Raw genomic sequence first — 144,179 nt, 5'->3', positions numbered from 1 at the left:
GTAACTCAGGAGTCCCTGCTGGTCCAAAGTCACTCAGATGATCAGATGGTGATTTGAAGCCATGATTTTGTAGCCGTAGTCTAACATTCTGTAATATTACCTTTGCTCTGAATTCAGGAGTTTGGAATAGTTTGAAAATGAACTTTTGGAAGTGGGTACAGTAGCTCCCACTTGTGGAGAACATCATTCTAAAAAGAAGAGACTTCACAGCACATGGAAGCTCTCCATGAGATCTCAAATGCTGGTTTTTCAGAATCCCAGAACACTTCAAGCACATCCATAGCCCTATACAGTTCATAGGAATCTGAGGGGGCAAACAGATAAGCAGGCCAGCCAGCCAGCCAGCCAATCAGAATTGTCTTTGATCAGTTGGAAAGAATCATTTTGCCAGGAGTGATCTCCTCAAAGTGACCCTTCCATTGGAGAATTGCTTCATCCCATTCCTTAAAAAAAGTAGTGCTGCCACTGAATCAAAAAGGTCCAGCTTGGGCATGGATGTGTGATCACTGAGAAACAGCTCATACCAGATGTTGCCACAAGCAGTCCAGAATTTGAGTTGCTTCCTAACCTGATCACACATTCAGTGAGTGAACATGTGAGCAGAGAGAGCAATTCAGCCTTAACTCCCCCCCAATGCATTTTCTGGTTGTCCTCCACACATGAACTCTGGAGAACTGTGAAAGCAGAGGTTGGGGCCAACTGGCCCATGTGATTACCCACCCAGGTTCCTAATGACCAAGTGTACCTGATTTGTAGTGAAATCACAAATATGTGTGGTATAATTCTTGCCAGCACTCTCTACATGAGCAGGACAATGGCAGAGGAGGGGAGTAAGGCTAGCACATTTCTTTTCCTCACATGTGGAGTCTCATATTATTAACCAAAGATTCCTAAGACTTGGGTTCAAGGTTGTAAACAGCGCCCCCAACTCAAAATTGATTTAGGGTTCCCCTGTGTGATGTAGTGGATAGCGTGATGGACTAGGACTCTGGAGAACAGGATTCGAATCCTCACTTGACCATGGAAACTCATTGGGGAGTGGAATTGGTAAAACGTTAAATATCTCACTTATTTTGAAAGCCCTGTTAGGGTTGCTAAGTCACTTCTGACTTGACAGCACACGAGAAGAACAACAATTGGTGTAGCGAATAGAGTGACAGACTAGGACTCAGGACGCTTGGGTTTGAATCCCCTCTCAACCATGGAAGCTCACTGGGGTGGTGCAATTGGCAAAAACACTGCTTAAATATATTGAATGCCTAATTAAGGTCATTATAAATTGGTTCCAACTTGATGGCACATAACATAGCAGCAATTATAAAACTCACAACTTATTGTTTCTTACTTTGTTTAGCTTATAACCCCCTCTTAAAAATGTAAAAAAAGTAAAATATAAAACATGTTATGTTTGTATGTTTGTTTGTTGACTTATAGGCTGGCTGGCTGGTGTGCTAGCTTGGCTATTTATTTTATTCGTCTCCCAATTTTCACCAGGAACTGGAAACCAAAACTGAGATGAGAGCATATACTAAAACCAACATTACTAGGAGCAGCATGAAAGCAACAAAATCAGCTAAGATTTTTTCTTTTCTTTTAAAGATCAGATTGAATGGAAAGGTTTGGGACCTGTTTATTTATTTGGCCTTTTAAGCAAATTTCCATAGTACCAAATATGACATCTGAATAAGCAACAGCCGAGTCTCCATATGGAGAACACTCCAGATCAGGGCACCACTTCTAGGGAGGTGGTCTTCCCAATAGCCGCTTGATATACCTTGGAGGGGATGGGAGCCTGGAGAAGGGCCACTGATCCAGAGCTATCCCAAGACTTTTTGCTAGCTATGGTAGAGGGCAAGATGGTGCCCATTGTCTGGTTTAAGGCTGGCTCTAGTATCAAACAGATGAAATGACCTACTTCAGGTAGCAGAGGACCATAGCTTAGTTTTAAAGCCATGGGTTTATATGGCTGAAGTTTACTGCCTAAGGATGCAGTCTAACTAGGCAGGTTGTCTAAGGGCTGGTTGAGCCAAGAGTAAGCCAGTTGAGGCTCAGCTGAATCCAAACCCCTTCCTGGCTAGGAATGTTGGAAATTACTAAGGATAACCTGACCCTGGCCTAATGTTATACCAGCATTGTTCTTCTGAACCTGGGATTAGGATTTGGTGTCACTTAGTTCCTCCCAGATCCTCTCCTCCTCTGCTCCTTCTTGTGTCTTCTGCTGGCTGATCTCTGCAAGCACAGCAGCTGTGCCAAGAGATCTAAGATCAGCCAGTACATAGGGGTTGTGCCAGCACCAGGGCAGCTGTGCTGGCAAAGGAGGCTTGTGCAAATTCCAAACCTACTACAGCTGGTGTCTCTGAGTTTGGAATGCACTGCCTGTTCTCCATAGAAATAATGGCACTTTTTTATATCTCGCATGTAATGTTAGCACTCCAGTGTACATATACTGCCAGATGCTGTAAAGTATATGGAATCACTTTGAAATTGTCTAGTACAGTTTGGTCGCTTTCAGTGCAGCGCAGGGTTGCCTAAACTAGATAGTCTGTCTTGATGTATGGCAGCTAAATGCAAGTATACCAGTAGATGCCACTTTCAGAAGGGCAATGGAAGGCTGTTGCCTTGATGGTAGCCCATTACTTCTTTGAAATGGGATTTTGGATAGATCTCGCAAAGTCCATCCTATATAAGAACTCTAAATATCTAGAACATTCTAAATGGTACATGGGTTCTGATGTACTTACTAGTAGAGATGAGCACAAACCAGTTCATCCCAGTTTGTAAAGGCGGCAGCACAGGTACTACTGCTCCCCTCCTCACCTCTTTTGGCTCAATCAGCCACTCACCAGGCCCAGCATGCTAGCTTCCTGCACCTCCTCAAATGATCTTCCAGCCCCGGTAACAGCTCAAGCTTCTCTACCCCACCTTCTTGGTTGATCTCCCACTCAGACAAAAGGGCAAGGCAGAGAAGTCTGTGCTCTTCCTCATGACTGGGAAACTGGCCGAAGAGGTGGAAAAAGCAAGCCAGCTGAGCCTGGTGAGCGGCTGATCATCTGACAAGGGAGAGGATTAGGGCACCACAGCAGCACCTGTGTTGCCATCTTTACAAACTGGGATGAACCACTTTGGGCCCATCTCTACTTAATACTAGAGATGGGGACAGACAGCCAAAATAGTGGTTCATCCTGGTTCATGGTCCATCAAAGTTGATGAACCACGAAACTGCTCCCTATGAAACTGCTCCCACGAAACTGCTCCCTCCACAGCCGCCAGCCACTGCCGCTCATAACTATGTTCTTCGTGCCTCTGGCCTGCCTTAAGGGAATCTGGGCTGCCCTTTGCAAAGATGGCAGCTGCAGCTTCCATGCCTAAGGCAGGCTAAGGGAATCTGGGCTGCCCCTTGCAAAGATGGCAGGGGCCCTAAAAGAAGCTGCAGCCGCCATCTTTACAAAGGGCAGCCAGTGTTCCTTACAGCAGGCGGTGGTTGCAGAGGCCACCACAGTGGGCAGTGATGGAGGGTGGCAGTGCTGGATTGTCATGTGATTGTCATGCAGTGACTAAGGGAGGGAGGGAAGGGGGCAGAGGGCAGGTTGTGGTGGTGGCTGGCTGTGGGACTAGGTGGCTGCCTATGGGCCCACCAGTCAGCTCATTGGCGGGCCCATAGGCAGAGTGGGAAAGCCATAACCCTAGCCTTCCCTCTCTTCCTATGGGGGATGAATAAAAACGGGGCAATATTTGTCCCTTCGTATTCGTTGGGGGTCTCTGGAACTCACAAATATGAAGGGATGAATATTTAATGAATCAGTGATTTTTAACAAATATCGTGATTTGTTTTTTTATTTGTCCCCACATCTACATAATCTTTTGGGCTGTATTTGTTTATTGTCTCCCTGTTTTAAAACATTTCTATACCATTCTGCACTGGATAGAATGATGGACTAGGACTCTGGAGAACATGGTTCGATTCCCCATGTGGACATGGAAATTCACTGGGGAAGTGGAACTGGTAAAACTACTTCTTAAATATCTCACTTATTTTGAAAGCCCTATTAGGGTCTCTATAATTTGGTTCCAACTTGATGGCACAGAACACACACACACACACACACACACACACACACACACACACACACACACACACACACACACACACACACACACACACACACACACACACACACACACACACACACACACACACACACACACACACACACACACACACACACACACACACCATATCAGAACATAATACAACTAAAATAGAATTAAAACTAAACAAATGACGTTCAAGTGAAGTTTGAAACATTTTGAATTCCTTTTGACCACAGACAGAGTGAGAATCCATTGCAACTTGAAAAGGAGTAGCATGCCAAGGTTTGGAAAGAACCCAGGAGCCCTCATCCTGCTTGTCTGAAAACAGGACCTCTGCAACCAGTGGTATCTCCGAAAGAACAAGTCCCTTTCTTTTGCAGAGTATTTATTTTATTTATTTATTTATTTATTCGATTTATATCCTGCCCATCTGGTCTGGTCGACCACTCTGGGTGGCTGTATTTGTTAATTTCCTTTTCTGCTTACTTTCTGCTTAGAAAAATGGAATATTCCTTTCTTTTTTAAACAGAGACCTGGTTTTTTCAGCCAGCTAAGATTGGTGAACAATAATAGTGTACACTAGGAAATGGAAAATCTTACTTACAGCAGCATCCTCTGTGTCTTCTCAGAAATAACTTCCACTGAGTTAAATATGAGTGTATTCCTGGGGAAGTCAATGTAACTCTTTAGACAAAGAAAAAAGCTGCTATTTTTCAGCACTTCTGTTTCTCAGCAGACATACCGCCAGCACCTTTTCTCAACAGGGAGCTGTGCATCTGCGATGCAAGTCTGATTCATCTTCAGTGTACTTGGCTTCATTTCACTTAACACAATCAGCATCCCAGGAAATCTAGCTATTCTGTATGCCATCATCAAAGCCACCTTTACTTCCTAAGTTTCTTTACTTACAGTTGCTTGAAATTGCATACTTGTGTGTACTGCTTTCTTTACTGCACATATAGCTAACAACCAACTGAATAGATCAATAGCAAACAAAAAACGGCCACCAACAGAGTGAAGAGAGGGGACAAGCACTTATCAGATAGAGGCTCTCTTTGGAATCAAAGGCTTGAAGGAAAGATGGTTAGTACTGGATAGATAAGCACCCCAGCCCAGAAACATCCCTCCCAGTCACATAAACTACAGACAGCATGCAAGATTGCAAATAAAACTGCAACAGATGGTTGTATTCTATTTTTAACAGGGGGCACAGAAAGAGAATTCTGATGGTTTTGACAAAGGGTCAGACCTCATGTAAAGGCAAAAGGGATTTTTTTTCTTTGAGATGTTATCACTCATGCAACACAAGTCTTTCAGCACCACTGTCTGAGACATCAGACAGGCAAACCAAGTTGTGCTATGCCCTGACAAAAGAAAAATAGTTCCCTTTACTAGATGCTGACTGAGTCAATGTCATGTTGCAACAAACAGCCTTATCTTTTTATGGGTAAACTGCTTCTAAAGACAGAGCCCATGTCACATCTAGCAAAGCCCCTACGCTATCCCAGTTGAACTTCTTCAGACTCCCACTCTGTGCCAATTCTGCAATTCGGTGTTTGACTTTTCCAAACAGCCTTTAACGATAACATGAATTGCTGCAAGGAATGCTCTGAGGAAACAATCCATCTTAAGCAATTGCTGTGAAGCTACAGCCAAGAAGAATCATGATCAGTAGCACCAGTCAGAAGAAAATACAAGCTTCACGTATTACATGGCAGGGAGAGTCTGTATCTTTCAGCAGGGATGTCATAGGCTCCTGAATCCTTGCCATAATTGCTAAAGGTGAAATACTAATTATGGTCCTATCTGCAGGCACTACAAGTGAAAGGTACATATAAATCCTGCTGTTCCTATTAAAGTTATTTTAAGTGCTCAAGGTTGCATTTCGAAACAGCATCAAAGGAGGCCTTTTGAGGAAGGTTTGTCGGTCTGTCGTTACCCTTTGAAGATAATCTATGCAAACTAAAAGTGGGCAGAGTATGGTTTGGATTAACTAAGAAAATAAACTGTGCTATGTGATACTTATTTGAGAATGTGACCCATCACAGTATGGCTGGGTGAGCTTTACCCCCTGGTCATGCTACCATCAAGTCTACAATTTTACATTCCCAGGTGCTGCGGTTGGTCAATGGAAATAACACTCTTGGAAAGTGCTGTAAGCAAAAGAAAGCAATGGGAGCACCCAGGAGGAAAGCAGAAAGGACCACACCAAAAGAACCGTTTTCTTCTTTTCCTCAAAAGAAGGTGCTGTGCTTGGACCACATCGGATAGAGATGCAGTGATGCAGTGCTCTGCTTGTCCCCCACAGCTGGTGGGGTGCTCTCACTTTCTCTTTCCTGCCTGAACTTTTAAAATCATAGAATATCTTCTGAGTGGGAAGCCAACAGGACTTTCCACTAAAAATGCTCATGACTGCATCTGTAGTGATTGCAAGCCAGGATTATCATTCTTGGTAATAATATTATCTTTCTTTTCTAAGCAGACTTCGTTAGGGGGAAACACTTCTAAAACAAATCAATACCATTATGGGAGGACTGGGGGGGGGGATACAAGGATGTTCTGATTAAATGGAGTGAAGTCCAGCCAAAGCATCAAGTCATACTGCCAGCTGCTTAAAATGCTCCTAAGCAGTGCTTCTAAATGTCTTTCATTTAATTCTGTAAATTTGTGACTGGACCCAGTTATTGGATTGCTTGTAGTCTTCTGCCCTCTACTGGCCATTCTTATTAGTATCACTGCTAAACAATAGTAGTAGTATGTAAGTTAGGCAAGGCAGAAACTCGGAGTGTTTCAGGAGTTTTATTTCAATGTCCTCTTATTTGGGGCAAGACTGAACATGTTATACAGCTTACCAAGAGGAATCCAGGGATGTTTGCACATAAGTGGAGATATGGGGCAAATTGATGAGCAGCTCTCACACTTGCATCAATTGCTGGACCTGGGAGTCACATGTAGCCCAAATGTACCTGCAAAGTTACGGTTTCACATTAGCTGATGCCTCAGGCTTGAGTGGATTGTCAGCAGAGCAAGTGATAACCACATTACCTTGTAGATTCAACCAAAAAAAACCCCATAGACTCATGGAATAGTGAAGCTGGAAGGGGCCTATAAGGCCATCAAGCCCAACCTCCTGCTCGATGCAGGAAAACAAATCAAAGTACATCTTCAAGATAGTTGTCTAAGTTTCTCTGGAATGCCTCCAGTGTTGGAGCACTCACCACCTCTCAAGGTAATTGGTTCCACTGTCTCACTGCTCTACCAGTTAGGATGTTTTTCTTGATATTCAATCAAAATGTGGCTTCCTATAATTTGAGCCCATTGTGTGTCCTACATTCTGGGATGATCAAGAACTGCTCCTGCCCCTCCTCTGCATGACAGCCTTTCAAGTATTTGAAAAATATTATCACATCACCTCTCTGTCTTCTATTCCATAATGGTTAACACAGGGCTCTCAATTCCTTCAGAAAGAAATCATCTCCACACTTCTTAATGTGGGAAAAGGAGAAAGCTAGTATTTATTGGAAAGAATGCATTGAGATTGAGAAGAGAACAAGAAGCCTTCTTCCAGAGAATTCTAGAGGCCAAGGTTCCAGTTCTCTCTAATTTCAGTATGGGGCAGTGGATAGGATGTCAAACTAGGACCCAGGAGACTTGGGTTCAAATTCCCACTCAGGTAATCATCAAAGGGACAAAGAGTGCCCTTCCTTCCTTCCTTCCTTCCCTCCCTCCCTCCCTCCCTCCCTCCCTCCGTCCCGTCTACCTTAATATATCAAAGGGTAAAGCCAGTTCCAGAACCCCTCATGGAAAGCAGTGCTGACAATCAAACTTGGTTCTATTCAGAAAAATAAAAACTTCCTTGCTTGCTTGCTTCCTTGCTTGCTTCCTTGCTTGCTTCCTTGCTTGCTTCAGGCAAGATAAATAAATAAACCTGCCAGCAGTTAATATCACAGCCTCCTACCACATTAAGAAAAAGAAAAGAAAAGAAATGGGGGGGGGCAGGGAAGCAGCATTAGGATCAACAACAATCCATGCCTCATGCATTAAGCCCAGCACAGAAAGCAGAAAGAGGAGAAAGACATTTACCAGAGAGTATTTGCATGGTTTGTTGTTGTTTAGTCGTTAAGCCATGTCCATGTGTAGAGTTGCCTCTTGTGTTGTTGGAAAAGAGTATTTGTGATGACCAGCTTGTTCTCTTGACAAAACTCTATTAGCGTTTGCCCTGCTTTGTTTTGAACTCCAAGGCCAAACTTTCCTGCTGTTCCTTTTGTCTCTTGACTTCCTACTTTAGCATTCCAGTCCCCTAGAATGAAAAGAACATCTTTCTTTAGTGTCAGTTGACTATGAGGGCTACTCAGTTTCTTCAATGGGATTCTTACCCACAATAGTAAATATTTGCATGGTTTAAGCAACAATAATAGGAGGAAAGGGATCATCATCGTTTAGTCGTTTAGTTGTATCTGACTCTTCATGACCCCCATGAACCAGAGCAGGCCAGGACCTCCTATCCTCCACTGCCTCCCATAGTTGTGTCAATTTCATGTTGGTTGCTTCACAGACACTGTGCAGCCATCTCATCCTCGCTCGTCCCCTTCTTCTCTTGCCCTCACTCTTTCCTAACATCAGGGTCTTTTCCAGAGAGTCTTCTCATGAGATGTCCAAAGTATTGGAGCCTCAGCTTCAGGATCTGTCCTTCCAGTGAGCACTCAGCATTGATTTCTTTCAGAAATGATAGGTTTGTTCTCCTTGCAGTCAAGGGGACTCTCAAGAGCCTCCTCCAGCACCACAATTCAAAAGCATCAATTTGTTGGTTGTCAGCCTTCTTTATGGTCCAGCTCTCACCTTCATACATCACTACTGGAAAAACCATAGCTTTCACTATGTGGACCTTTGTCGGCAAGGTGATGTTTCTTCTATTTAAGATGCTGTCCAGATTGGTCATTGCTTTCCTCGCAAGAAGCAGTCATCTTTTAATTTCGTGGCTGCTGTCACCATCTGCAGTGATCATGGAGCCCAGGAAGGTAAAATCTGTCACTGCCTCCCTTCTATTTGCCAGGAGGTGATGGGATCAGTGGCCATGATCTTAGTTTTTTAAAATGTTGAGCTTCAGACCATTTTTTGCATTCTCGTCTTTCGCCCTCATTACCAGATTCTTAATTCCTCCTCACTTTCTGCCATCAGAGTGGTATCATCTGCATATCGGAGGTTGTTGATATTTCTTCCGGCAATCTTGATTCCGGCTTGGGATTCCTCCAGTCCAGCCTTTCGCATGATGTATTCTGCATATAATTTGAATAAGCAGGGGGACAATATACAGCCTTGTCGTACTCCTTTCCCAATTTTGAATCAATCAGTTGTTCCATATCCAGTTCTAACTGTTGCTTCCTGTCCCACATATAGGTTTCTCAGGAGATAGATAAGGTGGTCAGGCACTCCCATTTCTTTAAGGACTTGCCATAGTTTGCTGTGGTCCACACAGTCAAAGGCTTTCGCATAATCAATGAAGCAGAAGTAGATATTTTTCTGGAACTCTCTGGCTGTTATCGCTAGAGAGTTGCTGCATTGGGAATAAAGAACATCTGATTGTGCCCCATCATTGTTTTATAGATTCACAAGTTGCAAATTAGCTTGGTTTTTTTTTTTTGGATGTTTGGTCATCAGGAGGTAAACAATGAGCTGGTGTTTGCATATTCACTTGTGCAAACACGGCAGCTGTGAATAATGTGTCTCAGAAAAAAAAACATGCTTTTTATTGCTTTCTAACTAAGGAGCTAGGGAGGTAGTGGTGCTGCGGGTTAAACCGCAGAAGCCTCTGTGCTGCAAAGTCAGAAGACCAGCATTCATAAGATCGATTCCACACGACAGAGTGAGCTCCCGTCGCTTGTCCCAGCTCCTGCCAACCTAGCAGTTCGAAAGCATGTAAAAATGTGAGTAGATAAATAGGTACTACCTTGGCGGGAAGGTAACGGCATTCCGTGTCTAGTCGTGCTGGCCACGTGACCGCAGAAAGTGTCTTCGGAGAAATGCTGGCTCTATGGCTTGGAAACGGGGATGAGCACCGTGCCCTAGAGTTGGACACGACTGGACTAAATGTCAAGGGGAACCTTTACCTTTACCTAACTAAGGAGCTACCATTCCTTCACTTCTGCCCTCTGATGGGGGGAGCAGGGTGTAAATAAACAGAATCATATATTTAGAATAATTTGGATAAAAACAGATTTGTGATTTATGAAATTTAAATTCTAATCATTCTACTAACTAATTCTAGTTAGTAACCTCTATACATACACACAGGGCTAAAATCCTTGCTTTTCTCCTAGATGGCGAGTGGGATCAGGAATTTCCTGGTGCTCTTGATAAAGACTTCATATTTGGCAAGTACAGCACTTTGTGCAAAACCTTCCAATCCTGTGCAGCATTGTCCATATTGCACAACAGTATGCAATTGGGCAAATTGTCCAGAAATAGGATGACAGATGTCTAAGAATTTGGAACACAAGATGGGTTGTTTGCATTTTTATTAACAATCAGCCTGTCTCTGTGCAAGTTAAATAATCCTTGAGCAGAATAGTAGAACTCAGTCTAATTCTGAGCTGCAGGCAAAGCAGCACTAAACATCATTATCAAAATTTCTCATTGTATCATGACCCCTTTCATCTATGAGAACAAGGGATTTAGAAATAATTTCCATTCCTATGTTTGTATTAGCAAATACAGGTTTTATACAAAAGTCAGCTCTTTTTTGTCTTTCTTTTTTGTGTGTGTGGTAAATCTTATCTTTTTTGTTATTGTGATGTGCTATCAAGTCACCTCTGACTTGTGGCGTCCCTATAATTTAACAAACTCTCAAGGACCCAGCCATTGACATCTCTGATCAGATCTTGCAAACCAAAGGCCATGGTTTTCTTTACTGAGTCAGCCTACCTCATGTTTGATCTTTTCCTTTTCCTACTCCTGTCAATTTTTCCTAAGATTATTGTCTTTTCTAGTGATTTGTCTTCTCATTGTGTACCCAAAGCATGATAGCCTCAGTTTAGTCATTCTAGCTTCTAATGAGAGTTCAGACTTAATTCAACTTGAATCTTTTACTTGTCTCTCTGTCACTCCATGATATCTGCAAAGCTTTCCTCCTACAACACATTTCAGAAATGTTAATTATTTTCCTGTCAGCTTTTTTCCTTGTCCAACTTTTGTACAATGTACTCCATATTCAGTACATAATAATTGGGAATACCATAGTCTAGATTATTTTGGCTTTGGTCTCCAATGATTCTTTACACTTATTTATTTCATAGATTTATATACCACTGACTTAGTGTGGGACATTACTCTAAGCAATTTACAAAAGTGAAATAAACAGTAACCCCGACCACCCAACAAACCAATAAAATAGATACCTACTTCCAATAAAATCCCAAATACTGTAATGGCAGACTCGGGGGACCACATATAGCCAAAGACTTATGGGAAGATGCCCTTAAATGCTTCCTGAAACAAAAAAAAATGTCTTTATCATCCTCTTGAAGAAGGAGAAGGAAGAGGCCTGATAGACTTCCACAGGGAGCCCATTCCAACAAGTAGGGACCACGGCCAAGAAGGCACAGTTTCTGGTGACCATTTTCTTAGCCTCCTTCAGTGTAGCAACCCAGAGGAATAAGGCCTGTGATGAAGGGATGGAATGGCCTAATATTCTGAGGAAGAGATGTTTAGACAGATAGCAGGGCTCCAAACCATTAAGGGCTTATTGATTTGTTCCAGTTCTTCCATATCTTTTCTAGTCTCATCTTTCTTAGTGATGTATAATGGTCACTCTACTTCTACTGTGCAAGTGCACATTTCCATGGCTTTCTGAATAGGGTCACCACACAGAATGTTTCCAGTGATCCTTATGCCCATTGATGGTCATTTGATCCCATCCAAAATCATTGTTGAGATTCCAAAGAGCCCACTTTCTTCTTTTGTGGTTGATTCATCTTGTGTGCAAAGCCCCATATCTGCAATCTGAAGAGAAAAGTGAAAATATATATATATTTCACTTTTCTCTTCAGATTGCAGGTAAGGGGCTTTGCACACAAGATGAATATATTTTTATATCTTTATATTCATCTTGTATGAAGTTGGCGGCAAGTCAGTGGTTGGGGTTGCCACTGACTTGCCGCTCAGCTTCATATACACAAACGACAATATGCAGCTAGTGTGGGAGGGAAAGGAGGGTAGGAAGTAGACAGAGTGGTTGTCCGTGGAAACCTAGTGAAGTGATTAATCCGGCTGTGCTCCTGGTTTCAGAATGGTAATGGAAATTATCTGCCTCTCTTTACAACATATAACCACCCAAGTTCTCTTGTTATGGGTTATGAAGGCCATAATTCTCTCATTTCAATCATCATGCAGCTGGGTTGCTTTTCACTCTGCTACCCAGCCCACCTCTCACACTGTGTTAGATTCCTTTGTGAGAGGAATAAAAGTGCCTTGCAGCCTGATACTTGGGATAATATCTCTTTCTCTGAGCGTAGCCTCACGTGTGCTTATTGTCTTTTCCAGAAAGAAGTGGAATCAAGGGAGCTGAGAACGTGCAACTGCATACACGAGTCCTAAACTCGTTTGGAATGCCCCTGTGTTTCCCATGTGCTGAATGCTAACGGTTGTGGGGGAAGTAGGGAGCAGGAAAGGGGGAAAAACAAATGAGTGTTGATGCAGCATGTTTGAAACACTGGAGGAAATGTTTAGAGAGCACGTGCGTGTCCCTAGTTATTACTGAGTACCAACAAAAGCAAGTTAGCATTCTTGCCATGATGAATACTGAGTCCTAAAGCAAAGTGCTCTCCCACCCCAGATGTTGCTGGGCTGCAGCTCCCATTTCTGGCATTTTCATAGCCTCCTTCAGTGTAGCAACCCTGTAAGTAAATAATGCTGGGTGTTGTAGTTCACCAATGCCTGCAGGTTGAACTTTGCCTACCCATACTGTGAATTCTGTCATAGAAAGGAGATTGCAGGTGGGGCAGAGAGAAGAGGCTTGCTTGGCAGGGAAAAAGGGATGGTCGTGTACCACCTGAAACTATAGTGAAAAATAAATACGCTAGAGAGAACAGAAAGGATTGAATGGTGCTTTGAACTCACTGTGCAGTTCAACACCCACTGTTATTGTACCCAACATCAGGGGTCACTGCAGATTCAGTCCATTTTTTCTGGAGAGTGTAATTGCAGGCTAGGGTTAAGGACAGAGTGTGCACAATTTAATGTAGCTGATCCTTAGAATTTATCATTCAGAATTATGTTGTTGCCATCCTGCATTTTTTATTTGTGATAGAAGGAATGGTGTTTTGAATGAGCCTGCTCAGCTGTGTCACTCTCCAACCTCTATATGTGTTTATATCCATTTTTATCTGCATAAGCAGATATGTTAATTTACATTATTGACATGCATATATACATATACCAGGAGGAGAGAGAGAGAGAGAGAATCAGAACATATCCAGTTCAAGAATCTTGTGTGTACAGTAAAAAACCCATATCTGTGGGGCATTGATTACAGGTCCCTTCCAGAGGATGCTGAAAAACACAAACTATAGTGAACACCTCTGTATTTTAATAGTGAACACTATATATAGCATGGTCTCTGGTTCCTTCTTGTGCCCAAGTCTGGTACTGACATTGCGGAAATAATTTTTTCTAGGATTTTTCTTTTAATATTTTTAATATTTTTCAAACTGTGAATAAGTGACTCAGCAGATACTAATCCCCTGGATAAGGGAGTCCTACTGTACTTTCATAGGTGGAAGCTCAGCTGAAGTCAGTAGTTCAACTGAGAAATGCAACCTTTAGGTTTACATTACAAATGAAAATAGATAACAAAGAAGTATTAACCCACCATTGGGAAAGAAGAACCTCATGAAAGTTAGAAAAAAGGAGAGCCCTGCTTCTTTAATATCCTCTTTGACTTCTTCTATGCTAACTTGTTGAAAGGATACTTTCTGCTGCTTCAAAAACAGTCTGGACACCTTTAGTGCACTTGGGGCCCAGTTTTCTGACCTGGAACCCTCTGGGACCCACAGAAACTGTGAAATATATGAAATGAAGAAGTGACCAGAATCCACACTGGGTTTTGAAAAAAAAACATTATTGTAGGGATGTTAAACACTATTAAAACTTGTTTAATTGGTGAGTCACTGCTCCAGAAGGCATCCAGGATTGTCAATTCTTTTGGACAGGAGCTAAGGAAAACTATTTGGGGCGGACAGCAGGAAACTCTGATGAGACCAGGGGTCTCATAAAAATAGCCATGACAGATCTGTGCTTCCCAGAGTTCTCCTCAACCAACTCCCTTAAAGACTTAGAAGTGTTATTTGTCAACCATAGCCAATTCTTCATATGCATGAAGAAGACAAAGACAGCTAACCCTTGAAAATTATTGCCTCATTCTTTTGCCAGAGCAAGGAGCATCTATAGCTATCCTGAGGCTCTAGCAAATACTTCATTGTTCCTACATGCTAGCAGAGGGATAAATGTGGAGGTGAAGGTGTTCATTGTGACAATCTGTTTATCTAGCATAGGCAGTCCAAAAATGCAGTCAGCTGGATTGATCCATATCAGCAAATGAGTTTTGACAATTTTTGTTTCTAAGCAGGTCTTTTCTACGGTATCTCCTAGTGGCTCCCATTCATGACCAAACAATCCTCCAGTATTTTAGTAGAGTAAAATAGCTTGCTACGGTATATTCATCCTGGAAAATTAGCTTCACACATACACAAACTCTGCTATCAGGATTTCAGGGAAGCTCAGCAATGTTCCCAGTGTGGTGCAGTGGACAGAATGATGCACTAGGATTCTGGAGAATAGGGTTTGAATCCTTGCTTGGCCATGGAAACTGCCGGGGGGGATAGGGGACCGGTAAAACCACTCCTTAAACATCTCACTTACCTTGAAAATCCTGTAAAGGTTGCTATAAGTTAGTTCCAACTTGATAGCACACCACAACAACAACAACAACAACAACAACAACAACAACAACAACAACAACAACAACAACAACAACAACAACAACAACAACAGAAAGAATAAAAAAGCCTGAAGGGCATAACAGATGACCACATAGTCCCTGCTAATCAGAAAGCCTTGGTGCTTCAACTCTGTGAACGCTGACTCCACTACACCACTGCTTCTGTATCACGGGAAGTTAACTGGAAGTTGAGTCATGGCAACTGGACTTCACTATTCATCCAAATAGCTTCTTCAGTCTGAGGAGAGTTCACTGGAGATCCCTGATATATCAACCACCTTGGTTAACAGTGGTCTCTCTGGTGGGTGTGGTCCTGATCTTTCTGGTGATCAATGAAAAGCCAGCATGTTAAATAGGATACAGACTGTATCTAAGGCCTCCACCCCGCTGTATGGCTTCCCTGACCCCTCTCTCAAACCACCTATCTTCTTGGTCCAAAATGAGTACATCTTGGTCATCAAATGAGTGTCCTTTGTCCTTCAAATGAAGGAACACTGCTGATTGTGGTTCTGAGCTGTTGCCCTGTGCTCGGCCATTCTCCTGTTTAGTGGCTGTTACATGTCTCCAATGTAGAACTCCGAACACTCCTCCGAATACTATATTGCTCCTGTTGTGTTCTGGTGTCCAGTCTTTTGGATGAATTTCTGCTTTAGAGTGTTTGTGGGTTTGAAGTGTATGTGGTGTTTCCCAAAAATCCTTTTGAGCTTTTCAGACAAGCCATGTAAGGAATGACCACGTTCTTCCATCAGCTCTAGGTCTCAGACTGTTCCATTGTCCTACTGGGTCAGGAGATTGCCTTGTTAGAGGCCCATTTTGGATATCCACAGGCCTCAAAAGCTGTGTCTTCAGATGTCCGTATTCCTTCTTCTTGGCTTCTGTGGAAGTGGGGATGTTTTATGGCTGACTCCTGGCATAAAGCTTTGGGGCTCTTCTGCAGCAATGCTGGCAGCATTCATACATCTATTTCCCAAAGCCAACCTTTGGATATGATGCTGAGCATGGGCACTCAACTTCTTTGGTCGACCATGGTAAGGCCTGTTCTGAGTGGAGCCTGTCCTGTTAAACCACTGTATGGTCTTGGCCACCATGCTGCAGCTCAGTTTCAGGGTTTTGGCAGTCTTCTAGCCTAGGCTATCTTCATGTAGAGCAACAATTTGTTTTTTCAGATCCTCATATAGTTCATTATCTTTATTTATTTATTTATTTATTTATTTATTTAGGAACAGGGATAGAGGGTACAAAAAGAAAGAGGGGATAGGAAAGGAAAAATCCTCATATAGTTCATTATCATGAGGTGCTATGTGGAACTTCCAGTGACCAGTCTGAGAGAGTGAGAATGATAACATCTGCTCCCCCTTCACACCTGAGACTTATGACACTAACTAGTCTCATGACACCAGGGAGGGAAAACAGCTACTTGGGCCCAATTTGGACATTGTCACTCAGGAGTGTACTCATTTTTGTTACCAGCGGTTTAGACATTAAAATATTTATGAAATGTGAGGGGGTGTACTCCCTTCTGTGACAAACTGTAAATCTTCTTCTCTTTTTCCATGTGGAGCTCACATCCATGCCTCATGGCCAGAGTGGGTGGGAAACAATGCCACTTGCCCCAGGTACCGAAATGACTAATTACAGTTCTGACCAATAGTGCCCTGAAAAGACAGATCTTCAGACAAGTCACAATGGCATCACATTGAAGACCCCAGAATTATTCTGTTTATATTAAAATGTCCCAAGAAGTAATTTCTATGCTTTTACCAACCCCTCCTCCTCAGACAACCTCATGGTAGCCAAGATGAGAAAAATGAGACTCTGCCCCTCAACTGCTTCTTCTTCTGGGTGAGTAGATAATGAGTTGCTAAGCAGTCTGTTGATGTTGACAAGAAGCAAAACACGAATTGTAATGGAAAGAAGGAACAGATAAATAGAGCACTATTACACTCTTGCCAATAATGTTTCTTTCACTAACAACGTGCAGTGCTTTTCTTAATATTACATTTAAATTGGTTTTCAGGAGAGAAAGCCAGCATGAACAGTCAGCTTCACATTCCTCTGAGCTCTCTTTAGGAGCAAATTATTGTACTCATCATAAATAGCAAAGTTGTGCGGAGGCTCAGGGCTAATTATCAGCCTAATTAAAAACAATTCTGTATTTTAATGACTAGGGGAATAATAGTCGACTATGAGGCTTCTCAAAAAAGTGTACCATTAGTTTGCTATAGCTTTTTCCCCCTATCTGGATGAAAGATGATATATCTTTTTTAAAAAAGTAATTTAAAAAACCCTAGAAAATCTTGCTTTCCAAACCAAGAAGAAGCCAGCTTTTTTTAAAGGGAGGGGGGAGGATTCTAGATGTATTAATAAGCCTTTCAACTAGGTTAACATTACCATAGCATGAAACACCAGTTACATTAGGGTGTTGTGCCGGGGGGGGGGAATTTAATTCTCTTTCATTATAAATTGGAACAGGATACACAGTGTGGTGTAGTGGACAGAGTGATGGACTTGGAGCCTAGGTTTGAATCCCTGCTCAGCCATGGAAATTCACCAGGGGTGCAGAACTGTTAAAATCACTCCTTAAATGTCTTTGTTATCTTAAAAGTCCTACTAGAGTTGCTATAAGTCAGTTCCAGCTTGATAGCACATGACAATGCATGGCATGGCATGGCATGACATAAAGTGAAACAGAATCCAAAAATCAGAAATAGAAGGTAGGCCTATAGCTTAGAGCTCAGAAACTTTAATTAGGACTACAGTTCCCCAAATCCACCAACTATCATGTTGACTGGGTTTTTTGTACTCTGAAAATGTAACTTGTTTGCCTTCGCAAATACATGTGTGTTTGTTTGTTTGTTTGTTGTTTTAATTTGTATACTGCTCCGATTAATACCAAAGCACTACTCTGGGTGATTTACAATAAATACTTAATCAAAATATAATAAAAACCATGTAACAAACTAAGCACATAGGGACAGAAGGTGCCTGAGTAATGATGAAACTAAGTACAGTATAGGATGAAAATAACAATAACAGTAACTGGACAGAGATGTACAATCACCTCAACTCAGCTAGGGTCAGAATGGAAAGCCTCCCTGTAGAGCAGTGTCTTCAATTGCCTCTTAAATGCCAAAAAGTGAAGTTCCTCCAGGAGCTGGTTCCACAAAAATGGAGCCACTGCAAAGACGGCTCTTCCTCTTGTAGAAGATGTGTAGAAGACTTTTCCAAACTTCAGCTACAGTTCAGTATCAAAGCACATGCTTTGCGTATAGGAAGCTCTAAATTCAATCCTCAGCATATCCAGCCGCCTAGAGTGGTCTTGACCGACCAGATAGGTGGGATATAAATAAAATAAAATAAAATAAAATAAAATAAAATAAAATAAAATAAAATAAAATAAAATTAAATAAATAAATAAATAAATAAATAAATAAATAAATAAATAAATAAATAAATAAATAAATAAATAAATAAATAAATAAATAAATAAATAAATAAATAATAATTTGAAGCAGCCAACTTGATAGGAAAGACTTACCTTAAAGAGTCATTGTTAATCAGAGAAGTAAACAATCCTGGGCTAGCTACACAAACACTCTGTCCTGATACTGGACATCTTCATTTGTTTACAAAGTCATATCTACAATATGCATTACATTTAGAAGACTCCAGAGAAATCTCAATTCCCATCTGATTAGTTTAGGGACAGCAGTTGGAAGATGACAATATTTACCAAAAAAAGGTATCTCCGTTGTTTTAGGATAGGAGTGGGCAACTGAGACTGCTAGCATGCATTTTTGTCTGTCTGTTGGTTTGATTTGGTTAGCAACTCCCATCAGCCCTGGACTGTACAGTCAGTGGTGAATTCTAGGCAGGAAAAAAAGAATCCATCCAGAAGTTTGCTATTGACTACTCCTTTGCTGGGCACATATATACTGTACCAGCAAGTTGAATTCAGGTTTGCCTGTCAGGTGTACCCACTGCCTAACATGTGGTTCACTAGTGAAGGAGTAAAGGATGTATGATGCTACCAGGCTTGTTGGACTGTAATTCCCATGGTTCCTTACCCTTGGCTATGCTGCCAAGAACCGGTGGGAGTTGCAATTCAATAACATGAGGGTGGAAACATGTTCCCCAGGAAGTACTATGGACCAAAACTTCATGCTACATCCTCTATCATCATCATCATAAGCATCATTCAGTCTCGAGAGAATATGGTAACATGCTCTGAATCGAGGAGTGTCTTCTTCAAAGCATGAAGCCTGGGTAAAGTAATATGGAAGATAGGCTGTTACCCAAGCAGCAGATCCCCCCTCTCCACGTTGCTGAAATGGTCCAATGGAAAGGCATGAGCTAATACAGCTAGTTCCAGCAACATCGCAGGAGTTGGCAGAATGATACGAGCTGCCTTCGGGACTCAAGCTCAGGATTTTGCCTCTAGGTTAACTCCTGAAGCCTTTTCCATGAGTGGATATAGCCACAAGGCAGTGGAGGTTTGAAATCGGAGTTTTCCTTCTCCTAGATGGGCTGCCTTCCATGGCTGACGAGCCCCACCTATGCAGCAAGCTCTGCAGAAGTGACTAGGACTTGTTTGTGAGTAGATGTGTAGATTTGCACTCCCAGTTGCTTATTCCCAGGTTCAGCTGACTTCCTGTTTCCTCACAGCATTTATTCCAGTGAGTTTACTATTAGTGCAAAATGACTTCTTGCATCACCTATTGAGGAGTATATACCCTATGTAAAGTACAAAATGTTTGGAGATAAGGAGCCAGCAAATTGCCACATATAAAGCTCTCACCAGTGATTCAATTGCCCAACAAATATTTCCATTTTCTATACCTGTCTTGGTGCTCATCAGCTTACAGCAATCATGTGGCATTAAATGGTCCCCCTCCCCAATTTCAAAGGTGTGGGGTTCACAACATCTTTCTGATTGTTTCATTTTATGGAATAACTTTCATTCCCTCTTTCCCACTGCTTTACGAATACTTTGCTGACAGTCAGTCTCTGAACAAACACACAGAGGAAGTCTACAATTGTTCCATACCAAGTTTAAATAAACAAATGTGTTTATTCTATAAGCTGCTACATTTATCAGCTTTGCTCCTACTTTAGCCTTGATAGTGGTGCATTAATTTCCCATTAGTATATCTTCTACAACAGGAGGACAAGGAGGTTTTTCAAAATCATGAAAGATATTCAAGTCCTTGGAAAGCACTTAACAAATAAAGATGAGACACATTATTTTAAAAAGAATTGATGCTAGGAATTTTTTTTTCTATATCAGATGTCAAATATCTCGAATGTAACGCTGAGAAGCTAAAGCTGCACTACGGCACACACATCCTTCTGAATAGATTCCCATTAAACCTACTGGAGCAATATACTCAGAAGACCTCCATAGGATGGGGCTAAATTTTTAGGTCACTTACTGAGCTATAAAAGGTAAAGGTAAAGGTATACGTGTGAGGTAGAAGTCTTGCCTATGTTTTTGTGGGAAAGAGGGAATGAATTTTTTTCCATAAAATGAAACAATCAGAAAGATGTTGTGAACCTGCCTCCTTTGAAATGGAGGGGGGGGGAAACAGCCCCACACAAATAAATATTTCTGCCATGCATCAAAGGAGTCACAGACCGCATGGGGAAACTGTTGAAAAAACACAACCTACAAACAGTATTCAGGCCCACCACAAAAATACAACAAATCTTACGGTCAACAAAGGACAAAAGGGGATCCCATCACCACTGCAGGAGTACACTGGGTATCTTGCAGTTGTGACTAGGTATATATTGGGACCACAAAATGTAGCATCCAGACCAGAATAAAAGAACATGAAAGATACTGCAAACTAAAACAACTGGCAAAATCAGCAGTAGCTGAACATGCCCCGAAACAAGCTGGACATGAAATCCTATTTCGAAACAGAGAAGTACTGGACAACACCAGCAATCACTATGTTAGACTACACAGGGAAGCCACTGAAATCCACAAACACCAGCTGAGCTTCAACTAAAAAGAAGAAAGTCTAAAAATCAACAAAGCCTGGCTCCCAGCACTGAAAAATACAGCCTGCAAAAAGGTCAATGAATTCTACCCAGCCACAAGGACCAGTGATCACTGCACACCAAAGATAGCCAATGACACCCATCAATCATAGTGATAAATAATCTCCCTCCCTTATCACAACAAAACACCCATAACAAAAAAACACAACACCCTGATCACAGGAAATACCCAATCTCCTGAAAAGAACAAAAACCTGATCCCACAGCTACAAATACTCAACAATTCTGCACACGACACCAGAACAGTTTAAGAGCTCTCACTCCTGTCCGCTGAAGATGCCAGCCACAGAGACTGGCAAAATGTTAGGAAGAAAAACCTCCAGAACATGGCCAAACAGCCCGAAAAAACCCAGAACGACCATTCAGGATAATGTTGACCTGAACAAATTATGAAAGGGAACCTGCTGGCCTCACTTCCTCCACCATAACTTTCTTCATGTAAAAGTTGACAGTCTGAAAAAGAGAGAGTTTCCAGTATCAGTTTAATCACATGGAGGAGGGCCATGTATAGAAAACATTGTCCTCTTTAGACTATTGCTATTAATGGGAAGTGAGTCACTGTAGAGGACAGGGCTAGCATGCTCCCTTTTCTCAGGTGTTCAGGTTAATTATTTCTGATTCAAAGAATGATGTGGCATCAGTTAAAATCTAGGAAGGGTTATGATCATATATAACAGGTTGGAGGTGGATTCAAGTCTTACTACAGTGAGTACATGACAGTATCTTCGGCTATCTACATCCCACAGTTTATGCTTCACCGCAATTGTTTTGTACCATTAATCACATGATTTCTCCTTGAATACAAGTTTTTCTTTTTTCATTACTTGCTGATGTCAGGGGTAGGGGAGGCATCCACATCAAGACCCAACACGGCAATGGGTTTTAACATTTTGCCACTCATTGCTATCTTGGTTCAGATCAACTATTGCACAAGTGGAATTTTGTGTTAGATAAAAGTGCTCATTTGTTTCAATGAGAGCTTTTTGTCCAAGGCAAATTGGAAGAGTTGGTTGGATAGATTGGTGATTCAGGTTTCTGGCTGTGGAGCCAGAGGTTGGGAGTTTGATTCCCCACTGAGAGAAGAGCCAGCCTTTGTAGTCGGGCAAACTGCACAGTCCCAAGATGCCCCCAGAAGAAGGGAATAGTAAAAGTCTTCTGGGTATAGTATTCTATATCTAGAAAACTCTGGAAAGAGTTGACATAATTCAAAACTGGCTTGACAGTATACAATGATTATGTAGCTGGCTGGGCAGCTCAGTGGTTTAGATATCTGCAGAGCCAAAGGCAGGGAGTTAGATTTCCCACTGTGCCTCCTGCAAGAAGGGCCAATTTGTGTGAACTTATTCCCAGGGTGCCTCCAGAAGAAGGGAATGATAAACCACTTCTGAGTACTCTCTACCTAGAAAACCCTGAAAAGTGGAATTGACTTGACAGCACACAATTATATTAAATTTTAAGTATGAGAAAGACCTTAATTAGAGAAGGAAAAAGAAGAAATAGTACAATTATTTATTTATTTATTTATTTATTTATTTATTTATTTATTTATTTATTTATTTATTGGACTTATATACCGCCACATAGCGCTGCAAGCATTCTCTGGGCGGTTTACAATTTTAATTATACAGGCTACACATTGCCCCCCCAGCAAGCTGGGTACTCATTTTACCGACCTCGGAAGGATGGAAGGCTGAGTTAACCTTGAGCCGGCTACCTGGGATTTGAACCAGGATTTGAACTTCAGTCCTTAGTTTTTCCAATAACTATCTGATGTGTAGAACCCTTTGGACACATTCAAGTGTTTTTGCTGAGTTTCCTTTGAAATTCTTTGATACTTTGTGTAAATATGAGAAGGTGGGGAAAAAATCAATCAGAATTTTACTATAGGTGACATGTCAGTAGTAATTCTTATACTGGCATGTCTCTCTCTCTCTCTCTCTCTCTCTCTCTCTCACACACACACACACACACACACACACACACACACACACACACACACACACACACACACACACACACACACACACACACACACACACACCTGCTGGATAGCTCAGTGGTTTAGCCATCTGGTTGGCAGTTTGATTATCCACTAAGCCTCCCTGACAGGGGCTGGATGCTCTTCTAGTTCTGCAGTTCTAAAATTATTAACCTTGCTATTATTGGACAGACATGGGGGGGGGGCTTCGCACTGTGAATTAGGGAGGCAAACTCAACAAAAGCAAAAAATAAATCTTAACAGAACTATCACTTCAGAACTGCATTAACCCTGCAGAAAGAAAAGGAAACTATTGTATGGGTAATATAGGCTTGAAGTTTGCCCAGGATTTTCCTCTAGAGGGCAATATTTGTTCATTCACCCCAAAAAAGAAAAAAAAAAAAAAAACAGGAAAAGCAAGGCAGGGGTGGAATGCATATTATTTATTTTAAATTAAATAATTCATCTTTCTTCTTTAGACACAAGATGATGCACTAAGGAGTGAAGTACAATTTATACTGGTTTTTACACTTGCATTCAAATGGAATCTAGTCATCAGGCTCTTTTTTTGCTTTTTTAAAATTTGCATCTGCTGCAAGATCCTTTGGCATCAACTAGAAGAGAGACCGCAAATGCGGACACGAAGATTTGCAGAGTATACTGGTTTATGCTGAGAAAAGAATTTACTGACCTGCAATAATGCAAGCTTTGCTTTGAGCCGAGGCTCATCAGATTTTTCAATAACATGACTAGGCATCCTCTGAAATATACCAAGCAATAAACAGATAATGCCTCTGAGCATTTTCAGAGTGTAGATCATTCACCACTGAAAACAGCTTTCAGTACTACCTTATAAGTGAAATAAGAATATTGGTCTCGAAAGCCAAGAAGGTATGTCAGATGTTAGAGATAGCCCATAACAGAGTTGAAAGAGCATTAATGTTATATAGGGGCAATTGATTCTTTTTATTTATTTATTTCGGATTTGTGAGATCGAACATCAATGGAGTCTCATGGTTTAGTTCTGAAGACCCAACAACTCAGTAAACCAACTTGCATACTTCCACAGGGTAAGAGAAACTCCAGCTATGACAGACACTTTAATTAATTAAGGATTTTCCTCTTCTAGTCCTCAGCTATCTTCAGTGGACAACCTTCCAAAAAACAGATCCATCCAACAGAGCACTACTCTCTGTAAACAGGAAACATGGCCACTCCATCTCAAGCAAAAATGTGCTATTTGAGATAAAGAATCATAGAATAATAGAGTTGGAAGAGGCCTATAAAGCCATCGAGTCCATACCTCTGCTCAATGCAGAATGCTGTAAATAATTAGAAGAGGTGAGTGAAGGACAGACAGAGCAGCCAGATGTAGTGGCACATATCTGAAATAGCAATTACTGAATTTCTAGGTCAAGAAACAGACATTAGAGAACTATAACAAAGGCAGCCAGTGACCTTGGCTTAATCTATCTACCGTGAACATCTGGGCAATAGACACAGCAGGTGGGCTATGTCACACACATTCCCACTGTGTTGAACTATGTTGTTGTTGTTGTTATCTCCAACGTATGCCAACCCTATGAATAAGTGACCTCCAAAATGTCCTATCATTAATAGCCTGATTCAGCTCTTAGAAATGCAAGGCTGTTGCTTCCCTTGTGGAATCAAGACATCACATTTTTGGTCTTCTTCCTGCTGCCCTCAGCTTTCTCAAGCATTAATATCTTTTCCAATGAGTCCTGTCTTCTCATGTTATGTATGTTTAGTCGTTTAGCCGTGTCCGACTCCTCATAACCCCATGGACCAGAGCACACCAGGCTCTCCTGTCTTCCACTGCCTCCCAGAGTTGGGCCAAATTCATGCTGGTAGCTTTGATGACACTGTCCAACCTTCTCATCCCCTGTCATTCCCTTCTCCTCTTGCCCTCACACTTTCCTAACATCAAGGTCTTTTCCAAACAGCTTCAGGATCTGTCCTTCCACTGAGCACTCAGGGTTGATTTCCTTTAGAATTGATAGGTTTGTTCTCCTTGCAGTCCAGGGGGCTCTCAAGAGCCTCCTCCAGCACCACAATTCAAAAGCATCAATTCTTTGGCATTCAGCTTTCTTTATGGTCCAGCTCTCACTTCCATACATCACTACAGTGAAAACCTCATGCTATACATACATATAAATCAGCAACTACATTTTTTCTCCTTCCTTACTGAAGCATTCCCTCTGTGAGGACCCATGTCTTTGGCAGTCCCTTATTATCTGCCTGGGCCTTAATGCCCTCTGGGGTGTGTTTACATATCCCCTATAATTTAAGTAATATAGATATCTTTCTACTGCTTTATTCTAGGACTTGGTTATGTTTCTGCTGTGGTTTCACTTCAGGCTCTAAAATACGGGCTTTCCCAACCTGGCTCTTGTGGTACACTATCAATAGCCATTCATGCCTTCTGTACTTTGACCATTGCTAACAAAGCGAATCTCATACATCTATTGTATAAAGCTAGTTTTTCTAGCTTTAGAAAAACTAGGCAGCACAATAAGTCTCAACCATTGCTTTAGTAGACCTTGCATGGCTTGTGTACCAAGTTGCATCCACTCAACATTTTGAGGAAAAATGCCCCTCCGCCTGAACTGGCACTGCTTTTGCCACAGCAGCTAAAGCAGACCCACGTGTAAGTGTCAGAGGAGCCCAGCAAGATAATGAGCTTGTCATGAAAGCTGGGCATTGTGCCATTCTTGGGACCAGCTAAATCTGTTTCCAAGCCTGAAGAAATATAAATGAGTGACTGTTGCTATGTGGCTTGGAGTGCCCTAACGACAGGTCTGGAAGTATAAAATCCTACTTGCATTCCTGCTTCAGAGACACCCACAGGAAAAAAAAAAAGCATTCTAGTGTTCATTCACTCCCCTTTAAGAGCTGCCTTGCTACCATCTCATGGAAGGAGCCTCCTGCATCCCTCCCCTTTAATCTCAGTTTATTGTTAGCACTGTGCCTGCCTTTAATCCCTGCAGACTTGTAGGAGCTGAGCAGGAGAGCCAGAAAACAGAAGTTGCTTCATTTTTTGTCTTGCGGGGTAAGCTGATCCTATTTCCTTGACAACAATTTGTGTTCTGTGCCTGTTTTGTCCCAGGTACGAATGGTATCCTGTTCTGATTGTTTCAAGACTCTTTTTGTCTAGATTTGATGCGATGTTTTCACTAGGAACACATAGGTTTGCAGAGAATCTATAGCTGGTGTAGTACTTTAGCTGAGACTTTTCCTTGAAAAAATAAAAACAGGAGGCTTGGCAGTTTTGTAAAGGGAGAATGATACTTGGCAATCATTTGTACTAATTTGGAAATAAACATTAAACCTGATTCTGCATAATGTTTTCATTGACCTCAAGCTTACATATTCCTTTGGCATCAATAGTACCACCTGAGTAGTCATTACATTCTGGGTCATAATTTTCTAATATATAATTAGTGAAGATATATAATGTTTCTCCTGTTCACCTGTTCTCTTACATATGATTACACCTGATAGGTAGTTTTGATTTGTGTTATACTGAAAGGTAAATGAATTATATTCTTTTATAACCCAATGGTTTGGGTAGTGTTTGGCACCTTCTTTCATCTGGCTACACAGTTGGAGGTTATAAGAAAAGGAGAGCAACAGATGCATGCATTTACTTTCCTATTCATTTTAACTTTGCTTCTCAACTCTTATGTTCACTGTTCTCCTGTTTTACTAATTCATGCATTCAATGGAAGACTGAATAACACATCTGCTGACGCTGTAAGATAGGAACGCTGAACAAATTTTCCGGAGGAAATATTTATGCAAGGTCATAACACTTATTAGATTATAATTGATGACACATCATTCTCTGAAACAGGAAAAAAAAATCCAAATCTCACTTATCTGGTATATAATGTTTTTTTGGGGGGGCGATACCCCCAAGGTTGAGCTTTAAATATTGCTACTTCTTTCTCTTTGCAAAACAAACACGTCCAGGCTGAGATACAGGCAGAGATGACAGCAATTCAACAACTGTGCACACTGTTTACATTGGGTGGCAAAGATACATTGCAATGTTCTCTTATGCTTTTACTTGCAAAGTGGGGGGGTTTGTCTTTAGAGAGTGCTTCCCTTTTCATAAAATTAACTTTATACACTCTAAGTATAGGGTAGACTAGACTACTGAAGCACTTGATGTGAGAAGAACTATGAGATACATAACAAATCGTCTGTTCTTCCTCCTACACATAGGACTTTGAAGCAATATATCCCAAGATATTAGGTGGTTACTGTTTTGATTTGTCTCATGGGTCTTTCAGTTTGTGGTTCTTTTTTTGCTAAAAGCCTGTAAAGTAGACCAGGACTCTTAGACCCACATGAATATCTAGGATTTGGGAATGCTCAGATCCAGCTCCATGACCTGCTGAACTTTCTCACTAAAGCCAATGACCTTTGGAGCTTCTGCTGAATGAAATGTCTCAACAGGGTAACATTGCAGATTCATGGTGCTTGTGCAAGTGTTGCTGTTTTCCAAGTTATAAACTTCATTTTAAAAAAAACACATAACCCTCTGTTTGTACAACAGCAAGGCTTGTGAAAGTCACACTTTACTACACTGATGCCCAGTAAGATACTAGCCTAAGAATCTAGTGCCTGAGTTTACTTTTGGGATTTCTGCCCCCCCTTCTCCCTGCCAATCCTTTCTCTTTTGATGCATATCTTTCCAATTGTGAGCCTAGGAACTTACAATTACTTCAGAGATTTGTAAGACACTTTGGGAAACTTTCTGGCTGAATCCTGGTTTATGGATACTTTAAATAAATGAAAGACACTTGAAGTGTTATACAAGAAGTATAGGGGGAGTTAAAACAATTTTATTGTGAGACCTTGAAGCGGATGAAAGGAATATTTCCATCTCCATCTAATCACGATGGCCGATTATAGTTGCCTTGACATCACAAACAAAAAAGCCACAAGCCTATTATTTACCATCTCTATGAAAAAACTAACTTGCTCTTACACAAGTTAGTTTTAGAGAACTGTCTTGACTTCGAAGAACAATCCAATCCTAAGGTTGGGGATAAAGACCCCAAGTAGAAATGGAGTTTAGGACTGAGGGCAGAGCAAGCTTTTACTCTTTGGTACATGTTATAAGGAAACACAAAATTTTTGATGACAACCTTCCATATCATGAATATAAGGGATGGGTATATTACAGAGTTACAGGATTCAACCCAACAATCCATCAGCTGGATCTTTGTGCAAAAGGAACACATTAAGAATGCAAGAATTCTGAGCTCTAGTTGTGTGTATCAGGACTAGGGTAACCTATTTTTCTGTGTGTACCTGGCAGAGCCCCAAACATCATGTCCTCCCCCACAAAGGGAGGGACAAAGGAGAAGAACTTTACACAAGCCCAGGTTTTGTTCTTAGTACAGACAAAGCAGCATAGCCCACGCTTAGCAACAAGGGGTCCAAGGCAGGGTATGGAGAGAAGCTAGACTGCCTGGATGCTATGTATAGCTTTTCTGTTTCTTACACATACTACAAAAATCTCAAACAATAGCTTACAAAGTTCCAAGACAATTGGAAACACAGAGGCTTACAGTTAAAAGATGTGCACCAAAGGAATATATACTTTGACCAAGAAGATAGAAACAGTCTGTCAGAGCACATCTTGGGGAGGGGGATGACAGTTAGAAGATAATTCTTTTTCTTGAAAAGCTTTGGGGCCCCAACAAATTAGTAGAATGACAGCCATCCTCAGTCCTCACAGAGAGCACATTTTTGTGAAGAGCAAAATAGCATCAACAGTATCATGCAAGTTTCATTAAAATTCAGTGTTATTAGTTTGACCACCAGGTGGTCCATTAGTGAAAGATTAAGGGCCAAACTAAAGCCCAAATTTAGAAGATGTGCTTCTTCGCTTGATGAAAAATGTCTGTCATAGCACAGGATTTTCCCCATGCGTGTGTTTTGCACTTAGCATGCATTGTTCTGTGATTGGCCATTAGATAGTAAACACAGGCTTCATTTGCAAGTCTGATTGCCAAGGCATATGTTCTCCTTAATATACAGTTTGATTCGCTGAGAAACTGACTGTGCTAAAATAAGAACACCATGTGCAGTATGCCTCCATGTCCTAGTAGCCAGACAGAAGCACCCTCAGATCACTGACTTCAGGAGGATTACTTCCAGGCCGAACAAATGGAGGAGGCAAAGCTTCCATTCCCACTTCTTCTACAATGTCCTCTCTCTCTCTCTCTCTCTCTCTCTGTCTCTCTCTCTCTCTCTCTGTCTCTCTCTGTTTCTGAAACTTTGTTGCGATTCTGCAAGCAAATTTTATCATTGTTTTCTTTCTTGAGTTGGCAAGTTCTATTGGAGAATTTTGCTTTTTCCTTTTAGTTCGCAGAGTATGAGGTTAAAAAAAAAAAAAGAATAATGCAGAAACATGGAGAAATTGAGCCAATCTCAGCACCCTCCCTCTCCCCTTTGTTTCTTTTGCACACAAACTAGCACTTTATATGATAAAATCGCTCTAGAATCATTTAAAGTATAAAAAGGTATCTTTACTTACAGTTACCATTTGTGATTACAGTTCAAAGAATAAAAGGGAGTGAATAGAGTCTCCACCATATAGAGAGACTCTCCATGCTTGTTCGATGTTAGAGGAAGAGGGCTATCAACAGCAAAAGCAATAGAAGTAAGCAAACACTCAGGGCGGGGGGTTTGCCTCAAATGCCAAAGGCAGAAAAGAACTTTTCCAATCATATTAGTCACAAAATACCATCACATTAGGCTGTAAAAACCCCTCCCACTGATACCCAGTGCCAGCACACGCAAGATTGCTATTTTCCCAACAATCTCCAATGGCTTACCATTTGCCTCTCCTGGTGTGTTGTGAACTTGAAGACTGGAAGGAAAGGGAGGAGATTTCAGGCATGATCACAATCTCTCTCTCTCTTCTCTGATCCTGCCCCCATTAAGTTGTTAAGTGTGTGGGGACCACGCCTGTTGAGGAGAGCATGCTGCCCTCCCAGATGCTTTCAGCACATGAAAGTTTAAGACAGTCTAATAATAAGCAAAATAATAAGTGAAATACTGCTGTATTCTGATAGCCTCTTTACCAGGGCCAGAACCCCAATTGGTGCACAGTGGTGCAGGGACCAATGTTCACAGGGTCAAAGTCCTTGGACCGTGGTATGTACAGTGACTGTGACATCATCTGCCACTCACCATCCCTTCAGCTTCGCTCTTTCCCCCTAACCTGGCTGTAATCCTCCCAGCATCTGGGAGAGAAATGGATTTTCCCAGGAAAGTACACCTGTTATAATACAATGTACTTGGAGGTGGTTTGCTTAGAGAAACTGTTTATCACTTGTTGATACAGATTGATCCTGGTGGTTAGATTTTGCACCTTGTGGAGGTGGGTGTTATGCTGAGCATATGTTTTTCCAGGTTTACTAAGACACCGCTGAATATGGCTCATATACTGTAAAGATACTACCCAGACAAAGCAACTTCTCCCTCTTTAGACTGCCACAAGTAATGGTGGTGGAGGCTGACCTAGCACGTTCATCACAACACATGTGCATTCTGTGTGCTTAGGTAATGACTGGATAGAGCCTCCTCCTACTCTCTCTCTCTCACACACATACATACACACACACACACACACACACACACACACACACACAGAGAGAGAGAGAGAGAGAGAGAGAGAGAGAAAGAGTGAGAGAGTTCTCCTCAGCTACTCAGTAAGAAAACAGCAAAAGCAAGCATCTGACTTGAAATGTTTTAAGGACACCCCACTGCCCTCAAGCACTGGTGTAAGAGAGCTAACACTTGCCTCTTAAAGGTACACCCCTCTCTAGGCCACAAGCCATAACAGCACCCAAATCCAGCCCTGTTCTCCCAAGATTTCTCCGTTCAGCAGTATAGTTTCCAGTGCAATGGGGAGTCATTTTGTTGCCACTCTTAGTCAGAAATCTTTGTTGATCTGCCATATAGTGACAAAAGATGTACAACTATATCTTCTTGCATCTGCTGCCTACGCCTGCTGATTAAATCAGGAGTAAAATGATAACGGGTTTTGCAGAAAGAAGAAATGGAAAGGTCCTGCAGCCCACCTTTATGCCCATGTTCTCCCAGTAGGTTTATTAGGACGTATTCCTCATAAGTATGCAATGGGTTGATATACCTTCATAATTAATAGGCAGCAAGTGGTCTGTCTCTTAAAGGTCAAGGTGCACTTTCTTTAGGCCAGCCAAAAAATTTCAGCAACAGAGCAAAAAACCTCCCAAGATCATCTTCCCTTTCTTGGCTGTCACAGAGCAATCACAATGCACTAAATAAGTAGCGGTTTGCTTACCTTTCACGAGACCCCAAATCTGCTGCCCAAGGAGGCCGCCTCTCTGCCCTATGGCAGTGCTGCCCCTTCCAGGAAGGATACTCAGTTTGAGCAGCTTATTTCCTTCCCACAGAGTACCCTGTAACAACCCAATTCTCACCTGCTTTCAAAAGCTATGAAGGGTCAGGCCCGGCTAGTGCCTGGATGGGAAACCAAGCCAGGCTATGTTCTCCTGAAACCCTTGAGAGCCACAGCCAGCTTCCTCTGTTTCCAGGTTCCCTTAAACAGACTATAATTTTATAAACTAAGGCTATCATACTTTGGGTACATCATGAGAATGTAAGACTTGCTAGAAAAGTCAAAAGATGGGAAAAACTAAAGGCAGCAGAAAAAGAGGAAGACCAAATACAAGACAGATTAACACCCTTAGAAAAACCCCACAGCCTTGAGTTTACAAGAGCTGAACACAGGACATTTTAGAGATCACTAATTCATAGGGTCACCATAAGTGGAAGGTGACTTGATGGCCCATAACAACAATTTTATAAGCACAATTTAATTAGTGGTTATTTCTGGAAAAGGATGAATAGGATCAAGCTGCATGATAGTACCTAGCCCCTATGTTTGCTGCATAATATAGCAGTTAAATTCTTCTAGCTGTGTAGTAGAAGCTCAGGGATTTACAAAGCAGAATAGTTTCAGATTCCCCAGATTAGTCCACCCATTTTCTCATCAACTGGCACTTACAGTGTCAACAACTCTTTGAAACATTAGTAGGAGAAAAAAAAAGTTTACTTCAAATTCAACAGATCAAACAACAAACTGACAAATAAGATTGCTTTTAGCAAAAAAAAAAAAAAACCTCTAAAGAGGAAAAAGGAAACAGCAGAGAAATGAATCTCTCTGAATTCAGAAGCAGGGAAGGAATGAGTGGTTTGTGCTAGAGAGATTGACAGTCACCCCAGCCCAGAAAAGTCCCTCCCAACCACATCTACTAGAGGCTGCATGCGAGGTTGCAAAACCTCCAATACTTTCAGTATAGCTAAACATTTCATAAGTATGGTAGCAAAATCTGGAGAATGATCCCTCCCATTCTGCATTTTTCAGAGGGAAAATGTGGTGGTACGTCAGAGAACTGGAATAGAATTTTAAAGTCTTGTCATCCAAATTTTATTTTTATTAGTTAGTATTGTTTGTTTGCTTGTTTTTAACTATGTTCTTTGAAGTGACTTCATATAAAGTTTCAATAGTTTGGGTACATAGAATTAAAACATTTGAAAATTGGTTTCTTTTTTCCTGCTACAGAATTGAAAGACAACTTAAGGAAACTGAAAAATAGTAGAGTACTGGGGGTAAACATCAGGGGAAAAAAGAAATACAGTGGTGCCTCGTATTACGATGTTAATTCGTTCCAGTGAAATCGCTGTAGAAAGAAAATGTCATAAAGCGAAATTTAAAAGCCCATAGAAATGCATTAAAACCCGTTTAATGCATTCCGATGGGCTGGAAACTCACCATCCAGCAAAGTAACTCCATAGGGCGGCCATTTTCACTGCCTGTGCAGAGAGGAATCCGTCCCAGAAAACAGCGGCGGGCCTTTTTGTTTACCCGGTGGCCATTTTGAAACCGCCGATCAGCTGTCCGAAAATCATTGTTTTGTGAAGAGTTGGTTCCCGAAGCAGGGAACTGATCATTGCAAAGTGAAATTCTCCCACAGGGAACATCGTAAAGCGATCACAAAAACGATTGCAAAAAGTTCATTGTAATGCGGCTTCATCGTTAATTGGAGCGATCGTAAAGCGAGGCACCACTGTAGGTCATCTTTGATTGTGCAGATAATCTTTTGGACAAATTTTGGCTGGAATCATATTGAAGAAATAGGCCATTGTGAAGAAATAGGCCACTGGTGTAAATTTCAGTATGAATTACTACTGCTATTAATGGTTAAGAAGTTGTCATATGCGTTTGTAGTCACAGTTTAAGTCATACAACTGCCTACACCAACTTTTTAACTGGAGACAACTCACCACTGAGATTTATGCCGATGGATCTATGCCAGTGGGCATAAGTAATAGTATTTTGGCTAATAGCTTGGTGTTACAGTGCTTTTTTGCTTCTCCCCCGCCTCCTCCAACCTATGTAGATGTTCAAGAAACTTAATGTGTTCAAGCGGAACAGCACTGTAGAGATGGGCCTACCAATTTATGTATGTTCCATTGAACGCTTCTTGAGAGCCTAGCTTGTGTGTGTAAAGCTTGTATATATACCAAGCTGTGCTAATACAAGGACTCTGAAAACATAGGGCTGCTGGCCTAACTGGAAATCAGTGGCCTGTAAAAAAGGAAGAGTGAAAGCAAGCATACAAACCCAATGCTGGGGTGAAAAATGGCTGCATGTTTCTTGGTTACAGCTGAAGGGTCTTGGCACCACATGAAGCAATAGAACCCTGCACTAGACAACCTGCTTGCTGACAGATGAACTGACACCCACTGAAAAACACATGAGACTGCCTCATTCCCCTGCCAAGGGTGAGAGATAGACAAAACACTCTAAACTGTGCATATTCCAGAATCATTCACCATTAAAATCCCTTAACAGATATACGAGGGTAGATGGGCATGCTCTGTTGGTCTGCCCTAACTGCCTACATTAAATTTGTGACAGGATAAATGAACATTCAAGAGACCTTCCCCCATCCCATCCAGTGTTCAGTGTATCCAGTTCAAATGTGCACATATCATGTCTCTCTAGCTTTTTTTGCAGGATATATTAGTTCCCCCATGTCCTTTCTATGCTTGTCTCTGTTCACAGGTTTTGGTTTTGCTTGAATCTGTGAAAGCCATTTGACTCGGAAGAACAGTAGACCAGAAGAATGGTTTCTGGGTGTACTTCAGCTCCCTTAAAATAATTTCCAGTCTTAACCCAAAGAGACATAAGACCATGCAACATAAATGACCACCGCACACTGTACTGTAATTTCTGATTTTTAATTTCATTGTACGGAAGTACAATGACAATAAATATATTCTGTTCTATACATAAGGGGGACATGAAAGCCTATATAAATCCTCCTAACTAATTTCCTAATAAAGCTTCAATATGATCTGCTTTATTCACAGTCTCTGTTTCACATTTGGCAATGAGTGGCTTTTCAGTTGCTCATGTCTTTGCTGTTTGTTTCAGCAGCTTAATCCAGCTGGCTTTGGAGAGCTCAGCTTTCACATGTCATCCATGTGAGTTCCCTGAACACAAGCTGAAGCACACACAGTGACTACACATAAGCCCATTTTGCACACACTTGCTCTAAGCAGTCTATGTATTAGTAGACTGTTCCTGAGCTAGCTAGCTAAAATAGCTGTAAGATGTACATACACATTTTACAAGGAAGCGAATCCCATGCAATAGCTATAGTGCTATTCCTCTGGCACGTTGGCTATGGTCACATATCTGCAGAGAAAAAGAATTAGAGAGGTAAGCCCTTTGAAGTAGCCCCATGTTTCAAGGTGTGTAGGATTTATTATAGCTTTATGACCTTAACATCCTGTTCAAAACCTGTAAATTCTCTAAGAATTCAAGAGGAGCTGAAGATTTGCTAATGTTTGACCTAACTTCCTCCCAAAGCAAAAACAGTTTGAGACTGGGGCAGTGGGGCACAACCTTCAAAAGTTTGGGGTGATGAGCAAAAACAATATCCCAACCCACAGGCCACTTCTGCCTTGGAATATAGTTCTGCACTTTATAATGCCTCTTGTACAAATGTTGGGTAGATCAAGAATAAGATCCAACTAAATTGGATAAGTACAAGTAGCTCCAGAGCTAATGAAGTGGTTGGGCCAAAGCCAAAAGGACACCTAGCTGCAGATGCACCTGGAAGTGAAAGGAAAGTCTGACACTACAAAGAAATATATTGTATAGCAACCTGGAATGTAAGATCTATGAACCTTGGGAAGCTGGATGTGGTCAAACAGGAGGTGGCAAGAATAAACATTGACATCCTGGGCATCAGTGAACTAAAATGGATGGGAATGGGTGAATGCAATTCAGATGATTATCATATCTACTATTGTGGGCAAGAATCCCATAGAAGTAATTGAGTAGCTCTGATCATCAGCTTCTGATAGCAAAACTCAAACTGAAGAAAGTAGGAAAACCACTGGGCTAGTCAGGTATAATCTAAACCAAATCCCTTATGAATACACAATGGAAGTGAAGAACAGATTTAAGGAACTACATTTGGTGAACAATATGCCAGCAAGTTTGGAAAACTAAGCAGTGGCCAGAGGATTGGAAAAGATCAGTCTGCATCCCAATCCCAAAGAAGGGCAGTGCCAAAGAATGCTCCAATTACTGTACAATTGAACACATTTCACACACTAGCAAGGTTATGCTAGTGTGTGAAATGAAGGTAGGCTTCAGCAGTATGTGGACCGAGAACTCCCAGAAGTACAAGCTGGATTTCAAAGGAGCAGAGGAATTAGAGACCAACTTGCTAACATGCGCTGGATTATGGGGAAAGCCAGAGAGTTCCAGAAAAGCATCTATTTCTGCTATGCAAAAGCTTTGACTATGCAAAAGCCTTTGACTGTGTGGACCACAGCAAACTATGACAAGCCCTTAAAGAAATGGGAATGCCTGACCACCTTATCCATCTCCTGAGAAATCTATATGTGGGACAGGAAGCAACAGTTAGAACTGGATAAGGAACTAACTGATTTGGTTCAAAATTGGCAAAGGAGTACAACAAGGCTGTATATTGTCTCCCTGCTTTTTTAACTTATATGCAGAATACATCATGCGAAAGGCTGGACTGGATGAATCCAAAAAAGGAATTAAGATTGCTGGAAGAAATATCAACAACCTCAGATATGCAGATGATACCACTCTGATGGCAGAAAGTGAGGAGAAATTAAAGAACCTCTTAATGAGGTTGAAAGAGGAGAGCGCAAAAAAATGGTCTGAAGCTCAACATTAAAAAAAATAAGATCTTGGCCACTGATCCCATCACCTCCTGGCAAATAGAAGGGGAGGATATGGAGGCAGTGACAGATTTTACTTTCCTGGGCTCCATGATCATTGCAGATGGTCACAGCAGCCACAAAATTAAAAGATACCTGCTTCTTGAGAGGAAAGCAATGACCAATCTGGACAGCATCTTAAAAAGAAGAGATATCACCTTGCTGACAAAGGTCCACATAGTGAAAGCTATGGTTTTCCAGTAGTGATGTATGGAGGTGAGAGCTGGACCAAGAAGAAAGCTGACAACCGACAAATTGATGCTTTTGAATTGTGGTGCTGGAGGACGCTCTTGAGAGTCCCCTTGACTGCAAGGAGAACAAACCTATCATTTCTGAAAGAAATCAAGCCTGAGTGCTCACTGGAAGGACAGATCCTGAAGCTGAGGCTCCAGTACTTTGGCCATCTCATGAGAAGAGAAGACTCCCTGGAAAAGCCCCTGATGTTGGGAAAGTGTGAAGGCAAAAGGATAAGGGGACGACAGAGGACAAGATGGTTGGACAGTGTCATTGGGGCTACCAACATGAATTTGACCAAACTCCGGGAGGCAGTGGAAGACAGGAGGGCCTGGCATGCTCTGGTCCATGGGGTTATAAAGAGTTGGACATGACTTTATGACTAAACAAAAACAACAAATTAGACACTGGGAAGCACTGGGAAAGTTTCTCCTTTCTGAATTCTTCGGTTTTGCTAAAACACGTGCATCGATAAATAATGCAGCTGAGGAAGGCCACTTTAGAACAGGACTTGCAGCTGAACAAGGGGAGGTTATACAGTTGCATGTAGAGAAAGGCTGACTGTTATGTAAAGAACTTACAAACTAAAGCTGTCATTCTTTAGCAGCTGAGTCAATTTCTCTTTCACTGCACTTGAATTAACCTTTGAAACTTGATGTCGGGGCACTCAGAAACCTTGTCACCCTGTTCATTAAAGGTGGCAAATACAGTTGCAGTGGGACTTGAAATCCTTAACTACCTGTCACAAGAAATGAACCACTGCCTTCTCTTTTTTTGCTGTAGTGATTTCCAACTGTTCACAATGATCCATTTCAACAAAAGATTCAATTTGGTCTCTAGAAAAATCAGCCATGAGCCTGGAAGCTCTTATTCCTCCTGGAAAATGAAAAATGGAAAGTATTCGAGCCTTTGAAGCAAATTGCTCTTAGTTGCCCTTTCTGTCTTCCTTTCTTTATGTTTCTTTTGCCTTCTTGAACACTACAGAAACTTTCTCAAGTACTTGTGTTTAATATTACATTCAAGAATTTCTTTTTAACTGCAATAATTACTGTTATGATACAATAGTAGAATTCCCTAGTATGTTTCCAATTTAACATACAAATAGCTAGTGCATTTGGCTGGTTTGAGCTAGTGTGGTGTAGTGGTTAGGTGGTCGAAATCAGATTCAACATGATTTAACTTCCTATCCAGCTGTGAAGTTCACCAATTAACCACAGACTGTTGATTATCGTTCAGCCTAACCACACCTCACAGGTTCATTTTGAAGAGAAGATTATGGTTGAATGGATCCTGAGGAAATATATGTTTCCCTGAGGTCCTTTGAGGAAGAAAAGGAGTAAATTTAATTGGCATTTTGAGAAACATAGGTTTTGGGAGTAACATCTGTTGTTTATATTTCAGTCTATATAGAATTTCCTCTGATCTGCATTTAGGCATTTTGTAAACACGAATGATAGAGGAATTCCTATTTATTTATTTATTTATTTATTTATTTATTTATTTATTTATTTATTTATTTATTTATTTATTTATGTATGTATGTATGTATGTATGTATGTATGTATGTATGTATGTATGTATGTATGTATGTATGTATGTATGTATGTATGTATGTATTTATTTATTTATTTATTTATTTATTTATTTATTTATTTATTTATTTATTTATTTATTTATTTATTTATTTATTTATTTATTTATTTGGCTTTTACCCCGCCCATCTAGATTCATACGAATCTACTCTGGGTGGCTTACAGTCCAAGCAATATAAAACAAGAATTAAAACAGACAATGTTCAAACAGAAAAGAGAAGTAAGCAAAGTCCAAGATGGGAAAACACAGGGAACTACATGATGGAATGGGGGAAGGCCTGCCTGAAGAACCAAGTCTTCAGCTTGTTCTTAAAAACTCCCAGTGGGGGTGCCAGGAGAATCTCAGGGGCAACATGTTCCAGAGGTGAGGGGACACCACCAAGAAGGCCCGGACTCTAGTTCTCTCCTTCCGGGCCTCTCTTGGGGTCAAGCCCCTCAGCTGCCCAGCCTGGCTAGATCGAGTGACATGAGTAGAGCTAGGTGGAAGCAGGCGCTCTGCCAGGTATCGAGGTCCTAAACAGTTTAGGGCCCTATATGTAAGCATTAATAACTTGACGTCAATGCGGAAATGAATGGACAACCAGTGTAAGGCTGCCAGAGTGGGGGAAATGTGATTATGTTTTTTCACCCCAGTTAATAGTCTGGTGGCTGTATTCTGGACCATTTGTAGTTTCCACAGAAATCTCAAGAGCAGTCTCACATAGAGCGCATTACAGTAGTCTAATATTGAGAGTACGAGCACATGGACTAGAGTGGTGAATGCCGCAACATCAAGATAGGAGTGCAGCTGGGCAAACTGCCAAAGATGTAGATGGGTGGCTTGGACCACAGATGCTACCTTGAACTCCATGGTAAGTGGTGGGTCAAGATGAACCCCCAAGCTGTGGACCACACTCTTTGGGGTGAGAGTCACCCCCCCCCCAAAAAAGAGAGGGAGCTTCCCAAACCACTGATAGGAGGAGCACCCACCCTCAAGACCTCCATCTTGTCGGGTTCAGCCTCAGTCCATTCTCTTGCATCCATTGCAGTACAGCTCCCAGGCAGCGCTCAATTTCCATTTATAGGAAGCCAAGAAGTGTCTTTCTGGTCTTCACACCTGGTAGAAACTGTGAAATATAATTTCAGAATACACCACAACACTGTCCTAAACATGAGGCCATATAAGTTCTTTAACAACATCTTCAAGAAGTCTGTGTCAGCTAGGTCTGCTGGGAGTTGTAGCCCAAGAGCATCTGGATCCCTAGATTTTGGAACCTCCACCCTTCATCAAGCTGCCTAAATCTTTCACCCTTTGGACAGCCCAACTCCCATCCTCTGCAGTCAGTCCAGCCCATGGCTTGGTAGGAGTGGTAGCCTAACACATCTGGAAGAGGCTACATTAAACTCATAAACTTTTTCAATAGAAGATGCAGGCAGTAACTAATTGAAATATTGACTCCTCCTTTGCCACTCATATGAACATGCATAAGAAGGGCCTGTTGGTTTATTTGAGAACTACATGGGCCTGTTCCCATTTTTTTTTCTTTGATTTGTCACAGCAAGAGCAATAATTTTTGCCAGTTTGAGGCAGCCTTTAATTGCCTTTTTGTTCAAATTCATTTGTTGGAGAATACCAGGTTCAGGGAGTCCCACTCTAGCCACTTAGCCACATTACCCTGTTTATCTTGGGTTGGTGAATCCAGGAGAATCAAATGTAGGGATGATTAGGGAACCTGCCTGGTCCCAGTGCCTCCCATCACTCTAGTCTACCCAGATTTGGCACTGCTTCCAGGGAGTTCAAGAACCCACAAGGCTAGGCACTCAGAACCATCATGCCCACCTTGCTTCATCTCAAAGTAATATGTACAAGTAATGGTTTAACCTTCCTTTCTGATTGTCCTAATACTTTGATGCATTCCAGGTTATTTGGATCAGTTATGTTGTATGCTATGTTTTTGTACATGTGAATTGTAATTAGAGATGGGCATGAATCACACTTCAGTGGTTCAGCCTGGTGCAGCACACACTTCCCTCCCCCACCTCATCAGGTTATCACCCAATCATGGACAGCAACATGGGCTTCTCTGCCCTGCCTCCAGCCTGTGCTGCTGGTGTTGACTGGGTGATGGCCCAGTGAAGGTGGGGCAGGGAAGCACATGTCTGGGCCAAACCAGTGAAGTGCAGTTTGTGCCCATCTCTAATTGCAGTCCTCTCCTTTGGAATCATTCCTGGACAATATTTTTAATTAATTTCTACTTTGATGAAAAGTGCAACTATTAAGTTGAGTTTTGGGTCTGCTAATCCTTTTTTTTTTTTTTTTTTTTTTGGAGTGTTAATTCTGTATAATGTTGAATTTGTCCCGTTTTATGTGTGTTTACTTTTAACTCAGCTGGTAGACTTTTAAATTAGATTAGCATAGTCACCACGAGTTCCTACAACTCTTAAAAGCAACTAAAATCTGCAGTCATCACCATCTAAATGACTATGTTAGCAGCTAATAGTTCCAAGCTTTGTATTTAACTTGGGAGCGACACTAATGGAACTAGCGTAGTGTATCACTGTGGGGCATTGCAATAAGAATGAAAGGGAATCTAATCAGGATTCTCTGTGTGACAATTTCTAAACAGACAGAAAGACAGGTTTCCTATAGCAATGTTGAGGCCTCCTGGGCCATATGAATTTTTTAAAAAAAACAAGCTTATTATCTTCCATGAAGTCAATTTCTATTCCGATTCACTAAATGTGAGTCAGCCATCAGTAGAAATGATTATAGGATCACTGCCACATAAAGTTGTTCTGAAAACCATAAGCAGTTCACGTGTTGTTCCTGAATCAGCAGATTTAATTTAATGTTATTAGGATATGCTGAATATTAAAAAAAAACTGCTGAAGATTTTTCAGAAGCTTTCAATGCTAAGACATAAAATATTTCTGCTGGGACATTTCTAATATAACAGAGGTTCTAAGTAAGCTCTGCAGGTACTCAATTCACCTAAGTCTCTCCCCAACAACTATGATACTCACAATTCTGTGAATGCCCTAAAGTCCATTGTGCAACTTTTCTATGAAGATCCCTAACTGGAATTGAGTCTTTTGGGGTTCACATAACATATATGAGGATGACATTTGGCCAAACTTTTTTTTAATCTCTCCTCAAATATGTTAGCTCAGAACATTTCCAAGAGATGTTGCAAATATCACCTAAGGACTATATCAGGTGTATTCAACAGTGGAAAAGATATGCCACACAAAAATCTAAGAATTAGTGTAGAGCTGTGTTGATTTGCTCCTTTGTGTTTAATCATTATATCATCATTATTGTATCCTATCAGAATTCCCAGCTTCAAATCTGGAGAAGATGGGCCACCAACAAGAGGAGGAGGGTAGTTCCTGGAAGAAACAGACTAACAACATCAGAAAAACATTTATTTTCATGGAAGCACTTGGATCGTAAGTCTTGTTTTTGTTTTACATTGATTTATGTATGTAGACTTGGGTAAGTTTCCTATTGATCATAGGAAACTACTAATGTTCCAAAAGCTCTACTTCCACCCACAGGTAGAGGGTACTGAGTGCAACTCTTTACAACAGCCTTGATTCCCCAGGACTATGAACCAGTACATCTAGAAGAAAGAAAGAAAGAAAGAAAGAAAGAAAGAGAGAGAGAGAGAGAGAGAGAGAGAGAAAGAAAGGTGGTAAAAGTCACATACTCAACAGTGTAAGGCAAGAGACAAATCAAAAGCTGTGAAATTAATTGAATTTTATGATGAGTGGTAGAGCAGGGTTTTCTTTGTTATTTAATCTTGAAAAGAAGCCCTGTTCCTTTGCTTTTTTTATTTTGGTGAATGGTGGGGAGATCCAGCCTAAACAAAGTGTTGCAAACATATCACTACAGTGCACATGCAAATAGCACACCCCTCACAAGCTCAGCTTTCACTCTCCTCCATTTCATGAACATTTGAGAGCTCTCACACTGGTATCAGTGTATATGTAAGTGGGCACCTCAGTCAGTCCCAGGGGAAGTGTTCAGTGAGTGAGTTCTTCCAGGTATGCCATGTTGTATTTATTTGAATTCATTGTATCTTTTGAGTTTTGAATGTAAATGTATGTATATACACTACTTGTTCAATTTATAATTCCATTGGTTTTTAAGCCCATTATTGGGATATTCATTTACAATTACAACATAAAAAAAATAACAGTAACTATTTTGCTAATATGAAGGGTACAATTTATGGAAACAGGCTGCCAAAGGGTATGCAAATAAAGGTTGGGAATCACTACTTTACAACAATGGACCTTTTGCTTTCACAAGGCAAAATACATTCCTCTTTATGTAAGCTTCATTAAGTGTGGTTCTGTTAGTTCAACAGCTCACTGCATGTGCAGAAGGCTGAATCAAGATACTGCCATTTATATGTAACCTCTCCAAGTCTCAAGGCAGCGCACAAACCACTGAAGTAGCAATCAAAACTAATTAAAAAGTAATTGTGCTAGAAGGAATGTCAAACATCCGAAAAATATTCGTTCTGATGGAGACACATGGACCACAAGTATTTATTAATATTTATTTATTTATTTCAAACACGTTACAGCCACTCCCTTCAAGGCTCTAGACAGCATATTAGAATGAAAATATCTATCAAAGCTAATTAAAACAATCCGTAAGCTAATTTAAAATAATCAGCAACACAAGTCACACTACTTTACATCCTGCAGCTATAAGCAATTTGAAAGAGGTAGGTTTAATCTCTCCCCTTTAAAAATCTGTAAGGCTAAAGTCACTTTGAACCATTGTTCTTCAGAGCAATACTAAGGGCTATCTTCCCTGCCTTAGATGTGCTCTCCTTTCATTAGTGCATGTACGCAAGGAACAACCTGCAGAATGTAATCAGCATTTATGACCAGTGATATGTGTCCCCAGGATTATGAACTATATTAAGAAAACAGTGGGAACCTGTGATCATCCTGATGCTGTTGGACTTCAACTCACATCAGACCTGGCCAATTCGCTCAGTAGTCAGACACTGGAGTCAAACATCGTGAAGGCCATAGGAAAGTCTAGATAGCTAGGGATGTAAAAACTTTGCTTATTTTGTTCTTTCAGGTGAAGGTGAATTTTGATAGCTTCCCATGACCCTTGCAGGACTTTGACACATTTGGACATTCTTCAGAACAGTTGTCAGCTGCTGAGAGATTTTTCACTCTTACTTGAGAGTGAAAATATTCCCTTCTTTCATCTGTAGCAGCAGTGCAGAAATACTTGTCTTTTGTGCAAAAAAATTGCATTTAATGTAAGCAGGTTACATTCTATAGAAAGAACTATATGTTGTGCAACTTCCTTTTATTTTGTACAACACATTATTATTGGGGCAAAATACAACTTTTCTGCACTTTTTTTGAAAAATTTTAATTCAAGATTTTGGATTTAAAAAACCTTTTAACATAAATACAAGGTTTGGTACAAAAAAACCCCTACTCCACAATGTTTACAATGGAGATACCTTGTTTCATCAAGGACAAGAAATTTTGCAAATATTTGTGACAACTTTACAAATAGCCCATAATTAGAAAAGGGGGATATCAAAACTGCTGGAAGTATATTATAATTAGAGCAGGCAAATGACAGACAGGACCCCTCTTCCCCTCCACTTAAAAACATTGGCAATAGCAGGCCTCACACCAGCTCCAGCTTTTTATATACTCCTCCCCAGTCAGCTGTTTAAGGTCAGAGGGGAGGAAGAGAGATGCAGGTAAAAGCAGCCGCCTCACAGTCCAGACACTAGCAGGGTTTAGTCCTGAACAGAAGCAGAGGTCCAACAGGCCAAGAACCAGAGGTCCAAGTTCATCAGGGGAAGTGGAGGGACACGGCAGCAGAAATTCCTCAGCCTACCCACTCCCCTGCCCTGGCAGATGACAGATGCAATCCCTCTTCTCCATTCACTAATGCCAGCAGTGCCTTGAGACTAGAGATAGGCACAAACTGCCAGTTCGGCCTTCCATGCCAGTTCAGCTGTCAGCCCAACAACTGTTCATGGTTTCAAGCTCCACCTCCTGTGGTGGACCCTCACTCAGGGGCAGTGCCCCAGCACCTCATCTTTCCTGCCTCACCTCCTCTAGGCACTGCCTCTCAGTGGGCGACTGCCAGAGGGCATGGGGCTCAGAGCTGCAGAACACCTTTTCAGTTGACAGCCAAACCAGCATGAACCGCTGAAGCGATAGTTCGTGCCTATCCCTACTTGATCCCTGTCAACCCTAGTGAGCACACTGATTAAAGAATCACATGGTTGTTATACAAATAACACAATTTCCTAAGGATCAAGAAAATAATTGAGACACTATTCGATATGCTTGTTGACAGGGAAATGAAAATTATTGATAGTTTTAATTTTGCTTTTTATCTGACTAGCACAGCCCAACTGTGAAATCATAGCTTTTCATTTGTTAGGATGATTACATATGTGTATTTGGGAAGACGTTTATTTTTTATTAACACACATTCCATTTAAAAACCAATAAAACACAAACTTTCAGTTCCTAGAGCTATTCCGCCTGAGGACATTAATCTTATATCAGTTATAGTACAATTGACCAGAGTTCTGGATTAAGCAGGAATGACTTGAAGCAAAATAAAGAATGCTGGTTCAGGCAATTTTGCAACTGGCAGGTTCTCCTGATATTTTATAGGGATCTTTTCAGAAATTGTAAGTTTTCTGCAGAAAAAAAATGAAGTGGCAAAAGTGTTGGTTAATGAGTTCTCCATAGGGTTTTGGGGCTGGAAAAAAAATCTCCCTCCCTCATATCCCTGATTTTGCCCAACACTACCCTTCAGTGGCTCTTTTTTCTTCCCTTCTATTTGATAAACAAAATCTCTGTGGTACCTAAGAATAGGTTCCCCAGATCAGCAGCCACTTCGCTCTCTTGATTAGGAGTGCATAGCTGAGTAGCCAAACTATTCTCCTTCACACTTTGCATCCTCTTGATTTCTGTCTTGGCATTTAAGTGCCTCCAATATTGTACCACAAGTGTCATTCTTCCCCTCCCTCAAGCCAGTGAGGGGTCTGTCATTTCCTCAGTTACACCTGCCTGCAAAGATTCATTTTCCTCATAATGGATTTTTAAAAACACTCAACTCGCTGCATCAATTTACATTTTTTCCAACACAGTTTCTCATTTTAAAGAATTCTGAAGAAAAACACAAAATGCTTAACAATCATACCTTTTAAAAATAAAACCACCTTGTTATTTCAACAGCAACTCGCATCTTTTACCTGCATGAGTTTACTAAAGTCTTGACATTATGCTCATGGATATATGTCCCATTTCAATATATTATGAAATGGGACAGGGGTTGCATTCTAATCTGAAAAACTACCAGCCAATTGAAAAGTATCTATGTATTCGCGAAGGCTTTCACGGCCGGGATCTAATGGTTGTTGTGGGTTTTTCGGACTCTTTGGCCATGTTCTGAAGGTTGTTCTGCCTGCAGAACACGTCCAAAGAGCCCGAAAACCCCACAACAACCATGAAAAGTATCTATTATTTGCTTATTGAAAAGATTTAGATTTCTCTAATTATGCACAGAAGACTCCTTGGAAAAGACATTGATGTTAGGAAAGTGTGAAGGCAAGAGGAGAAGGGGACAACAGAGGTGAAATGGTTGGACAGTGTCATCGAAGCAACCAACATGAATTTGACACAAATCCGGGAGGCAGTGGAGGATAGGAGGGCCTGGCATGCTCTGGTCCATGGGGTCACGATGAGTCAGACACGATTAAATGACTAAACAAATTAACTAATTATGTAAAAAAATATTCAGGAATAGGGATGCTTGAGGGTTTTGATTGACCAATAATTTCACTAACCCCACTAAATTTTTATTTATATTGTTTATTTAAAATATTTTTACCCAGCCTTTCTCCTAAAAAAATGACCCAAGGCAGCTTATGTCATTAAAAATGGAACACTGAAAGTTAAACACAGTAATATTTTTTCAAATATGAAGAAGAATTAATAGCATTGTGTAAAAAATGTTATTTATATTTAAAAAGCATGTCTCAATTGGCATTTTCCAGATACATGCACAAGTTAGTCTCTTTTTCCACTTGTTGAAATCTAATTATATGGCTCTTGCCCTAAAAATATGCCAAAATATATATATTACAGGAAAATACATAGAAATAGTCATATTATTCACACTCCCCCATTTTAAGAAGCAGATTGCATGTGTGAGTTGGGAGAGCTGAGGCAGAAATGATGCTGGATGGATTTGTGAATGGATATGTGGAAAAACAGTAATGACTGAAAATAGTCTCCAATCCTGGCCCAAAATCAGCTTGTAACTAGTTCATTATGAAATAAATTCTGGAGTTCATTGTGCATAGTATCTTGAGTGGCAACTGAAAGCATCCCCATAACATTTCCGGGAAAAATAGGGCCCAATAGAGTCAAAGACCCTCTTTTCCCTTGGTTTTTTGCTTTTTCTGATATTTCATGCCTTATTTAGTACATTGCACAGCAAACCAGGTACAGAGCAAATGATGAAGAACAATATGTGGCCCTCTGGATATTGCAGGTGTTTGACTCCTATCATCCCCTACCTGGCTATGTTGGCCAGGAATGATTTGACATGTATGCCAGTGTCCTATTAGTCCCTGTGTAAAGTTTGCATAACTTGCCACAGCTAATTGTGGCTAGTTGACAAAGTGCCAGGGCATAGCCAATATGTTCTCTGGCACTTAAGCCATTAGCCTTCATTAGCCATGGCACACTAAACAGATCTTGTGTGCATACTAATCGGGTTTCAACATCTAGAAAGCCACAAATTGCCCACATCTGCTCCATGGTTTTGCTCCCCCCCCCCTTAGTGGTACACCTTCAATATCTTGTTCACAATGCAGAGATAGTGAGCAAGACTGGCATAAATGTTTTCTAAAATTTCCTGAAAGCTTGGAATCTTTAATTAATCAGAGAATAACAGTAAACACTTAAAGTAAATACATTTGTCAGATTGAATTGTAACAGACCTAGAGCTCTACATATAAAGGATACTAAAAGGTCTGTCCATTTAAATCCTTTTTTTAAAATATCAAAAGTACTATCTATCTTCTTCACTCATGCTTTCATGAGCACACCCAATTAGCTGATGATGCATCCTCGGTTAGTCAGCCCTAGGGATGAAGTCAGTTATCAAGAGCCAGTACTCTACGGCAAAATACAGAAGCAGGAGTAGAGAAAGCTTGTATTTCTTCTGTGTCAGCTTGTTGATTCAAGTCTTCTAAATGTGGGGCTGTAATTATCTTAAACTGTTTAGGAATGAAACATGGAACAGATGCCAGAGCATCTGATCTGTGGGATGATGGCTTCCTACTGTCTTCATTTGTGAAGAAGGATGCGGTGAAAGATTCTGAGTCCCACTGCAATGCAGTGGGTGTTTCACTGCGGGAGGTGTTACTGGAAAGTGCAGATCAAGAGAATAAAAACAAAGTAAAAAAAAAAAAAGAAGCATCAAACAGAGCTGAATAAAAAGGATTGAGATATATTCTACATATCCACAGGTACGCTGCAAGAATCTGCTACCCTGATATACAGTTAAGTGTCCCCAGGTTGTACAATGTTATTCTCCTTTTTTTAAAAGTGACTCAGCAGTTTTGCAGTCTTTATGATTATATATATAATGGCTACAATCTTGTTGCTTAGTGTAGTAAGTAACAACTAAAGTAGGTCCATTGAATCAGAGAAATTTTGGTGAGTCAGTTCCTCCAAAAGTTCAGTTAATTCAATGGGCATACCCCACTTACACATTACTGTGCTAAGCAGCAAGATTTCAATGAATTGAATATCAATGAATATCATTCTGGGCAAATGAGGTGACATGGCATTAACATAAGTGAATGACAAAAGTAGGGGGACCCAATCTGGATTTGAACCTATACTTGAGAATTCAATCCTTTGTGCTCCATTGTGGTTGCAATCTTCATCTACTATTTATCTTGGGAAGGAAAGCTTCCATTTTATTATGAAGTGATTAACCCATGCAGGGCAGACTGCATAATCATGACCAGAGATGGGCATGAACCTTGGTTTGGAGATCCAACTCAACTCCTTCACACAGGTGCAGGAATTTCTGTCCAGCCTCCTCATCTGGGTGGGTGGCTGATGGAGAAAGCAGGAGAGGGAACAGAAGCTGCAAAATATGAGAGGGCAGTCACACTGGGGAGGTGGGGAGGGAAGCACATGTTGCCCAAGGAATGGCCGAACATGCAAAGGAGATGGGAGGGCTAGGGACAAATTGGGTCAAACCTCCAAACCAAGGTTCATAATCCCAAGGATCTCTAATCATGAGCATAGTGAAAGCAAGGCCCCCATGCCCCCTCATAGATTTGGAAGGTGCCTCAAGGATTATCTAGCCCAGCACCTTTCTGGAGAAAAATATCTGCTCCTAAAAATGTCCCTGACAGGTGTCCATCTTGTCACTGACTGAAAACTTCTAACAAAGCAGAATCAAATAATAAGGTGAGCAGGCATTTATGAAATGCTTTTATAAATACCTATTTTTAAAAACAGAGTTGGGCCCATTTACATCCTACGAGTATTTCACTTCCCTCCGGTCTTTCTAGGCCTCGTATAACATTTTTTTTCATAACTCATTTTCTGTTTCTAAAACTGACTATTTCAGGCCTTTACACCACAAAGTGGAGCCTCCCCACTGCCAAAGGCATGCCAGATCAATCAATCAATCAATCAATCAATCAATCAATCAATCAATCAATCAATCAATCAATCAATCAATCAATCAATCAATCAATCACCATGGTCCATGGAGGTTAAAAATGTCCCCCATCCAGCAAAGTTGCCTGCCTCTAGACTACAGACTTGACATCTTCTTTTCTATCCCAAGCTCATGCTGTTGACACATACAGCCTAAACTACTCTCAGTAAATCTGCCATCTTGACCACTTCAAGAATTATTATCAATTCCTTTTAAAATTGTATGGATAGTATTATACACTAATAATAACCTCAAGCCATTAATGTGGCTGCTTCAGGAACAACGAAGGCTAACAATAGGAACACCTGCAAGTTATGTCCTTATCCATGCCTGTTTTGTTCTATAAATCTACCTGGCGAGGGAAGTGCACAATCCAACTGGTACTGCTAGTAATCTTAATAAGTAATAAATAATAATCACATGCCATCAAGTCAATTCTGATTTATGGTGACCTTTTTCAGGGTTGTCCTGGTAGAGAATATTCAGACATTGTTTACCATTCCCTTCTTCTGGGGTTGCCCTGGGACTGTGCAGCTTGTCCATGGCCACTCAGGCTAGCTCTACTTGCAGAAGGCACAGTGCGGAATCAAACTCCCAAGCACTGGCTCAGCAGTTAGATACCTAAACTACTGAGTTACCCACCCAGTGGTGAGCTATCCAAACAGCCAGTAACCTTAGCAGTCTCAAAATTACCTCCATGAAGGTAAACTTCAGTAGGTCCAGTTGAATCGTACATTGAGAAAGGCAAAAAGAAGACTATGCAGACTGAATAAGAATCTCTTTCTTCCATTTGTTTTGTCTCTCCACATAACCATGATATACTATGGGTTGCCATTTAAGCACACTTTCTATTCTCTAATTCCAATAAAGTGAACAGTATGACATCACTTCTCTGCCCTAAGATTTTCTAAGCTTGAATCCTACTGCATATATAAATGAGATGCCTGTTTGTGGGAGAGAGGGAGAGAGATTAGAAAGATGATATTACAAAAAAGAAAACATGTCCACCTTTAAAAAGGTTTCCAGTATTGTCAGTTATATTTTGTCAGTTATATTTTGATTTATTTCTGCATCTTTGCTGTTCAAGCAGAGGTAAACAAGCAGCAGGTTGACCTGAATGGGAAATGAGGCTGAAGAATAAACATGGCACTCTGTATTCAGATGTGTATTATAAATCTTGTTATTTGACAATAACATACAGGGATCGAAACTGTGTGGTCGATCCATGACAGTTATCACAGATTTTGATTAATGTAATATACACAGATCCTGAAAAAAAAGTTTATTATTCCCCAGAAAACATCAGGGATATCTTTCTAATCAATGTGGTATATTACTCGTACATGCATTGTTCTTTGGTACATATTTGTTTACTATCTCTTCATTGAGCCTGTTGAGTAAGCTTTTCACCAAAGGAAGAGACCAAAAAGGAAGTTTTGCTAGGGCTGAAATTACCGTAGCTGGTCTTTTTTTATTCACTCTGTTACTATGTGATTTTGATTAACCTGCAGATACATGATCTTTATAGGTCGGCAGTTTGGCATATAGCTGTTGATACCTGAACTACTACAAAACAGGATCAGCATCTACCTCCTTGAAGTACAGGCTATAGAATTATATAGATACTTCAGCCATGAGACAGTGTCTAAAGTATAATTCTGGATTCTAGGTTTTCTTTCCCCAGTCTTAGAAAATGAGAGGAGGAGGATAATAAGCATTTTTCATTTATTGGCACTCTGAATCTATCCAAATATGTCATGTCATTGTTGCATGCTGATTGTAAATAGACTTCTGTTGTTTAAACTATGTTTCCAGTTTGTTGACTTCTTTTCCATCAGTGGACAACAGCAAGCAGAGAACTTCTAAAAGCATTCATGCATTTGAACTAAATTGGCTAAAGTCAAGTGGAAGGTCTTAGATACTCAATTCTCCTTATTTTCCTGCCTAAACAACTTTTCCCCCCCAAACTGCAGCAATATTTTCTGGGGTTGTTGGCAGTTTTGGCTGAGAAATGAACCTTATTTTAACCCTCAAACTTAACACTTAGGAGAACTTAAGTGGTCCAAAAGTGGGACTATGGAAGAAACAAAATGGTGTAGACCAGTGGGTCCCAACCTTGGGTAACCCAGGTGTTCTTGGGCTGCAACTCCCAGAACTCTGGTGGTGAAGACTTCTGATAATTACAGTCCATCACCACCTAAATTATCCAAGTTTGGTGACTATGTATTGGTGTTGACAGTCTCTGTGGTACCTTTTCATTCTTCTCAAAAACTGTCATTTTGGATTAAAGTTATTGGGTTCAGTAATACCCCTTTGGTATCATTAAAAAGTTATAAAACAGATGAGTTTCTAAGTTCTCAAGAAATCCTTATCAAGCAAAATAGGTTTAAAGCAATAGCTGAAATCTGGTATCAAGGTGCAACTGGAGTAGGCTTACTGAATCACCAGGGATTTGGTGAGTGAACTCCTCTGTAAGTTCCATTGATTCCATAGGCCTACTCTAGTTATGACTTACTACCAGCTTTTAGCCACAGTGTTAGGACAAATAGACTACCTGTTGGACCAGATATAAAAAAATCTGGCTCATGAAACCAGACTGTCAGCAAGGCAAATTGGAGCTTTCAGATTTCACATGAAACAGTTAAATCAGACATGAAATTTAAGTCCCATTGATTCCAGTGGGTCTGACAAAGCTGGTCTTTAAACCCTTTTGTACAAAAGTATCTAGAAAAAGAAATCTCTTTTTCCTTAAGACTTTCTCTGTATCAGCGGTCACATGCTATGGTGAAATGCTTGTGAGCTGAGTGAAACAAACATGATCAACATGTGGCTGCAAATGCAAGAACAAGTAGGAGCTTTTTAAACTGTGCCAACTGAATGCCACAACCATGCTAACCCTTTACTGCCTTTTGGCACCTGTGATATGGAAAATGATGGGCAGGGACCCAAGTATCTCTGTATTGACACCATGGCTGGATGTGGATTACATAGACATCAAGTGTTACTACCTCCCTTCCCTTCTCAATACTGCCGTGTTGATGTAAGTTTTCAATCAATCAGCTTTATTCCAGGTTTACATATTGCAGTAATATGTTACCAAGGAGTAAGACGTTTCTAAGCAGTTGCCATATTTTTCAGCCCACATAACTACCACTGTTCTGCGCCACTGTTTTCTTTCTGTATTTCTTATACAGCCACACAATAAAGAGAAAATCATATCCCACTGAGTCTTTGTGTAATTAATACACTTCAATTTGCTGCCAAATCCCCAAGTCTAATTACTAATGCCATCTGCTTCTGAAAGGAGTGGTAATTTATTACCATATTCCTTGCTGGCTATTTCTGAGATCACGTCTTCTGTTTATATTCTGCTGTAGTTGGCAGTTAAGTCATGCCACTGAAAACTTACTGCCTACCACTTCATTTTTATGCTTTTTTCACAGAGGTGCCTTTTCAGAGGTTTTCCTGGTGAAGCACAGAGCCACCGGCAAGCTTTTTGCTTTGAAGTGCATTAAAAAGTCACCAGTCACTCAGGACATCAACCTAGAAAATGAAATAGCTGTGCTGAAGAAGTGAGTATGGTCAGGATAGTGGAACCATTTCCTGGGGCCACAAAACTGCCACAAAACAATCTACAAAATGTTCATCAATGGAATTTAAAATGAGATTGAAAATGTTAGTTTCTAAGTGAAAGAAAACGGGAGTTATAATCTAAAAAAGAACGTTTCCAAAATCTGAACTTGGAGCTGCATCCAATGACCTGTTTCTCTCTTAGCTACAAAAGAAGCCACCTCTGGAAACAGATTTTTTTTTCCCTTTCAGTAGACCTTTTCTGGTTGGGACCTAAAAATTGTAACAGTTAAACTGGCATAAAATCTATACATTTTTAAATGTCCATCTCCCAAAAGATTACAGCAGTGAATACTCTTCTCTGATCCCTTATTTCTAAGCACTACATTTAATTTTCTTTACCAAACTACTCTTTTTGGAGACAATTGCTGAGTATCTGAATACTTCTCCTGTTTCAGGATAGTCCTCAGCTCAATAAAAGGACACAGAAATGTGGATGACACAAAGTTGGGTGGAACAGCTGACGCCTTGGAAGACAGGAAAAAAATTCAAAACAATCTTGATAGACTTGAACTCTGGGCTGAAAACAACAGAATGAAATTTAACCAGGATAAGTTAAATGCCTTTTTCTTGGGAGAAAAAGACAAATGTACAGTTACAAGATGGGGGATACTTGGCTCAGCAATACTATGAGTGAGAAGGATCTTGGAATCACAAGCTGAATATGAGCCAGCAATGTGATGTGTCTTCTCAGAAAGGCCAATGTAATTTCAGGATGCATTAACAGAAATATAGTTTTCAACTCCCATTGGGTACTAGTCCTTCTCTATTCGGCACTGGTTAGGCCTTATCTACAGTAATGCATCCAGGTCTGGCTACTGAATTTGAAGAAGGATACTAACAAACTGGTTCAGAGGAAAGCAATAAAGATTATCAGGGGACTGGGAACCAATGCTTATGAGGAAAGACTGAAATAACTGTTTAGCCTGGAGAAAAGAAGATTGAGGGGAGATATTATAGCATTTTTCAAATACTGTACTTGAAAGGTAGTCATACAAAGGGAGGGCAGGATCTGTTTTCAATCATCCCAGAGTGCAGGACACATAATAATGGGCTCAAGCTATAGGAAGCCACATTTAGGCTAAATATCAGGGAAAATGTCTCAACTATTACAGCAGTATAACAATGGAACCTATCTTGTGTGGTGGTGAGCGTTCCAATGCTGAAGGAGTTCTAGAGAAAATTGGACAACCATCTGTCAGTTCTGCTTTTATTTCGATTCCTCCATTGAGCAGGGGATTGGTCTCAATGGCCTTATAGGCCCTTCCAACTCATTTATTCTATGATTCTGTGATTATATGAACTCCCACATTATGACGGGTAGAATAAGAAAAATGCCATGTTCTTTGAATTTGATTGACATATGTCAGTGATCCTCTGCAAGTCAAGGCTATCAACTACAAATGTTAAATAACAAGTATTTGTTCAAAGCCAGTATTTCTTGGCTTTGAACAAACAATTGTAAGTTTTTATTTCTAAAGAAAAATGTTCTCTTTTCTTTAATAAGTACAGAACAGTCGTAGTGGAAGATATGCTCTCTAAGAGCTGGGTCACTTGCTGTATTGTACGTAGCATAAGAGATAATGCAGCTCTTCCAGACCCAGAAATAGGCTTGTTTCTAAGCAAGAAAACTGTATTTGTAATTTCTCTTTTCCCTGTGAATGTAGTGCTTGTGACCTTAGCTATGGATGGAAAGAAAAGTCCAGTTCATAGAATTTGAAGCAAGTTTTTGTTCCATGAATGGACGGTACTCACAGTGTTGTTGTTTTTAGGTGCGGGGGTTGGCAATCTTCCTTCATCCAAATCAGACAGCAGGCATATTAAAGTAATGGAATCCAAACCAGAATGAAAATGAAAATAGCATATCACCCTAGATGAACTGATTTCAGTTTGACATTTTCTGCTTTCATAATTGTGAACAATTTATGTCTTTGGTTATAGGATAAAGCATGACAACATTGTGACACTTGAAGACATTTATGAGAGCACGACTCACTATTATCTGGTCATGCAACTGTAAGTATCAGTTCAGTGGCTGGGTAGCAAATATGTCAGTGAGATATGAGAACATAAGAACACCGTACAGGGATAGATGAATCTGTCGATATCAATTTCTTTCTGTTTCTCATTTTTCTAGTGTTTGGTTCATCTTGACGATTGAGAACTGGTCAATGGTCAAAATTACAAAATTGTAATATTGTTTTCAAAAAATAGGTTTGCATGAAAATCTATATGCATTTGTTTAACCATTTCCCTTGATACATTCATTTTTTCATACATTTTACTTTAATGTACATGTCATTGCAAGCAATTTTCCAAATAGAATTCAAGTTTAATATTATGTCACAAAAACATTCATTGTTGTGTACACTTTCTGAATACTTGCATTATTCTAGTTTTCTTTCAAATGGAAGAACTTAATTGCAAAACTCAGACAAGCACAAAGTTCAGTAACAGAATTTCAGTTCATATATTAGTTTGAAAGTGCAAAATTAAACAAGTTTGCATTAAAATACAAATGGAACAGATCTTTTCCCTGTCTTTCAGTATCAGCCACCATCACAAATATGAGAAATCCCATCATGGGGTATGTGTGTTAAATGTTATACTACTGGCACAAGTACATCTTTTTCACAATAGATCTCACACTGTCACTAAATTATCAGTGTTATTTTGGTGTAGCCTTTCATGGATTGTGTCCCTCTTCATCTGATATATTATACAGTTGTGCCTCGCTTTACGATTGCCCCGCATTACAACGAAACCACATTACGACGATCGCAAAATGATGGTCTAAATGGGTTTTTTTCACTTTGTGATGATTGGTTCCCTGCTTTGGGAACCGATTCTTCGCAAAATGATGATTTTAAAACAGCTGATCGACGGTTTCAAAATGGCTGCCAGGTAAACAAAATGGCTCCCCGCTGTTTTCTGGGACGGATTCCTCAAAAGACAGGCAGCGAAAACGGCTGCCCTATGGAGGATCTTCGCTGGACGGTGAGTTTTGACCCCATTGGAATGCATTGAAGGGTTTTCAATGTGTTTCAATGGGGTTTTCTTTGGCTTTACGATGTTTTCGCTTAACGGCGATTTTCCTGGAATGGATTATCGCCGTTAAGCGAGGCACCACTGTAATAGCCCAAATCCTCACTTAGTTCTGCTGGCATAACTTTGGAAGGCAAATTGTCTTAAATTGAGAAATCACCTTAGAGATTAAGTTGGAGCAATTTGTCTCCAGAAGTTACACCATTTGTGGAGGTATGCAAAAAGACTTTTGCTAATACATAGTAATTTGATGATAAAGGATCACACAACTGTCAAGGCCATAACTCAGATGCATTGAGAGACAATGTGGAGAAAACAGATCCTATACCATAACTGTGATATTTCGAGGTTTCGAATCTATTATGATGGTAAAAAGTTTGGCACGTTTAACATGGCTTGATTGAATAAGTCTTTCTGATACCTAAGGCCCAGTTTAGGTGAAATTGCCCCATGGGATGTATGGGCTTCCTAATACAGTTTTTGCAATCCACAAGCCCTGTGGGACACCCTCATGGCGCTCTGCAGTGGCAAAAATATAGAATTACAAATGAGTTCTTATTCCTGAAGGCCTCAAAAAACAGTACTTTTTGCACAAATCAAGCCTGGGGACCAGCTCAATCCCCGCCCCACCCCCGCAACTGCAATTTTTTTTAAAAAAAAAATCAAAATCAAAATTTAATATACAAACTGCCCAGAGTGGCAGCCCGATGGGCAGTATAAAAGTCAAATCAATCAATGAATCAATGAATCAATGAATCAATCTGTCTGTCTGTCTGTCTGTCTGTCTGTCTGTCTGTCTGTCTATCCATCCATCCATCCATCCATCCATCCATCCATCCATCCATCCATCCATCCATCCATCCATCCATCCATCCATCCATCCTCAAAGGCTTTCATGGCTGGGATCCAATGGTTGTTGTGGGTTTTCCGGGCTGTTCGGCCATGTTCTTAAGGTTTTTCTTCCTAATGTTTCCCCAGTCTCTGTGGCTGGCATCTTCAGAGGACAGGAGTCAGAACTCAACAGAGTACAGACAGAGTTCTGACTCCTGTCCTCTGAAAATGCCAGCCACAGAGACTGGCAAAACGTTAGGAAGAAAAAGCTTAAGAACTCGGCCAAACAGCTTGGAAAACCCACAACAACAACAATCAATCAGAAATGAACTTCCAGCTGAGATAAATGTAGTTTTACACACACACACACACACACACACACACACACACACACACACACACACACACACACACACACACACACACACACAAGTTGTCCTCCCCTTCTTTTCATTCCAGTACTGAGTAGACTAACAGTATTATTTTACACAAACTACTCAGAGTTAAGCTCAATTCCATTTAGTGAATCTAGTCTCACATAATGTAATGAAGGTGTTACATGATAGTTACAGATTGTATTATAGAAGGCTAGAAAGAGCTTTATACACAAAGCTGATGAAAACGGATTCTTTGGAAATAGCACAGTAGAAGTACTACACAGTGTAAGCCACATTAGATTCAGTGTTTCACCCTGTGCCCCAACTGATTCATTTTTCTTTACAGAACTTACTGTGACACAGGAAACAAAGGGCAGAACCTCTCTGTTCTGCAGACGTATTTTCAGATTTAGCAAAACTGAGGATTGGAATTCATGGCCTCATGCATTTCCATCCTGGCTTTTTGGGGGCTACTGGCATTATTGTCTCTTGTCTGCAGTTTTAAGAAGATGTATTTTGTGATTGTGAGAGTGAGAGATGTCATAGCAGAACTGTACTTCTTATCTCAGCAATTAGAGTCCATGCCCATAATTGTTTTTAGATTACAGATGAAGTAATTATGAGGTACAAGAATCTCCACCATTACAAGTAAACATATCCAACAAGCTATTCAGTGTGATGCTATATGCAGAAATTACCATGGAAGAGAGGAAATAGAGAACTTAGACAATGCAATTTTCTCTTCCTAAACATGTAATTAAACAAGATTTCAAGCAGTTCAATCAGAACAGCTTTGTGATCCTTCTCATTATCTTCCTTCACAGAGTGTCTGGAGGTGAATTATTTGACCGCATTTTAGAACGTGGTGTTTACACTGAAAAAGATGCAAGTATAGTAATCCGGCAAGTCCTGGGAGCAGTGTATTATCTTCATGAGAATGGGATAGTCCATCGAGATCTGAAGGTATAGTCCTTTGTGGTCTATTACCTTGGTCACCACACCACCAAGTGATCTATAATGCATTCTTATTCATGGCCTCAAAGTTTTACAGTCATCCTCCAGTTTGCACTGAGTTATGCATCATCTCCATATCTTAAGAAATTGTAGACAGAGTTGGGTATGATGTCCACACACTCAGAAAGAGCTGGAAATAGTATTCCTGCAAAAATAGTGTGAAATGTAACTGTTTCACTTATAAATAATAATTTGTTGGGCTTTTCATTCACCAAAGTTCATATCAGTCTCCTGCTCAACAGACGAAAAGTGCACACTGTGGTTGTTGTGGGTTTTTCGGGTTCTTTGGCCGTGTTCTGAAGGTTGTTCTTCCTGATGTTTCGCCAGTCTCTGTGGCCAGCATCTTCAGAGGACTGGAGTAGGAACTCTGTCCATGCTCTGTTGCTGTTTGTTGGATAATTGAGTATTTATAGCTGTGGGCACACTATGGGTTTGGACTTTGTTTTTGTTTTGTTTTGTTTTTAGTTTCTTCTAAATTAGACAACCAAGAAGACCCTTTATTTAGAACAGTAATTCTCATTTTCTCATCAATAGCCTGAAAACCTGCTGTATTTAACTCCAGAAGAAGATTCCAAAATCATGATCACAGACTTTGGTTTGTCTAAAATGGAGCAAAATGGTGTCATGTCTACAGCATGTGGTACTCCAGGATATGTAGGTAAGCAACGAAAGAGGGATGATCTAGGGGTACTACTACTACTGCTACTGCTACTGCTACTACTACTACTACTACTACTACTACTACTACTACTACTACTACTAACAACAACAACAACAACAACAACAACAACAACAACAACAACAACAACAACAACAACAACAACAACAACAACATGTATAATCTGTCAGCGCCTCAGTTTCCTGCCAGAAAAGTTGCCTACCTGAGTGTGGTAGAGAAAAATATAATTCTGAATCCTTAGCTTCTTCCATGTTTTCGCCTTCCCTTTTCCATACAGCATTATGGAAATTAAAGATAACACTTACTGAACCTGCAGATTAAAGGAAGAATCTTGAAACAAGATATGTATTGCTGTTTTCACAATCTTTACTGTTCTACTCACTTTTTACATGTTATCTGAATGATATGTGAGGGCAGCAGCATGCAGGATAGGCCTTCTAACATTTGATATAATATTTGCCAGAATCATAACAATTATATGTGCGGTGCTTATGCTATTGCTAATCTGTATTTGATTTGTATTTGCTGCAGCTCCAGAGGTGCTGGAACAAAAGCCATATAGTAAAGCTGTCGACTGCTGGTCCATAGGAGTCATTACCTATATCCTGTGAGTGCCATCCATGAATTGTTGTGACTACAGCAGCCTTGTAAATGTCAACAGAAGTTTTCAGCCTTTGGAAATGTATAGTGCCCTGCATGTTCTACTCAGGACAAAGAAAATAAAATGTATGAGTCATTGTACCCTTCTGATGGCCTAAAAGAATGGCAGAGGCAAGCATGCCCCACTTGGTTGCCTGGAATATTTTTGGTAAACAAAGTTTTACATGGAGGCTTTCATGGCCGGGATCTAATGGTTGTTCTGGGTTTTTCGGGCTCTTTGGCCGTGTTCTGAAGAAAAAAATTTTTTTCCTTCTGGAAGACGATATAATGCTGATTCCACGTTGGCAATTATGTCTTCCACAGGAATTTTACCGGGTGTGATTGCAAAATTTCCTCCTTTGCTTAAGACTGAGGTTTCTTCTGGGGAGAGTTGGCATCCCGATAAGTTGATGATGATGCGCATGGTGTCTAGTGTAGGTTTTTGTTGGCTTGTTTGGCATTTGTTGAATTTCTGTTTTTGTCTGACTGTGTGGTTCATCATTTCTTTTTCCATCTTTTTGTAAGAGAGGGTATCAATCTTGTCCCAATCTTGGCTTCTCATTTTTTTTGGCTGATAGTGATGTGTAGGCCTAGTAGTTCTTTGTCTGTGGAGTCCAGTTTTTTGTGGGCTGTGTGGATTCTTTCCCGTAGGAGGGCATGTTCCAGGTGGTCGTAGATGCAGCTGGCCTGTGGGGAAATGATGGTCCTTTTTGTCCTGAGGAAGGCTGGTATGGTTTTTGTGTCTCTGCAGCGTAGTAGAAATGTTAAGGAACATAGTAGGTGTGCTCTTTTGCTTCGGGTCTCCAGGTCTGTCTGACTGTTTCCTCCCTGTAGAGGTGTTCAATATATTTGCATTTCATGGCTGGGATCTAATGGTTCTTCTGAGTTTTTCGGGCTCTTTGGCCGTGTTCTGAAGACGGCCAAAGAGCCCGAAAAACCCAGAACAACCAAAGTTTTAGTTGCCTATCTTGTTTATTGTACTATATAACCCTACATTGCCCTGAATTTAAGAAAAGAAAAAAGACTGCATCTAATTGCTAGTGCCATCAAGTCCCACTGATTCAGTAGATCCTTTCTGGTTGAGACCTAACAATTGGATTCAGCAATGGAACATACGCAACAATGACTTAACATGTTCCATTCATTCAATGGACCTACTCTACTTGGAACTACTAACTAGATTTAACTCTCAGTTTTTCCATCCCTGTGGCCGCTGTCATTTTTCTTTCTTATTTACCTGCTGCATTACATATTACCTGCCTGCCAAGGTACTGAAGGACGTTTAGAATTAAAAATGGTAAATAAAACAGCAGGCTGTTGACAGCCGCCTCAGGAACTGATGGCTTGAGTTTCTCCTCTTCTACCTTTTGATTTTTTTTCCACACTGTGTCACTGCGATGGTGCCTTTTCTCCAGATAACTTTAGCTAAGAAACATGAAGGCTGAAACCCTGTGAACAGGCAGTGCATCAGATGTAGACATAGATTTCTGCATGCATTTTGGTACCTGGATGAAGTAATGTGCCATGACACTAGATGCAAAGATAAGATCTTTCTGTTCCAGTAAATGTAGTCTTAATGTTTCTTCATTTCAGAAATTAGCAGGTATATTATTCATCATTATTATGGATAGTGCTAGCCTCTCATTGTTCTTTCTATGCTCAAGTGACCTTCATTAATACCTTTTTAGGGATGTCAGCCATGTGCTGATTTATTCTCATGTACTTAACAAAAAAGTGTGAAGACTCCTCTCCTTTACACAAGACAATGCTAATTGTTGTTGTTGCCATCATAGTTGTTCTAGTTGCTGGTCTGAGAGAGAATTTTCTCAATTGGCAGACCTTTTTTTTCACATTTCTGGAAGTATGCATAAATTAAACCTATGATAACTTGTGCCTTGTTGCATGGATTTTTAAAGATGAATTAGATGTCTCGTTTATATATTTGTGAGCAATCACCCTACCCTTATGAACTTGCTTCATCTATCTTGTTACCCAATACAGTATAGTGGACAGAGTGACAGACTAGGAGTCAGCAGACTTGGGTCCCATTCCTCATTTGGCCATGGAAACTCACTGGAGGGAGGGGTGGAACTGGTAAATCAATTCCTGAAATACCTCACTTACCTTTAAAGCCTTAGTAGGGTCACTATGAATCATTTCTGATTTGACAGCACTTCAATATAGCCATATGACTGCTTACCTTTGCAAAGGAAAAAGTAGTTAAATCTTTTTTGTACAATTGCACAAAAACACACATACACACACCAAGTAGCGGCCAAAAACCTGTTGCATAAAGTTACTCATGTGGAAGGGTAACAAAGTTACCAGTGGCTTTTCCAACTCACAGATAATTTGTTTCATTTAATGGAGATTGTGGGACTCATGACATGGTAGAAGGCAGTCGTTTATTACTTAAAATCTCCACCACTGGATAGTATTGCCAGCAGTGATATATCTTCTGCAGATAAAGAGTTCCTCCTTCTCACCCACAGCTCCCATGTAATGGCTTGTTTTTAACCTTTTGTTTCTGTTCATGGGGTTTTCTTGGCAAATATACTGAAGTGGCTTGCCAGTTCCTGCTCCAGGTGGATCGCGTTGAGTCAGAACTCTCCACTATGACCCGTCCAGATGCTGCACAGCATAGCCCATAGCTTCTCTTAATTGCTCAAGCCCCTTTGCCACGACAAGGCAGCAATCCATGAAGGGATTATGCCAACAAAGGTCCGCATAGTCAAAGCTATGGTCTTTTCCAGTAGCGATGTATGGAAGTGAGAGTTGGACCATAAAGAAGGCGACCCCCAAAGAATTGATGCTTTTGAATTGTGGTGCTGGAGGAGACTCTTGAGAGTCCTCTGGACTGCAAGGAGAACAAACCTATCCATTTTGAAGGAAATCAACCCTGAGTGCTCACTGGAAGGACAGATCCTGAAGCTGAGGCTCCAATACTTTGGCCATTTCATGAGAAGAGAAGAATCCCAGGAAAAGACACTGATGTTGGGAATGAGTAAAGGCAAGAAGAAAAGGGGATGACAGATGGACAGTGTCATTGAAGCTACCAACATGAATTTGACCCAATTCTGGCCTGGCATGCTCTGGTCCATGGGGCCACGAAGAGTTGGACACAACTTAACAACAAAACAACAACAATGGCTTGTTTTCATGGTGGACAAGGCACAGGACCAAAGGAGGAAATTTTTAATTACTGAATATCTCCCTCTGCCAGTGACATTCTCAGCCTTCCACAAGTATAGCATGGAATAGAATTTTGACCACTGTTTTGTTGCCCTGCTGTCTCACAAGACATGAGAACTTTTGCTGGGCTTGGAAATTCATTGCTAAGTTGTCCTGTCATGTTGTGTTAGTCTGCTGTGATGAAAAGTGTTACTTTTGCACTTTCTGAGCACTGTTTTATTACCTTCTGTTGTAGATTAATTGTTCATGTAGATCATGTAGAGTGCCTGGAATTGTAGAAACAGAGGTCCACAGACAAGAAGTGCAGCAAAAATCCAGCAGGACTTTGAATGAGCTGGTTCCTCCATCTTCGGATTGTTTCTGCCTTGCTGAAATGGCTTTGCTCGGGGTTTTATTCTGATTTCCAGATAACACTGAGTGTGCATTATTTAATAAAAGAACAATATTTCCTCCCTCATTTTTTAAAACATTAGTCATAATTTTTAAAAAACAAAACTGACCACTTCTGTGGAGACATTGCAAATTCCATAATGAGGCCATACATTTATAGGCTAATGAATAAGTATGTATAAGCACACACAAAATATGCAGGCTTTGAGGAAAACTGTCCCTTCAGCAAGTGGGATGTTAAGACTAAGCAAGAGGTTGGAAAATTAAGTGTGATGGAGGAAGGATACTACAGATACTTTGTGTGTCTCTAAACAGTTTTTTGTGCTTTTTTGGCTGCCCTGTAAGGGTATCTCTTGACTGTGAAGTTTGGAGTCTGTCTGGTGCCAAAACAGCTATCACTCAGTCTTGGGTTTTGGATTTTGTTTGCTATTTGTTTGGCCACCAAATCTAAGGGAGAAAAGATTCCACCCTCGGCACTAGCCAGATGGAGCCTACTATAAAGGAACAGCTGGTAACACGGGACAGAAATGTGTGATTCTTACATAAAATCTTTTCTGTTACCACCACGAGAATGAACTGCCTGTTGTTTGCTCACAGCACTGGCCTCTATTCTTCATCCAGCCCTTGATTTGTCTTTCTAAACATACAAAGGAAAGGGAAGCTGGAAGCTTCTGACAACAATTACTCATCCAATTGTCTTTTCTCCTCCCTCCCCCCATCTGCCCCAGTCTGTGTGGATATCCTCCCTTCTATGAAGAGACAGAGTCCAAACTATTTGAGAAGATCAAAGAAGGCTACTATGAATTTGAGTCCCCATTTTGGGATGACATCTCTGAATCAGGTACTTTTGTCATCTGGCAAAATCTCTGCTTGTTTTCTGTAGGGGTGCTTTGAACTGGCTGAATTGCTGTAAATGGGCAATTACCTGGCAGGCAGTAGGCAGTCAAGAACTTCAGGAAACATCGGGTTCTCTTTAAGTTGTGGGAACCACTCTGCCCTTCATTTGGAAGGTAACATCTTTCAGGGAATGCAATGGAAAGATTGGAGGAGGGACGTAGTCAGTATGCGGTAGCTTTTCACTAAAACTGTATGGTGCCAAAGCATCCTTCGGGTGTAGTTGCTCTTTGGGAATTTGAAACAAGGTAGATGTTTGCTGCCTGTCATTGGAAATCTCCTTGCTTCCAAGAGAATCTGCTTGAAAATCTGCAGGCTGAATCCAACATCAAACTGGTAGATGTCTGTCTGTGCAATGAGATTTTCTTCTTCTCCCAGCAGCCAAGGAATCTTCTAAAAAAAAAACAAAAACAAAGACCTGTTTCAAGGGCATACAGGATAGAAACGTATGCTGCCATGCTGATTAATGTAGTTCTGTCCATGGAACATGAGTCCATGAAAATCTGTAAATCTCTTGTCTAAAGGAAGTTTTTATCCAAAGAAACTTCTAAACCATGTAATCCTGATCTTAGCACCTAGTGTTTAAAAATAGCAGTATCCCACTGTATTCAAATGTTCTAATACATTTTAATACAATGGAATAATGCTTATGCATAGGGAAGAGCATTTTAGCCCTATATCGCACCCGCTTTGCAACCACTATCATCAAAGAGAGAGCCCTTTCTGTCTCTAGGAGATTCCCCATGTGGGTTGGGCTCCTGGAAAATCAGGGCTCCTCCTTCCACAGAGAACCCCCATGAACAGCAGAGAGCATCATCATATGTGGTTCTCCATATATAGAAGGGTGATGCAACCAAGGATGGAGCAGCAGCACTAGAGTACCCCTCTCTATGCATGACACCAATTTAATTTTAGCCTAATACTAACTGGAATGCATTAATTGTCATGAGTGTTATCGTGCATTTCTTAGATGAAACTAACATATCAATATTTTGACAGATATTTTTTTTTTAAAAAAAGTAGTAATTCCAATCTTTAACATATAGTTAGGAGTAGGCATAGGATTTGTGGATGGTTTTGAATGTGGCTCTCCCGCCAACCTAGCGGTTCGAAAGCATGCAAATGCAAGTAGATAAATAGGGACCACCTCGGTGGGAAGGTAACAGCATTCCGTGTCTAAGTCGCACTGGCCATGTGACCACGGAAGATTGTCTTTGGACAAATGCTGGCTCTATGGCTTGGAAATGGGGATGAGCACTGTCCCCTAGAGTCGAACAAGACTGGACAAAAATTGTCAAGGAGAACCTTTACCTTTACCTTTACCTTTGAATGTGGCTCACCTCAGAGAAAGGCATAAGATGGAAGGCTTTACAGGCAGCTAGGCCTAGCTCCTCCTAGCTTCCTATTCAGAAAAGAAGGTCTCATCTAGCAGTGGGGCAACTGTCTTTGTACACAGGAAGCTAGGCAGAGCTATGTCTAGCTAGGCCATAAAGTCTTGCTGCTTAGACCTGGGTGAGCCACATTCAGATGTTAGCAGGTATCTCTTTGTCAGGTGGAACTCTCATAATGGAGAATCATGGAATTTGTAGTCAAAATGATCTAGAAATCCCATGTCTAGTTGGTCATGGTTTCAGAAGACATGTGTTGCATGCAGAATGTCATAAATATAATACCAACCACCTGCAATTGGAAGAAATGTAACTAAAGGAGCTGAGAAGGAATCTGGAGAGCTCTTGTCACTCAGAGCAGTAAATACTCAACTGTGATATAATCACTATAAAGCAGTTTTTGTAGTTCAGAGAGCTTTTTTTAAAAAAAAAGTCATAAAGGCATTTGATTAGCATATAAGCATTGTGGATAATGCAGACGTTTTGAGCAATTCTAAGATTAGGAGAAACCCCTAAATCTCTCCTGAGTCTGTCCACCCATAGTCTCAGAAAAGATTTCAAGAAGGCCTACATAAATCTGCTATCTAGTGGAATATTACATATGGCAAAAGAAAAACTCACACAAACACAACAATCCACTTGTTGGGAATAATGAGTACTAGAACAGATTGTTTTCTGCATTTGTTCTGAACTTTATCTGTCTTCATTCCTTCTGAACAGCCAAGGATTTCATTTGTCACCTGTTGGAGAAGGATCCAAATGAGAGGTTAACCTGTGAAAAAGCACTCAGGCATCCCTGGTAAGTGAAGTGGTGCTAGTACAATCAAACCATGCAACTTTTTGTGACGTAGTAAGAAGCTGTAGTTGTTCTGTCATGGCAATGGCCGTGAATCATAAAACATAATTTTCTTCTCCAAGATCTCAATTAACATGAATCATGAGAAAAGAATATATAAATATGGAATTGCTATTTTTCCTAACTATGTTTACTTGTGCTGGGATTGAAGGAGTGTTAAATTAAGAAGTGAAATAGTGTAAACAGAGCAGGAGAGAAAATTCTTGACACCTCACTGAACTTTAGCTGCTAGGATTCATTTGAGGAAACCATGGCAGAGCTAATACACATTTTCAATTAAGACAGTGCTTCCAGTTCTCTCAAAGGGCTTTTTCAAGTAAAGACACTATTTGTCTGAATCTCACAAAATGAAGCTAAGGCTAAACAGAGGAAAAATGACTTTTCTCAGGGCTATATCAGTGCAAGAGGAAGGGCCAGAATAAGTGGGTTTGTGTTGAGGGAAATAAATTGGCAATAAGCTGAGAATCAGTCCTGTGCTTCAAACAATACATCCATCTTATGACAACTTTCTCTGTTCAGACTACCTTATTTGTGCTGGTAATGCTTGTGAAAGTCACCATAGCGTAGTCCTCCCTTTGACCTGTATGTTCACTATTAAGATAGCCAGTGAGGGAGGCATCTCTCTTCTGACTGTGCTAAAGCTTTGCAGGCTTAGTTTATATTATGCTCTGTTGCTTTCTCCCCCTTATGTATTTAATTATTATTGATTGAACATACAAAGACATTAGCTAACTGCTGCAAAAATGCAAAATGCCTCACAAACACCATCTGCCTACGTGCTTGTTTTTCCTCTCACTCCGTCTGCAGGATTAATGGAAACACAGCCCTGTACCGTGACATATATCCATCTGTCAGTGCACAGATCCAGAAGAATTTTGCAAAAAGCAAGTGGAAGGTATGTTGACTGATGCTGATATTCAAGAATAGTCTCAGAACAACGACCCAAGATTCTAAAGCTGACTAGTGTAAAATTTGCAGCGAAACCACTCTCTACAAAAGCAAAAACAAAACTCCAAATTGTTAGTATTTGGATACTACAACATTTAATGTGATTTGGGTCTGTGGTCTGGCATACTGTATGCAGAAATGAATCTCAAATGGTGTGACAACAGACTCCTTCTGGCAATTTCTACTTGCCTGATGGAAATTATGTAAACGGCAGCAGCAAATTACTGCTCATTAATGAGGTGCTGGTTGCATTCCTGGGCATGCAGCCAATTATTAGAAGAGTGTGGAAATCAATGGCTTGAAACCTCCAGGTATGCAGTGGAGGAAAAAAAAAATCTAGACTAGAGATGGGGATGAAGCACCAAAATGGCGCTTCATCTTGATTCATGGGTTGTCAAACTTGATAACCCATGACCCACAAATTGTCCCCCAGTGCCCCGACAAACAATGAATCTATTCGTTGGGTCATATTTTTTTTAGACAGCCCATGGGGCTATCTAAAAAAAAAAGTCACAGCCCTCTCAGCCTCCCTATGCCCACACAGCACAGGAAGAGGAGGAAAAGGGGGATCAAAGGGATCACCCAGCCCTACTTCCTTTGCAAAGACAGTGAGGATAGGGGATTGCTTCTGACAGGCTACATTCATCTTCCTATCCCCATCAGGGCATAGGAAGAGGAGCAAAGGGGGACCAAAGCCATCTCCCAGCCCCAGGGGTGAGATTCCCTTTGAGCAGGCTTTAGCAAGCCACCTGAAGGAAAAATTCCTCTCTGCTTATGTCCCTGAGGAACAGCTGATCCACGGCATAAGCAGATAGGCAACAAAGGGACAATATTAAAGGGTTATATTTATTACTTTGTATTCATCAGAGTCTCTGGACCCCAAGAATACAAAGCAATGAATATCTGACGAATCAGGGATATTCAACAAATATCCCAATTCATTTTTATATTGGTCCCCATATCTAATCCAGACATTACAAGTCTCCTTTGAATATACCACCCTTTATTGTTAGTTAATTTTACCTCACTATAGTCTCAATCAATTCAGTCAGAGACTCTGGTGCTGAAAAAGAATTTTTAAAAAGTATCTATTTTATTCACAAATGTTCATATATGTATATGTATATAAATGTATCAGCATATTTAAAAAAACCAATTTACTTGTTACATAATATGAGATCTCAAATGATTAACTTCATTAATTGACTATCTGTTTACATAAGCACTTCACTTAGACTCTAACTGCTGACTCCATAACTGTCAGACTCTAACATACACAGAACACTGACATTGCTGACTCTAATTGACACTGAACCCTGACTGAGTAAAAAAAAAAAAAGGCAGGAAAAGTAATCTGAGGTAAAGAGAAAACAATTGGCTTCTGCTAACTGATTGACATTCAGCCACAAAGTCCCTGCCATCTTAAAGGCATAATATGCAGGTTGCTATAATTCCAGTGCCAGTTATGTGACTACATGCACACCTTGTTAAGGAGTGACTATTTGCTAGAAGAACCTCTGTGATTTCCCTTACATAAGGGTAAATTGCCAGTAGATTTCTGGGCCAAATCCCTTAATTATGGCAGAATTGTTATGCTAATTTTGCCTATAATAAAGAAATAGAAAATAAATTGCATTCATTTTGGAAGTGTGCTAGGCTCTTATGAGTTCTGGATAATTTATATAGCTAGAGTAAAAATCTCACTGCAGACAGTTTGCCTTACTTGCAGATAAGTATGTCTAAGATTGCACATGTGTTCTGAAATCTTTCCTATTGTTTCCATTTTTTTCCATTGGATTATCTCTGACATCAACCTATCAGGTTCAATCACAGAAACAGCTTCTAGTTTATGTGTTGATTTTTGCCTGTAATGAAGGGGGAGAAGATCCATAAACCTGGTTTTCTCCCAAGTTGAATTGTCCCCATGTAGAATGGCATCTGAACAGATTCAATGCTCATCCATCTCTTAGACCAGTCTCACAGAATCTGTTCTTCTCTTGTTTATTAGCAAGCCTTCAATGCTGCAGCCGTTGTTCATCACATGAAGAAACTCCACATGAATTGCCACAACACAGATCTGACCACCAAAAGCAGTCTTCCGTTCATTCAGGTGCAGAATGCCTCAAGGCCAGCTACTCCGTCAGTTACCAGCCAGGAACAGCAAAATCAAAATGCAAAGAGGTTGATTCCTGTGTTGCCCTACCAGAATACTCCAGAACTTTCCAATCAACAGGACAAGATGCTTGACAGCCAGCATGTGGATCATCTCACTATTACATCCCTCTCTGTTGCCACCACCATAGCCATGGAGGACAGCCAGACCTCTCCCAACAGACCTTCAGTGGACAACAGTGCAGCATGTGGGACACATGAGAAAGTGAAGACAGGCTTTTGCTCAGAGTCAGTACTCCTCAAAAGAGGTGCCAAGTCGCAGTAGGTATCCATTCCACCAGGTGAAATTGTTGAATTAGAAATCCTAATTGCTACATACAATATATTAGAGCCTTCCCTAAGTAGGGTTGCTTGAGTCAAACTGCTATGTGGGGTGGCTGCTGTGGGTTTTTCGGGCTCTTTGGCCGTGTTCTGAAGGTTGTTCTTCCTAATGTTTCGCCAGTGTCTGTGGCTGGCATCTTCAGAGGACAGCACTCTGTGCTCTGGTCATTCGTGAATACATTGCTGTGTGGGTCTTCACTACCAATGATCTTCTGGTAGCATAGACACTGGCTGTGTTTTCTGGGGACAGCAGGAGTTTGGACAAATACCTCTGGAGAAGGGTGGTCAATAATGTTATTGTGTCTTAATCACAGAAAAAGATGAGAGTTCTGCTAATCAGGGCAAGGTAGTGATTTTCATGTCCTTATATATCTTGAAATCCATGAGCTTGTTGTTGAAGGGTACCAAAGTCACTCACTAGACAAATACAGAAATAAACACAAAAAAATAAATGAACTCTATTATTATTATTATTATTATTATTATTATTATTATTATTATTATTATTATTATTATTATTATTATTATTATTATTATTATTATTATTATTATTATTATTATTATTATTATTATTAATAATAATAATAATAATAATAATAATAATAATAATAATAATAATAATAATAATAATAATAATAATAATAATAATAATAATAATAATAATAATAATAATAATAATAATAAAAGTACAAAACCAGCAGCAAAATAGGCACAAAGAAGTATTGTGGGGCTAATGTTTGGGTTAAAATGTGTGGAGAAGCCTTGGCTCTACAGATGTTAAACTACAACAATACCCATCATCCCTAACCATTGGCCATGCTGGATCAAGTTGGTAGAAACTAGAACTGTAGTGCTGTAAGTGCCACTGCCTGTCTAAGTTTTGGGGTGGTGGACAACCCCTTCCCTGCATAGGTATCCATTGTCTACAGCGTAGCAGGTTGAGGAAACTCCAACTTTACTGAAAGGGAGATAACATTTACAGACCTAGTTTCGTCACCAGCAACCTCCTCCCTACAAGTCCTGTCTTCATGGGACTGACTTCCCTGCACTGCTCCCTGAGCAACATCAGTCTCCTCACAGTCCCCAGTTAACTTCACTGAATATAAACCATGGAGTGACCGAAAGTCCCTGCCCCAGTCTGTGCCCCTTGGCTCCCTTCAGGGAAGGTTTGTAACCTATCCCAGATGCTCACCTGGATGCTGAGTCACCTCTGCCTGCAGACATTATGGGTACTCCCCTTGGCACTGGTGCTGTCATCTCTAGCGCCTCTTCAGCATAGGAGTCAGCATCTGAATGGACCGTGGTGGAGATAGGGAACCTTGCTGACTGCGGTTTGAACACTTCAGCCAAGATCTTCGGGGTTTTGGAGTGGTGTTGGATTCTTGCTGTCCCTTTAGGTAGCCAAGGCTCCATTAGGATCTCAGTCCAGGGGTCCTTCTTGAGGACATACACAAAGAGGCCAAGAAGGAGGGCATCAGCACAGTGTTGAGCTAATTCCTTTCCTTGCTGAGTCTCCCACCTCTGTTTCTGCAGACCCTGGTTCAATCCATGAGCCTCCTCCACCACCTCTAGCTTTACAGTTTCCATCTACACACACAACCTGCCCCCTCCTCCTGTCCCAGGTGTGTGCATCATTAACCCCCACAACTGGAGTAACCCCCTCAAAATTACATACAGTACTTAGTTTCCTATTTTGATCAGAAATGACCTATTATAGATCCCTCACAGCTCCAGTCTAATCACTCTGATTATGAAATATCTTTTTTCATATATCAGAAATAAGACAGATTCCTCTTCTCTGCCCTCCCCTAGGGAACAGCACATTCTTCCACTGAATTCATATGAAAAAAGTAACAGAAGCAGCTGGAACCAGTTATAACTGGGAGAGACTTAGGTTCAAACTATATATTAAAAAGGAATCAGTTGATTAACCTGTTTTTTCTCCTGTAATGGGATTTTGTCAGAAATATGTGCCTCAGCCAACAGCTTCACAAATTAAAATTGTGTTAACTTTCTCATGAATAATTACAAAATAAAGCCAGCTAAATGCAAGACGTAAAGGTAAGGAAAATCCTTTGCCATGACAAATAGGCATCTTTTATCACTTGAAGGGAAACCTCTTCTAAGGAGATGCTAAATTTTCTTGTCTTATTTTGCCATCTGATAGGATTAGGCTGAAGGATCAGAAGGCCAAATGGAGCTCTTGGAATATCTTTAGGAGAGAAAGTGCCTCTGATACCATTTCTTGAGTGGTCGTAACTGACTAGATAGGCGGGATATAAATTCAATAAATAAAAAAATAAAAATTGATGGAATGACTGTATAAAATTTCAGAAACACCCTATACTTAATTCCAATGGTTTAAATATCCAGTGTGCTCTCAGTGGACATTGATTCCACTGTGCCTCCTAGACCAGGGTTGGACTCAATGATCCATAGGGTCCCTTCTGCCTCTGCAGCTCTACAACAGTGATGATGACAGTGGACTGTTAAATCTGACCATTATATTGCAGATGGGACACAAAAATGTCACAGATTTGAAAATACATTGCATGAGACATTCAAATGTGTTTGTACTAATAGATGACCTGCCTCACATACGTGTGTGTGTGTGTGTGTGTGTGTGTGTGTGTGTGTGTGTGTGTGTGTGTGTGTGTGTGTGTGTGTGTGTGTGTGTGTGTGTGAGAGAGAGAGAGAGAGAGAGAGAGAGAGAGAGAGAGGGAGAGGGAGAGAGAGAGAGAGAGAGAGAGAGAATAGTATAGATGTATAGATGTCATGGCTATATATATGTACACTTAAAGATAGTACAGTTGTCAGCAATCTGTGGCCCTTCAGGTTTTCATAGAATCAGAATGATCAGGACTGTGAAACTGAAAAGGATCCAAAGGGTCACTAAGTGGATGAAAACGCAAGAAAACTGAGTTCAGATTCCCACTTGCCCAATCAATGTTGGCAGTGAGCAAGGATGATGTGAGTTATCATCCATTTAGAAAATCATAGATTCATAGAAAATCATAGATTCCTGACCTCTGTTTTAATAAATAAATGTTGATTCTTTTTCCTGCTCACTTAAGAAATTAACTCTTCTGTTTTGTTCTCTGTATCCTCTTCTAAATATTAGTCACTGCAAATCAGAAGTCCTTGTTCCAGTGAAGAGTAGTCACTCATATTTTGGTGGTGGGCAAACAGGAGTTTGTTTGGTAATGTGATCAGAAAAACAGCCATGAGCCACACTCACTCTTTTACAGGTAAGTGTGTCAACATCCAGATGTTATAGAAAACCTTCCATTAGGCCGGAGGGTTCTAGGGGTGCGTGTGTGTGTTTGTGTAATGCCTATACTGTATACGGTGGCATTATATATCTCTCCCTTATATATATATAATGGAGATATATCTAATGCCACCGCATATACAGTATAGGCATTACACACACACACACACACACACACACACACACACACACACACGACACACACACACAGACACACACACGCACGCACACCTAGAAACCTCCAGCAGGGTTGCCATAAGTCAGAATGGACTTGATGGCACATTGTTGTTGTTACTGTTGTTGCTTTTAAGTACTAAGTGTTAAATAAACCAAACTTCACCATATAAATTCATAGATCTCAAAACACTTAAGCCTACTTAATTCTGTACTGGATTGTAGCCTATTTGCCTGCTTCCTTAATGCTCATGGCCAGAATGTGACTGAATATCTTTGGTGGCAAACTGCCACTTGTTAAGAAGTCTGCACTTCTATTTCTTGTTATCCACCAAGTCGTATGACTAGAGTGTGATGAGAAATGCAAGTGGCAACTTTGTCACTAGCACCTATTCACCAATGAGATTTATGCCATTGGAGTTATGCCAGGTCTTATGGTGGCAGCTCCAAGGGAAGTCAGTAATGTTCAACAGTGAACAAGTTGTAGGGAACTGGCACATCCTGCAGTGGTGCCTTGGAGTGGGCAGCTGTTGGAGGAGGTGGAGGTGGGAAGAGCATGCTGAAAAAGGTGAGTAGGTAGTCACACTGGGAAGCCAGGGAGGGAAGCGCATCTCATCTGAGGAATGGGCAAGTGTGCAGGGAGGTGGGAGGGGGAGTGCACCATGTGCACTAAACACTGAGCATGGCAACAGTTTGGGCTGGACCTCTGAATTGAGGTTCGTGCCCATCTCTAAAGGTCAATGGTACTGGATTATAGTCATAAATAATCCAAAACATTCAGAGCGCTTAGGGTTTCCTGCAGTTACTCCACAGTGCTTTTAAAAACACAAAGAAAGAATTAATTTGAAAATTATTTTCCCATTAGACTTGCTCCCACTTAATAAGATGGCCCTTCTGTTTCAGAAGGGCTGTTGAATTATTCTCTTCAAAGCTTCGAAGTCAAACATCAATTGTGCAAGAAGAGAGGACGGCCACTCAGGAGATCCGCTCGCCCGAAATACATTCTCCGATGGCAGTGGCCGCTGACTGAAGCACTGCACGTTCACTGGCCTGACAAATCTTACGATGCAAATATCTTCAAATGTGAGAAGGGCCATTCGTACAAACAGGGAAACATTTTTACTGAAGAGTGACACCTGCTTACATTTTCAGTATATGCCCTTAAATAATGCTGTATCTTCTTTGATGTTGGTTGGGGGGGAGGGCAAGTGCATGCTGCGTAGCCATAACAATTCAGTATAGTAACAGAACCATGCTTTGGTGTGTAAGTGGAGGGGAGTATGTTGTTTTTGTTTCATTGTGAGCCCTTTTGGTTGAAGAGGAGAAAGCATCCCATGTTTCTTCATTTGTGTCACTTGCATTTATGATACGAGAGCAACCTGCCAGACATGCACCAGTGCCATTTATCTCACTGCAGCTTGCATGCGGCTTCTGCATTGCTTCCTACATGTAGAGGGGGCCCTTCTCTTGATGAAATTAATTTCTGCTTCCAAGCCAGTAATTGTATAATACACTATGTGCTTAATAAAGTGGATTGGTTTCTAAGTGCCTGCCAGTTATTGACAATTATGGAAGCACCTGGTAATTCACATTGCAGGACCTGGAAACCAACACCAATGGTGACTATATTTCCTTTGAATTGATTGTAGAGTGTCACAGTAAAGCAGATGGTATCTAATGATACAACATGTCCTGCAGTAGGCAACGAAATCTAAAGTATGTACTACTCTTATTTTTAAAAAACATTATTTGTTTAGGCTTGTTTGCTTTTCTTGCTCTCTTTAAACCCAGCTTTAATCTTGTTCCTCATTGGACAGAACCTTGCAAAATAAACGCATACTCTTTAAAAAGCAGCTGCAAGAACCGTTTACTACCATAAGGAGATTCTAGGTACTTTAAGGATTGTGGAAGGTTAACACACAAATGGCTGATAAAATTGTTTTATTTAGAAAGAGGCAATTCTGCACATTAGGGGGAAAGCATCAACCAGATGACAAGAATAAATCATTCTAATCTGTACAGGTGGCATAATATGAAACTCGGCGGGTAATATAATCACGAATTGTTTCCACTTTCTTCTCTAGGCCTGCCAGCTTGGCTGATTCCAGGATGAGTGCATCATTACTTGTTTGGAGCTCTGTTTCTATAGCTGAAAAATGACAGAGTAATGGGTTAGATGCAAGAAAATCTTTGTTTCTCTAGCTTTTCTGCTCACTTTAGAAGCACATATGCTAAAAATGAAACCCTCCAGCATTACACAGGCTATCAACCAGTCCCTCTGTCTTGCCTTTCTCATTCCTGTTTGTCCAGAGGGCAAGAGATTATTTAATTCCCTGTTAATTTTATAATGTGTATTCTGTTATGGAGTGTGTCTGTCAACTTAGTCAATCATGGATGTGTTTAACATCTGGAGACCACTGGTTAGCTATTGTGCACAGATGTTTGTGCACATACTCAGCATATTTTAAAACCCAAGAATACCCTGTGATCCCTGAAGAAGAAAATGAATATTCATGCAAAAAGCAGGAGCAAAACAAGCTAATGAAAATTCCTGGTGCAGAACAATAATTAGTCCCTGTTTGCTGAAGCTAATTTAGTGATGGATGTCTGCATGGGTCTACTACACCACATACCCTACAGGAAGTATTTTCTGCCTGTCCACTATACCAGCTAGAAGCAGCCTTGTTCAGCTTCCCTAAATCCCTGGCAGGGTCTGAACTCAATTGCTGCTCCTTTATGCAGCATCCTTAATCAATCTAGCGTTTCTGTCCGATAAAGCATCCGGTCCTTCTGATGGGGCCAAATGAGTTTTGACATTGACGTCAGCCGAGACTGGCAATAGATGCCCCTCGTGCTTTGCATGAGAAATTGCCTCCTGGCTTGTTTAATAATATCAACATTCCTTACAGCTTTCAGCAAACTGCGAGCAGGAGTACCCACCCGGGGGCGGCCCACTGCCAACTCTCTGGCACAGAGAGAGGCACCTTCAATGAAAGGCATTCGTTAGAAGTGCAGCTTTATCAATGGAAGCAGCACCAACTCCCCTTGACAATAAAAAAAAAAATCTCTGGCTTTGGGCCAGTCAGTTATTCACACTGCACCTGCCACAGGGGCCAAGCCACTTAGTTTACATGCTGGCTGCTTCCCAAGACATATTGTGCAAAGGCATTAGGTTTGAAAGCTTCACACTGAAGTATCCAAATGAAGCAGAAAAAAAACTTGGCACTTAGCTTAGCAACTGGTTGTTAGGAAGGGAGCCCGTGAGTGGCTGGATAGCACACAGTGTTTATACTCTCTCAGCATGGATGCACCATTAAAAGAACAAACTAAGATGCAGAGGCTCTATGAATCCTTCAACTTCTCAGTCAAACCTTGGAAAGGAATCAGCAGGGGTTATATCTCTGCTGTACAGATGTGCATAGGCTCCACTTGGTAACGTAAACTCTTTTGCATTTCAGACCACACTTCTTACAGCCCCAAGAATGCTTTCCATATCTGGCACCAACGCAGGGAACATAACCAGGAACATTCTCCCTTTACACTAAGCACCAAGAACATTGCCCCTGAACCAATCAAGATTTCATTTCTAGAATCTTGATTTTTATTTGGAAGGAGCCTTTTTAATAGACTTTACAAATCCACAATCCTGTTTGGCATGGCAGTACAGGGAGGATAAAGGTTTTGAGATCAGCTGTAAATATGGGAACTCATGTCCATGTTCTCTTTACCTCCCATTTTGGATGCTGTACTCAAGGCTTCCTTAAACAATGTGTTGGCTTCCTCTTGGGCATTTTGGATCCGAGCCCTTTGCTCTCCCAGAAATGGCTGTTGCTTCATCCGCTTCTTCAGTTCTGCATATTTTTGTTTCACCTGTTCAAATCCCTGGATGGGTGGTGGGGAATGATGAAGTGGGTGGTTAATAATCTACCCATCACACTCATAACATAGAACTCATATTACCAAAATCTCAAGCGTTCAGATTTTCTGCCATCTACATGGAACAGAGATTATATAGTTCCTTGTGTCAGATGTTATCTTGCATTAATGGAGGTACCATGTATATCCATTTAAGATTACCTATAAAACTGGTTTTCCACCCTGAACATAAAACTGTCAGTGTCAGATCACCTCAGTCCTTTTTCTGCATATTCCTTCTCATTGTTATTCATCACAGTTTATTCTCAGGAAACCAGCCTTTGTGTCACACTCTGCTTTTCTTCTCCCATGCAGTTTAAGGATGCAACTAAATGGAGTTTGACAAGCCAGACAAGCAGTATAAAGATGGTCTATGCAGCCTGTACAGACCCAGGTCACTGTCAAGAGTAATGGCTGAGACAGGAACATCTGCCAAGAAGTATTGACCAGGCCTGTTGTCATTCAAGGGCACAAGCGCAGCCATGTTAGATGAGAGCAGAAGTCTATCTAGCTAAATATTGTGTTTACAAAGCTATTGTGGGCTTTGCTGGTTTTGTTTGTTTCTCAAAGCACTGATTTTCATACCTGTTGAGCATTCATAGCTTGATTACTAGCTTCTGATGCTCTCTGCTCAGCATCAACAGCCATCAGCCGGTTCTGGTTGGCTTTGTTCTGCAACAGGCGAAGTCTCTCAGAGAAACCATCCAGATGATCAGTGATCTCCCTCACACTCTTCTTAGCTGGACCAAGGACAGTTTGAATCTGAATGTCCCAAAGGATAAATAATTTGGCAATTTAATAAAAGAAAATCATATTCAAAAATATTACAAGGAACCCAATCTGCAGTTCGATGATGAGTGCATAAAATTTGGATTCTCCAAAATAATGACCAAATCAGTTTGCCTGGAGAAGTGTGGTGATTATGTGCAGATGTACTCTGACAAAATTCCACAATATGGCTGTATTATGTGTTATAAAACAACAGAAGGCAGTTAGTGGAAGGGAGATTGTGTAAGTGATTTCAATGATCACTCAAAAGAAACAGAATTTTGGAAATGCACCTTTTCAAATTTCATTGTGGACATGAATTCTGCTTTCCACTGAGATGAACGTCAACCAGTCATAGTCAAATGAACTGGAACTTTTGCCTTATCTGGAATAGCACTTAGTTGCCTTCAGAATAACAATAGGAACAAAAGGTTGTCCTGGAAGAAATACAACCCAAGAAGGCAGGCTCATAAGGCATCTACACTGTAGCAGAAAGTGTACAGATCATGAAAAGAACTAAGCCTCACCCTTTATTGTAATGAATTAATACTATCATGATAAAATTATGTGGCATAGATTCAAAGAGAATGCAAGGACATCAGTGAAAGTACAAACAGAAAAAACAAAAACAAAACATCTTTGCATCAGTTTTTCCTTAACAAGTTTCAACTTTTGTAACAATGGAGATATAGCTTAGCAAACCATCTTAGAATACAAGTTAAGAAATAGAAGCCCTTCTCTCTAAACTTTTTTATACACCTTGAGTAAAAACTTGAAAGAATCATCATGCACCTTAGTCTGTAAGGAGAAAGCTGTGTTTGGCACAACCTTTTGTGGACTGCAGTTCACTTCCTCAGATGGCAGTCTACAAATGCTTAGGCCAAACCAGACTTGTTCATCTTAAGGTGCTACCAGATTTTTTTGTTTTTTGCTGCAGAATACCACAACATAGCACAACTACTCCTCTAGAAACATCTTGAAGTCTGCAAGTCTTCACAAAATTGTCTTGTCCATCTTGTACCCACTGACTAATCATACTGACAAATCAAATAATCATGCATTAAGCCCACAAAGAGCTTGCTAAACTTCTCACTTATGATTGCCTACTTTGAAATGGCAGTGTCGAGCATACAGCAGAACAATCACAACACATGATTGTGGACAGCAGTTTACCTGGAGGATTGGATGTTTTGCAGGTCTGCTTTTAAGTAGGAGCTCATATAAGGGGTTCAATGCCAGAAATTTACTTTACCTCATCAAGGCGGCTTTGAACAAATTGGAGAGAATAACCAGAGCCACGGATAGTGTCTTCAGCCTCTTGCAGTGCTGTGTTTGCTTGTCTCAAATTGTCCACCACATCTTCTACATTACTCTCAATAGCATTGGCTCGGTTCCTGGGAAACCATTATACAAAAGAACAGGTATTATGCAAGTGAAAAGCATCCTCCTATCCATACTGTATAAACGAAGAGGAAAGACAAATAGTCTGAACTTTCTAAAAAGTGGGAAAGTGCCAACAAAAGTATATAGTACTCTTTGAAAAACTTTTTTAAAATTAATAAAGCAAGGATAACGTGTTGAATGGCCTCAAAGCACCATAAGAAGAAAAGTTTTTAATTTCACCTCTTCAGTAGCTAATGGGTGTTCACAGCAAAGTTCAAAGAGATCTCATCTCTTTGTGCTACTGGGATGAGAGCAGGGATATTAGACAATTTTGTTCGGTCTCCCTTTTTGAAGCAAACCAATTTAATCCACACTTCCATGCTAAGATGCTCATAGGAACACAGGGATCTTTCAAATTCTATGTTCCTCCAAATGTTGTGCTGCAATTTTCTTTTTAAAAATGTGTATATTAGGGAAAGTTGTGTGCAGAAATGCAGACATCCTGGAAAAATGAGTAGAACATGAATATTTAGGAAAAAATGAAAAAAATGGATATAAATTTTGTGTAAATTAAAATGTGCAGAAATCATGCAGGATATTGGTTAAATATATGCAGAGCCGGATATAATCTAATTTGTTCAACCCCAGGAGATAGATAGCAATGCAAGATAGAGGTTACAATATTACATTTGTGAAATAGGAAGTCTTTAAGTTACATCTCAGTTCAGCTATAAAATTTCTCTGGGTACACTTAAGCAAACTACGCAAAACTGATCTCTGACTGGGATACAAGATCTACAGAAAACCCACCCACACAGATCGGTACCTACACAAAAACTCCAACCATCATCCACAGCAAAAAAGAGGCATAATCAAAACACTGGTAGACTGCGCAAATCGGAACAGTGAAGCTCAGTTTCTCAGCACTGAACTCAACCATCTGAATTGGGCCCTACGGGCAAATGGCTACTCCAAAAATGAAATCACAAGAGCCATCAAACCAAGAAAACAACACCAAATTGAAGAAGAAAAACAGTCACCCACAAATAAAGTATTTCTGCCATACATCAAAGAGGTCACGGACCGCATGGGGAAACTTTTGAAAAAAACACAATCTACAAACACTATTCAAGCCCACCATAAAAATACAACAAATGTTAGGGTCAGCAAAGGACAGAAGGGACCCCCTCACCACTGCAGTTGTGGACAGGTATATATTGGAACCACAAAACGAAGCATCCACACCAGAATCAAAGAACATGAGAGACACTGCAGACTAAAACAACCAGAAAAATCTGCAGTAGCCGAACATGCCCTAAAACAAGTGGAACATGAAATTCTATTTCAAAATACTGAAATACTGGACAACACCAGCAATCATTATGTCAGACTGCACAGGGAAGCCATTGAAATCAAGAAGCACCAAAATAACTTCAACAAAAAAGAGGAAAGTTTGAAACTCAACAAAACTTGGCTCCCAGCTCTGAAAAATACAGTGTGCGAAAGGTCAATGAACTCTACCCAGCCACAAGGACCAGGGATCACTACACACAAAAGATCAGCTAATGACAACCATTAATCACAGTGACAAATAATCTCTTCTCTTTAGCACAACAATACACCCACAACAAGACACACTAATCACCCATCTCCTGAATAGGATAAAAGCCTATCTCACAGCCATAAATACTCCACTCCCAAGCAAACTACACCAGAGCAGAGAGTGCTGTCCTCTGAAGATGCCCACCACAAAGACTGGCAAAATGTTAGGAAGAACAACCTTCAGAACATGGCCAAGAGCCCTAAAAATCCACAACAATCACAAGCTACTATTCCTTACTCAGTTTTTATGAACCCACCCACTTCTGTGGACAAAGGTGTAAAATAAATCAAATAAATAAAATGGTGACAGTAATACTGTCCTACTGTATATAGATATTACTTAAAAACTAAAGTATGCAAAGTGTTTCAGACACTTACTAGAATATTACTAAAACATTTTCTGTTGTTGATGCTGCTGCTGCTGCTGTCACTACCACCACCACCACCACCACCACTGATGAGAGGAGTACAGTCTGAAGAACTATCCATACCTGGCACTAGCAACAATGGAGCTTTATCCCTGTGGAAATTCCCCCAAGCTGCTATAGTTTTGTTATAAGAGGTGGGGGTTGGGGGGATCAACTTCATGGTTCTTCTTATCTGGTTATTGCATAGCCAGAAAGGAGGGAGAAGGACCCAGTGGAAGGAATCTGTTTAGTTCTTGTATGCAACTATTTATTGACATAGGATAGGAAGATAGGCTTGCATCCTACTACAATAAATTTGAATAGAGCACATGAAAACATTGCACCACTGGGTAGAATGCATTATGGTTTTAAAAATATTAATGTACCAGATTTTTGAATGTCAAGTGCATAGAAAATCAAAGAAGACAGACAGCCTTATTCTAGTGGAAAGCCAAGCCAGTAGGAAAGAGGGAGAGTTTCTGAATACCATAGATAAGCCCTAGCCAAATATCACTGGAGCTATGGATCATTCCCTTGACTCTCCTTTCATGATCGAAAGCTACACAAATCACTGTTTTACCTGGCTTCTTCGGCTTCTTGCTGAAGCTGTTTGGCCCTAGCAATGTCCTCAGCAGTTTGGGCAATGATGTTCTCAGGGCACTGCAGCTTGGCAGCTAGTTTCTGAATCTCAGCCATCTTTCTGAGGATCACAGCAGAGTCCGTAGGGAGATTAAGGGAGAGGACGTAATCGCTGACCTGCTGGATGGTAGCAGCATCGGTATCTGGATCTGGAAAAATTATAAAGGAAAGGAGAATCCAGATCAAGTGAAATTGTGACCTAAATACAACTTGGAGGTTCAACTAGACTAAGCTCATCATATTATCTGTTGAACAGTAAGTCTACACATAAATATCATTGCTTTGCTGGATCTATTCCACTTGGAAACAGCAACTGGATTTAGACCTTTACCTTTCATTCAGACAATTATGTTTTAAAATGTTATACACAGTCTTTCAAATTATTCAGAAGTGTACTTTAAATCTTGAAAGATGATGCTGTTAAGGTGCTACATTCAATATGCCAGCAAGTTTGGAAAACTCAACAGTGGCCAGAGGATTGGAAAAGATCAGTCTACATCCCAATCCCAAAGAAAGGCAGTGCCAAAGAATGCTCCAACTACCGTACAATTGCACTCATTTCACACGCTAGCAAGGTTATGCTCAAAATCCTACAAGGTAGGCTTCAGCAGTATGTGGACCGAGAACTCCCAGAAGTACAAGCTGGATTCCGAAGAGGCAGAGGAACTCGAGACCAAATTGCTAACTTGCGCTGGATTATGGAGAAAGCCAGAGAGTTCCAGAAAAATATCTACTTCTGCTTCATTGACTATGCGAAAGCCTTTGACTGTGTGGACCACAGCAAACTATGGCAAGTTCTTAAAGAAATGGGAGTGCCTGACCACTTTATCTGTCTCCTGAGAAACCTATATGTGGGACAGGAAGCAACAGTTAGAACTGGTCATGGAACAACTGAGTGGTTCAAAATTGGGAAAGGAGTACGGCAAGGCTGTATATTGTCCCCCTGCTTATTTAACTTATATGCAGAATACATCATGCGGAAGGCTGGACTGGAAGAAACCCAAGCCGGAATTAAGATTGCCGGAAGAAATATCAACAACCTCCGATATGCAGATGATACCACTCTGATGGCAGAAAGTGAGGAGGAATTAAAGAACCTTGTAATGAGAGTGAAAGAGGAGAGTGCAAAAAACGGTCTGAAACTCAACATCAAAAAAACTAAGATCATGGCCACTGGTCCCATCACCTCCTGGGAAATAGAAGGGGAAGATATGGAGGCAGTGTCAAATTTTATCTTCCTGGGCTCCATGATCACTGCAGATGGAGACAGCAGCCCTGAAATTAAAAGGCGCCTTCTTCTTGGGAGGAAAGCGATGACAAATCTTGACAGCATCTTGAAAAGCAGAGACATCACCTTGCCAACAAAAGTCCGAATAGTCAAAGCTATGGTTTTTCCTGTCATGATGTATGGAAGTGAGAGCTGGACCATAAAGAAAGCAGACTGCCGAAGAATTGATGCCTTTGAATTGTGGTGCTGGAGGAGGCTCTTGAGAATCCCCTGGACTGCAAGAAGAACAAACCTATCAGTTCTAAAGGAAATCAAACCTGAATGCTCACTTGAAGGACAGATCCTGAAGCTGAGGCTCCAGTACTTTGGCCATCTCATGAGAAGAAAAGAGTCCTTGGAAAAAACCTTGATGTTAGGAAGGTGTGATGGCAAGAGGAGAAGGGGACGACCGAGGATGAGATGGCTGGACAGTGTCTGCGAAGCAACCAACATGAACCTGACACAACTCCGGGAGGCAGTAGAAGACAGGAGGGCCTGGCGTGCTCTGGTCCATGGGGTCACGAAGAGTCGGACACGACTAAACGACTAAACACACGTACTTTAAAGCTTAGCAGATTAAGGCAAACAAATGAGATGGCTCACCCAGGTCTATAGTATTAAAAAAAGCACAATAAATCTTGAGGCATATACAAACACAGAGTCAGGCTGGAAATATGTGCTGTCAGCAGTGCTTCTGATCTTCATTCTACTTGCAGACAGCAGGAGGTCACTTATCCATTACTTTTTGCACCTGACATCTCCTATAGTTCTGAACCTTTCAGAATACATCTTCCCATCGAAGACATCCAAACATTTTTGATATTTTCCCCTAGAAACCTGTCATTTCACACCATGCCTGCTTGTCAGTACACCTTGCTAGGTATGACAGGACATATTCCTTACCTCAGGCAGAACACTCAAGGAAGCAGAAATAATTTTTTTTAAAAAAAGTTTTTTAAACGGGGAAGCTATTAAATATAGGCTTCACCCAAAAGACAAACAACTCTGACAAAACAAAAGTAAGATGATGATAATGAAATAGGAAAAGAATAAATTTCTGGAGCATATTTCCATGCTGTGAGACATCAAGAACAAGCTTAGTATTTTAAAAAATAAAGTTTCAGTTCACCAGAAACAGAAAACCAATCAGGAAGATGTCTGGACCATTAAATGACAAAATTATCAGATGATTAGTGTAGGAGGATGAGAAGTTCGCAGATGTGGTTTGGCTATTCAAAATCCTGCGTCGCCTTATGGAACAAGTAAGGGAAAAAACTGTGCCACAGAGCTCTGTTATCACCATGGCATGTGTCACCTCAGCTATCACAACGTTCACAGAATGTGGTACAAGTAAGGCTATGCCAAGTACTCACAATCTTTTCTCATCCTCTGAGCTTTTTACATTTTCCTCATGTCTTCACCACCACCACTACCACCTTATTTTCTCCTAGCAACGTGTCATTTCACAGCGTGGCTGCTTGTCAGTATACCTTGTTGCAGAGCTGGTCAGGACTCCCACCTGCACAGACACTTCCCAGCTTCGTGCAAAAATGAGGCACTGGGTTTTTTTAAAGATTTTTTTTTGGGGGGGGAGGAAAAAGTCTAATTTTCTTTTCTTTTCTTTTTGTACCTCCACAGGAAACTGCTCAAGTCTCTTCAGCTGAATGCCCTCACTGATTAATCTTGATTAGGAAATAATGCTGCTTATGCAGGAATGATAACAATCCTGCCCACCTTGGCATTTCTTTCAGAAATATTAATCACAAGACTTCAAAAGAAATCCCATGAGTTTCCCAGGAATTTCTTTTTTCATTGAGGTGGGCAAGGGTGCTGGGGTGGGTGTCATGGCCTTACTGGATGACTCCTCTGCTGAGGATGAGCCCGATCCCCCTGAACCTGATGTGGGTGAAACTGCTTAATCCTCCAGAACCTAGACCCCTAGAAGAAGGCAGAGAAGTGTCTGAGCCAAATGAGGAAGTTGGTTGAGTACCCAGCCATCAAGAATACCACAGGATAAAGGCACGAGCCTGGCCAGAATCCCCCAAGAAAATGTATTCTGCATCAAGGTAGAAGAGGCAATCCCCATTTTATTACATGATAATAACAGCGAGCTTAAAATGTGATGATCTGCACATGTTCAAATTCTTTTTTTTTTCATTTATCATGTTTACCATGTCTTTCCCCCATATTCCATATAGAATTATAACAGCTTTAAAGTGTGGTAGGGTGGAAGATAAGAGAGATGTCTACACTATGTGAAATAAGTTAAATAAAACCTGTTGCCTTCCCTAAGGAGGCCCCTGTTAAGAGTTCACCAAATTAAATTAGCTAACTAAACTATTGTCAGCATTTAGCTCCCTGCTTGAAAGTGTGTGAAGCTGTAATTTCAGAATACTGCTACAACTACATCCACCTGCATAGGAGACAAGGTTGATTCATTGTTCCTCTGAAACCGACACATGCAGGACTATTCAATCTTTTCACTACAATAAGATGTGTGTGGCCTGTAAAGGGGAAACCCCATGGTTTTTAAGCAGAACAGAGGAAGTAGCCCAGCCTATAATTTTGGGGATGAAGTTCACAGCTATTATGCATTTCAGTACCAATGCTCAAAATAAAGAGACAATTGGCAGAACACTGTGTAAGAAATTTTCATGCCCAAAAAATTAGGGAGGGAGGGACAGAGTATTGACTTACTGCTCTTTGTTGGAGCAAAAGGAATCAGACAGTAACACGTACACTTCAATAGGCACAAACTTGCTGCATGATTTTCATTTACAGTGGTGCCTCGCAAGACGAGTGCTTCGTTTAATGAAGAAATCGCATCACGACGAAGATTTTGCTATTGCAAAAGCGACCGCAAAATGATGTTTCCTATGGTTTTTTTCCGCTTTGCGATGATCAGTTACCTGCTTCACTAACCGATTATCGCAAAACGAAGATTTTCTCACAGCTGATTGGCGTTTCAAAATGGCCACCGGGTAAAAAAAATGGCCGCCCGCTGTTTTCTGGGACGGATTCCTCGCTGCACGGGCAGCAAAAATGGCCGTGCTATGGAGGATCTTCGCTGGACGGTGAGTTTCAAGCCCATAGGAACACATTAATCAGGTTTTAATGCGTTTTTATGGGTTTTTTAAAATCGCTTTACGATGTTTTCGTTCTACAGTGATTTCACTGGAATGAATTAACATCGTAATGCGAGGCACCACTGTACTGTCTTGTCTCAGAAGCACTAAAAACTGAATCACTTCTATGGACTAGACTGTGGTTTAATTTACTACACCATTTTGTTTTCTGAGATCAATAGAAGAAGCCTGGTACCCATTCGTCAAGGCACACAGCAAGATATTTTAAAATATTTAAATATGATTAATAAAAGTTGTGAAATGCTTTAATCCATCAACTCATCCTCTAAAAAATATTATTTTGGTTTTGTGTTTCTCCAGTGGAAAGCAGCATTTATTGGGGGGGGGATCTTATGTACCTTCCCCAGCCAGATGCCCTTCTAATAACCTAAACTACAGATGCCCTTATTACAAGCCAGAGGGCAGTTATATTCCAATATCTCTTGAAGGAGCTGGCCTAGGGAAGGCCAACTTAATATGAAGAAATCAGGAGAGGTGTTCCAGATATAAGCTTCAAACCTTACCTGATAGAAAGTTGCGAACTTGACGGATGAACTGTTGAGTCCGTCGGATGTCTCCCTCTATCTGGGTCCTAGTTGTGCTCATTTGGCCACTCAAGCTCCGGGTATTTGTTTGAATCTTGTTGGCAGCTATTTCTGCAGCTTTGATCTATTAATGTGCAAGCAGACTCAGTTTCTGTATGGTACATACTGCGAGTATCACACTCTTAAACCAATTACACTTGCATCTTCTAGCAATATTGTCACTCTCTCTGTTTCTTAATTAATTCATATTTTCCTTGTATTTCAGAGACAAATAATCAGTGAAAAGAGCAGTAATCAAAAATTACACAGTTACCTTCTGTGCATCAAGCCAGGGGCACTGAGAAAATTAACACTACCTGTAGAGCTTCGCATTATTCCATTTTAGCATCATAAAAACTGCTTGCAGTATGCACCTGCACAGACATGCTCTCCTTTGCTCCATACTCCATGATTCATGAGAGGTCATGTACCAGAGGTCTCATAAACTTTTGACTTTCCCAAGTACAGACATACAAATATTCACCAGGCAGATCTTTCAGATTAAAAAAATTACATGTGGAGAGACTTACTTACTTACTTACTTACTTACTTACTTACTTACTTACTTACTTACTTACTTACTTACTTACTTACTTACTTACTTACTTACTTACTTACTTTATTTATTTATTTATTTATTTATTTATTTATTTATTTATTTATTTATTTATTTATTTGATTTTTACCCCGCCCCTCTAGACAATGTCTACTCAGGGCGGCTTCCATTCAAAATAGGTGTTTGCATCTTAAAAGTCATGATAAGTTCAGAGTTCTTTCACACTTGTAAAAGTGTTCTCATTCTCCTCCTGTCTTGGAAACAAGCTAGGAGCTCCCTCTTTCCATTCTACACACATACCTTTTGTGCAGTTTCCAGAAGTCTCATATTCAAGTTGCGTATTTCTTGGGTGGTTTTCCTGGCCATTTGGATGGAGCTGCCGGAAAGTGAAATGATTCCTCTGCAACTCAGGCCAGGGCCACATTCTGTAATGTTTTGCTGGAGACACAGCTCTCCCAGACATTCCCTGGGGGTGCAAATCTCTGAACGGATACCACTACAAATCTAAACAGAGAAGTCACACGATCAGCTGAATTATGTCATTAACAGCAAAAGGAAAAAAAAGCATTCAAGCAGGTAATACGTATTTACTTAGATTGTTCCTAACCTGAATTTCATTAGATCCCAAATGTAAAAGGTAATGCAACACAAAGGACTACAGCCATTAAGTAAATATAAACAGCAGATTAAAAAAGAAAGTCATCAATTAAACACTGTAGTACAAAACATAAGAAAAAAACCTGTCAGAGCAGACCAAAATCCTACCTAATCTAGTGTCTGATTTTCCACAACAGCTGACCAGATGATTATGCAAACTTCACAAGATGTGAGGGTAATAGCAATGGGTATTCTGAATCAAATGGCCTCTGGATCTGGAGGTAACATATTGCCATCATGACAGAAAGCCACAGATACATTTAACTTCCAACAATAAGTCTAATTGCCATTCAATGTTGCTCCAGTTGACAACCATCACATAGGAGAAATTTCCAAAGGAGTAGCTATGTCAATTTGCCGCAGCAAAAATAAGGAATCTTATGGCTCCATAAAGAACAAGTTTTTAATTGCCATAAACTTTACTGGACAGTAGCCCACCTCTGAAGAAATAGGATACAGTCTGCAAAACTATAGGCCAAATAAAACCGGTTAGTCTTTGAGACATCACATAACTCCTTCTCATACAAAAGGTGATGGCTAACTTCAGCTAGCCCTGCTCCACAAGGTATAGCCCATTATGTGGGAATGCATTGTTTCTGATCAATAATGCTTCACTCCTTCCCTGCTCACCGAAAACTCCATAGTGCAAAGGAGTCATGAAAATATAAACAGTTTTGTCCTACACATGCTGCCATCTTAATAGAAAACTATCATCTCCATTCCTTATGGGGAATTGAGGCATACGTATATCAGGGCAGTTTTTTCAAAGAGCTCTGTGAATTGGAGAACTCAAGCATCATCTGGACTTAATCTCTTTTATGATGGGCAAAAAAATTCTGCTAATTCACTGGCAGATTATGATAGAACAGAAAATAATGATCAGGCTTCCAGTATCTCAAGCCAAGGTCCCCAAATATGGAGAAAGTCTCCTAATTAAAATTTTTACTGTGCATTACACTTCTAATAGCAAATGTTCCAGAATTGTTGGGCAGGTGATACAAATGTTAATATCTGAAAGCATCACACTGAAACAAAACCAAAAAAATAATTTGGAGGAAGCTTGGTATAAACATGTAACATGGGCTGCTTTCCATGCCCATAATGAGATCCCAATTCATACATCCATCCATCTCATGATTTCTATTTATAGCCCAAGTTGGCCGTATGGTGTGTGGGATGAGAATGTACTTCTGTATAGCAAATGCTTATTTACATTCATTTTGAGCTTGTAAATCCTACAGACAGAACTGGATTCCACTGCTCCTGGGATCAATGTCTCTAAATATTTTGGTGCTTTGTTCCTTCAACCATATATAATTTTGTTATATAGAGAAACATATCTCCATAAATATCCTTCAACATAACATAGTACTGGCTGAGGTGAATCTTCCCCTCCCCATCTATATTTGGGCCTGCAAACAATAACGCCCTGGACATGAATGCCCTGAGAAGTAAACAGCATTGACCCGAAGAAAGTTAGTTTCACAGGGAAGTTGTGGATCACTTCTGAGCCCTCACAGGAATGTGATCAATGTTAAGATTCATAGGAGGTGTCCAAATGAGTTTGAATGGCTGTCTGAAGGGATGAGATATTGCCTGAATTCTTCCACATCCATTTACCTTAATGTCTTTGAGAACACTGCTGTGAATGACAACAAAATGAGTGATTTTCACAGCAACAGAAGAGTCTGGCATAAGTCTCCATGGCAATAATAGAACAGGGGAAATGAAGATTAAAAGCAAGTCAGAGACTTTGGCCAAAACATATCTCTCATTAAGCCACAGCGATTCGGGTTGCAGCCATAACTAAGAACATAAAATTCAGTGGATAACAAATTATTTAGCGTTTTCAAACTGAACTGTCAGACTATGCAGCACCTCCTTTAGCAGAAAACAAGTGATAGGCTTCACCTTATTAATGACTGATGTCAAGTCTGGCGAGTGAGCCATTTCACCCAGCAGAGCCTCTAGTCCTGACCCCTGTCCCGTAAGATCACTTTCAAGCTCTTCAGCAAGTCTTCTTTTTTCCATTGACTGAGCCAGCAGTCTAGAAGATCCAGCTATGCGCAAGCTGGCATTGGAAGATGTCTGATACGCATTGCTGACAGTCTTGAATGCTCCTACGGGAACAGAGGCAAATACTGTATGAATGGCTTAGTGACTCATAATGCAGCATTTCTTACCAAACTTCTGGTGCTGATTTTTACTCTGGAAAAGAAAGAAGGACATGCTAGAGGAATGAATCACAGGGCCACCTATCAAAACACACACCACTTTTCAATAGAGGAAATTTGACAGACTTGCTTTCATTTTTGAGCTTTTTAACCTTTAAATTCTTCAAAAAGACACTAAGTAGATATTCTTCCACATTCGCATTGGACAACATGAGCAAGTGCAAATATTCCCAGCATGGAGAGGACCATGTTGTAGCCACCTGTCATACAGATGAAGACTCTCAGGGGAGGGAGGAGCTAACCCTAATTTAAACATCCAATGCCCTCAACCTCTGAAGAGAAATCTCTCACTTTTTATTCTTCCACATTCATGTTTTTTTTAAAAAAAATTCTTTCCATCTGTAATATAAAGGCAGTTGCAAATTCTGAATAAATTCTAATGAAAAGAAACTGAAATGTAATTCTTCTCCAGTCCTACTTTTCAGGTCAGGCCTCTCACTCTTTTCAATGCAACAAATGATGGAGAAAGGAGATATAGCTATCAAACTATGGACTATTTCTCTAAGCTGCATGTAGTATTTCAAGGATCTTATAGAACTTCTGCAAGCTGAGGTATGTGAGCTACCATGCCTCCTTCCACTGGGTTTCAAAAAGGAAACAATGCAGCAGAAATATCACCTGCAGACCAATCTAGATGAAATGTTGCACCATCAAGTCATATCAAATAATAAACAAAAACAAAAGAGCTACAAAAATCAAAGCCGACTCATTGCTTAAGTCTGCCATCTAGCAGAGTTCTCTTACACCTCCTATATCTTGCTGTTCAACAACAAATTTGAAATGAGGATGGTCTCGTCTTCTTTTGGCAGGGGTTTAACAACTGCTGAACAGACAGAAATCCAAGTGGAAAAACCTTTCCCATTTTTCTGTTTTCATGCCAGAGCCAAAAAAGTTGGTATTATTACCTGAAGGTCACACCAAAGTAAAAGGAACCTGGACTAAGAAGAAAGCTTTGCAAACAGAGCTACACAGACTTCTATCTGTTAGTTTTCTGCTTGTAACAAGAGCACTCATCTACAACATCTAACAGCAGCCAGGCAGGTATGATGAACAAAAATATGAGTTTTATTGGGAGTAAATACTTCTAATATTAAAAACCCGCACTTCCTTTTTAAACTGAAAAGCAAGGGAATTGAGAATATATTGTACAGGAACATGGTCACTTCCCCATGGAAGGTTAGTGAGCCTTGTGGCACAGTGGTTAAATTGTAATATTGCAGCTGAAATTCTGCTCACGGCCAGTGTTCGATACAAACAGATCTGACAGCCAGCTCAAGGCTGACTCAGTCTTTCTTCTTTCTGAGGTAAAATGAGTACCTAGCTTGCTTAGGGGAGAGGGGGCAATGTACAGCCTGTATAATTAAGAAATTGTAAACCACTTAGCATGTGCTTCAAGCACTACCAGGTGGTATATAAACGACACACTTTGCTTTAGAATTTCAAAAGAAAGCTTTGCAAAAGTAAGCAGTTTCTTTAAAAGATGCTAATTTTTTAAAGAGAAGAAAAATGGGGTTTAAGGAATCCCCAGTAAAATCTGTACTCATTCAGCACTGACTGGCACAAAGGTGGATAAATGCTCCATCTGAAAGAGTCCTAAATTAGATCTAGGGCCACCACTGCATGTCACCTGCATAGATACTTTGAGGCAAATGTGGAACAGCCAGTGACTTCTGAGGGAAACAAAATTAGATTAGTGGAATTTTCCTGGTGATGTTCTGCATCATATCTAATTAGAAGGTGAAGAGAGAAGATTAAAAACAAGATTTCCCTCTGTGGGTGACTAAATACTAATAGCTACATAAGAAAGTCTCAGAGCAGGGTGTACCAGGTCAGTGAGAAAAAGAAATAACTAGAAATCCCTAGGATGTTTGTTTGAGCTTGAGGTCTAATACGAATTCCTACTACCACATTTAAATTGCTTTCTTTGACACACAGCATTTTCACACAAAAGACTTAAATTGCTTTGAATTTTAACTTGTATTATATGGTGTCTGTTTGCTGTTAATGTAAGATTTATAAGAGAAAGAGTAACTGGAGGAGAAAACAATTGTAGGCCTAGGCAATGTAAAAAAAACATTTCAAACATCATGTGTGAACATGCTTGTTATTTGACATCTACTTGAATTAGGGTTCCTATTTTCAGTTGATACAAAGGCTTCATTGTTTCAGTTCCTGTGACCAAATAAACTATTCATTTTAATTAAGCTCTACTAAATCAAAATGAAAAAGCTTTTAGTGTCTTGAAGAAAATCCAAGCTTTAAGAGCTAAAAGAGAAGACATGGTGAAAGTGAGAGAAAAGAAAGCAAAGGACTCTGAGGGACAGAGTAACTCATGGGATTTGGTTCTTTCCATTTGAAAGATGGATTTATTATTATATTTTTATTCTGCTTTGCTTTCATATATGATAATAAAAGAATTTCTGATCCTCTGTCACGCTATTTTACTGAACACTGTTAATGTAGGTCAGAAAAGAGAAGACAACCATTTTAAAAACAAAATGTAGAGTTGCCAGCACAATGTCCGCTTTCGTATTAAAGGTGTGTGACAAAGGATAACATGGTGTTTTGTATCATTGTGGCATCAAAAATCCTCAAAGCTCAAAATAAGCAGTGAACACTGATTGCTCATTGATGCCCTGATCTTAATTTTCATTGTCTTTTAGAGGGACTTGAAATAATTAATTGGGGGGGGGGTCTATTCTTAAGACACATGTCCCTTTATACAACAATAAAACGAATGGAGACAATGTGGACCTCCAGGTGTTATGGGACTTTTCATTCCTTACTGTTTGCTATTCTGCTGACCAGAGCTGCAGTCCCAATAATTTATCAAGGGCCACATCTTTCCCATGCCTGCAGTGGAAGATTCAAACAATTATACTGTATATTAAATTATGTGGAAGGTAAAAAACAACTATTATACTTGAGAGGTCTGTGCTGCGGTTGGCTTCAAACTGAGCCTTCTTCTTTTCATACTCCACATTTATCAGAAGTAAGTTTTTCTCCAGAGTTTCCACATCTACAGACAGAGAGGACACTTCATCCACAAGGGGCAGTTCAGAGCTTAAACCTTCAATGGTTCGCCTGAAATCAATACAACAAAATGTAGTTCTAAAATTCTTTTCTCCTTCATTCTCCAGGGAATATTGCCCTTAAACCCACATGCAACATATTTTCAGTACATAAAACATTACTTCTCTGGACAGATAAGAATAATTGTTTCTTCACACAAGGCACATTGTTACTGTGGTATGTGGTATCACATGATGTGGTGATGGCCACCAACTTGGCTTGCTTTAATCAGGGATTTGTGAGCATTGCCACAAGTTCAACTTGGACGGCATGGGCACCAAGGTTATGAAGACAGTGCTGAGGACTCCAGCAGTTCTAGCCCTTCCTCTGCCCAACGGGAGGTGTTCAGGAATTTCTGCTCAGAGTTCTTCCTCCCACTTGCTTTCCACCTCTCTCAAGGATCAGAACAGGGAGTACCTCCCTCTATGCCTCTTCCTTCAAGTTACCACATTTTCCTCTAATTCACTCAAGTCCCCCTTTATTCCAGCTGCCTCCTCCCACTCCTTCTGCAAGTGCCCCTCACCATTTGGCTTCTCCACAGACAGCTATCATCCCTCTCCACTGCCTGCCAGGAGCCTGAGAGCAGAGGTTTCTCCTGGGCTCTCATGGTGCACCAGGGTAAAGATTGACAATTTGCCCAGGCTGCCAGTGGAAACCACCTCACAGGATTAAACTAATTCATAGAGGAACTGGCTACCAAAAGGAACTCATCATGATAGCTATAAATAACCACAAGAACCAGAGAGGAGAAAACGGTGAACAAAATACTTAGGAGAATGCTACAGCATTGACTTTCTGTTAGGTGCTTCCCACAGCATTTGACAGAACAGGATGTTGGGCTAGATAGGTTTTTGCTCTGATCTAATATGCCTCTTCCTATATCATGCCTTGAGATGCCTGAGTCACCATTTAACAAGGAGCTCATCTTATACCTCTGCTGGGCATGAAAAGAAGAGGAAGTGTTCAGTTCCATGTGATACCACAGTGGGATAGCTTAGTGGTTCACAAGGTTGTGTCTGCCAGGAGCTCTGTCCCCTTGCTGAGTGGTACTAGCTGGCACTCCAGAATTTATCATGCAGTGAATGAACCTGAGAGGGGTAGGTCCCTCTGCAATCCACACACACACACACACTCCAGCTTAAATCCAGGCACACCACAGTTTCTGGCCTCACTTTCAGGCCAGGCTTCCTAAATTCATAATTATTTTTACAACCTGAACTTTTTATATCAGCTCTGATGTCTGAAAATGGTGGATCATTTTTCAGTCAGTTGGTGACAGCTCAAGGCCTCAGAGGGCTTTTAAAAAACATTCAAATAGACAAGAGCATAAGAATTTCTTAAAACTGGTTTGAACCTTTTGTTACCCAAAGATTAATTGTGTAGTACCTTTAACACACAAACTGTTGTAGAGTCTTTACCTTGTTATCTCTTTGAAAAAGATTAAAGCATGTTGGTTGTTGTGGGTTTTTTGGGCTCTTTGGACATGTTCTGAAGGTTGTTCTTCCTGACGTTTCGCCAGTCTCTGTGGCCAGCATCTTCAGAAGACTGGAGTAGGAATCTGTCCATGCTGTTTGTTGGATAGTTGAGTATTTATAGCTTTGGGAACAGCTATTGTCCTTTTCAGAGATAGGGTGATGATGGTGATCAGCGTGTTTTTGTTGTGGGTGTATTGTTGTGATAAGGGGGAGAGATTATCTGTCACTGTGATAGATGGGTGTGTTTAGCTGGTCTTTTTTTGTGCAATGATCCCTGGTCCTTGTGGCTGGGTAGAGTTTGTTGACCTTTTGTAGGCTGTATTTTTTAGTGCCTGGAAGCCAGGCCTTGTTAAGTTTTAGACTTTCCTCTTCTTTGTTGAAGCTCTGTTGGTGTTTATGGATTTCAATGGCTTCTCTGTGCAATCTAACATAATGCTTGCTGGTGTTGTCCAGTACTTCAGTTGAAACGTCAGGAAGAACAACCTTCAGAACACAGCCAAAGAGCCCGAAAAACCCTCAACAACCATCAGATCCTGGCCGTGAAAGCCTTCAAGAATACATTAAAGCATATTATTAACATTCCCATTTTCCAAATGAGAAAATAGAGAATAGAGCTTTTTCTTTCACAGCTCATGAATCTATGGCTCAGGAAGGTCTAGACTACTTTCCTTCAAGTTAGGTGGAATGATTGCTTTTCAACAGCAAAACACAAACAATATGTTTCTGACTGTTTTAGAGCTGCCACCCCACTTGTTTGTGGCAGTCAAATAGAAAGAAAATCTGATTTACCTGATTGTAGCAATTGCATGCCTCACTTGATCAAGTCCCTCTTCCTTCATGAGGGGATTCTTCAGAATCTCTCGGATGTGCTGAACTTCGTTTTCAGCTTCTAAGAGATGAGCGCTGAAGCCAGAATTCACTGTTCCCATGTGGAGGTGCTGGGTAGAATTTTTCAAACTGGCCTGTCGTAAGCCAAACCTATGGAGCTCTTCATCATAAACCTGGAAGCAGGGGTGGCATGCCTCACAGCGGTGGTGCTTGTCACAATAGCCCCGCTGGCACTGGTCACAGTGGGATCCTGTAAAGCCAGGATGGCAAAGGCACCTTCCTGTCTGCTTGTCACACCCCATCTCCACTGTGCCTTGAAAATTGCAGTCACAAGCTGTTTAGAGGGGAAGATAAGCAATAATCCATAAAGATAGTGCCCCCATCTCCATCAACTTTACCCACAAATGCATGGCACCCTGCTGAACTGTTGAATTGCTGCAGTATAATGTGGTATAACGTCCAGCAAGTGGGAAGACACACTGCCTCTCCTTCCTTGAACCTACCAGGAGCTGCAAACCACCACTAGCAAGAACCAGGTGCTGGGGGGGGGAGCCAAATGTTCATGTTGAAACCAGGTCTAGGTGCTTTGTTTTAAAAGCAAGAACCTGCCTTTTCCTCCTGCCTTTCACAATGGCAGACATTGCAATGGAGCCCATAAAAATGGGGCCGAACCAGTTTGACTATACTGCACAGTGACGAAACCATGTCTTTCTGTCAAAATTATCTGTGTTCTCCTTGAAGGACAAGGGGGGCACTAAGTATAAATAGGACGAACTGGTTATTCATATAGTTTCATCAAGTAGCTGTGCCATTTTCCAAGCCTGTTGGGATGGTGAAGCGAAGTCAGTGAAAAGTAAGATCTATTTTAGGCAGGAAGGAATAAAAGAGGGGCAAGAGTCTCATTTTATAACATTCAATAATTTACATGCAGCAACTCCAGTAAGTTATCCCCAGACAAACCAATATCAGGGGAGTGAGAGGAGAAGTGAAACTTGCAGAAGGCAGATCCATTGGAGAAAATCCAGTCAGAAGCAAACTGTTAAAACAGATATAAATGGAAAGATCTCTAGTTCAACAGAGGAGCAGCAAAATGACAATGATCCATGAAATACACCAGTTATCATCAGGCAGATTCAGCAGGCTATATCCCATACCTCTGCATCCTGTCCTGATATCACCATACATCTGGTCTGGACAAACCTGGACTTCAAAATTAGAACATGTTAGGCCACTATAGCCTTCTTTGCATGTACACTGTCCTGTAAACTGCAGAGAAAGAGAAATATAAGTAAGTGGGAAATTAACCAGCAACAACTAGTCCATTAGGCTCAGGCTATCCCGAGCCATTCCTTTCTTTCCTGCCTCCAAAAGGCCTGTGCATGTTTTGACTGCTTTAATGTTCCTTGTGTGTTTATGGGAGTATACCCATCTCTGTGTTTGAATACCCACTCTGGCCTCTGGCTCCATCCAAGATTAGCTGCGTTACCTTCCACACCACCAACAACCACCAGAGGCAACAGCCACCAATGAAAATAACACAGAGTCACATGGCTCCTTTAAAGCTAAAGATTTGTTTACATGATGGAATTGATTGCATAAACACAGAAGTACAGAGTTTGGACTAGTTTTTTGGAGAACAATAGGGCAAACAAGAAGAGGTTTGTAAGGAAGCTATCCAGTCATGAAACACAAAGGACTAGTATGTCAAATAGCACAAAGCAGGAGACTTAGAGGAAAGAAGACAGAGTATGAACTTTCACTTACAAAATTCGGAGAGTGGACTCATCCTACTATCAGCTTACCCCATCTTACAGAGTAGGTGAAAGGAGAGTAAAGGGAGATAACCCCTGTTTCTGATTATGTCACACTAGACTCAGGGTTAAAAAGTGTGCAATAAACACCATAAAATGGTCTGCAGGGGGTCAAGAAGCATATCTGCTGATGTGGAAGTCTTCACATGAAACAGGGAAGTCTCCATCTGAAACAGGCTAAGATGACTGTCCATAAGCAGATGTTCTCACAGACATAAGTGTTCTAGCCTATGGAGACTAATAAAAATATACACAGTCCAAGATGTGGTGTGGGAAACTATCAACATTCCTTTCTTCTCATCTCAGAAACAACTAATACAATATCTGTTGGAATATTTTTTCTAAAAATCTTATTAGATACCTCAAACAAACATAAATTATGATTTGTACTTATTCTATATGGAGGATTTCTACTTTCATGAGGAGATATTTAAACTGGCAAGTGCACATACAGGAATAGCTTGGAAAAAACTAATTATAGAATTCATTCCTTTTAACAGTAGCAAAATTATAACTACGTTACATTATTATCTGTAACTTCACAAGGGATCAGATAATGGCTACTGTGGTATAAGTATGATCCGCAGTTACTTCTACAGTTGCAATGAAATTATGCCAGAAGTATACCACACAATTGAAGTGCTGGCTCATGTCATGTCTCATACTGCTCTGTTGTGAGTATTGAAACAAAGTCAAAGGGAAGGGAAGGTGTTTCATGCTGCAATCCAGTGGCTTGTGGCAATCAGATGCATAGAAGTAACTATTTAGTCACTTTTCAGAAATGGTAAATGAAAATTACTGTTTAAAGTTATTTTAACTCTAATAGTAACTAGCTACTTTTGGGATGTTGTAGCTATAACTAATTAGTACTGTATTTTAAAACTATTTTCTAAATTCTGTGCATACTAAGCATGGACCTGCAATCCGTAAGATCTGGGAAAAGCATTACCACTCAGTTCTGCTAAAGAGTCAGATTACAGTCCTTTCAGGTAAATCTCTTACTACTAACCCTGCCATGAGAAATATACTATATTCAAACAATAACTTTCTTTTACCATTTCTGAAAAGTGACTAGTTACTTGCATGCATCTGACCACCGTAAGACACTGGCTTCTAGTATGAAACACCTACAAGTAGACAGCCTCGCTGGCTGGATAGCTCAGTGGTTTAGGTATCTGGCTGCAAAGTCAGAGATTGGAAATTCAATTTCTCACTGTGCCTCCTTGTGAACATAGCCAGCCTGTGTAGCCATAGGGAAACTGCACAGTCCCAGAATGCTCCCAGAAGCAGGGAATGGTAAACCTGTCCATTTTCTATCTAGAGCAGTTGTCCCCAACCTTGGGCCTCCAGATGTTCTTGGACTACAACTCCCAGAAGCCTTCACCATCATCTCTGCTGGCCAGGATTTCTGGGAGTTGAAGTCTACGAAAATCTGGAGGCCCAAGGTTGGGGACCACTGATCTAGAGAATACCATAAGTCAGAATTGACTTGATGACATGCAATTATTATTATAGTAACCTTGCATGTATTTTGCCATAGTCTCCTAAATGGATTGTTCATGCTAAAGACAGATAAAGCAGGAAAATGTATCTGCATCCCAGTAACCCAATGAAAAATTCCATGAATGAAGGAGGGGCTAGTAAAAGCCTTCTTTGGTCCTGTAAGTGCTGCACGTAGCAATGGCTCAGCTATACTGGCTCATGCCGAGTCTCATACTGCTGACCTACATTCAAAAACTCTGTGCTACTGCATTGTTAGCTCTTCCTGGCTAGTACCTGGTTGCATTGAAGGCCGAGAGAATTCTGAGGGTTACAGTTGCAGGGTTGGCAGCCCTCGCCACTGGCAATTTTCCAGTGATTCACAGCGCATGCATCACACTTCGCTCCCACCACGTTGGGGAGGCAGAAGCAGCGCCCTGTTTCATCATCACATGGCATGTTGCTGCGGGTGCCCAAGATGCTACAGGCGCAATCTGAAAAGTGAAGCAGTCAGCATTCTTATCAAAACTGTCAGGGGGTCAGGAGAAGCCATCAAACAGCTTGCCATCTAGGATTCAGTATGCTGTGGCAGACAGCATCTGCCTTGTGTCTCCTTATCAGGAGAATAAATAAAAGGAAATAAGTGGCAAACTTCTGGATTGTGCCACTTCAGATAGCAAACAGAGGACAGTTTCCCATCTCCCACTTCTTCACACAATGAAATTCATGATTTCAATGCCATAAAATACGGGAGATGGCCACCAATTTTAATGCCTTTAGGAAGGAATTAGTCCGATAACTTATAAAATTTAGTCTTTTGAACCCTGATTCCCAGAATTGCAAGTGTCACTATCTACCTTCTCCTTTATTTCCCTTCAAAGTTTTTAACATTAAATGTCAAGATCCTTATGAGTATAGGTACTTTACTTTCTGTCTTCTGCTGCCATTATTTTTCTGGATCCAGTTTAACAAACCATCTATTGTCACCTGCTAAGAAGCAGGTGAAGGCCAATAGTATAGTTTACCAGCTATAGCAGCTTGCTGGTGAGACTTAAGTTTCATTTCAATCCAAAACAAAAGCAGCCTTTGAAAGACTGGTACTGAGAAATCTGAGGTGGATACAGAGGCTTCATGTGCAGAAGCAAGATTAGTTTAGCAAGCTAAGCTGGAGCCATATGTCACAATGTTCTCAGCAACAGGACCTGGCAGAAGAAATCTGGCTGAAAATAAACATTCCAGGGCATTTAAAATTCTTTTTGAGTACATGTTGGGAGACAGGGACAGGTCCACTAGTTCCACTTTTAATTTCTAAGGGACAATTATATAAAAGAAAAGCAAATTGTTCTGCTTAAAGCACTCTCTGGGTGGTTTAAAATTTAATTATGTAAGCTATTCATTGCCTCCCCCACTGCAAGCTGGCTACTTAATTTACTGATCTCAGAAGGATGAAAGGCTGAGTCAAGACCTGATGAAAAACCCGAGATCAAACTCAAGTCATGAGCAGAGTCTTCACTGCAGTTTTGCAGTCTAACCACTGGTTTACTAAGCTACAAACAATGTGGAGAAATTGGACACAGGTCAATTTTTTCTCTCCCAAAATAGTAGGATATAGGGTCATCCGATGCATCGATTTGTTTTAGGTTCCAAAGCAAAATCAAATTAAGTATTTCTTCACCCACTATACAGTATAAATGCTACCATATAGAACTATTAGCCATTAGAAAATATGCCAGCCATTGGCTCCAAGGGTAAGCATAATAGTTAACATCTGGCTCTTCAAAGGATCAAATCTTTGATCATAAAGTGCTGAGAACTAGAACTGGTGAACATTATTCTTTTCAGACTACAATTCCCAGAATCCTCTGGTGGCCAGCTGGCTGGAGGATTCTAGAAACTGGAGTCCAGAAATGTGATTATTCCGAGTTCTGCTAAGAACAAACCGCAGGAAATGATGATGTGTCATGCCCTGTTTCAAGCCTTCTAGGGCTATCAGGCTCGACATTGGTGAAAACAGCGGGCTCTGCTGAAAAAGAGTTGCTGTTCCCATCTATTTCTCAGATGGATTGCCTTGCGTTTTCAGAATGGGGCAGCAGGAGGCAGTTTAACAAGGGCTTCATGACAGCCCTTCGACTAACGCAAGCCATTCTTGTTCCAAATCAATTCGTTTTGTTCAAGCTGAGAACGTTTGAACATCTGCATTTTCCTCCTGCAACAGGAAAGCATTTTTTTTCCTTTTCAGGTGGGTGATGTCACCAGAACAGGCAGTTAACTGAAATAAAGCACTTAAGGGACATTCTGAGCTATCTCAACAATCCCTGTCCTGCTTGCTTTTGTAACATTTTACCTACAAAAGGGATCTGTAGTTCCCAAAACTTGTACACTTTTTATTTATTTTTGGTTGCCCCTCGTATGGAGTTTTGGATTCTTTTTATGACCATCACAGTTCTCTCTCTGCATAATTTTCAACTTTGTAAAGACAAATTGGAGCAATTCTGCTTTGCTGAGGCTTGATTTGCAGCCTGTTTTAGCTTTTATATTATATTACCATGTTATAAAATATCAAAGTTAGTATTTAAGGTGCCACCACATTTTGCTTCTTTTCACTTTTTATTTCTATTTTGCTTTGACCTATAATTAGAGGTGGGGATATTCGTATTTATAAATGAATACAAATATCCCCTGTCCCAGCTGGACCTAATGAGGGTCTGGCCATCCAGGACCGGACCGTCAACTCACACAGCCTAGCACCACAAAGGTCCCACTCTGCCAGCCAATGGCGTGAGGAGCTCCATTATTTCCCAGCTTGGCTGGCCACTCTAGGCAGGGAATGGGAGAACAAAAGTCTCCCCTTGTGGCTGCTGAGTGGCCAGCTGAGCAGTGAGACAGTAGAAATCCTGATGCCATTGGTGAGAAAAGTGGGAACTTCATAGTACCGGCATGCATGAATGGACAGTCTGGTCCCAGGGGCTGGACCCTCATTAGGTCCAGCTGGGACAGGAATATTTGTATTAGTTTACAAACATGAATATTCCCATCTCTACTATAATGCATGCACCGACTAAAACAGCTTCCTCTTCTATGGTTCATCGTAAAGTCAGTGGGTTATTTAAAGGTTTTCACAGCATTATGGAAATGAGACAGTGTTCCAAAGTTCACCATAATGTACAAACATATATACATATACTGCAGAAACATAGTATTCTGTAGTTCATTAGAGTTGTTTCTATTTAATGTTGTTTTTTATCCTTTTTAGAGGGGTCCATGCACACTAGCAGTTTACTTGGAGGTTACATTAAAAAAAATCTTGGGGGGCAACTTCTCCCAGGGATCAGTGTTCCTGCTGTCCAAAACATCATGCTCAACTTAGTACGGCACCAGAATACCACCAAGTCACACCTCCTGTCTTTCTGTGCAACAAAACTGATCACATGGGGGAAAATATGTTCCAATCATTCCAGACTGGAAAAAGTAGAACCACCCCCACCCCCACCCCCATGAGAGAGGAACTGCATCAGGAACTGCTTTGAATTGGACTTTGCATCATCTGATCAGTTAAAAAACTTACAAATTTGTCAGTATTACACTTGGAGCAAATCTCATACTGTAGTTGTATCCTCAGTTTCATGATCTGTTTGGAAGCTTCACTCACCTCTGCAACCTTGAGGGTTCAAATTGGTTAACTGGGTGAATCCAGGCTTGCACAGATGGCAACGGTCTCCTTGAACATTGTCCTTACAGACACAGTGGCCATTCATAGGGTCACAGCTAGAACCAGGGACGGTGCCATCTGGGTCACATTCACAAGCTTTTGAAAAGCAAGAAGAAAGAGAAGACGGCAAATCAAGAGCATTTTAGAAACACTGTCCTTATTTCTTTTATTTGCCTCTCCCTTTGCAGGTAGGAATGCAAAACCTTCAGATTTTAAAGAAAAAGCAACTTGGTACCCAGGGCAGGCCTTGATGGCAGAGACTGGAAGGCAAAATGCAAGACTTAATATTAATCTTAGAACTACAGAACTGGAAGGGACCCTATGGATCATTGAGTCCAACTCTATTCTCGTGGTACAGTGGGGAATTAAACTCCCAACTTCTGGCTCCGCAGCCAGATACCTGAACTATTGAGCTATCCAGCAGTTCAACCTGGTGGAAAGAGCCAGAGTTCAACTGCACTGACTGATTTTTACACTTGCTATAATGTACTAGACCAAAGAATGCTCCTCACTATTCATTTTTTAACCTGCAGAGAGAATTAGCTAAAGAAACAAAGAGGACAGGAAGGCACAACCATTTTACCCAAGAAAGAACTCTTGGAACAGGGCAGTTTCAGAGCTCAGAAAACGGAGTACTACGACTCGCAGAATTCTCCGGCCAGCATAGCTAGTAAAAAGGAACTTTCCCATGCTCTACACAGGGCATGCATCTGAATGAAATAAATAAAAGAGATTTTGAAGAAAATTGTTATGAACCATTAAAAAAACACTTGAGCACCGCTTACGGAGGCAAGCTTCTGGGTGGCTCAGATCATAGCGCCGATTACGGAAAAAGTTGGTCTTGCAGTGCTCACAGCTCCTCCCTGCTGTATTGTGCTGGCAGTCTTCACACACACCGCCACTCTTTCCTCCGTTGGCTTGGTACACAGCTGGGTCAAAGTGACACTTGTTGGAATGTCCATTACAGTTGCACCCTGCAGGGGAAAGTGACAAACCATTCCTTATGTGAAGCTAAGAATGAAAACAATGGCCTTTACTTAATTCATCGGTTTCTCCACTAGATGGTGCTTTGGTCTCCCTCTTTAGATCCATCTAATCTGAAGCAGAGTTTATATTAGGAGTACAGACATTAGGCCTTCAAAATATTGTTGGATTAGAGATCCTGATAGCCTTAGCCAGTATAGCCTACACTGGCAAGAGGATGCTGCAATTCAACACCCAGAGGGCCACACATTCCCTATTTCTGCTCTAGTCCATACTGCTATACAGCATGTTCCTTCTTGAAAATGTAAACGTTTCTAAGCAACAATGGGGCAGGCATGTTTGTACAACATCTGCACACACCTCTTTTCACACATACTCAGAGCTGTGCATGCACTGGATCTTAAGTCATAAGTCTATGGATCCCACAACTGAGAAAACCCACAATTTGTTCAGTGACTGGAAGGGTCAAAATTATACTTCAGAACCACCAGTTGCACTCTCAAATGGTTAGCAGAACAAAGGCATAGCCTATTTTCCTAGGACATTGGCAAGGCATACATACGACGGCATTCATTACGGCTGTCATCTTCTGCAGGTCTCCATGGCTGGTCATTGTAGAAATCTGCACAGCGCTCACAGTTTGGCCCAGCAGTGTTGTGTTGACACGCACATTTCCCTTGAATCTAAAGTGCAAATAATTTTGGAGTTTTAGGGCACTATCGCTGACCATTTCATCCCCTGGCAAGTTATGATTTCTCACATTTTAAGTGATCTTCTTTAATCTCACCCCCTAAACTAAAAGACTCTCCTAGATGCTTATATACAATCAGGTTAAAAAACCAAAAAACAGTCCCCTTCTGAAGACTTAACAACCTGAAAAGACAAAACACATGTGGAACAAAGAGTGATAAAGTGACTAATTCTTTGTCGAGTCTGATGGAATGGCTCTGCTTCCTGACTTATCTCTCTCTGCTATAGCTTGAAGGAATGGGCTGCTCATACTGACTGCTGAGAAAGGAATGTAAGAAGTTATCCTATGTTGAGTTGAATCCATCTAACCTAGAACTGTTAACAATGATTGACAGTGACTATTGAGAATTACTCCTTCATGGATTGTTGCCTTGTCCCTTTTTGTGGTGAAGGGGCTTGAGTAATTCAGAGAAGCTATGGGCCATGCCATGCAGGCCCCCCCCCCCAGATGGACAGGTCATAGTGGAGAGTTCTGACTAAACATGATCCACCTGGAGCAGGAACTGGCAAATATACTTCAGTATATTTGCCAAGAAAACTCCATGGACAGAAACAAAAGGCTAAAAGATATGACGCTGGAAGATGAGCCCCTCAGGTCAGAAGGCATGCTACTGAGGAAGAGCGGAGGACAAGTACAGGTAGCTCCAGAGCTAATGAAGTGGTTGAGCCAAGGCCAAAAGGATGCTCAGTTGCGGACGTGACTGGAAGTGAAAGGAAAGTCCGATGCTGCAAAGAAAAATACTGCATAGGAACCTGAAATGTAAGATCTATGAACCTTAGGAAGCTGAATGTGGTCAAACAGGAGATGGCAAAACTAAACATTGACATCCTGGTCATCAGTGAACTAAAATGGACTGGAATGGGCGAATTCAATTCAGATAATTATCATATCTACTATTGTGGGCAAGAATTCTGTAGAAGAAATGGAGTAGTCCTCATAATCAACAAAAGAGTGGGAAAAGCTGTACTGGGATACAATCTCAAAAATGATAAAATGATTTCAATACGAATCCAAGGCAGACCTTTCGACATCACAGTAATCCAAGTTTATCCATCAACCACCCATGCTGAAGAGGCTGAAACTGACCAATTCTATGAAGACTTACAGCACTTTCTACAACTGACATCAAAGAAAGATGTACTTGTCATTACAGGGGACAGGAATTTATTTATTTATTTATTCATTTTATATCCCGCCTATCTAGTCAACTCAGGACCACTCTAGGCGGCTAACAAGCAAAAAATAATGAAAGAAAACATATATAAGACAGCATAAATAATAAATGCTAAGGTAGGGAGTCAAGAGATAAAAGGAACAACAGGAAAGTTTGGCCTTGGAGTTCAAAATGAAGCAGGGCAAAGGCTAATATTGTCAAGAGAACAAGCTGCTCATCACAAACACTCTTTTCCAACAACACAAGAGGCGACTCTACACATGGATATCACCAGATGGGAAATACCCAGATCAAATTGATTATGTTCTCTGCAGCCAAAGATGGAGAAGCTCTATACAGTCATCAAAAACAAGACCTGGAGCTGATTGTAGCTCTGATCATCAGTTTATTTTAGCAAAACTCAATCTTAAACTGAAAAAAGTAGGAAAAACCACTGCACTAGTCAGATATAATCTAAACCAAATCCCTTATGAATACACAGTGGAATTGAAGAATAGATTTAAGGAACTAGATTTGGTGAACAGAGTGCCTGAAGAACTATGGATACCTCCTGAACTATGGTACAGGAGGCAGCAACAAAAACCATCCCAAAGAAAAAGAAATGCAAGAAAGTAAAGTGGCTGTCCAACGAGACCTTACAAATAGCAGAGAAGAGAAGGGAAAGAAAAATGGGAGGGAGATAGGCAAAGTTACAGAAAATTGAATGCTGACTTCCAAAGAACAGCAAGGAGAGACAAGAGGGCCTTTGTAAATGAACAGTGCAAAGATATAGAGGAATATAACAGAAAGGGAAAAACCAGAGATCTTTCACCTTAAAGAGGGTGAAAAATGGTCTGAAGCTCAACATTAGAAAAAAAACACCTTAGATCATGGCCACTGGTCCCATCACCTCCTGGCAAATAGAAGGAGAAGATATGGAGGCAGTGACAGATTTTACTTTCTTGGACTCCATGATCACTGCAGATGGTGATAGGAGCCATGAAATTAAAAGATGCCTGCTTCTTGGGAGGAAAGTGATGACAAACCTAGACAGCATCTTAAAAAGCAGAGATATCACCTTGCCGACAAAGGTCCGCATAGTCAAAGCTATGGTTTTTCCAGTAGTGATGTATGGAAGTGAGAGCTGGACCATAAAGAAGGCTGACCATCAAAGAATTGATGCCTTTGAATTGTGGTGTTGGTGGAGACTCTTGAGAGTCCCCTGGACTGCAAAGAGATCAAACCTATCTGTTCTGAAGAAAGTCAACCCTGAGTGCTCACTGGAAGGACAGATCCTGAAGCTGAGGTTCCAATACTTTGGCCATCTCATGAGAAGAGAAGATTCCCTGGAAAAGACCCTGATGTTGGGAAAGTGTGAAGGCAAGTGGAGAAGGGGACAACAGAGGACAAGATGATTGAACAATGTCATTGAAGCTACCAACATGAATTTGACCAAACTCTGGAGGCAGTGGAAGACAGGAGGGTCTGACATGCTCTGGTCCATGGGGTCACGAAGAATCGAACATAACATAATGACTAAACGACAACAAAAATTGAGAATTCAAGGCAGCATTACATTATAGCCCTATCTGTTCATCCCCACCATTCATTGGTTGCCTCCCATCCAAGTATTAACCAAGTCCAAGCCTGTTTACATCTGGAAACATACCAGATTAGATGTATTACAGAATGGTATGGCAGAACTCCAGAGCAGATATCTTTCCAACAGAGCTGGTAAAAAGACTTACTATCTATCCCATCTCCCTCCACTACAACCTTCTTGTGTCTCATATCTCTTTGTTTAACCTGATGGAGGCAGAGGTCTTGCTCAGTTCACTCACATAGTTATATTCAAGGTGCTTCCATAGAGACAGGGTATTCCTCGGGCACGCTATATCAGATCACCTTATTTATGCAAGCCAGAAATCAACTGTGCTGATGCCTTTGTAGATCTCATATGTCAACAGCTGCTCAGCAGATCAACAAGCTAAATATGCCATTTAAAGCACATCCCATATGCTGCAATGATGCACAACATCCAGTGCATTCTCGTGTCTATTTTCTGTAGGTGCGGTCGCTCTCAACTCAGGCATAACTGTTTGTGCAATAGCTGCAATGAGTCTGTTTTACTATGCTGGATTACAGCCAGTGGGGACACTGATTGGGTTATTCTGAGAGCTGGAGTCCCAATAGTTTGCCAACTCTGCTAAGAAAACCTGTTAGAGAAAAACTGTTGTATGCTCGGGACAGCAGCCTTGCTGAACCCAAAAGCTGCCACCAGAACTGGCACTTATCATAGTTACAATCTGGATCAGTCTGTTGGCCTCGATGTGATGCTGAGCCATCTATTTCTGCAGCTCTGACAGAACAGGTGGCAAGGCCTTTGTCAATAACTGTAGGATAATAATAGCAAGAAATTCCATCTCCTTCCAAATGTGCAGATCACAAAGGGCTTGAGATGTTTCTGCAAGTCTGCAGGGGCATTTTTTTCATCAGCAAAAGAGAGGACTTGCCAGAATCAAAGGCTGGAGCTTATCCTATCATCAGATCTAGCAGTCTTCCCCCTTCCTCACCATAGTATTGGATTCTTCCGAACCAGCACCGTGGGCAGCACAACGATCTGCATGGCCATGGCAAAAGCAGGTCCCTCGCACTTGCATCTCAGTCAAAGCATAGAAAGCACTGGGTAAGTGATATCCATGGAGTGGAAGGCGGGACAGCTCAGTGAAGTTGATTCTCAGGTTGGTAAATTCTGCCAGATCTATTTGAGAGAAGGGAGGAAAGACAGAGAGATGAGTAGGTATCTGTGGGTCAAACTAGATGATAACATTGGTCTTGTTTTCTCACGGGTTCTCTCCCAAATGTCTTAACATGTGTATCTTGGATTTAGCATGCTTATTCTCAGCCCTGTGAAATCAGCCCTCCAGAGCAGCAAGGACCCTACCTGAACAGGGAGAGGGCCAATGGATTTGCTGCCTCCAGCACTCCACTGCCCGAGATAACTGCCTCACTCAGGTAATGGCGGGGCTGACCTGATCACTACTGGGTCCAAATAACCACTTTAAGAAATCAGGCCTACTATTGGCATATGGAAGCTTTGATAAATAACTGCAATGCTGCACAAACATCACCAATGAAATACGGCATTAGATTAATAAAATAACTTCTCTACATTCTCAGCTAAAGTTATCTATCAGACTGAAAGGAATCAACCACCTGGGTGCCCAGAAAAGTTCTGCTTCCTATAATTCTGTAATTAAGTCTCCCACCTGCACTACAACCCATGATCCACAAACAAGAATATGTACGTACTGTTGATTTTTTGACTTTGTGGCATGGTCATCCCAGATGCAAGACCAATGGGGTTGAACTCAATCTTAACAAGAACAAAAGGGGAAACAATTAAGATCAAAGGATGAGTTTTCATCTTGCCAGTCCATCTTCCTGTGAAAATATGCCTTTTACACACCCCTAAAATAATGGTGGTATGCAGAATGTTACAATGTGCACTGTGGTTACTTCAATGAAAGGTTACATATGTTCCTTCCTTCCTCCCACCCACCCACCCACCAAAAGGTGGCAAGAATTATTGAATGTCAATGCAAAATATTAAAACCAGTTTTTTAAGAGAGCACCCATCCATCCAATATAATCAAAGCAACACAATAAAGATTGTTGGTTATCTATCAAGATGCCAGAAAAATGTAAAAGGAAGTTACTGCTTACATCAAAATACACCCTGCTGAGCTAATCCTTTAACTGCTATTTCATTCCTTCTAGTTACTGAAAATGAAATACTTGACAGAACTAGGTAGAGAGATAGTAATATCATATGTTGAAATTGAACTTCACTCTGATGGTATGACAGCTTGGCATAAACCTCCCACAAGAAGCTTCAGTTATGCCAGAGATCAACCCCTGAACCACTCTTGGGTGTGTAGGACCATAGCTTTCCTCTTTTCTTTTTGATGAGACAGAAGAAGTTTCAGATCAGGCTTGAACTCTAGCATCTTTTATTTAAAAATTAATGTTACCCCAAGAATTGATGCCTACAAGTTCAGGTAGACTAAAAGAGACTGGAAAAAGAGCCTCGTGGTGCAGTGGTTAAACTGTTGTACTGCGACTAAAACTGTGCTCACAACCTGGGGTTCAAATCCCAGGTAGCCAGCTCAAGGTTGACTCAGCCTTCCATCCTTCTGAGGTCAGTAAAATGAGTACACAGCTCACCGGGGGGGGGGGCAATGTGTAGCCTGCATAATTAACTTGTAAACCGCCCAGAGAGTGCTTGAAACACTATGGGGTGGTATATAAGCAGCATGCTTTGCTTTGCTTTGCTTTAAATCCCTTCTATGATAAAATTTTCATTGTCTCCAATCAAAGCTGTCATTTAAGCACATTATGAGTCCAGATGACAAATGCATATCACACATATACCACATATCATGCAAATATGACTTAATGGAGTGCTTTACATTTGTTGCTGTGTGTTTAGAAGGAAAGACAGCAGCGTTCATAATACAATAGAAAACAGACTGGAATGGATGAATCAGCTGAGATCCCACACATTTAATAACACAACTCAGAACTTTCTAGAACCCATGTAATCTTTACTATACCTTCCCCCCATTTTGAGGTGGTCTGTGTTGAGTCTGCATATCCTGGCAACGCACATCCTGCCAGGTCTGAGGGAGGCCTCTGGCGATCCGTGGAAATGATCTGGCACAGTCTGTGGATAGGTACTGATACACCTTCCAGGTTTTGCCAAAGTCTGTAGAACGTTCGATGACCATACCAACAGGCAGAGGACTCTGAAGGAAGAGGGGAAAGATAGTTGAAAAGTGTTTAAGAATCCTACTAAATTTGCCAAGGCAAGGAAAAAAGCACATTGTGGTAAAATAGATAAGCCCAAGGCTTCCTCTGAACCCCACCTATTTTTGACTCCCAGGACTGACTGAAGGCATGGAAATATTTTGGACAAGTAAATGCACAGTGTCTTTCTAAGTCTCCAGCCGCTGCATCATATTTGATGTTACTGGCAGCAGATGGGAGTGTGTGAACTTCCTCTATGTCCCGCAGGTGTTCTGAGATCAATGTGCCCCTTTTGGGCACAGAGGCAGAGCACATTTTTTTAACCCAGGTTTGAACTGTAGGGAGCACAGGCTTGTCTTTTCCCACAGATGCTGTTATGAAGCTGGAAGAAGGAGATCGGTTTTTTTCCCTGACGTCACGCTGTATGTGACACATAGCAGGAGGTGTAAAACAAGATCTTAATTCTCAGAACAGTCTTTGGGAGCAGGCCTGGAGACTTCTAAATTTTGACCGGCCATCGTAGCCAGTCAATTTGTTCAACCATATCTATTAAATCAAGCTTTAATAGATATACCAAAATAAAAGAACATACTGTAAAATATTAGTAGAGAAAGCAGCTTTGCTATATATAGCAAATACTTTACTACAGTGGTAAAGAATGTGTGGCCCATCAGATTTAGCTGGACTGCAAATTCTGTCTCCCCTAGCCAGCTAATGATGAGGGATCTTGGGAGATGCAGCCCAACAACATCTGGAAAGCCACCTGTTTCTTATTCTTCTGCCAAAGGGAAAGACTTCAGCAGAGTCACTGCTTATAGCAGCACTCAATACAGGGCTAAATCATTCAATAGTCTAGCCTCATATAAGGCAGGTTCCTGTGGTCTACATTCAATTGTTAGTCCACCTAGAATAGATATGTTGACTCAGTGGGATTTGCAAAAGATTGAACAACTGATTCAATGAATCACTCTACTTGAGATTAGCCAGTTTTCCTAGATGTGCCTGTTTGCTCCACGTTATGCTTAATTCTGGCATTCGCACTTGATTTTTCTTTTAGAAAATCCATAGTTTTGACTGATTGTAAAAAGAGTCAGTGCTGTTAAGAAGAAGAACCTGGGGTGAGGATATGGAATCATTATTTGACAAATCGAATGCAAAAAGGATGCTCATCAATTTTTACTTAAGCTAATTTAGGTGGAATTTAACCCAATGTCTGTTTGCTTGCTTTAAAAAGTTGCTAGTTGATGTGCTTTATCTACAGTCTTACTTAGGTTATACACTGAGATTCTCCTTAGCTTGCAAAGGCTATGTGAACTGAAATTTCTAACAGCAATTGATAAGATGAGAGCTGCATACATACCCTGAAGTCCAAGAGGATGCTGTCAAGCTGAAACTTTTTATCTAGATCCAGCTGAAGAGAGACACGATTCATATCTGTGATGAGAGAAGGAAGGAAGGAAGGAAGGAAGGAAGGAAGGAAGGAAAATATATTTTCAGAGTAGTATCTTATGGATGCTATGAGAACAGAAGCTTTTTTCCCCAGTCAGCCAGGTCATCTATTTCCTTTTCACATTCCACTCCAGTTCAAAGCCTGTTTGGTGAATCTACACAACCCTTGGCCCTTCTCAGCCCAATTATTCTTGTCATTAGACCTCCAATCCAGACATCATCTTGCAGCACATCTAGATCAGTTTTCTATTCCACCCCCTCCCCATGAAGATCTATTAAGACAAAAACTTACCATTCTGGGACTGCCACCATCTCATAGGTCCAGTGGAAGAGAGGACATTTTCCACCCGGTGACTGTTGAATGATTGTGGGGTTCTGGAGTCACATCGGCAACATTTCATCTGCCACTGAGAGAGAGCAAAAAACAGTTGTCAAATCAGGATGCTCAGCAAATAAGATTGCCATCATTTAGACAAGAATGTTCTGAATGGAAATGTTGATTGTTTTCGAAATATCCAAGATATTCTTCAAAAGTAAGTAAAGTCAGATGTGTGGTCAGAAGTGACATGCATGCTTCCAAGTCTAGTCAAATTCCTGCTGCCTGAACCGCAGAGCAGCAAATGGCTACCCCATCAGCCAATCTGCAGAGTACCCAAGCTTGATGAAACTTCTTTTGACACCTGAGGCATTAAATCTCATAAGCGTCTCTCCTGATGCAATAATAATAACTAACAATATGATGGCTTTTAATTACAAACAAAAACATGTGCCTAAAACAACTGCTTCACTCTGCTAGGCTAGTAGGACTGGGGAACAAAGCTAAAGTATGTCTTAGGTAATGTAGAAAAGCAGAAGAAGTGCATATGATATTAATAAACATAGGGTGTTTCCAAACAAATCTTCCATCATACTTGCCTCCTTCATGGAAATGTTTTGTAGGGAAGAAATATCCAGATAAGGTAGCATTCTATTTGGAACCCACTGCTGCTGCTTTTGTTTTATTTCCACACAAGAATCCCAAAGTGAGGAAAACAGGATGACTATAGTACATGACAAGTTGTGTTAGTGTGGCATTCTTTCAAGTCCTGACAGTTCACAAGGTTTTTAAAGTGGAAATACTAGGGAATAAACCCGCAAACCACAGTGCCCTATTCTTGTGCAGTGGCTGCATCAATCATTTTACAAAACATAGAATTTTAGGCATACGTGGTTGAAAACCATCGGCACAGACCTGGTTACACAAACTAAAAATATAAAAGGATCACCAGCTTTGTCCAAAGGTCTCCCATCCATTTGTCTCCTTTTGATAAACATATGTTTGCTTCTATTCAAGTCACAATAGAGTTAAGATGATTTTACTGCTTGATCAATACCAGTTAGATATTGTGTCCTTCTTCCTGAGAGGTTCAACACCTACAAGATTAGATTACTGCAATTCAAGTCTTAGAAGGGGCCAGTGTTAAGAGGGCAGTAGACCTAGTTCTCCATGAGTTAGATATTAAATCCTTCTCCATGAGGATACACTTGAGTCTGAGATCAGGTTATTTATTACCTCATCTACTTTAGCCCACCTTATGCCAACAACAGAGCAAACACTACAATACAGAGAATGCATTCCAGAGGCATGATCAAAAGGGTGTAAAGATACAGCTTGCCGCCAGTGCCACAGTGTACAGCCCATAGGAATGTCATGCACAGCATACACAGAGGAATACAGGATCCAACTGTGACAGACCAAATCATCCATTTCCTGCTCTCTTCCACACAACTGAGAGTTAAAAATGAAGAACAGGTCTGTGATAATCTCTTAATTTAGCATCCTAAAATGCTGTACAGATCATTTAGAACAGACATTCTCAGAACCTGCATCACACAAATCACTCTGTTAAATAATCCAAATCCAACCAGAAAGAAAACAAACAGTCCTCTTTTTTCCACCTAAGGACATTTACGGGTTTACAGACATTCTATTATATTTATAATTTACCATAAAGGAGTAGGTAGGAAGAAAAGGAGTCTAGAAGAAACAGCGTGTGTGTGCAGTTCCACTAGCATGCTAAATATCACAGATGGATCGTTTGTATGGTACACCTCACTCTCAGGAAAACACAGGTACTGAGGAAGAGTGTATTCTTAGTCCTTGTTATAAAAACCATGCATCAAACCTAAAATACTTCTGTGTACCACCAGTGGTATATGTACATGCATTCATTACTTACAATAAGATATTGAGAACATTACTTTGGGGTCTACAATCCTCAGACTTCCCAGCCATTTTGGCCAATGGCAATGCCAGCTGAGGGATTCTGGAGGTACATTTTCCAAGCTCTAGATAGAAAAAGAACAATCTGTTCTCTCGCACGAATAACTAAGGGAAACCATAACCTTAACTAATTTAAGAAGAAATGGAAGGCAGGGTCTTAAAGTCATATATTAATTGGGAAGACCTGTCCAAGCAGAGATGAGTGCCTCTTGGTGACAATTTTCCCCATCTTGGTGAAATCCATTGTTCCTGAATTTAAACTATATTAATTGTAAACTATGTACACTGTAGAAAGATATTTCCACTTCTGTCTTCTGTTCAACAATGTTCAAGAGGCCGTACTCCTTTATTTCCAAACAGACATAAGAACTGTGTTCCTTCATCAAGGGGAAAAAAGCTAAGAAATTTTGAGGGGAGGATTTCTGCATTCAAGTTTTTTTGACAGGGAAATACATTCAGATCATATTAACACTGAATTTAGCTGAAATTTGGACTGCTTGTAGGACTTCCTCAACATATCTTCCATACTAAATTCCATAGTAAAAATAAGCATTCACATCTGTTTTGCTAGGAAGAGAATATACATGGGTTTAAGATATGTGTGATACATGCCTGAAAACTGTAGTACTGTTTCTTCAGTACTAAAAGTTAAGGGATGTTGGAGTAACAGAAACAGAGATATGACTAAGTGATAAAAGAGATATGACTAAGTGAGTCTATTATACAAAGCCAAGCGCATATGAACAGTGAAATTGGTTCCACTGATTCCACACAAAACCTATCTGCATTTAACTACAAATCCACCAGCCATTGGCCTGAACACAGAGAAGACAGGTTTTTTGTCTTGTGTTTTGTTCATCGGATATAAGATGGACACCTTGTTGATCCCAGCAATATTTGCCATGCACCCAAATGATGCAGCCGCTGACGAGTCAGAACAGACTCTTTGTCCTACAGCCCGGATAACGTGTGACTGGCCAGTCTCACGAGAATGGCAAGCAGGAGGGGGGAATGCCAGGTTACCTAAGGTTAACCTCATGCCGCCCTCTTCCTTTTCGGGCACCCACCAGCCCACCCTATTTCTAGTGTGAGCACATCCGACCTCCCGGCACTGCGAATCGTGTGATTACAGTGCGTGCCTGGAGTGGGAAGATGCGCTGGGCCACTTCTGGACCAACTAAAGATGGCTTGAGGTCTGGGGTGTTTATTAGCGGCTGGTCAGGTTCGTGCTGTTTTTAAGACCACTGGAACCTGGGGTCAGGGACTGGCCCTTTTGCTGATCAAGGGGTATTTGGATACCTCTGCCATTTACCTGTTTCCTCACTACAACAGCCCCCCCCTTTTTGCCAAAGGATGGCAAATTTGAATTTAAATTTAAATCAATAAAGTGTGGCCCGTATTTAACCCATATTATTGTCTTGCTTCTTTATTCCAAGACTGGGAGGGCAAAGTCAGTGACAAATAACCCAACTTTGCAATGTTTGTCAGCCTTCAATGAGATTTTCATTTGGGCAAATAAAATGGCCTTTATCTAAATCTCCAAAGTGGTTGAGCCTAAGACCTCTCTCAACACTCTACTCCAAAAGTTCCAAACAGAGGGCAAGCAACTTTAGTGGGTGAAAGGTTACTGGGTAGAAAGTCAAGCAGACCAAATTTCCGTCCTCAGCTTGGGTGAGTAATTCAAGAAGCAAGATCAGCTGGTCTATCCCTAAAGGTTTGTGCACACAGAAATGGCTTAAAAAGTCTTCGGGCCCAAACAAATACTACAACATGTCAAGCAAAGATAAGCCCTAACTCTAGCCCTTATCAGAATATGTATCTTTTTAAACCCTCTTGGGTATGTGTGTATCTAAATGGATGGTAGAAAGCACAGAACATTTTACCAGGATATATATATATATATATGAATTGCATTCATAAATGCTGATTCCATATACAGTACTGTATATATTATGACAGAGCACACTGCATTAATCATTGTTGAAATTATTAATAAACAATATAATCATTACAAAATGGAACACAGGAAGCAATACAATGATACATCAACATATTAATGCCACTGGGAAGTCTTCTAAGGGTGTCCCCAAAATAAATATAAATCTTGAAGAGCATTTTTTGAGGCTGAATAAAACAAAGCTGAAGACAGTAACTCCCAGAAATGGGAGTCTAGATATACATGGGCCCCATCTTGCTCTCAACATGGGTTCATGGGTTTGGCGGGGGGGGGGCTGGAAAATCAATGGCAATGGTTGAAAGAGAGGGTGTAGCTGAAGGGGATTCCTCTGCCAGTTTCTGATTAGCTGGCATAAATGGAGTGTATTGGCTGGCAGGAGGAATCCCAAAGAAGACTACAAAGCAGGTGGACCAGAAAAGGACAATAGGACAACAACATCAGCCAGTACTGTCAGTGCCTGCAACTTCTGGGGGTCATAATCCAGAAAGTAACTCTTGTAATTCTGAAACATAGTGTTCACAAGTTACACATACCTTTCAATTGTTGGCATTGTTTATTATTGTGTTTAACAAGAACAAACTGCAAAGTTCTGGATAAAATGTACAAGACTGAACACATTTGTATTCAAGACAGGAATGCTCCATCTGGCATACTCTTACTGACACTCTGATTTAATATCCTATCAAAGCTATTGCCTCACTGTTGGATCTTCAGACTGTAAATGGGCTATGCATCTCCTTGTACTGTACTTGTATTTAATAAATCCATACAATACAATTATCTCATTCACTCTCTCCATAGGTTCTGTGTAACATACCACTAGAATATTCTCTGATATTAAAGCTTCTCCTGGATCAGATCACACTGAGTTGCAAGATGAGATATAGCATTGGCCATGCTGGATTTTGTACTTTCTTTTACCATCTGCAACCAGTTCAGAATCTTCAGATATAATACTCTATTCAACTTTTACATTACCATTATGCTGAAAACACAAGCTAAGCTTCTGGGTAGCTCTGTCTCTGATATCCTATGTATAAAGTAACCTTTCCCCTAATATGCATATGTAATATATGAACACCTGCAGCAAAGCATGGCAAAGTGTATCCCCTAGCACCACTGCATTACCCCACACTATTTTTAAAAAATTGTTTTAACTGAAAAACTCCCTTGTGCTCCCTAGGGGAGCATAGGGTTGTTGTTTCGTTGTTGTTTTTTGTTTGTTTTTGTTTTTGTTTTTTGCCATGTTTTGAGTGGCTACAGCACTCCTGGCTTGTTACATCCCTCAATTTTTTATTTTCTAAAAATATTTATTTGGCCACTGAAGGGCAAACTAAGAGGGATGTGGTGGCACTGTGGGCTAAACCGCAGAAGCCTGTGCTGCAGGGTCAGAAGACCAGCAGTCGTAAGATCGAATCCACGCAACGGAGTGAGCTCCCGTCGCCTTGTCCTAGTTCCTCGCCAACCTAGCAGTTTGAAAGCATGCAAATGCAAGTAGATAAGGTACCACCACGGTGGGAAGGTAAAATGGCATTCCCTAGTCACGCTGGCCATGCGGCAATGGAAACTGCCTTCGGACAAGCGGTGGCTCTACGGCTTGAAAGCGGGATGAGCACCGCCCCCTAGAGTCGGACACGACTGGACTAAAAATGTCAAGGGGAAATTTTACCTTTTTTAAAGGGCAGAAGGGGGGGGTTATAATTGTTTAAAAAGCCACTACTTGTGTAAGAAAAAAGGGGGCATCATGCTTATACTCCTTCAAGGCTGTCCATATGTGACCCTCAGACATCTGGAAGCTGCCCATTCTTGCTCCTACAAGAAGCAGAGCCTTCATGACTTCCCTTTATATGCCCCTTGCTTCCAAATATTCACAGTATATGCATGGATGTCGGAGAAGGACCTGTTTTCTACATGCAGTATTGAGATAGAGCTACTCAACTCGAGTTTACTTATGTGTTCAGTTTATTGGTAAATAGAGCACCAGAAAAGGGCTAACCTGGTGCAGCTTCAAATACTTCAGTAACTGCCTCTGCAGCTTCCTTCAATTCAGAAGTAAAGAGGAAGAGGACCAGGGTGATCATGGAAGATTGATCCCATTACTGGTCTTGTATTGCGACTTTCCTGCTGCCTTCCACTCTCCTCTTAGCTTCAAGTAATATTAAAGAGAATATTCACTGCAATACCACAGAAAATGGTCTTTTTTCTTGTAATATCTCAAGAAACTGGACTTTTTAACAGCCTAGCCCCAACTGGCTTAATATGCTATCTACTGTGTAAAAGGTTTGCTATAATTCCACTGCATTGGCTCATATCAAGTTCATCATTCTCCTTGCCAAATACTCTGCCTACTGAATTTGGACCCCTAGTGCACTTGGACTCTGAAAGCATCCTTTCACAAGATAGCAGAATGCCATGGTGAAATCTTGCTCTTATTTCCCATTATCCAGAATACTAAAATTAACACTGGAAGCAAAAAAGATTGGGTTGGCTGCCTTACTGAGCAAATTGTGTAACACTGTGTTGCTTCAGAGGAAAATTTTGCCCATTACTGAAATGGCAGTTTGCAAGAGGAGCTATATGTCTCAAAGTTCCTCTGGCCAGACAGAATTACTGTCCAGCACAATAAAATTACATCTCTTTATTTTGGCTCAACTCAAGGTCATGTTATACTGCAGGAAGGGCTTTACTGGCACTGCCAGTGACATTTGACAGAAAAAGGCAAATCCCCTTAACAGATTTTTTTAGGTAAATACAAGTTCTAGCTAAGCACATGGAGAATGTGCCCCTATATGTGGACTCATAGAGTATGTGCTACCATTGCACAGACGCCATGAGAATCAGGATAAAGGAGGGAGAGACAATTCAGCCAAGATAGAAAGGGAACAGTAGCCTAACCATGGAGACACCATGCAGCTGTGTGTTTTTTGCTCAGATGAATTAATCCAGGAGGAGGGGAAACATGAGGTCTCCTAAGCATGACCAGTGAAAGTGTATGTCCTGTTTTGGAACAAAGGCCTCATTGCATGCAATGACCTGCTCATGAGTAAGAAGAAAATAGGCACAGAGTCAGGAGAACTACCTATGAACAAGAAAGATCTTTTGGGCTGTTCTCAGGGTAGGCCTGCAGAAAAGGTGACCATAGGTCTAAAGAAACATCAGGAGGGAGACAGGGCCGTTGTGGAAGTTGCCTATCCAAAGTGAGCACCTGAATAGCAAACTCAGTAAACACAAAGACTCAAGTAAGATTTGCTGTAGTTCTGTTTAAATAAGGAAAAAAAAATCACAACTAATGTTGTATCAGCACATAAAAGTTAGCATATGAAATTTAATGCAAAACACTATCCTCCCTTTTGGTATCATCTAAGTAGCCATTCTACCTGAAGGTAAAGCCAAGTAAGAGGAGTATGGGTGTTTCTTAATCCTCTTTTCTCCTTTGGAGGTCTTCAGAATTCCGATGGAATCCAAAGGAAGGTCTCATGGGACAGGTGTAGCATGTTGTACCATTTCACACGTGAAGTTCTTTTTCTGATTCTGTTAATTTCCTATTTTCTCTCCCAGACTTTATTTAGCTAACTTGAGGGAAAAACTAAGCAACATATCTCAACCTCTTATCATTAAACCTAGGCTACAATTTTTGCAAAGGAAACAGGTGCATCCTGCAGTGAGGAAAGTTTAGACAACTGAAGGGTTTTAAGATCATTCTTCATTCAGCCACTTCCTTCCAGCCGCCTAGAGTGGTCCGTTGATCAGATAGGCGGGATATAAATAAATAAATAAATAAATAAATAAATAAATAAATAAATAAATAAATAAATAAATAAATAAATAAATAAATAAATAAATTTTTGCCCCTTCAGCTCCTTATCTACTGCTGTTCCTCCTCAGTGTGAACATGAGCTCTGAACCTATACTGGGAGAAGGCAATCAGCAGAGGTGATCTAGAGCAGTGGTTCTTAACCTTTGTTACTCGGATGCTTTTGAACTGCAACTCCCAGAAACCCCAGTCAGGACAGCTGGTGGTGAAGGCTTCTGGGAGTTGCAGTCCAAAACTCCTGAGTAACCCAAGGTTAAGAACCAGTGATCTAGAGCAGTGGTCCCCAACCTTGGGCCTCCAGATGTTCTTGGACTTCAACTCCCAGAAATCCTGGTCAGCAAAGGTGGTGGTGAAGGCTTCTGGGAGTTGTAGTCCAGGAACATCTGGAGGCCCAAGGTTGGGGATCAGTGATCTAGAGGGAAAAGACCACATGTAGAAAAAGAGATCAGTTCCCCTCTCCAGTACTAAATCTTCTCAAGTGGAAATCACAATCTCTCCTAAGTTTCTTCAGAAGCAGTAGCTTTAAAGATCTGACAATGAGATGGAATATGTACAATTCTCTTCAAAGTTAATTGGTTACCTACATGGAACCTATGTTCCTCTAAGAAGAAATTGTTATCTTTAATTTTTTTTTTTAACAATACGAGGTCCATGCATCCTGCAATAAAGAGGAAAGATGTCTATTTGATTATATTATCTGTAGAACTATCCAACATAAGTCCAGTTTCAAGGTAAAGGGCCATAAGTAGCACTAAGCATGTGGACAGCAGCAGTCTAAGTAGGTACATGGTGCCCATGCTGAAAGCTAATGTATTTTTATACAAATCAGTGCTAGTCCATGGTCTAATCAAGAAAGATGAGGTCTCATCCTGAAGAGACAATGTAAATACCTAATTAGGAGTAATACTTCCCCCCACCAAAAATTTACAACTATGCTATATACAACTGGCTGAATAGCTCAGAGAGTTAGATACTTGGCTGTAGAGTCATAGGTTGGGAGTTTGAGCCTTCAGCCTGTGTAGCCTTGACCACAGTCCCAGAGCACCCCCAGTGGAAAGGAATGATAAACCACATCTGAAAATTCTATATCTGGAAAACCCTGGGAAGGATAGCCATAAGTCTCATAATTGACTTGACAGGACATAATGATTAATGCTGCACTTGCATCCATATTATACTAGCATATATAAATGTGCAGACCCATGCCTTCTTTCTGACACCATTCCTCTTTTTTGGCATAAGTGACCACTCTGTATAAAGGTGAATCTATATTGTACATCTAATTCAGAAAATAACTGTCTATAGATGAGTCGTTGCCTTTAAGATAAATCTTTCTCCAGTTTTATTTCCTGGTCTAGGGAATTGGTTGTCATGGAAAAATCCATGCCCGTTTGGAGCCTATACAGTTCCATCATTCACTGTTTTCTAATTTTCCATTGGTATTTAAACCTGACAAAACAGGGATTTTTCCCTTGCACTGACATCTCACTGCACCATAAGATCTGTAGCTGTAAGACTTATTCAACACAGAATGAAAGTTACATCCACGTGCCTTTTGTTCAGTACTACAGCCTAAGAGTAACTTTGTACTTAAGTCAGTTGTTTTCACACAGTGGTGAAAAAAGTGATAACATTTGCTTTAAAAACAGCTTCGTCTGAAAGATGTTTCTAGAAAACATGGCAAAAAAACAGAATCAGTTTTGCAATAACACAAAAATCCCATTGAAGCATTTGGCATTGATATGCATAGGGGAGTTAACAAAAGATTATACATTTCCGTACAAAATCTTAGCACAAGGATAAATCTTCCAGACGGAAACATTCTTATTTAAACCAAAGTTGTTCTTTTTATATATTTGGCAGGAAATTCACATTGTTTGTCACTGGGCCCTGTTCAGGTGTCCAGACAAGAAATAATGAATACATGTATGGAGAAGGCAGTGTTTCCATAGCAGTCACTGCTGTCCAAGCCCAAGCCAACAATTTAGACTGCATGAGAAAAGCATTTTAGGCAACAGGAGAAGAGTAGAGAGTAATAACTGGGTAGAAGACAGAGCAGTGTTACTTTCCTAAGAGCCTTCTATTATTTATTGTGTTCGCTGAATCCCTTCTGTGTAATTGTTGCATCAAGTCAACTGCATTATAATGCAAAAACAAACAGTTGCTTACAGACAGAATGGCTCCTAAAAAGAAATTATTTTTTTTTCTGTATGTGCATCTGTCTTTCCCTGCCTCTCTCACACACACATCCTTCTTCAACGTACATTAGATCCTTATCCCAAGTGGCCTTGGAACAGAAAGAAGGCCATCCTACTCATGTAGAGAATTATTAAGGTGACATCATCAGCAAATGTCTGAACAGCCTCTCCAGCTTTGCACAGCCTTTTAGAAAAAGAGAAATGTGTTCATACAACAAGGTAAAAACAGGCTGACAATGTCTTAGTAAAGCTACTCCTTTCTTCTACTTCTTCAGCCATGAGAAATACTGCTTGAAAACTTTTGAACGCTTGATTTATAGTCATGTATTTCTGTCTTGCTATAGCAAGGTCCCAATAGGCAGTTTCTCAACTTGAACCTTTCTACAGCCTTGCATCTGTCTTGTTAATGGAGTTGCTAACTCTTGGCTTCAACATATATTAGGCAGGAGCTGGGAAAGTACTTACATGTAAAAAGAGAGAGAATGAGTGATATATCAAGGATTGGCAGGAGCTGGAGTAAGAGAAGTGTTAAACCAGCTCAGAACAAGATCATCCCTTAAAGCTGGGTTACACAATGCTCTTTTTTTAATGTGTCTAATTCTGATACAAATATAGCATCTAGCCTTATGATAAAAGTAAATTCCAAAATAGAACACTCTCTTCCATGTGTCTCTAATCTGAGAGAACTGAGGGAAGTGGGCCAGACACAGCTTCTACAACTGAGCTTCCAGGGTCTCAAAGGACACAGTAGGTTTTGTACTATTCCACTGACTCCTTTCCACAAACCTCCCGCTACTATTTTTAACGACACAAAGTTCCCTGCAAGTTGGAGAAGATGATTACGGCTAAGAAAGAAGAGAGCCCAGCAAGAAAGTAACGGTAGGGACAAGAACTTTCCTGGTGTTCAAGAGCAGCAATAATCTGTGCAAACAATTCCTGTAAAGGTCTTTCACACATGATATACTGATAAGTGGTGTATTTTTGAGTTGCAAATCACATTGGTGCCAATAAGAAGGAAAATGGAAACTGACATCAAGTTATGCCTTACTTGTAAACAAACAGAAGCACCGCCCTGAGTGAAGAGAAAATGTTAAATTAAACATAGCTTGTTTTCATCCAACAAGGCAATTCTAACATGCTCTTTTTCTTACACTGAGATGGTCTGCAGAGTGTATATACTACTTTATCATCATTCTTAAACAGTGGTAATGACTATTTCACCACTAGGGAAACCCAGCTTAGGGAAACCCAACATGCTAACTGCTTTCCCAGGATAAATATACATAATAAAATGTATGTACTGTTGTCTAGTTACATCTATGTTTTGCTACACAAGGGAGGAAATAAAAGACAAAGTAGAACAAACAGCATATTAGAAGATGGCGTTGTAGATGTTGTCTAGAGGGGCGGGGTAAAAATTGAATAAATAAATAAATAAATAAATAAATAAATAAATAAATAAATAAATAAATAAATAAATAAATAAATAAATAAATAAATAAATAAATAAATAAATAAATAAATAAAAAGATAAGATAAGATAAGATAAGATAAGATAAGATAAGCTGAAATAAATTATTTGGGCAGGCCATCCCACATCCATTTGCCATGAAGTATTTGTTCAGCCCTACACAGAGCTGGGTACTTAGAAATATAATGCCACAATCGACATGAAACCCAAAAGGAAGGAAATCTCAAAGGGAAGACAGAATTTAATGCTATTTCAGTGTCTGGACTCTCAAAATGTGGCTCACCAAAAAACAACTGCTAGTCACTCCTTCAAAAAATTAACTGCAATTTTTTGTTCAGATTCATGATGGCATGATCCTTTAATTTGTTTCTACCATAGGCAAAGTCAAGGAGTGAAAAGATATCATTTTATTTGTGACCGTCCTTACCGTCAGAATAACAATAATTTTACTAAACTTTTCTATATGGCACACATGCATCACTTATATAATCAATCGTTAACACTACACAACACTCTGAGCTTAATGAACACTACTAGAAATAAGTACTCTTTGGATGTATTCACAAAGGCTTTCACAAGCACCAAAATAACTTCAAGAAAAAAGAGGAAAGTTTGAAACTCAACAAAACTTGGCTCCCAGCTCTCAAAAATACAGCGTGCAAAAGGTCAACGAACTCTACCCAGCCACAAGGACCAGGGATCACTACACACAAAAGACCAGCTAATGACACCCATTAACCACAGTGACGGATAATCTCTCCTTCTTATCACAACAATACACCCACAACAAGACACACTAATCATCCATCTACAGAAAAAGACAAAAACCCATCTCACAGCCATAAATACTCTACTCCCAAATCAACTACACCAGAGCACAGAGTGCTGTCCTCTGAAGATGCCGGCCACAGAAACTGGCAAAACATTAGGAAGAACAACCTGCAGAACACGGGCAAAGAGCCCGAAAATACTCTTTGGGTGTTTTTAGAAAACCTTCTATCATCTGTTTTAACTGGAAAGAATGCTTGTTACATTTTTCACTGTGTGTAATTGTTGTTGTTTAGTCGTTAAGTCGTGTCCGACTCTTCATGACCCCCATGGACCAGAGCACGCCAGGGCCTCCTGTCTTCCACTACCTCCCGGAGTTTGGTCAAATTCATGTTGGTTGCTGTGTCACCAGCTGCATACGACATATATTAGGTCATTCAACTAAACAAACGTCTAAGCACTCACACTGGTATCTAAATAGTCTAGTCTCTGCCTCACCTTGAAACATATTGTTTACTGCATGCACAGTGTCTACACAGAGCCTGTTTCACAACTCCGGTGTACCTGTGCAGGGTATTAGAGATCCTCTCTCCCAAATAGTGACGTTGACCAAGCCTGACTTAAAAGAATCCACATGGCATGTTCCCATTTAGCAGTGAGAGTGGGGAAAATGACTGAAATTTTGCCTCAAACACCCTCAAAATTGTTAAGATTGATATTAACTCTGAATCATTTCAATTCTGGCTAAAAGGATCAGATTTATTGTGTGATTTATAGGTTGGCATCTTTAGGAACTACCATGGAAAGAAATCAGCATGGGTTATTTATAAGTGGTGGACTTTGCTGTTTAAATCAACACTCTGATGTTTAACTTCCTGCTTTGCCACAGATTTATGACACGATGCAATAATAAAGTTCAGAGAGAACCTCAGATAAAGTCACATATGCAGAAGGAGCATTTGAGGACACTAGGATACTACCAGCAGTGGGCACTTTGTGCACATACTGTACTAAGGAATGTGCTACAGTTGAGTACATTAACTCACACAGTACATGCAGCAATTATGTTTTTAATCAAGTACTACAATACCATGAACTTTGAAAGTCTGAATTGTTAGGCTTCAGAGTTCAGAAACTCTCAGTCAGACGATAAGAGTTCTTCAGATTCTGCATAAACAGCCTGGTTCTATCCTCATATTAACAGAGTCTTGGAGTCTTTTGTCTCCCTAGCTTTTCTCTGAGAAATGTGCTACTTATATTTTGCTCCAAAGCACTTAAAGCACTCTCTGGGCAGTTTAAAATTTAATTATGCAGGCTACAGATCCCTTCCCCACCCCCCACAAACTGGGTATTCAATTTATCGACCTTGAAAGGATGAAAGGTTGAGTCAGCATTAGGCCAGCTATCTGAGCCTGTCAGAATCAAACTCAGGTCATGAGCAGAGTTTTGACTGCAGTCATCATTCTGTCAGAACCCAGACAAGCTGCCTGACTCCCTCTGGAATCCTATAGAGACACATAGATTTCCTCCCTCGCCCGCCCCCCTCGGCCAAGATCAGAATCCTGTTGATCACCAAAACTGGCATTTATCCCAATAAAGGGTTAATCCGAGAATGAAATCAAATACCTGTAATCAGACAATCATATTAGTGCTCATCTGTATCAAGATATAATAAGCCTTTTCACTGTTGCAATAATTCTAGGCAGCATCAACTTGTCTATCTATCAAGCTTTATTTACTTACATTGTTTCTAGGTTCCATATGCACAAAATTGCTTCAGAGTAGTTATCACAGCCCAATGTCTTACAGCCAGGTAAAAGCTGTAGTCACATATGCTTAAATATATGAAGACTGAACTTAAGCTATACACACATACTTACGGTAAGTAAAAAAAATATAGGAGCAAGATACAATCAAAAATATCAGAAATGATGTTTTAAGTCACATTCTCAAAATACAGGAGGACACAACCTGGGATGGGAGGAAACCATGGCTCCTTAAGAGGCCAGGTGCTTTTGCTTTCAGTTTTATTTTTGCTAGAAACATTCAAAAGAAAGGCATTCAAAATATAAGCTTCATGACCCCACAGCCAGGCAGGTTATAAAGCAACCCAAGCCTGAAGGTATAAATCAGTGATTCCCAATCCCAATATAAATTGCAAGGCTATAGTCCGGTCATGCTGACTGGTGAAATTTTTGACGGACTGGTGAGACATTCTAAAAAAATTTCAAGCTCTGGGGACGAATCATAGTAGCAATTCCAAGACATAGTTTTAAAGGGCACTTTACTTTCAAGGCCTTTTCCCTGGACCATTCATGATCCTTTTAAATTCTTATAGAACACCACATTTCAAAAATTAACAGTTCTACCAAGAAACTTAAATTAAGTGAAATGATATAACAAATTTACAGAAACAAGAATGCCCCTGTGATGCACGTTAGGCTAACAGATGCTGATCTTCCCAAAGTCCTCCTCTCAGCTAAAGGATGGAATAAGTATTTAAAGCAATCCTCCTTCATTATCCAAATCTTGTGCATGATCCAGAAGAATATAATAAGTTTGTGGTCTGAAGACATGCCTTTTCTAAGAGTAGCTTACATGTGTGTCTCCTACCATTTCCCCTGGCCAGACTCTGAAGATCTAGCAATTATTGTCTACATAATGATGCCGTTTGAACCTGATAAAGCTACCCTTCTAACCAATATTTCTTTTGGAAAACATTTAAGTGCTTGTCTCACAGAGCCTTCTTCACTAGCTGTGTCCCTTATATCATGAGCAAAGTTTTGAACAATGTGTTAAAAAAAAAACCCTGGCGAAACTATGGTGCACAAGTCAGCCATTCTCATGGAAATGTTATGCTGCTAAAGTGTAATGGGGAAAAACAGTGTGTCATACTTCTGTGCTAAAGAAATATGCATAAAGATTATAAGTTTGTTTAGCAGATTACAGCCTTAACAGATGGAATAAGCAGAAAACCCGGGAACTCTTGCTAAAGATTTGAACAGTACAGGTTACAACACATCCTTGTCAAAAGTGATGCAAACAAGGAGTGCCCTAATGGAAGGATTAGCTGTGGTTATGAAAAGATCCTGGCTCTGCTCTTCTGGGCATGTCAACTAAAGCTGTGTACTATTGTGATACTAGTGGGTGGAACTGAGTTTTCCTTAAAATCACTGCATGTAGGCATCTGTTCAATAAAATAACAATATTAATAACTTATCAGACACTGTTATTGAGTAGTGGGGTAGCCATTGTAGTCTGTTGCAGTTCAAACATCAAAAGCCTGGTTCCAACTGATAATTCCAGTTTATAGTAAACCATTTAGCAGTTGGTTTGGAAGTAAACCAATTAACACATGTAGTGTGATAAGAAACCACTGCCCTTATTCAAACCTCTAGTAACTGACTGGACTTCCCCTTGACCTCACCATCTATAATCCATTTAGCATTATCCTTCCTGGATAATGGAAGCTGTAATCTAATAACATCTGAAGGGCCAGGACTTCCTCAGCTGAAAGAGAGGGGAAAGCTATGTGGTCTTTGTACACAGTCTGAAGGCAAAGATGGGGGAAAACCTTATTAGGCCACTAAGTTGTAATTTTTAGTGGTCTAATAAAAGTATTAGCTTCCCCAATTCTGATTTCAAAACATATCTTCAGTGAGTTTCTTCAGAAAAAAGTTCCAAGTTCTTTAAAACTGCTTCAAAGTACTATCGTTGTTGCTTATTACTTTTATAATTCAATTCACCTTCCCACTACTAGATAGTGCTCAATATGTCATGTAATCATGAAACGTAATAAAAACAATAGTAGAAACAGATTCAAAGATAACGTCACAAAAATCAAATAAAACAAAGACCATAAACAACATTAAAATCAATAAATCTACAAACAATTAAAATCATGCCAATACATTAAGCGTTGTATGCACTCACACTTAATGTAAGCATCTAAACTATGCATAAATGAGTGAGCATGTTTAGCACAGTAGCTGAGGTAGATCAAGTTCCCCAAGCACTCCGTGATACTTCTTTACTTGACTTCCCCAACTACATACATAGCTCTCTTGTCCTGCCATATCTCAGATGATAAAACCATCTTCTCACTCTTGTGATTATCATGTGTTAATAATCTCTCACTGCCAGGCAAGATAATCATTGGAGTGAATGTCCTTGACCTAAGACAACATCTTAATACATAAGGCCTCCAATAAGATAAACACTGAGAAAATTAGCCACATGAGTTCATACATAAGCCTCCAAGATTATCTCCTTGACCATGAAAAGTTGAGAGGGTGAGAAGGGCTTCACAAAAAAACAAAAAATTGAACTGAGTATTATCATATATGGGTTTTTACAAAATCAGGAAGGTCAAAATGTCATCATGCTATCTAATCACTGGTTTAAAGATAGCTGCAAGGCCTACATTGACTAGGGCATCTAGGGCATCATTAAAGGTGGGGAAACAGAAGTAGCAGTTGATTGTATTGGTTAGTTCTATAATCTAGTATGTCACTAGAGCTGCCATATTAGTGTGACTCCTGAACCCTTAACCCTAATGCAAAGAGGCAATGTGGGGATCCTGTGATAACTTGAGGACAAACTAAACTACAACGTATACTACTAATTTCTTAGTCTTTCAAAGTGTACAGGACACTTTATTGTTCTTGCTGCAGCAACCTGTCCTCTCAGAAATGGTGGTGAGAGGGAAGAGCAAGATCTCAGGAGCCCCATGTTCAATTACCATTCAGTCATAAAGTTCACTGGGTTGCCTTACACTAGTCACTAAATGTCAGCCCAACCTACTCTGCAAAGTTACTATGAAATTAAAATGAGAGTAGAATAACCATGTACTTTCCCCTGAGCTCCTTGGACAAATGAAAGGACAAACATTTAATGAATTATTTCCAGTGTTCTGTTTTCCCTCAAGCACCCTGGAGGAATAAGCAAATAACAAAACCTACATATATATTTAGATTTGTATCAGACATCCTCCTTTGGGTGTCCTTACTAGAGATGGGAGTATTCATATTTGTATACAAATATCCCCCACAGGTGGAAATAATGAGGGTCTGGCCCCATTGGGTTGGACTGTCCACTCACCATTTCACTGCCATTGTCCACAATAGATTAGCCACTCCACTTTTTTTCCTGCTTTCTTACTCATAATACTAGAACCTGAAGTCATTCACTGAAGTTAAATGGTGGGGACTAGGACAGACACATAGATATAATTCTTCACACAAACATAGTTAAACTGGATCACTTTCATAAGGTCCAGTTTTGGTGGCCAGCAATTTAGATAACCTTAACTGAATTAGACAAATTCCCCCTTACCATTAACAGCTAAAAGTATAGCTAATGGCATTATATATCTAAATGTTCGATGCTGGGAGGGTGTTAGGCTGCTTGCAGCCTTCCCATAAGCACCTGGCTAGCCAGTGAGGAACCAGGATGCTGGTCAAGATACACCTTTGGTGTGATTCTTATCCTGCGATTAACACTCACCTTAGGACAGTTTTCCTGACACCCAACCTCATTCAGCAGCAAGTTTTGTCCTGGCACTTAACTTTTATTTGTACAGTCATCCTATTGATTTCTCACTCGTGTCTTATTGCATGTATGCCATTTTGCTGTCTCTGCTTTAACTGGATGTTTTAAATATTCTTAAATATTATATGTTTAAGCTGCTTTAAAAACATAGGTTAAAAGGCAAATGGATGTCCCTCTCCCTCCATATAAGATAAAACAAGCTACATCACAGCCAGAAATTCAGAAGAGGAAAACTTCCATGTGGCTATATCTATAAGCTAGAAAATAATCCTATCTTGTGGAATTCCTGTTATCCTATATCTGTTAAATGAATGTTTAAAAAATGGCAACCTTGACTATCTCCCTATGAAAATACAAATATGCATATCAACCTATCTTTTATTCAGGCTGGAATTTCTCTATTAGCAATTAAGGCTTTGAGACCATATGCTTCCAGATCGTTGACTGTTGTTAATGCTTCTTCTCTGTGTAAGTTCCAGGAGCAGAGGCATAGGCTGCACTTTGTATCCACCACAGGGCCACAGGCTGCCACTGTGGTGGGTACAAAGTATAAAGGTGAGAAGGAATCATAGCCAAAATATAGAGGCAGCAGCTGAGGTTGGAGTGCTTCCATCAACAAGGAACTTTACAGAATTGCAAAATACTTTGGGACACAAAACACACTCACACTTTGGGACACGTCTCAGATTGGCACTAGACTCAGACATACACATTGGTCAGCAGGGCAGAGTGTGTAGAAAGCAAGCACAGAGGTTGAAGAAAAGAAAAGCAAGCTCTGTAACTTTCCCTATTTGGCCCCCAAAAAATGGGAACATGAAACATAACCTCATCCTTACAGTTTGGTCAGGAAGCTTCTGCCCAGAAACAAGTATCAATTTTGAGTCACACAGCACGGCCTCATTAAACATCTCTTCTAATAAAGGGAAGAGGTTAATCCATGCGAAATATGCACTAGCTTGTAATATCCTTGGTTCCTCAAATCCATCCAACCTTATGTCAATATTATACTCCAGGTCAATCAAGTTATTTTGATGCCTGAGGCAGAAACCTCACAACTGAAATTCTTCACTATCTTCATGCTCATAAGAATGTTATCATAATAAACAAATTTTCAATGAAGTAGGTGTGTACTTGTTTCTCAGCATGTGGGCAAAAGAAGGGCAAAAAGAAGCAAAAGTCAAAATATTGTTTCACTTTAAAGTCCAACAATTTTAGTTCAGTGTGAGCTTTTATGGATCAAAGTCTGCTTCTTCAGAAGTGCAAATATACCTGTGTATATTAAATTTTTAATCTTCAACATACTACAGAATTTTCTTTTTTTCTTCCTTTGTGAACATAATAAATTAAATACCAAAAAAAAAAAAATCTATTGTTCTTTAATGATATTCAAAATCCATTGCATGGCACATCTCCTTTTGCTTCTCCTATCAATGGCTGTGCTGGCCCTGACTATATTAATTTGAATCCCCCCTGCCCCTGCTTTTTGCAACATTTTGCAAAATTAAAAGGTAAACAGATGTAAGACAAAACCACTAATTTCCATTCTTTCATCCATGTAGGCCTTGAGTTTCAAGAGAAGAGAAAAACTAAATTACAGGCAACCCTAAACAATAGAAGACGGAAGGAACAAAAGGAAGAGGAGCAAAATACAGGACAAGGGTGGGCAATTACAGCCCTCCAGGTGCTTTTTCAAACCTACAATGCCTATAATCCATATCAGTATAGCCAATGGTATGGAATGATGGAAGCTAAAATTCTAAAACATTAGTTGCACACTTGAAATATAGAAAAACCTAGGGGAAAAGAGGAACCTAAAAGAAGGACCAGTAGCTTGAGGAAAGGATACAAGGAACTGAGACAATGAGGGACCAATCACAGAGGAGGAGGAATAAAGAAACTTTGTAGGACTAAAGGTAGAAGATGCTGTAGCCTGTGGAAGGAGAGTTGGAGGAGCAGAGAGTAAAGAAGCTAAAGGTGCTCAGTTTATAGCTAGAATTCCCTGTGCCCTTAACATGAGGCAGTCTCCAGCTGTAGCTTCTAGTACAGTTGTTCCCAACTTTAGGTCCCCAGATGTTCTTGGGATACAACTCCCAGAAATCCTGCCTAGCATAGCTAGTGGTAAAGGCTTCTGGGAGTTTTAGTCCAAGAATATCAGGGGACCCAAGGTTGCGAACCACTGTTCTAGTGTCACTAGTATCTTCTTAGAAATCGCAACATTAATAGAGCAACACAGGACATGGATAGGCTGGCAAACACTGGATTTCATACACCCATCAGGCAACTCTCCACCTACAAGCCTTAACATATTCTTTTTTGTATCCAGAGATCATTTATAGGCATAAGAAAATAGCACTGTGCCAACCACTGTCCCTAAATTTAAGGGTCTAGACTGCTTTGAAATGTAACCATTTAGCTGTCATTCCATGCAGTCCAAATCAGAGATTATTATGGTCTGTCTGAATTGTGGACATCCCAAATGGCAAAGGAAATCTTCCAAAGCCTTATTCAGTTCTATTCAATATTTCCTGCAAAGAAGTCATTAGCCAGTAAGATCCATATCATTACCATTGTGAACCTTAGTAAAAAAAATAAATATATAGTGTTAACACTGAACTGCTGGAAGTATGTCACAGGTCAACCACCCTTTGAAAACCTTTAACCCACTTATCCTTGGCAAGGTGACTAAAGGGTATATGGTCTTGTTTTTTAACTTTTGATACTGATTTACCCAGGAGCTACTTTTGACTACACATATGCAATTCTGTCTGTACACAGTTAACGAAAAAAAAAACACACACAAGGATGTGGTCTTAGTTCATTTTACATAGGCCTGCAAATCAGTTTTCCTTCCCATTTTTGACCCTCATTCCTCAGATTCCTTCCTGAAGTCCATTTTAAACATGATGCCAGCAGCCTTTAAGCAAATTGATGAAATTCTTTGGGAGAAAAAATGATTCCGCTTTCATAAATAATCTCCACCTCCATGAAGTCATTCACAGGCCTTTTTTCTCAGTCACAAGTATGGCATCGGTATCATGACTGGCTCAAGACATGCTTGAAATATGCAGTTGCTTTGCTCTGCAGTTTTGTCAGCTTCTTAGACTGCCTGGGCCAGCACCGCATAAAATCCAGGGGGGAAAAAGTCAGGAATATTAATGCCAAGATTTTATTTTCCTCAGCTGCTAATTGCATTTGTTCACCCTCTTTAGGTACTTAATAGCAATACAATCAAAGAGAATACAGTACGTGAATGTTATGACAATAGAACTATTTAGAATACAGAGAAGAGAGAGATGGATGGACTGGAAGTAGAATCCCAACCCCACTGAAGAGATTTTAAGAGTATGCAGATGGCCCCTGGACCCTTAGTCACTTATATTGGGCTTAGTTTTTCTTTAGTTTTATATATACAACAGGGAGAGCTGTAAAAGCAGTGCAGCGTAATGGTTAGAGTGCTGGGACTAAGACTTGGAATATCCATGTTACAGTCATGAAACTATGTGTGGGGCCATGGGCCAGTCACTCTCTCAAACTGACCCACCTCACAGAGTTTTTGTGAGACTGGACTAGAGAGAGGAAAAGCCTGGTGTCCTGCCCTGTACTCAGTGGAGGAAGGGCAAAATGCAAATATACATAAGAAAATATGTATATATGTATGTGTATGTGTATACGCACACACACACACACACACACACACACACACACACACACACAGAGAGAGAGAGAGAGTACATGGCTGGTTCACACACAGAGAGTGTAAGGTGTGCAGGAGAGGGTAGCCTATATATATATACACAAGCCTGTGGTGAGTTCCTGTGCACCAGTTGATAGGCTACCCGCTCCTGCACACCTTACACTCTGTGTGTGTGAACCAGCCATGCACGTACCTGCCTGCACATGTATTCAGTAGCTGATTAATGGGAAAAGAATGACAAGAGGCAGCTCTAATACAAGTGGAGCAACAGCCAGAATGGAATGAATTAGAACTAAAGCTAGTGTGCTTTTCTTTTCAAGAAGGTCAGAGGTGGGCAATGGTACTGCCAACATTGCCTCAACAATATTGTTTGCAGTCTCTGCTGCCTGAGGGATTTTAGACATTGTAGTTCAAAATAGTCTCCCACCCCGCCCCAAATTAGAGAATACTAAAGCCGAATATAGGATAGTGAATTAATCTGGACAAATGCACATCCTTAAAGCCCCTAACTGCTGCACAACTCACATACAGAAAAGCAGCAGTGGGGTTGCCTGCCCCATTATCACCACCACAAAGCTCCTGGTGCCTTAACAGCTCCCTCATACCTAAGGATTCAACTAGGTTAAAAAAAAATAAGTTTTGCAAGAAGTTTGTGTCCTGAAGAAAGCTTCTCTAGCTGTGTACTCACTTGGTTGATATAAATATTAAAGGAACATTTATCCTTTCAGCAAAAATTGCCAGCCCTGTATTTGTCTCTTGTAGGCCTCAGCTGTTCTCCAAGGTCTTCAAGGTGACATACAGACACACATGCCCCTTTCTCTTTTACCCTCACAACAGTCTTGTCAGGTAGATTAGGTCAAGAAAGTATGAGTGTCCAAAGTCACCCAGTGAGTTTCATGGCTGAGCATGGATTTCAACTCAAGGCTCTGGATTCTAGTCTAACACACTAACCACACCATTGCAGTAGCTTTTCAGGTGAGCAAGGCACAGAAATATTTGTTGTTCATGAAGGAGGAACCTATGTCCTGCATTGCACTGCACTCTGAGCACTACAGGAATAAGTCTTTCTCCTCAGCTAACCATGGCCCTTTGTGCTTCTCCTGCAGGACACAGGCCTTCTTCAACCATATGCTGTTCCCACTGTGAGCATACTTAGAAGGCAGTGCCTAGTCCCATCCCTTTTTGTCTCTATGTTCTTCAAATATCCAAACTGTTTACTGTTTCATTTTAAATGTTTTTAATAACACAATGCAAGCGTTACCTGTGCTGTGGCAGCTGCTGATACTATTAACATTAAATAATCATGAGGATTAAAACTTTAATATAGATATACCATATCCAGAGCAAATAGAGAAGCTCATGTCACTCATATTCTCCAGGAAAATCACTTTTGATTCCACTTATAATCCCTCCAAAGTCCCATAGCATTATCATCAAACTGAATCATCCTACCACACTTCTTAGAGTTTTTTTTAAAAAAATAGCAGTAGTTCCTTATTGGAAACAGTATCTAATCTGTTTGGCATAAACATAAAGCTTCTGCCAGTATTAGGAAACATTTGTCTTACATACTTGCCCATATGGAGTGCAGTAGGTTTCAGGCTGGACAAGCCCACAAGTAGAAGAAGCTTTCAAGTGATGGATTCTTCCCATCAGAAGGTCTCGCACAGGTGGATAGCAAGCCCCATGCGAGCAAGTATTCTGTGCTGCCAGAAATTGTGGGGAAGCTAGGAAAAACATAGGAACCAGATTTTAATAATGTCTTTAAATGAGACTGAAAGAAGACCATAAAAGCCAACATTGATCAAGTTGATATATAAATCTTGTGTGCTTCACCAGAGATGCCACAAAAACTGGTGTGGTATAATCTGCTAGATGTCTAAGAAGATTGCAGTCTAAGAGTCAGGGCCACCTGAGCCAATATCAGGCCAGCTGAAGCTGTATGGAAACCAGTTTAAGGCTGTGGAAATAACTTAGAACCACTTTCACCTTGGCCTAACTTTGTTACCATCATTATTACTATGGCCCTTGGCTGGAGGAGGTTACTGTTCTTCTGGCAGATGTCTGAAATCTGTGAAGAGGAGGGGATGTGCTGGCAGAGAGCCTTGTGCTTAGTCTTGATCTCTTGTTAACTACCATGTCTTTAAGTCATGATTATGCTGTAGTGTAGGAATTAGGAACTCTATGACTGAAGCTCACACCTCTAATCACTTATGTGGTCTTAGGATAGTCACCAAGGATGGACAGTCTTATTTCTGTTGAACATTGCCTTTTCTGTGAGATAAGCTGTTGGGAGACACATGCAGGTACTGAACACTGATGAAGCCCATGTTAGATGTGGCCAGAGTGTTAAAACAGGTGAGATCAACCACTCACTTTTTTCTGTCTCTCTCTCTCTCTCTTTTTCTCCTGTAATGCATTTGAAGCAATTTGAATATTCAACTTATTAAATAAATAAGTTTGTCACATTGGTCTAGTTGGATACAGTATTTCTTTCACCCAGTAACTTGATTTTCAAGAAACGGGTTGTGCATATTAAAAGTCCAGAAAATTATCTTTTCAAGATTTTTTTCCTTTAATGCTGGTAGCACTGCTGTAGCACATTCATCCAAGGAATTTTTCAGAGAGGGGAAGGAACCCTGTTTGATTGTTTCTTGTGCAACAGGCCACCATGTGAGCAGAGTGACATTTGTGGATCTTGCACAAACAGTGGTCCAGTACTTCCTTGTACAAGCAGAAGTCCCATTGTCATGAGTGGATATGCTTTGTGATCTCTACCTGGACAGTGGAGATCAGGTAGAGATTGCATATAGTTACTGTCACCAGTGTATTATGCTCCATAAGTCATCAACAGGTTAACACCAACAGCTTTTACCATGCTGGCTTATTTTATGTCCTGTTTCATTCGCATAATTTTACCAAGATCCAGATGATTCCACCTCCCATATTTTCTCATGCCTTCATCCATCTTTTTTTTTTTCACTCCTCTTTGATAATGAACTAAAGACAGAATGGCTGCAGAAGGACTTTTGACTTAATGGTCTTGACAACACATTTGATTGTAGTCAATTTCAAGCACAAATCTTATGCAAGCATCATTTGAAACAGAATTTATTTATTTATTTATTTATTTATTTATTTATTTATTTATTTATTTATTTATTTATTTGATTTATTTGATTTATACCCCGCCTATCTGGACTACGAGTCCACTCAGTGTATTTAACATTAATAAATAAGTGAATTTGAAGTTCCTTTTCCTAAAAGGGATATATGCTTAAAGGCCACTTACCCAGGAGGAGGAGAAATATCCACATTATGAAATTTCAAAAAGCTGAAGATCTCTGTGAAATAAGAGGCGGGGGGTGAGGAGAGATCAGTGACACAAGTGAGGGGAATGGCAAAAGCAAAGCAGCACTGCTGTTTTACAACGGTATCATTATGATATGGTGGACCAGTCTAGAACTGCAAACAGTCAGTAGGTTCTACTTTAGAAAAATGCTAGTCTGATGTGGCAAGAAGTCAGAAGACACACAAAACACACCTTGTGACTCCATACAGATTTCCTCTGAACGTCAGGGCTTTTAGTGAAGGAAACTGAACAGTGTGCAAAAGGAAGGGCATCACAGGCAGAGGTGTCCATATTACTGAAAAGATGGAGAGACCCATTCCCAGAATTGCAGTGTCTGCTGCCTCAGAATATATGGATGCCCTTGACAAACTGTCCAGTCGTGTCCGACTCTAGGGGGCGGTGCTCATTCCCGTCTCCAAGCCGTACAGCCAGCGTTTGTCCGTAGACAGTTTCTGTGGTCACATGGCCAATGCAACTAGACATGGAACGCCGTTACCTTCTCACCATGGTAGTACCTATTTATCAACTCGCATTTTACATGCTTTCAAACTGCTAGGTTGGCAGGAGCTGGGACAAGCGACACGAGCTCACTCCGTTGCATGGATTCAAACTGCTGATTCTTCAACCTTGCAGCCCAGAGTACTTTTAATGATACAATACAGTGGTGCCCCGCATAGCGACTTTAATCCGTTCCAGGAAAAACGTCGCTATCCAGAAACATCGCTAAACGGAGTGTAAAACCCCATAGGAATGCATTAAACTCTGTTTAATGCGTTCCTACGGGGGGAAACTCACCGGTAAGCAAAGATTCCCCATCTGGCCGCAATTTTCGCTGCCTTGGTAAGCGAGGGCAGGGCGCAAAAACGCTGCGGCCGGCCATTTTCATGATCCGGTGGCCATTTTGGAACCGCTGATCAGTTGTTTCCCTAACATCGCAATGCGAAGATCGGTAAGCGAAACGCTTACCGATCATCGCAATGCGATGTTTAGCCTATTAAAACATCGCAATGCAATTGTAAAAACAATCCTAAAATCCACATCACTATGTGGATTTGTCGTTAAACGGTGCGCTCGTTAAGCGAGGCACCACTGTATTTCTGTGTAACAGGATACAGAACAGTATACAGTATATACAGAGCATTTGATGACACACTAGATTGCGATAGAACGAACTCTTTCTATATATATCTATATATCTGTATTTTTATATATATGGCTCACTCATATATAGCTGAGTGAGCCATAACCAGAAATAGGAAAATTAACTTTTTGGACTACAACCCCCAGCAAACCACATTGTTCACATATACGTTTATGTGTATCCCATGTGTGACCAGGCCATGGATGTGCAGAGCACAACAAGTTTTCTCTGTTATACCTGTTTAATTAGAAAAAGACTGCTTCCTAAAGACAATATTTCAACTGCATACTCTTTAGCTTCCAAATCATTAGTTTCTTCTCAGTTCACCTTTCACCTGTTTGCTTTTGTTAAAAATCTCTGAATAAATACTTCCTTACAAAGATAAGACTCACTAAAGCAGTAATAGCCTGAAGTTGATGTTTCATTCTATTCTTTCCAAGGAACAAAAAGTACTACATTTGTATACAGCCTTTGGAGAACCCGACTAGTCAGAGATTACTTTGCTATAATGGGACTTTCATTCGTAAATTAAGGTATAACCACAGAGCACACAGATAACTCTTGAAGGTGAAGATATAAAGCAAGTAAGCAATCTGCTTTTGAAATCTGTACCTGGAGCGTGTACTGTTTTTCGCTTCTTTTAATGCTTTTTTTTTCCTGTCTGCTAACCTTGATTCTGGATAATAAAAATTCCCTTGCTTTTCTGGAAGGTTAGGAAGGACAAGTGAATCAAAGCCAAGAATTCAGTTTTGTTCTCAAATCCATTTAATCATGAGCTGAGACTCCACTAAAAGCATATCAATAATATCTCGAATAAAGTCCAGAAATGCTTTGGCGCAGATGCTACAGCACCCGGGATTTAGAGCACTAAGTTTCCCACTGTACTTACCAGTCCTTTGTTAAATCATTCCTTCTCTTGCTTGCAAGGGTCAACTTCAATTCTTCACCTGGTCTTCTGTGCCGTTGTTTTTCGTTTTTAAGCATGCCTCACCTTGGGAAGTAAGTTCCTGTGGGTGTAGCAAAAATGATAAAAGGAGTGATTCAAGGATCTCTTCAGACAGACACACCCATTTTCTGTACAACTCATTATTCCTCCTAGACAGTGAGCACATGTCGGATTCACCGCACAGTAATTGTTTCAGCTAAGAAATGGATAGAAGTTCTTTACACGGGCAATGAGGCAAAAGCAAAATGCTCTGTTTCTCTCTCTCTCTCCCTCCCTCTCTCTCTCTGTTAGACATTTTAAAAAATAATTCTGTTGAGCACTAAAAAAATGATTGTGCTGGGCATTCTTAAAATACGTGATGGAGAGCATGTTGGTTTTGCTTCATTGCACCTCCAGCAGAGATAGCCACCAAGTCAAAAGAAAATATGTTAATGCCAGAAAAGCTACACATGACTTTTTCCTCCAGCAAACAATACAGGGGGAAAATTGAAATGTTTGGGTTCTTCAAACTTAGGCAAAGCAACCTGTGACTTAAAAGAAGAAATGGGCCTCATTTCACATATTTGGGTATGATAACATGTTCCCCCGAAAACAAGACCTAACCTGAAAATAAGCCCTAGTATGATTTTTCAGGATGCTCGTACAGTAATATAAGCCCTACCCCAAAAATAAGCCCTTGTTAAGTGAAACCTCACCCTCCATAATTGTGCAGCATTATGCAGCAACCAGAAGATGACATGATTGTAAAATAAAACATCCCCTGAAAATAAGCCCTAATGTGTTTTTGGAGCAAAGATTAATATAAGACCCTGTCTTATTTTCAGAGAAACATGGTACCTCTTGCACACAATGCTCAGAAAATCTAAATGTTGCTTTCAGCTAAATGGATACAAAAGTTCATTCAAGAAAAAGAGCCATTGATTGATGGGAAATTAAACTGACATATTCTTTAGATCACCCATTCTCAACCTTTTTTGGTCATGGCCATAAACACAATATGAAAGAAATATAGACTAGATCAGGATTGTATGTCACATAATGAACCTTATAAGATGGCATGTGAAGCATTGTTTCCACTCTGTGGCCCACTTCAAATCTGTCATGGCCTCCCAGGGGGTCATATACTGTAGCACCCAGTGAGAATGGCTGCTTTAGATGACTTACCCCGTAATCAATAAAAAATAATGAAGAGGGGATATGGGGAACCTGTGGCTCTCCAGACAAGTCCATATTAACCTATGGCCAGACCCCTAGGCTTTCAGGTATTTTGGGACCCCTCTAGCTAGTCAGTCTTTCAGTAGACAGCTGGTCAATTGAGGGGCCCCTAGGCTTCAGCCTAGTTTGCCTTATGAATAATATGGCTCAGTCTCCAAATGTTGTGGAAATGCAAGTCCCATCAATCCCAGAGATCACAAATAGTGGTGTTGTAACTCTATAACATCTGAAGGTCCACACATTCTCCAGCCTTGCTGCTTGAGATGAGCACATAGTTACCAAGAACCAAAAGGCCCGACAAGGGTTTAAATTGCAAGCTATTCAGGTCCCATTTCCCTGGCAAAGAGTCTGAGACGTACCTGTTGGTGATGGAATAGGACAACATAGTATGACCATAAAGGATGGGAAAGGGGACAATTGCGCAAATAAAACAAACTGTTTTGCTGCAGTCATATATAGTGGTCTGGTTACTCAGAACTACTGGTTTCCTCTAAACAACAGCACATGTTACAACATCACTGAGGTGGATAACTGTGGGATTATTAGTGACTGTGCAGTCTTTTCCCCACTGCAGACTTTCTGGAAAGCTGGTGTCTGGGAAACACACATATCTGAGTATTTTTCTGCTTACATATAGTGTGGAGGTTTTCCTGGGGTTACTCCTATTCCCCAATGCTCAGAAATGCAACCAAAGAGATGTCACCCACCACTTCATTTTATGCCAGGGAGAAAGTAATCTGCAGTTTTCAGTGTTTTCAGATTCTACTGCAATAGAAGCACGATAGGAATGGAACACTGGCATTTTTACTGTCATTTTCTTCACAATAAATGCCATCTTGGTAACAGTGACTTAAATATAGCCATATAGCAGACTGACTGGAGCTCAGCTGCTGAGGACATATCTTAAATAAAAGTAAAGGTAAAGGTACCCCTTGACAATTTGTCCAGTCATGTCCAACTCTAGGGCATGGTGCTTACTTCCCTTTCCAACCCATAGAGGTAGCGTTTGTCCGAAGACAATCTTCTGTGGTCACACGGCCAGTGCAACTAGACACGGAACACAGTTACCTTCCCACCGTGGTGGTACCTATTTATCTACTCGCATTTTGCATTTTTGCATGCTTTCAAACCGCTAGGTTGGCAGGAGCTGGGACAAGCGACAGGGGCTCACTCTGACGCGTGGATTCGATCTTATGACTGCAGGTCTTCTTGCAGCACAGAGGCTCCTGCGGTTTAACCCGCAGAGCCACCATGTCCCTCATACCTTAGATAGAAGGTCTCAATTTAAATTGCTGGCATCTCCAGTTTAAAGGATTAGTAACAGCTGATACGGAAGCCTGAAACCCTATAGAGGTTTTGCCAGTCATAAAAGTTTATACTGGCCAAGATGGACATATAACCTGGCCCGATGTAAGGCAGCTTCTTAAGCTGATTGTTACATTAAAAAGAACAAGCAACACCCATGCCTTACTCACAAATCTTTACAAATTAGCTTATCCACACTCCTCGGAATTTAACTGAGCCCTGAGCCATACATTTTACCACACAAGTACCTCTGTTCTTACCTATTATTCCTTTCCAGCTTTTTAAAACTGCAGGGCCACAACGTTGTCTCAGGAATGTTATTAAAACCCAGGGATTTATTGCCTTAGCATCTCTATGTCTATTTTAGGTATTAAAAGCCAGGAAAAAGAACCTCAAGGGTTAAAAAGAAAAGGCAGAGGGAGGGAGAACACAATCTGTTTCCGGAGGCTACGACATTTGAAGGTTTGATTGGGAGTTTTCTTCTGTTCTTGGGTGTGTCAAGAATGCTCGGTAAGTGGGTAGAGATGCAGGGTGTGCCGACTTGTACATTGCTTGCTCAGACTCTGGTGGTTACTAATGCTCAGATGCCAACTTTTTCACTGTGGAATCTTGATTCAACAAATCACCTTCCAGCGAACAGCTCTCAGCATGTTGGGCAAGATTAGAAGAGTTGAAAGAGGAAGAGGAAGAGAGAAAGAATGGTGTCTTCTTCAAGTGTTTTAGACAAATTATAAAGACACATGAGAAAAAGGCCTTGTGTAAAACACAGCCCTAATCCAAACTGAGACAAAATCCAAATTCAAATTGCAAAGGCTCGGAGCAAAATCAGCCCATTATTTTCTCTCCCCACTCCCACAATAACTGAACCAAAGTGAAAAAGAAGCGACTAAGTAATAGACCTAAATATCAATAGTATATTTTGTATATGAAAGAAAGATGACTAGTCATCATCTGTTTGGCAGTCTCATCCACATACTTAGAGAAAGTTAGACCCTGGTTGATACACCTTACCATGAGCTCACTTTAGGTAAACTGCCATAATTGTTACAGCATCCTAAACAAAAAAGAAAGATAGCCAAATAGCCCCAAAACAAATTCCAAAATCATATTGGGGTAATAGTTTTGCAAACCAGACAAAACAGCCACAAAAAATGTGGCTTTGTCATCTGTATGTTGTTTCATGTTGTACGGGAGGAGCAAAGCTACAGACAAATGAGTCTCATCAAGTGATATGATGGCATTAGATTTCATTATTGATCCACCAACAATTAGAAATTGATAGTCCTCCAACTTAAATATTATAGATCACAGTGATCTGAAAGCATATTCTAACTGCTGAAGTCAGAAAATATTGAATATCCATACAGCTGTGAGAAGAACAGTTTTTTGAGATGGAAATAAGCCTTTTGTCATGGCATTACCCTACCTCCATCACTGAATTTCTTGGAAGCTCCAATATATATCATCGTCCATTCTTTGTGTATTTTTTATGTTTTTCCCCTTGTCTTAAAAAAACCCCAATAAGGAGTGGGGGGAAAAGACGAAATAGCTACAAAATGCCTTCTAAACTATAATCTGATAGAAGTCCCCTCTGAAGCCACTCTAGCTATTCCATCAAGCTAGAAAGTTGGAAAATTTGAGGACTTCAAAACAGGACTTAGAGAGAAAGCTTTAGGACAGATGGAATACAGCCTGTGTTAAGAATCTGCTTTGATGAGAGCTAAATGTCTTGTTTTAAGTTACTCTAGAGTAACAGAACTTGGAAAAATCCTATTTGGACTACAAATCCCAGAATCCTCCAGCCATCATGTCCACGCTGGCCAGAAGGGAAGTCTAAGAATCATAGTTAAAACAAAAACAAACAAATAAACCCATAAGTTTCTCAGTCCCCAAGTTCTAATCAGAAAAAGGTACATCAATAGGTATCCTTCAGGTTGAACATTGAGACCATTATTTCTGGATACATCTAATGATATCTTCAATTTGAAAATTCCCTTCTCTGGCTCAAATATGAGAATATTAAATATTTCCCACCCCTACCTGATAGTTTCAAGAGATTACCACAAATAATTAATCTTGATGATGAGAAATAAATACTTATTTTACACATGATTTATTACCAGTGTGCTTCCAACAGCAGAAGCAATGGGGAGGGGAGGGAGATAGACAGACAGCTGGATTACAGTGGAGAAGCCAAGCACAAACCACAACCTCTGACCCTTAAGGCACTCCCTTTTCCTTAATAAAACTTAGTGCATATAAACAAAGGTCCCCATAGAAAGCCTGTGTCTGGCCACAATTCACAGAGAGAGAGAACTGTGCTTGACTCAGTCTGTGGCTTGAAACAGTTTCCTGTTTTAAGCTTCAGCTGTCAAATACAATTGTGATTCACAAGCTGATAAAACACTGAGTGTTAATGGGCTATAAATGACCAACTCATGTCATTAAGAAACACCAACAGACTTACCTGCCAGTAAGGGCTGTTCATGCATTTTTAAAGCTACCTTTCTGAAAACATTGTCTCCCCTAAGAAATTTTTGATACTATTTTATTTAAATGTTTTTTTAAAAACCAATTTAGCAGCCTTGAGTCTACTCATTTGGAGAAAGGCATCAATGAAATTGGCCAGCCAGCCAGCTAGCTAAATATTTGCTGCTGGAGCTTCTCCTCCAGCATTGTCTATATATGTCTGGTTTTTGAACCTAACTGTACCTAACTCTAAAGCTTCCAACCAGGAACTCTAACCTTGGGAATGAACCCCCAAGTACTTCGAACTCTTCCTCAGAGAAACCACTTCTCTCAGAAGTATATGCTAAAATTGTTGAAACTGCATTTACAAGAATTTAGCTAAAAGCTTATCCTTGGAAACCTCTGGCCTCATCAATCAACACTGGAAGCCCCATAGGACTGAAATGAGCCCCTTGGAACAATGTGTAAATGAGGAAAAATAAATCATCCCT

At 40.5% G+C, this 144,179-nt stretch overlaps 2 protein-coding genes across 2 annotated transcripts; one reads left to right on the top strand and one right to left on the bottom strand.

The window, feature by feature from the left end:
* The first annotated feature begins 25,955 nt into the window (after positions 1–25,955).
* On the top strand, positions 25,956–74,738 carry CAMK1G (calcium/calmodulin dependent protein kinase IG). The gene is made up of 13 exons (XM_020780655.3): positions 25,956–26,199; positions 41,629–41,746; positions 52,511–52,639; positions 54,639–54,713; positions 57,775–57,913; positions 58,499–58,622; positions 59,175–59,250; positions 63,593–63,705; positions 65,867–65,945; positions 66,810–66,897; positions 68,959–69,383; positions 72,565–72,691; positions 73,792–74,738. Exons 2-12 carry the CDS (start codon positions 41,655–41,657, stop codon positions 72,650–72,652), a joined length of 1,428 nt encoding a protein of 475 aa, XP_020636314.2. The 5' UTR covers positions 25,956–26,199; positions 41,629–41,654; the 3' UTR covers positions 72,653–72,691; positions 73,792–74,738.
* Positions 74,739–74,812: 74 nt separating this feature from the next.
* LAMB3 (laminin subunit beta 3) lies at positions 74,813–138,760 on the bottom strand. Its single transcript, XM_072997207.2, has 23 exons — positions 138,643–138,760; positions 136,553–136,604; positions 134,833–134,987; positions 111,838–111,952; positions 111,457–111,530; positions 109,904–110,095; positions 108,600–108,663; positions 107,861–108,048; positions 103,946–104,066; positions 103,185–103,373; positions 102,340–102,495; positions 98,988–99,184; positions 96,555–96,666; positions 95,362–95,734; positions 92,949–93,109; positions 89,703–89,911; positions 87,435–87,638; positions 86,519–86,663; positions 81,544–81,751; positions 78,824–78,965; positions 77,389–77,565; positions 76,617–76,770; positions 74,813–75,037 (listed from the first exon to the last, which is right to left on the bottom strand). Exons 2-23 carry the CDS (start codon positions 136,575–136,577, stop codon positions 74,898–74,900), a joined length of 3,501 nt encoding a protein of 1,166 aa, XP_072853308.2. The 5' UTR covers positions 136,578–136,604; positions 138,643–138,760; the 3' UTR covers positions 74,813–74,897.
* Positions 138,761–144,179: the final 5,419 nt, after the last annotated feature.

Source organism: Pogona vitticeps, chromosome 4, assembly GCF_051106095.1.
Source record: "Pogona vitticeps strain Pit_001003342236 chromosome 4, PviZW2.1, whole genome shotgun sequence".
Taxonomy (NCBI): Eukaryota; Metazoa; Chordata; class Lepidosauria; order Squamata; family Agamidae; genus Pogona; species Pogona vitticeps.
The sequence above is the reverse complement of the archived record's forward strand: the minus strand, read 5'-3'. Positions and strand labels throughout refer to the sequence as shown.

Bases quoted from the DNA above. Each gene is read 5' to 3' on its own strand.
- CAMK1G (XM_020780655.3), top strand. From the start codon at position 41,655: ATGGGCCACCAACAAGAGGAGGAGGGTAGTTCCTGGAAGAAACAGACT. The intron at 41,747-52,510 runs GTAAGTCTTGTT...CTTTTTTCACAG, and splicing joins TTCATGGAAGCACTTGGATC to AGGTGCCTTTTCAGAGGTTT. The intron at 66,898-68,958 runs GTATGTTGACTG...CTTGTTTATTAG, and splicing joins TTGCAAAAAGCAAGTGGAAG to CAAGCCTTCAATGCTGCAGC.
- LAMB3 (XM_072997207.2), bottom strand. From the start codon at position 136,577: ATGTGGATATTTCTCCTCCTCCTGG. The intron at 134,988-136,552 runs GTAAGTGGCCTT...TGTTTTTCCTAG, and splicing joins GATATTTCTCCTCCTCCTGG to CTTCCCCACAATTTCTGGCA. The intron at 104,067-107,860 runs GTGAGGAAGGGG...TTTGCACTTTAG, and splicing joins CGGAAGAATCCAATACTATG to ATTCAAGGGAAATGTGCGTG.